This window comes from Panicum virgatum, chromosome 5N (assembly GCF_016808335.1).
Source record: "Panicum virgatum strain AP13 chromosome 5N, P.virgatum_v5, whole genome shotgun sequence".
In the NCBI taxonomy this organism is placed as follows: Eukaryota; Viridiplantae; Streptophyta; class Magnoliopsida; order Poales; family Poaceae; genus Panicum; species Panicum virgatum.
In genome coordinates, this window is record NC_053149.1 from 70712896 (window position 1) to 70852225 (window position 139330).

Consider the following 139330-nt stretch of genomic DNA (forward strand, 5'->3'; position numbering starts at 1 on the left):
TTCACTAATCATAGTTTCTGATAAAAAGACAAGCTTGGGGTTGTGATGACGCACAAGAGCGTCAAGATCACGAACTGTCCGGGAGTTCCCCGCCCCCCGGCAGTTCCAGACTATCGCATTCATTTATCCTGACAGGGCCTCCCGAGCACCCGTCAGGTCTCCAAGCTGGCCAGCACCATGCTTGTCTTGGTCCTCCATCTCCTCCTCTGCAGCCCCATTAGCATCATCCGCATCTCCACCCTCCGCCTTGTTCCCACATGCAAGCAGCAGCCCCTCCTGTAGCCCCTTGATTGATGCAGCAATTCCTGCTACGGATGCCTTCCTTGCCTTCTTCTGTTTATTTATCTCCTTAGCTGGGCTTGACCCTTTCATGCTTAACTTTTTGTCTTGAGCTCTCTGAGCTTTGGCCATTTGTATCTTCTCTTGGAGTGAGCGTGGTCCTACTCCCTTGGCGCCATCTAAAGCGGACAGCGAGCCATCGTTTGACCCCATGTAAGAATTGAGCCCAGACACCCTATCTCGCAGCCCAAAACCCTCTTGCAATTTTGACGATCCCGCTTCGCCATTCATCTTCAGCTTTTGCACACTGTTGGACAGTTCGGTGCTGACCTCCAGTGGCACTTGCTTGGGAGCTGCCTGGTTGCTGTTTGTCAGGTATAACAACTTGTTTCCCCCACCTCGTGATGAAGTAGGACCCAGTCTATGAAAGAATCGACACTAGGCCTAGAGGGGGTGCATAGGCGTGTTTAAAAATTCCCTGAAAAACTTGGCTGGAAACTGTCAGGTCCGGATGTTTCGGCCCTAGGTCGGATGATCCGGTCCTTCTCAGGTCCGGATGATCCAGCGTAGGGTCGGATGATCCAACTAAAGAAAAGAATCTTACATGAGATTTGAATTTTACTTAGCTTTTGACGATTCCCTTTGAATACAAAGTTGATAAATGATGTAACTAAGCATGTGAAACAGTTTAGCACAAGAGGAATGCAACTAACAAGTAGATCGAGTCAAGATTAGCTCAAGAACAATAAATACAACAATAAATGAAATAGACACAAGATTTATCCCGAAGTTCACTCCACAAAGGAGCTACGTCTCCGTTGAGTTGCTCACAAAGAGCAGGGTTGCCCTTTAACCCTTTCCCTCACTCAATCAATCACTTAGGAGGATTGAGGTGCTCACTAGCAAAAGGCCACAAAGGACGGGTAATACAAACTTCCGGCGGCTCAACCACAAAGGAATGGAAGCTCACCGGCACCTCTAACCGTCTAGGAGCAAAGCTCCAAGAGTAACAAACGCGAATCGACGAATCAAGGTTGCTTCAAATGCCTCTTGAGATGAACAAGTGCTAGCTCACGGAGTGCTCTCAAATCACACCACGAATCTCACTTCCTCTCAAACCCTAGGTATTTCCTTGCAAGAATCAAGCTCTAGGATGGAGAGAAGTGGAGGATTTAATGTTTTGGAGTCGAGGTTGGTCGGGGAGAGAGAGAGGAGTAAATGAAGGGGGTGAAGGGGTATATATACTCCCACCCCCGAAAATGGCCGTTATGTGTTTTCTGGTGGTACCCGGATCATCCGGGGTGATGACAGAATAGGCAAAAACACACTCAAATTTCTCAGGTCCGGATCATCCGGTGTAGGGCCGGATCATCCGCCCTGGCCTTCTTCCATGCACTCAAAAGTCACCATGTCCGGATCATCCGGCCCAAGGCCGGATCATCCGGACTTACGTAGTACTGCCGGGCACTGTGTGGCCGGATCATCCGACCTTATACAGAAACATTGTGTTGGGTGAGTTTTGTGAGTGTTTTCTCAAGAATGTCATCTCATATGAAACATTTAAATAACCTAAAATTCATTCGAATGCATCCCTCTTGATAGTACGGTGAATCCTATACTCAAATTCAAACCGAAAATTAAAATTAAATCCCGGTTGAATCCACCATACTAATTTTAAAATTGGGGACCTTCCTTTCATCTTCTTCTTGTTTTTCTCATTTTATTCCTGCACACACTTTCTTCAAAGCATCATATCTCTAAATTGTAATTGTTAAAAATCACCAAAATCAATTAGGGGCCTAGATGCACTTTCAGTCTACCTCCCATCGCGCTTGATGCTGCCTGCACTTTGTCCCGCTGCGTGCCACTAAAATTCAGAGCACGATTGGGGCGCTGTGCTGCGGGTACAGTAAGCTCCCGCTCGAGCCCCTTCTTTTGTGGCGAGCGCCGCAGCCAGTCACCAAATTTGTGAAACTTTGTAGTCTCCTCATCATCTGATTCTTCTTCATCGTCCGGACACTCCTTTTTTGAGTGTCCCATCCTTCCGCACGCAAAACAAAAGAAAGGCACGTTCTCATAACGTACGTCGAAGCTCATCTCACCGGCTCCTTTAATCTTCACTTCCACCATTGGCTTTAGTGGCTCAGCAAGAGGATATGCCACTCTAGCTCTTAAATAATTCTTAACCGATCCCTCTACCATCAAGACATTTGAACTGACCTTCTTTGCTAAGACTCCAGTGAACGCCTTGATCATCAGGTGAGCTGGAACATCATAGAAGCGAATCCACAGATTGATGGAATCAATGACAACCTCTGACGGCCTGCTGAAACCATCGTAGGGCACGACGATGAGCGTCGCCCTTATGCCTCCATGGGCCGCCGTTAATCACGTAGTTGTACTCCTCCTCCACAGCAAATTCTAGAACATATCTGTTGTTCTCCAAGGGACGAATTGGGATTGGATTCTCACATCTCCAAGCCGCACCCATCTCATCAAACAAAAATCTGGAACGCTGACTAGAGTAGTACAGCGCCATAGCATACCACTTTGGGGCCTGTTCCTTCATGTCCTCAAACGGATCGAACTCGAACTCATCATCTTCCACTGTCACCTTCTCCTTCATGTGCCAAGATTTGGCGAAACGCCAGGGGCCCAAGGCACTGTAGACATACTGTAATATGTATCTGCAAAAATAACAGATGGGTCAGCCTATGTTTTTTATGAAAGAAGGAAACGAAGACTCTAGAAATCTAGAGCATTCTAACATCCTCTCAATGCTTCTCACCGACTTTAGAACATTTTCTTTTGTAGTTTCGTTCCTCTACATTACTCTTTGTACACTCATTACTACTTTGACTCCAGTACTACTTATATTTCATATATATCAGCATGTACAAAACAACTTCAACAGTGCGCGTAGCGCGCCTGCCTGTCTAGTAACGATAACTTTGTGTCTTTGTCCTTGATACCGCCGACCGCCGTGTGGATTTTGTGACGTGCAGACGTGAGTGCCCGTGTGCCGCCCGCCCGTCGTAAAACCATCGTGCGCGGCTCATGTAATGCGACAAGGCCCACAGTTGTATAGATGTTGGCCCAGCCAAAAGCTCCCACCGATTCAATCAAAAGCCCATAAATCGCCCAAAGGAAATCAGCGATGGGTCCCATGGAAATACAGCGGGCCCATCTACCATACATAGCACACAGATCAGATCCGATCCGTTAACCTCGGACGCATCTTCCTCTTGCCCGGTAGTTACGCTTGCGCCCGCCTCCTCCTCCAATCCCATCACGCGCCGTCCTCCCCTCCGCTTCCTCTCCTCCTCATCCTCGTCGCCCCCGTTCCCCGCTCCAATTCAGAGCGCTCCCGACGAATCCCGGGGGCGGCAGCGCAGCGAGGCCTGCACCTCTCTATCCCCATGGTGGAGGGCGAGCGCTAACCCTAGCCAGCTCGCAATGGCCGACGCTGCCGCGGCCGCGCGCCGCAAGCTCGGAGGATACCTCCGCGCCGTCCTGTCCGTGGACGGGGCCGGGGTCGCGTCCATCACGCCGCTCTCCCCGTGCACCCTCTCCGCCTGCGGGGCCATTCCCCTCGCGCCGCTCCCCGACGACGGCCCCCCGCCACGGTCAAAGTGGAGGGCGTCCGCCGCCGGCGTCAGCGTCGTGCGCCTGCTCAGGACGCTGGTGGCCGGCCGGTGCGTCGAGGTAGAGGGCACGCTGCTGCGCGTCGTGTCGAGGAGGACGGGAGAAGGGGATGACGCGGCGGTGGAGGCCAGGGCGGTGGTGCTGATTGACGTGTACCTGCCCGTCGCCGCCTGGTCCGGGTGGCAGTTCCCGCGCTCCCGCACCGCTGCCGCCGCGCTCTTCAAGCATGTCAGGTGCGGATCGGTTCTTACTTATTAGCGCCTCGTCATTTGTAGCGGTGGGATTTTGTCGTCCCGATATTGCAGTCTCTGGGTACAGGGCAGCATGTGTCTGCGCTCCTGAGACGAAGTTTGGAGCTTTGAGGGCCTATTAGAGGTTTAATAATATAATAATTTATATTGTTGGGGCTTTGTGGACGTTACACTTCGATGTGCAAATTACTATTTAGTCTAAAAAGATTTGAATTGCGATCCTTTTTTTGTTAGGATAATAATTATAAATCCTGCTGCATCTTCTTCTGTGCTTCCTTTCTGAGACTTTCTGTTTCATTTGCTATTTCCAAAGTGTAACTTTTTCTGCTTCAGAAGGCCTATTGTCAAGCCTAAGAGTTGCACAATGCTACAGCTATCCATTATGTCAGTGAGTTGTTGTCACCTTCCTCCTAAGACTAATCTACTTTTTTTCCTGTCAGTTGCAACTGGGATGCTAGGAAAGCTTTGCTTGCTTTCGACTGGACTTCTCATGACGGTCCACACTGTGATGACCGTTGCATTTGGAGTTGCACTGATTGTCACGTACTTGGTTGTGAGGACCATCAGATAGCATCTATATCAAATAACGAGAAGTCATTTGACCTGCACGAAATCTTCAAAACTCTACCTGGTGTTAGGATGGATAAGGGCCTGCAGACAACAAGAATAATACCAGATGCAGAAGCACTTGGACTGGGTATTTGGTCTGTCCCTGATGATGTATTGCATAAAGTGCTGTTTCTACTTAAACCCAGGGATTTGATAAGAGTGGCAGCAACTTGTCATCATCTAAGGAGTCTTGCTGCCTCCATCATGCCTTGCATGAAGCTTAAGCTTTTTCCTCATCAAGAGGTGGCTGTCGAATGGATGTTGAAGCGAGAACAGAACACACAGGTTCTAGCACATCCTCTGTACAAGGATTTCTGCACTGAGGATGGTTTTCCTTTCTACATAAATGTTATCTCTGGTGAAGTATTTACCGGAAATGCTCCAACCATAAATGATTTTCGTGGAGGTATGTTTTGTGATGAACCTGGGTTAGGGAAGACAGTAACAACACTCTCTCTGATTCTGAAAACGCATGGAACACTGGCGTACCCTCCAGAAGGTGTAGATGTGAGTTGGTGCATGCATAAGCCAGATAAAAAATATGGATACTATGAATTAAGCCCCAGCTGCTCCTCTAATAGAAACAGCTCATCGTCTGTGTCGAAAAAGCTTTTGGCAGAGGATGTGATAACAGGTGATCCGTGTTCAAGTGGACTGTCGTGTAATGATGATCCTGTCTGCAGTACCAGATCTTCAAGAAAGAGAGGCAGGTTATTGAGCCCTGATCCAACTAAGACCAAGTTGCATGCTACGAATGAGAAGTCCCCATCATCATCGCACAGCAAAGTGTATCCAACACCAGCTGCTCATGTATTGAAGTTCACTAGGAAGTCAAGACAAGTTAGGAAAAACCTCATGGACGCATACGGTAATGGATCAGTTGGCAATAAAAGGAAGAGAGGCACCACCTCTGATTTAAGTGAGACCTGGGTTCAGTGTGATGCTTGCAGAAAGTGGCGAAGGTTATTGGATGAAGCAGATCTTGATTCTACCACAGCATGGTTTTGCACTATGAACACTGATCCTACACGACAGAAATGCACTGCCCCAGAGGAAGCCTGGGATTTTAAGGAAAAGATTACCTATTTGCCAGGATTTTACAAGAAAAACTCTTTGCCTGGAAATGAAGAAAATGTGTCATTTTTTACAAACATATTGAAAGATAATGTTGCTATGATCAATTCAGAAGCCAAGAAGGCGTTGTTATGGTTAGCAAAACTTTCTCCCTCGAAACTTCTGGAGATGGAAATGGTTGGTTTGACCCGCCCAGTTCTAGATACACGTGCAACCACAGGCAAGGGTGCTCGTCCATATTACAAGATATTTCAAGCATTTGGCCTTGTCAGGAAGATTGAGAAAGGTGTAACTCGGTGGTACTATCCCTCTATGCTTGATGATTTAGCTTTTGATTCAGCAGCACTTGAATTTGCTCTTGAAAAACCACTGGATTCAACTAGGTTTTATTTATCTAGGGCCACCTTGATAGTGGTACCTGCTAACTTAATTGATCACTGGACAACACAGATACAGCGTCATGTGTCCTCGGACACCCTTAATGTTTTTGTGTGGGGAGACCACAAGAAGCCATCTGCTCACAACCTTGCTTGGGGCTATGACATTGTCATAACCACATTCAGCAGACTAAGTGCAGAATGGAGTCCACAGAAGAGAAGTGCACTAAAGCAGATCCACTGGTTCAGGGTTGTACTGGATGAAGGGCACACATTAGGTTCGAGCCTTGCCTTGACAAACAAATTACAGATGGCAGTCGCTTTGGTTGCATCAAATAGGTGGATATTAACTGGCACACCTACACCAAATACACCAACTAGTCAGGTTGCTCATCTTCACCCAATGCTTAAGTTTCTTCATGATGAAGTTTACGGTCAAAATTACCAGTCATGGGACTCTGGAATTCATAGGCCTTTTGAGGCACAAATGCAAGAGGGGCGTGTTCGTCTTGTGCAGCTGCTTCAGAGGACGATGATTAGTGCAAGAAAAGCAGACCTGAAAAATATTCCTCCTTGCATGAAGAAGATAACCTTCCTAGACTTCGATGAGGGGCACGCAAAAAGTTACAATGAACTGGTGGTTACTATTCGCCGAAATATACTGATGGCTGATTGGAATGACCCTTCTCATGTAGAATCCCTTCTGAATCCCAAGCAGTGGAAATTCCGTGCTGCTACTATAAAGAATGTCCGTTTATCTTGCTGTGTTGCCGGGCATATCAAAGTAGCCGAAGCAGGTGAGGATATACAGGAAACGATGGATGCATTGGTGCATAAGGGCCTTGATCCTTCTTCAGATGAATATCAATTTATTAGATATGCTCTTTTAGATGGTGCCAGTTGTTTCAGGTATGGAAGCTTTTGGTAAAATAAGATCATTTGCATACATGTCATATTATTTTCCTTATTCAAATATCACAATGCTTTCAGGTGTAAAGTTTGGTGCCGATTGCCTGTTATCACACCCTGTCAACATCTTTTGTGCCTTGATTGTGTAGCTCTTGATAGTGAAAAATGCACATTACCTGGTTGTGGCAATCATTATGAGATGGAGTCTCCCAAGACTCTAGCAAGGGCAGAAAATCCGAACCCAAAATGGCCAGTGCCCAAGGATTTAATTGAGTTGCAGCCTTCATATAAGCAGGTCTATAATTGTTCTATCTTATTCATTTCCATCTACTTTCATGTGGTCTTGAAAAGAAGTTTTTATTTTTGTAATTTTGTTAATTTTCTGTAGGATGATTGGGATCCTGACTGGCAATCAACGTCTAGCAGCAAAGTTGCTTATTTGATTGAGAAGCTGAGAAGTCTGCAAGAAACAAACATGAATCGTGGGAATAACATAACCAATAGCGCTGGTCATGCTAATGCACTATCTTGTCAACCACAGGCAATGTTGGACAAAGTTATAATATTTTCTCAGTTTCTAGAGCATATTCATGTGATTGAGCAGCAGGTTAGATTGCAATGCTTATACTCCAGCTTTTAGTTAACAATTTTGTTAAATTAGTTGACCGTTGATCTCCTTTCTGTTCAGCTGACTATTGCTGGAATAACATATGCGGGAATGTATAGTCCAATGCCTTTAGGGAGTAAGGTATGGTGTCTAATTTGTGTTGTTAAATCATTAAATTGTACCTAAGTATTTTTCTGAGGCAAGCCTGGTGCCTTTGACTACACTGTTTAGTGTTTGCAGAAGTGAAGCAACTACTTGCACTTTCCTTGTTTTCAACTTTTTTCTGTTAACTAGATCAGTGGGCATGGAAGAATGGAGGAGAAGTATATTAGTACCTATCTTCAAAAACAAGGGCGATGTTCAAAGTTGTACTAACTACCGTGGGTCGTGGGATTAAGCTGATGAGCCATACGATGAAGCTTTGGGAGAGGGTTATCGAGCATCGCCTAAGAAGAGTGACAAGTGTGACCTAAAACTAATTTGGGTTCATGCCTGGAAGGTCAACCATGGAGGCGATTTTCTTAATACGACAATTGATGGAGAGATATAGGGAGCAGAAGAAGGACTTGCACATGGTCTTCATTGACCTTGAGAAGGCATATGACAAAGTACCGAGAAATGTCATGTGGTGGGCCTTAGAGAAGCACAAAGTCCCAACTAAGTACATTACCCTCATTAAGGATATGTACAAGGATGCGACGACGTTTGTCCGGACATGTGATGGCAACACCACTGACTTTCCTATTAACATAGGCCTACACCAGGGGTCAGCATTGAGTCCTTATTTATTTGCTTTAGTGATGGATGAGGTCACAAGGGATATACAAGGTGAGATCCCTTGATGTATGCTCTTTGCTGATGATGTGGTGCTAGTTGACGAGAGTAGGGCAGGGGTTAATAGGAAGTTAGAGCTGTGGAGACGCACGTTAGAGTCGAAAGGGTTCAGACTTAGTAGGACCAAGACCGAGTACATGATATGCAATTTCAGCGCGACTAGGCATGAGGGGGGAGACGTTAGTCTAGATGGGCAAGTGGTGGTCCAGAAGGATACTTTTCGGTATTTAGGATCGGTGCTACAAAATGATGGCGACATTGATGAAGATGTTAGGCATAGAATTTCAGCTGGCTGGTTGAAATGGCGGCAACCTTCTGGCATCCTTTGTGACAAGAGGGTGCCACAAAAGCTAAAAGGCAAATTCTATAGTATAGCAATTCGTCCGGCGATGTTATACGGTGCTTAATGTTGGCCTACAAAAAGGCGACATGTCCAGCAACTGAGTGTAGCAGAGATGCGGATGTTGCGGTGGTTTTGCGGGCACACAAGAAGGGATAGAGTCCGGAACGAAGTTATTCGGGATAGGGTCGGGGTGGCACCAATTGAGGAGAAACTTACCCAGCATCGGCTGAGATGGTTTGGACATGTCTAACGAAGGCCTCCTGAGACGCCGGTGCGTAATGGAGTTCTTGAGCGGGTCGATAATGTAAAGAGGGGGGTAGAGGTAGACCTAAACTGACGTGTGATGAGTCGGTTAAGAGAGATCTTAAGGATTGGAATATTTCTAAAGAGATAGCTTTGGATAGGAGCGCTTGGAGACTAGCTATCAATGTGCCTGAACCTTGAACTTATTTCTTTCGGGTTTCATCTCTAGCCAACCCCAACTTGCTTGGGAAAAAAAGCTTGTTGTTGTTGTTGTTGTTGTAGATCAGTGGGCATGGTGGGTGTTCAGTGTAGATCTTGGTAAAGAAAAGGAAGTGTAGAGAATTGGGAAACACCACACACCCAAAGGAGGGGGTGACCTCTATTATATATTGTCGTATGGCTTGGAGTACAAGTAAACTCAATACAAGGAAATACAACAATATATCTCTAATACCCGCCCGTAGTCGTAGGCGGAGCTAAACGAAGACCAAGACTAGTCCTAAAATCAGTGTACAACTGGACAAGAAGTCCTTTAGTCATGATGTCAGCATACTGATGAGAAGACGGGACATGCAAGACCCGAATCTCTCCCAAAGCCACCTTCTCGCGAACAAAATGAATATCAATCTCTATGTGCTTTGTGCGACGATGATGGACGGGATTAGAAGTCATATATACAGCACTAACGTTGTCGCAATAAACAACGGTAGCCTTGGCGAGGGGAACATGAAGCTCCTGAAGCAACTGTCGGAGCCAACAACACTCAGCAACAACATGCACCACTGCCCGGTACTCAGCCTCAGCACTGGAACGAGAAACTAGTCTGGCGTTTAGAGGACCAAGACACCAGATTATCTCCAAGATATACACAGTAGCCTGAGGTGGATCGTCGGGAATCAGGACATCCAGCCCAATCAGCATCAGAATATGCGGTGAGTGTGTCAACAGAGCCAACTCCCAAAGAAAGACCAGCGTCCAGAGTGCCCTTGACATAACGCAAAATCCGCTTGACGAGTGCAAGATGTGGTTCCCTCGGATCATGCATAAACAAGCAGACTTGCTGAACAGCATAGGCCAAATCAGGACGAGTCAAAGTGAGATACTGCAGTGCACCAACAATACTCCTGTACTCTGAAGGATTCGCAACCGGAGGACCATCTGTAGTAGACAGTTTGGACTTGCTATCAACTGGCGTCAAGGTAGAGTGACACTTGCTCATACAGGCGCGTTGTAGCAGATCCGAGGCGTACTGTCGCTGGGATAAGAATAAACCCTCTGAAATACGGGTGACAGAAATCCCCAGAAAGTGATGTAGATCACCCAGATCAGTCATAGCAAACTCTGCATGAAGGCGACCAATAATGGAGAGAAGCAAATCTGTCGACGAAGCAGTGAGAACAATGTCATCGACATAGAGAAGCAGGTAAGCAGTGCTGGCGCCATCCTTGTAAACAAACAAGGAAGTGTCGGAGACTGACGGAACAAACCCCAACTGACGAATATATGTAGCGAATAGCTGGTACCATGCCCGAGGAGCCTGCTTCAACCCATAAAGCGACTTCTGCAGAAGACAAACATAATCTGGATGTGAAGGATCAGCAAAACCAGGAGGCTGCTGGCAATACGCTGTCTCATCTAGATGTCCATGCAGAAAGGCATTCTTCACATCGAGCTGACGAATAGGCCAATGACGAGCTACAGCAAGGCTAAGAACAGTACGAATGGTGGCAGGCTTGACCACAGGACTGAAAGTCTCATCATAATCTATGCCATGCTGCTGAGAAAATCCACGGACAACCCATCTAGCTTTATGACATGCAAGAGAACCATCTGAATGAAATTTATGCTTGAAAATCCACTTGCCAGTAACCACATTAGCTTCAGGAGGCCGAGGAACAAGGCGTCAAGTACTATTATCAACCAGAGCCTGAAACTCATCTGCCATAGCTGCTCGCCAATTAGGATCCGCAAGTGCACTGCGATAATTGGCCGGAACGGGAGAAGCAACAACATGATCAGCAAACAAATTCTTGTAACTAACTGGCTGAATTGTACCAGACTGGAGTCGAGTAATGCGGCGAAGGACCGGCGGTGGAGGAGAACCACTCATCGGACGTCGGGGAGGCTCAAGTGGAGGAAGCTCTCTAGGAGGAGCTTTTGAAGACCGCGCCGGAAGAGGGCCTAGGTAGTGACCCTGCAGCTGCGGTAGAGGGAGCTCGCGAAGAGGGCGACCAGGCTGCGAAGAGGGCACTGTAGCAGCAGCTGGTCGGCGGCTGTACACTTGACCGAAGCGTCCAGGAACAGATGTAGTAGTAGGACCAGCAGCTGGTCGGCGAGTGTAGACTTGACCGAAGCGCCCGCTAGGTACAACACCACCAAGAGGCGCTCCAGGAGCAGGAACAGCAGCACCAGGCGCTCCAGGCATCCCAGAAGAAGCACCAGCAGGCGCACCAGAAGCAGCACCAGGCGCTCCAGGTGGCGCAGGTGGATCAGCTGCTGTTGCTGGCGCAAGAAGTGGGCTGGAATCCGTCCCGCCCGTAGAAGAAGACGCCGAAGGACTGGACGGGGGCACGAAACCACACCCGCCCGGAGAAGAAGACGCCGAGGGCCCTAGTGGCGGTTGAACACCGCTCCCACCAGGTGCCGAGCACGGTTGCTCAACGTCTATGGAAGACGGAGCAGCCGTAGGAGAGCCACCAGCTGCATGATTAGTAAACAAAGGTGCAATATCCAAGTCGCGACCGAGTAAGAAATCAAAGGAGCTGGTGGTGGGTGGATGAGTCTCACGAGCGAAAGGAAAGGTGGACTCATCAAACACAACGTGTCTAGATATAATGATGCGACGCGTTGTAAGATCAAAACAGCGATAACCCTTATGATCAGGCGGATATCCCAAAAAGACACATGCGGTCGAGCGTGGAGCGAGCTTGTGTGAAGAGGTGGCCTGTAGGTTAGGATAACACAAACAACCAAAGACACGCAAGTGATCATAAGAGGGATAAGCATTATATAGGCGAAAATAGGGAATCGCGTTACTAATGGAGGAGGAGGGGCGCCGGTTAAGCAGATAGGTGGCTGCTGCTAGCGCCTCAGCCCAATACTTGGGCGGCATAGAGACATGGATGAGGAGGGTTCGCACTAAATTGTTAAGAGTTCGAAGGATGCGTTCGGCCTTGCCATTCTGTGGAGAGGTGTAAGGGCATGAGAGGTGAAAGATAACACCATTTGCACGCAGGGTGGTGTGCATGGCGTGGTTAACAAACTCAGTCCCATTACGGCTTGAAAGCACTTAACGGGAAGGCCGAACTGAGTGCGAGCATAAGCAATAAAATCAACAATATGCTGATGTACATCGGATTTGTGCTTAAGCGGGAACGTCCAACAATAGTGCGAAAAATCATCCAACAAAACCAAGTAGTAGGAACAACCAGAAATACTAGCAACCAGCGAGGTCCAGACATCACAGTGAACTATCTCAAAAGGTGAAGTAGTTTGAGAAGTAGAAGTAGCAAACGGAAGACGCGCGTGCTTGCCAAGCTGACATGCATGACAAAGCGAGCGATCTACTTTATTACATGAAACTAAATTGTTCTGTTTTAAAGTAGCTAAGACTGCTGGACCAGGATGACCAAGGCGACGATGCCACAAGGATGAAGAGGCGGCAAGCATGGCTTTTGCGGCTGCGGGGGCGACTGATGGGATGGTGTAGAGGTCGCCTGTACTATCGCAGCGAAGGATCACTCGTCCCGTCCGGATGTCCTTAACAGAAAAACCAGAGGCGTCAAATTCAATGGAACAACGATTATTGCGAGTGAATTGGCGAACAGAAAGTAAGTTGCGAATAATGAATGGAACGATAAGCACGTTGTTCAGAATGAATCTAGACGTATCTGTGGCTAGAACGGAAGAATCTCGGGACGTGACAGGGATATGTGCACCATTGCCTCCGGTAATCGAAGAGGAAGCAGCTGGGAGGCGAAAGAGAAGTATACCTTCCGAGGGGTGCATGTGAGTAGAAGCTTCAGTATCCATCACCCATGCATTGCCTTAGAGCGCCATCTGCTGGAGGGCAGCGATCAGGCCAGCCTGATCCCACGAAGGGGACTGAGTTGGCGCCTGAGGGGAGGTGATCGCCGCGTGAGCCTGAGGAGGGGCGCCCAAAATGCCTTGACCGCCGTGCTGGAATTGTGCGCCATTGCTGCTACCTTGCGCACCCTGGAAAGCAGCCCATGGGTTGATGCAGACCCAAGGACCGCTAGGGTTAGGTGTGCGAGGCGACTGCTGCTGCTGGCCGCCGTTGGAGCGTCTGCCCCTCCTGCGACGCTGCTGCTGCTGACCGCCCTGCTGAGGTGGGCGCTACTGCTGCTGAGGAGGGCGTTGCTGCTGCTGCGTGACGGAGGTCGAAGATGATGCAGATTGGCAGGAGGAGCCGCATCCAGCCGAGGAGGAGGCGATCATGGCGGAGGAGGCAGCCACCTTTGACTGATTTGCTAGGCGGAGCTCCTGGAGGGCAAGCCGATCTACAGCCCTGGAGAAGGTCTTGGTCGTGTCTCCTGCGATGATCTCTCCAGTGGTGCTGTAGCGAGAATCAGCCCCAGCGAGAAGGGCGAGAACCATCTCAGAATCGGCAACAGGCTTGTCGACGTCGCGAAGAGCATCAGCGGCCTTCTTGAGGGCTTGTCGATGTCCCTTCCCGTCTATGTAACCACCTTCCTTCACTTCCTGCTAAATTTCTGATTTCTACAACCACTAGTATCTCGCTTCTCTCACTCTTTTGCATGTTAAAATTTAGCTGCATTGGCAAAAAAAAATAAGCCACACTGTCATTGGTAAATATCTGGAACATTTTGAGGATTATCTAAATATTGCTGCAAATCTATGCAGAGAAGTGCACTAATGAAGTTTCAAGAAGATCCAACATGTATGGCTTTAGTCATGGATGGAACTGCTGCACTGGGGCTTGATTTGAGTTTTGTGACCCATGTTTTTCTCATGGAACCAATATGGGATAGGAGGTAATCTAATTGTTCGGATACTTCTTCAAATAACTTGAGATGTGGTTAACACCAGTTTCACAATATTTACCAATCCTAATGTTTCAATAGGGTAAATTCTTTTGGGTCTTGATGGATCGTTAACTGCAAATTTGCCTGTTGATTCTGTGCCCTTTTGTCTTGTCGTCTTACGTCTATTTTAGAATGTATTTTTTTGCGTTTGTATTGGCAGTTGGCAGTCAACACTTATGATGAAGATATTTCTTGTCACTGCCACAGTCATCGTCATGTATAACTGATGATTACAGTTTATTTTCTGTTGTAATCAGTATGGAGGAACAAGTTATTAGTCGAGCGCATCGTATGGGGGCAACACGCCCAATACAGGTCGAAACTCTGGCTATGAGGGGTACCATTGAAGAGCAAATGCTTAAATTGCTGCAGGTTTGTGGGCATCACATGTTTATGACACTTTTTATGTTAAATTATTGTCAAATCCAACAAATGTTTGAGTATTTTCTTTGTCGGCAGGATTCTAGTGCCTGCAGAAAAATGGTGAATAAAGGAACAAGCAGCACTGAGAATGAAGGAGGCCGGCCTCATCGGAGCCTCCATGATTTTGCTGAATGCAGCTATCTGGCGCAACTCAGCTTTGTGTAGACAGGATCTAAAGCAGCCGCCCATATTGATTGGCCATAGGGCTAATGAAATTCTTGATTTTCTGTATCTTCCTTTTGATCATTCCCTTGCACTAGAAATAATAACTGCTTGCAAGTGAATTGGATTCCAAACAAGTTTTGTTGTGAATCACTTGCTTGGCTTGTAAATAACGATCTTTCCCTTTTTAAACACTATCCAATTCAGGAAGCCTCAGCACAATACTGGAGGTTATCTGTGATGAAAGCTGCATCATTTTGCGTCAGGTTGGCCAAACATTTTGAGCATGCCTTAAGATTGTCTTCAAGCAGAAGTTTAAGACCTTCAGTCACGTGAGTCTTCGAACTGTATAAAGCGTACTCCCTCCGTATTTCTTTACTTGTCGTTAGGACAAAAAAATTTAGTTCATTTTAGTGTAAATTTGTTGTCTGAAACGACAACTAAAAGGATACGGAGGGAGTATTTGTTGAGCTTTCGCTCAGTGGTGGAATGCTAATCGCATGCCTTTTGGACAAGTTGAAGGTAACGGTTATAAATGGTTGGGGTCCAACAGCCATCTTGTTTTTTGCAAGCTTGTTGCAAGGCTCCACTCCCTTTTGCAGCCGTGAAAGCAACTACAGAAGACTGGTAATGCAGTCACTGTAGACAAGTATTGTCCCCGTCGAACGAACCCTTGCTTCTGAGCCCAGATGTACGCGAGCAACCATCAAAACGTCCGATACACATTAGAGGAAGAAGGATAACTGATCTGCAGTATGTCAAACCAAACGTAGCTGGGCCACTTAGCTCAGATTTGCACTTGCTTTTTGCAATCATATCGGAAAATTTCCAAGACATTCTAAAATTGATGCTTGCTTATGCATTTACAAGGTAGATTAGCCTGCTGCTACTAAGCATTTACATTACTTCTGCTCAAGCACTCTACTTTTCACACAACAAAAAAAAGATTGAGAGAAGGGGTAAGAGTAAAGAATTATGTAAAGCTGACGAAAAAAAATCCTCCATCCTGTTTTCCTGGGTGTGGAAACCTCCTCTTCTCAAGGAGTCAAGGGGTGGGTAAAATGGTAGCCACGTTAGCAACCGAGCTTGACTGACGAGACTTCACATTGGTAGGGTACATGACCTCAGCTCCGCTTGTAATCAAGTATGTTTCTCCAGGTCAATCTAATGTCAGTTAGATGCAATGTCATTATCGACACTGGCAGTTGATTTGTCAACCACGCGGACATTGTACTGCTGGTACACCCTTGCCCGATTCTCCTGCCACCATTGTTCTGCTTGTGTCTCACTGAATCTCTTCCGACTATATTTACAAACAAAAGGAAATGACGAGTTACAAGCTGAACCAATTGAGAATTCAACAGGAACACGATGTAAAGCTGGATAAGTAGAGTACTAGCTATAGAAGTTGCAAGCTGAGCAGGATACAAATGCATCTACCTGAACCGAACCCGCTTGAGATCTCTGGCACCTCCAGGCAAGGCGGTGAGGGTAATGTACACACCTGGTTCATCTTGCTCCACCCATTCAGCATTGTGGCAAGATTCAGCATCAGGTAGCCTACTTCCATTCTTGGTAACCTCTGCATGACTCGCCTTACTCCTAACAGAACCTGGTCCATTAGAAGCAAGCAATCCATTATGACCATTTGTGATTTGTTCTCCGGAACTACTTGGGCTGCCAAAACTCTCTGCACCCATAGAAGAAATGTCATTTGGAATGGAAATTCCAGGAAGAGGTGGCAGTTTAGTGTTCTTGGCTGCTCCTCCAGGTAATCTCTCCGCCATTCCCTTCAGCTGTTACAAAAAGAATGGAACTGGCCCTTAGATATAGCCTTTAATTTATGCAAAAATATTCAAACATTCATATTTTCAATTAAACAAACAGCTTCATTCAAGTTTCATATCCTGGTTGTAACATACTAACAGCTTCATTCAAGTTAATATGGGATATATAACACAGTTCAAAAGCATTTACTGTAAATGCTAATACTGAAATCACCTGTGCAGTGAGTGACTTGATTACTTCCTTTGCCGCCTTGCATTTTGCAGTTTCCTCCCCGGCAATGGAAATAGCTTCCTTTAATTGTTTGGTAGTTCTCTCCAGCTCCACTTCAAGGAGTTGAGACTTCCTGGTAAGACTCTCCACCTGTAAGTCAAGAGAAAACTACATAAGCAATTGTGCAGCAAATCCGCTCTTTCCGACGTTAATTAGGTTTAAAGAGGAGGCTGAAATACTGAAAAGAGGAGGCTGAAATATTGAAACTCAATAAGGACAATAGCTTGTCCATCCATATAGGGCTTAGAACTGTGACCATGTTAGTATTTACTATCAGGCAGTAATGGATGTCCATACTTTGTTACTGTTACAGAACAAGAAGGTACATGTATCTACAGCATAAGGGTGCAGAGTTAAGCACAAAAAGAAAACGTACTAAGCTCTTTTAGAACAGAAAATCAAAAGTTCAGTGTGTCGACACAAAAGATTGCTGTCTTATTAGGCTGGAAATTGAGCACGATGTTAGCTACAACTCTGCTGCATTTAAATTGCTTACTACTTAAAGCAAAATATCAATATCAATAATATTTACCAAATATCATTAAAAAAGTGGAACAAAATGTGTACCTGGGACCTCAAATTCAGAACCTCTTGGCTCAGTGCATCATTTGTTGGCTTTCCATCATTGGCAACAACTCTTGGAGACGTTAGACCACCCAGAGTAGGTGTTGGTGTCGTGGATCGCGGAGGGCTTGCTCTTCTCGAAATAGGTGATGTTGCCCTAGAAACAATTCTAGATCCAGGAACTGATGCTGAGAAAAACTTCTTAGAAGATCCAAATACAGGATTGAAAGATCTTGAAATGTTAAGCCCACTCCAATGTGAACTTCCATTTGGCACGGGGGAAACACGGGTGCTATTAAATTCAAATTTCTTATTTTTCTTGGAATATCTGCTATCCACATGCTTAAAAGATTCCATTGAAGATAATCTTGATAGTTGAGCATTTGACCTTGTTTCCAGATCCTCCTCAATTGTATCACTGAATCCTGGTACACTAGCAGCCCGCTTTGCTGAAGAATGCATGTCTGTCTCCAGTCCCTTCGTCAGTTTGCTGTAGCAGCTATCGCAGACACGGTAAGGCTTGTTTGGATTAGGTGCTAATGAAGCCTTCAGAGATTTTTTACTGCTGCAGGAATGACAAAATACTAGAGCACAGTTGTAGCAATTATGACATTTTCTCCTCAAGTTGAATGGCTGACGGCAGCCTGAGCACATTGATTGATCAACTCCAGATACCCATTTGTGAATGCATATTGCTGCAGTGAAGTTAATTCCACAAACAACACTTCTGACTTGCTTATCTTTCAGTGCTTCAACCAATGTAGGAGTATTCCTATCATCAGTATCACCATGACCTAACCGGCCATTTGCACCTTTGCCCCATGTGTACACCTCAGTCCTAGACGTTAAGACCGCCACATGATAAGCACCACATGAGATCTCCTCCACAAAGTTTTTGTGCAGCTTCCCTTCAACACGTACAGGAAGCATACCATCAGCTTGTATATTCCCAAGCTGACCATAGACAGCACTGCCCATTGTATACACATGCCCAGAAGTTGTAAGGGCTACTGTCAAGCAATGCCCACAAGCAACCTGACAAAAGTTGGGCTCCACCAGAGCAGCCACACAAGTTGGGACAAGTCGTGGTTCCTTGTCACCATGACCTAAGCGACCTTTGTCACCATCACCCCATGTAAATATCTTACCAGAAGAACAATTGCTAGAACTTGAATTCCCAGCCATAACTTCAACAACTGCAGCAGTGTGCCAAACACCACAAGCCACCCGCACCGTGCGTAGCCCTTTGAGGGATTCAACTTCCCTGGGGACTGAGATGCTTTCACGATCTCCATGACCCAGAACACCAAAAGATCCATCTCCAAATGTGAAAAGCTGTCCAGCAGAAGTTACTAGTGCTGTGTGCCAAGGTCCACATGAAATTGATGAGACATGTATACCCTCTAGTGGTCCATTCACGCGCTTTGGTACCCAGTGACTTACATCATTCCCATGACCCAAAAGCCCAAATTTGAAGGTGCCATCCCCCCATGTATAAAGATCTCCGGATAGTGTAACAGCACAAGTGTGGTACTCACCACATGCTACCAGCTCAATGTTCATATGAGAAAGAGCATCAATGAGTTTTGGCTGCGATACATCGCAATCGACACCATGACCAAGCCGTCCCCCTGATTCCTCACCCCATGAGTAAATCTCTCCTTGTTTAGTGACAAGTGCAGCGTGTCTTCCTCCACAAGATATGTTCTGTACATCAAGTCGCACAGCAAATTCTAATGGTTTTGGTACAAGGCAATCCATTTTTGCACCCGAGGAGCTTCCAACTCTCGAACTACCACCACCAAGAATTCCTTCCCCAGTTCCTTCCCCCCATATGAACACATCGCCTAAAGCATCTCCATCATCATGACCAGAACCATGACTAGATGAACTAACAGCACTTGAATAACTGACTCGGAAAGCATCCATTGGAACGCTTCTAGGGTGCCCATTTGTGTTATCTGAGTGTCCAGAAGACATAGAATGGACTGATCCGGCATTAGAATCTGATGGAAAAAAGCCCCTGGGAGGAACTGCATACAACATGACATCAGAAAAGGCCTTTTCCAATCCATTCTTCGGAGGGCTCCCATATGGAGTACGGAGTCGGTAATTGTCCCTGCCATCCTGATGTGAGACAACTGGCAAAGATCATTTTCTAAAACAAATGGCGATATCATAAAAAGTAATTAAGTACACTAGTAATTTGACACATCAACAAAACAACGCTCTTTCTAGCTTTGCACCGTAGTGCTGAAAAAATTTCTGTCCTCAACTTTTCCTGTTCCAACTGACATATCAGTGAAAGCAGGGTGCTTTCACAATGATTTGACTGGAGTAAATGCTGAATTGAACATGCAACATGAAAACAGCATTGATTCTATTATACTCCCTCCATCCCAAATTATTAATCATTTTGGCTTTTCTAGATACATAGATTTTGCTATGCACCTAGACATAATATATATCTAGATGCATAGCAAAAATTATGCATCTAGAAAAGCCAAAACGATTAATAATTTGGGACGTAGGGGGTATCAATGAAGAAGTTGGCCAGCAACATTAAGGGGTGAAACTCTAATGTTATTCTAGTCTTCTAGATAGGATTTTCAGATAATAGAGACAGACAGACAGTAATACCTTGTGGATGCTGTCATTGCTGCTGAAAGGTGAACTCAAAGGAGAACTCCGCCGTGTGTAAGTCCTTGGACTAGTTGCACCAGAGGAAAGGATATCACTTCTAGATTCAGTTCTCCATTTTCTTTGGTGACTACGGGAAATCAATGTTTTCAACCCAGCAAACCAAACTTCAGCTTCATCTTTATCTTTGCATATCTGATATAATTGAATTAAAAAAAACATGTCACCATGTGAATTGTGAATATGAAACTTCACTAAAAAATAAACAAGAAAGAAAACGAGGGAAGAACGAACAGCAGCCCACCAATGTTAGCACTTAGCAATAGAAGTAGAACAATAAAGATGAAACATAAAAATATTAACCAGGGAGAACTTACTATATCCAATGACCTATCATGTGAAATTAGAGAAAAAGACTGGCATTCCTTCTCAGGCCGTGGATACCTCTGAAAAATTGCCTGAATTATCCAGGAAAAAAGATCTAGTTAGTCAGCCACCAAAGTTCATCACAATTCAAATAGGGGACACTTCTGAGAATTTTTTTTATTAAAAATTTAATCATCATGACATGAGAGTTTCACGATTACAGCAGGCAAATTCCTTTATTATAGGGGTCAAAAGTAGCAAAACATATAGGAAATTTTAGACCATGTGTGTTGGTTTATAGTTTGATGTTCTAGTTATTTTGCATTGCACAAAGCTATTTATCCATAGTTCCATACCGACGTGAGAAATTAAGAGGTTCATAAAATATATGCATTCATAAGAGTTGGCATGCAAACAACATCAGAAAATCAAGAAATTTTTTCTATGAAGCTTGTGACAAAAGCAATTTATTGTAGTAAGAAGAAATAGCTAGACAGAATCATCTGCTGGAAAGTATTACTGTATTAGCCTAGTCTCCTAGGAATGTTAACTTACAGTCCGCTGTCCAGGAATTATCCTAGATACATGGCTCAATCTCAAATGTTTCTCTTCTTTCCCAGAGAACCATATCAATACAGATTCATCCTGAAGGAGCCAAAAAACATAAACCACACCACATAAGTCAGAGGATTGTGCAGGAACAAAAACACTGTTAAGTTGGAGAGTGCAAAGAAGGCTCACATTGGATAGTCTAAATGGACAAAACTTTGGCTTTCCTCTACGCCCATACTTCAACAAGTAAGCACCTTTCTTGAGGGCGGTGATAGCCTGCAAATAGTGATGCTATCAAGCCTCAAATATCATCTCTATAATTTATGGACAATAAACAAGTAACCAGGAGCATGAAACTTTCATATTTCAAATTTTAAAAGAATAAACAATAATGATAATCATCAAGATGACAATAAACAAGTAACCAGGAGCATGGAACTTTCGTATTTCAAGTTTTAAAAGAATAAACAATAATGATACTCATCAAGATGTTCTGCGTGACCAAGTATGATTGTATAAATCTATCTTCCAAATAATTTCAATAATTTATAAGACACTAAAGGGAACAAATGCCATGTCTTGTAAGAACTGAATAACAAAAGCTTGGGGCATGATGTTCACCTAGATAAATCACTGGTTCTATACCATGAATGAAATAATAGTAGAACAAAATACTAGACACATACGAAGGTAAGTGCCAACATGCTAATTGTTCGATATAACCAAAATATTTTACTATTTATCCTTTGTCATTGGCTAATGTGATACAGTTTATTCTTCAGATCGACCTTTTTCACTAAGAATCAGACTGGTGTGTGTGCCTTTCTTTATTGATTTCCTTTATCGACAATGAAGAATAAAACCCAAATAATCCCTATCACGCTAGTTGTGTTGTAACGATGACTGTAACTGCAACCACTGAGCTTGCCGATTTAATATGTATATATCAGTGATTTTGGTATTTTCAGTCATGTGTGACCTCTTTTCCTGTATTGCTTTTGTTTCAACTTCTTTGTACTATTGGTAATCTTGGCAGATGCGCTTGGAAGAGAGCTTATGAAGCATGTCCTGTTTAAACAGGGTTTTGATCAATGCATTCAGTAGCTGTTACACAGTACTACTTGACAAGTGTGGCCCCTTAATTAGCATAAAACATAAAAAAAGAATGAAATGTCATTTTGTCCGCATCATCAGTTAAAGTGTACTGGTAATGTTCTGGGCAACCTGATCTAGCCTTATCTGCATACTATTGACTAACAAGTTTGCCCTAAGCAGAATGTTGAATATAACATATAAGAAAAAAAACAAATCAATCATTATTTGATTCCAAACCTCCTACACTGCATGACCTCCTTGGTGCCAAAAATAGGACTACAGTAGCAGAATCAGCTAAAACTGTCCATATGCGTGGCATGTGGTCAGCCATCTCTCTCATAATACACAGGAGTTGTGAAATCCAGAAAGCCACAACATCCATCCCCAAACATTCTTCACGAATCCACGGAATCCCAGCACGGCATCCATCAAATTCAACATCATGTGGTAGCGGCAGCTGAATGAGCAAGCATTGCACCAAGGCCAAAACAGCAAGAGGAAAAAGCAAGCATGTACTACAGCTGAATAACTACACTAGCTCATGGCCCTTCCAAACCGAATCCTCTGTTCATCAAAGGAACCTAATCAACCACGCTCAACACCAGAACCTGGGGAATGTTTAAGCATACTAGTCCCAACCCCGCCTCAGAAACTAGACACCAGATAAACAGCCGGTAGGCATCAACCAAGTCAACCGTCTTCCTAGGTCCCGGAATTTGAGCAGATGAAGAGGAGCAGCGAGCACTGGCAAACTGAAATCTCAAGTCTGAGCTCCATTGTCGCGCAGGAATCTGGTAAGCTACGACACGTGTTTCCGGCGGAATCAGGCACCATTTCACCTAGTCGCGCATAGAGCAGGAGGTAGCCCGGAATTTGGTGGCACGCAAGGCGGAAAGCATGTTAGCGCGGTATCTACCGCCCATCCGCATCTCATCTCAGTTGCACCCCGGTAAAAGCAAAAGGGCAGGGGAAATCGATCCTCCCGTCCATGGGGGGAGTGCACGCGGGACGGGATTAGCGGGAAGCACCTGTTCGATGTCGCGCTCCACGGGCCCCGCCCTGATGCCGCCGAGATCCGACGAGGCGTCCGACATGGCGGCCTCCGCATCAACCCCGGTGCCGGCAGCGCCCCATCACCGCGCCGCGCCCGGGCCCCCCGAAACCCAGCAGCCCCGCGCGGGCGGACCGTTGGCCTCGACCCCCCACGGGCGGCGGGGCAGGGCGCGCCGCAATGAGGGGTGGTCGCTCGCCGCGACCTGCGGCGCGGGCGGCGACGAGCTCGGGGCGCGCCGCGGCTCCTCGGAGGTCCGGATCGGAGCGCGGCGGCGGCGGGGGCGGGGGCGGGGGACGAGGGGTTTGGCAGTGCGGGGAAGGGGGAGAGAGATCGCGACGCGGAGGAGTCAGGAGAGAGAGGAGGAACGGAGGAGGGGACAGGGGAGAGGAATGAAGCTTTTTCCTGTTTTTATTTTTTTTCTTTTTTAATTGATTCTTTTTGTTTCACGAGAGGGCGGTTGTGGTTGAGCTTGAGCTGGGCATCATGATTTGGTTCGGCTCGGCTCGGGGTGCTGCTGCTTGCCCTGGTTGGCTGGCTCTCCTCACGATGAGTAGCAGTAGTAGCCCGCGGGGCTGGACCCAGCTGCAGTGAGACACCTTCCATAGTGTGGCAACCACTAGTGGAGTAGGAGTTGGACGCTGCTGCTGCTGCGCAACGAACCCAGGCAGTCGGTGGACAACACGCCACGCGGCAGGTGGTCGTGCTATTCCATCCAATAGCCAATACTCTCCGTCCCAAAATAATTACAATTCTAGAATCCAACACATAAATCAATGCTAAATGTAAATTATTAAATTGTCTTTTGTATGAGAAGTTTTTGGAGACTCTTGTCTTTTGTGGTGGCTACGTCAAAGTTGTATTTTTTGTGGGGAAAATTTCAAACCATAAAATTGTTAAAGTTGTATTTTTTGTGGGGAAAATTTCAAACCATAAAATTGCATTTATTTTGGAACGGAGGGAGTAGGCAAATACTGCTACCGCCGTACTACAGGACACCGTTTGTGTTGTACTACTACTCCGTAGTACGGTATAATTCTCCCCGGTCGGCCGGCTAACGCTAACTACTGCAACCGTAAGCGTCGTGTTCATCCATCATCAGCTACAAAAAGGGGATTGGAGTGGTATTATTAGAAACCAAACCAACATCGCTATCAGCTTTTATTTGCAACCTTCCTTTCTTTTTGGTACAACGAGCTAACTAACCCGCTAGGTTGGGGTGCAGTCCGTGCTCTTTCTGGACGTTCGTTTTCTGCTCTTCGTACGTACTAGTAGTGTGTGCGGGCTGCCTAATTCCCGGGGGCATCACGTGCTTTGTCAAATGTGACGACCCTCCCCGATTCGCATACTACAAGTTTTGACAGCACGCGTACACACGACCAGGTCGGTTTCATGCAGCTCATCGACAAGGGGTCGCAAAAATTAATCGCGACGCGTGCAGCGAGCTGAGCCATAAATCAATTATTTAGAGGTTTGCCTTCTCAAAAAAATTAATTAAGGGAAACACTAGAAGAGGCGGTACCATCGGTTGGATTTCAGGATGCAGGTGGGGCGGGTTGCGGCTGCCCGCGATGCGTTCGCATCTGCCGCAAACGCATAGGCGGGTTCAAGCTGCGGTCCGCAGGGGTCCGCCGCTTTTTTCGGGCTGTTGCGGCAACCTGCATGGCCGCATGTAAGCTTTCTGATGTTAAGTGCAGGTTGTGCGCCTGCCGTTTGCTGCTGCCTGCTTCGCCGAGGCCGCTGGAGGATGCTCGCCCGTCGCCAGGCTCTCCCCGCGAACACTGTTCTTCTTTCTCATTCTACCTTCTTCCTCCTACACCACAACCCCATCCGCCCCGCCCCGACCCGGCCCCACCGCCGACCACCACCGCCACCCGTGGCCGGCGGCGACTCGCCGCTCCGCCCGCAACCCGCCCCCCGCCCCGCCGACCTCCCTACCGCCCACGGCCGCCGGATCTAGCCGCCCCCGCCGTCGGCCATTGGCCCACCGGCTGTCCTGCCCCCGGCCCGGCCGGCGGCGCTCGGCGCCCTCCGCCAGTCGTACCGCCGCCACTGCCTGGCCACCGCCCGCCCCAACCATCTCCTCTATAGCCGGCGTCCATGGAGCCGCCCCCACCCCGACAACCCAGAAACCTAAAGGCCGCCGCCTCCCACCACCACCCCGGCCGCCGGCGACGTTCCGCCCACCTCCCACCCTCTCTGGCCGCCCCCTCCCCCCAGACCCTAGCTCGCGGCGGCAGCGCGAGGTTGAAGACGGCGATCCGTGTGCTGCTATCGTTGGCAGCGCACGAGCGCCCAATAAGAAAACTGTGCTTAGCCGCTGTACGCGGCCACCGTTCCTGCCAGGGGCGGAGGGCCTGTTATGGCGCACTATGGCGTGCGTCATACCTAAAGCCCGGCCCAAAATTTTTTTCTCCCCTCGTCGCTGCATTCAGCCCGTCCGCGCAGACTCCGCCGCCCCGCCGCCGCCCCGCTGCCCCGCCTGCTCCGCAACCCGTTCCTCCTCGGCTTCCCCGTCGACGCCACCCTCCTCGGCACGCTCCTCCCCGCCTGCGCCGCGGCCAAATCCTTCGCGGGCCCGCCGCCCTGCTGCCTCCCCCCTCCGTCCCGCCTGCTCCGCAACCCGTTCCTCCTCGGCTTCCCCGTCGACGCCGCCCTCCTCGGCACGCTCCTCCCCGCCTGCGCCGCAGCCAAATCCTTCGCGGGCCCGCCGCCCCGCCTCCGACCCCTACTTCTGTGTCCTGACCTCACCGACTTCTTTGGCAAGTGCTCCCTGTTTCTCCGCTGCACATGTTTCGGATCACCAGCTTCCCCGAGTTATACTTTTGTCTTGCGAATTCAAAGGATCTCTTGTAGTAATTTCAGCGAAAATTCGTTGATTTTTTTTTTGTTGGGGGGGTGCTACGATACACTGTGAAATGGAGGGTTCTCGGCTGAGCATTAGGGTTTCGATCTGGTTAATGTTAAATGGTGATTCAATAGGATCAGGTTCTTTCCTGTGGTAGACGATTAGTAAAGGAATATATCATTTGTTCGTTCATCTGACATCCATAAAAGAATGCTTAGGTTTCTTCTTTTAGATCTGTAGGGAATGCTTCTACATCATCATTGAGGACGAAATTCATCAAACTATTGTCGAAAATTCTTTGTTTAAAGCTGGTGAGCGTGTGGCAATAGGTGCTTCTGGTGGAAAAGGTATGTCCAGACTTGTATGCACCATCAGTAGGTAAAGAAGTTGTAACTGCATTTTATGTTTTTCATGGCAATATGTGCATCTTTATAGTTTTCTGCATAAATGCTTGAATATGTACAAACATGCTTCATAATACCTGTCTACGTATTAGTGATGTTATTGTTTTCTCTTCTGAAAATAACTGCATGACCAACATGGAAGGTGATTATGTCTTCTTGTTGGGAGCCTTATGTCTGCATTTCATTGATCTGTACAATTTAGGTTTCGTAGCTGTAGGTTAAGTGCCATTCTACTATGAGTACGAACACCTTGTAGTGATCATAGCATATAACGTGCTGCAGCCTGATTACTTTCTAATATGAGATTATTTTAGTTTGCCATGGCACTCGGTCAGACTTGAGCTATATTTCTAATTACAATTCACTTATTGTCTTCTGACATCTTTGCATTAGTATAGGAATGAATAAAAACGAAACCATCCTAGACATGCTTAAGATCTCTTAACTCTTTAATGCAGGGTAATCGGGGTACGAGGCGTCAAGCAAATCAGAAAGCTATCGCAGGCTCTTTTATTTGGCATTGCCTCCATCTGTCTACCCTTCAGTGTGCAAAATGATCAGAACATACTGCATGAATCCATGTAAGTTTATTCCGTATTCTATATGTTTTTTTAGAATTTTGATAAGCTGTTGCATTTTATTTGTTTAATGAACAAACAAGCATGACGAAGTTAGTGAGAGTTAGTGAAAGCTTCAGCTTCATCAACATCTGTTTCCTTTTGCTTTCCTTAGAGCACCATAAACTTTTACATTGCTCTTCAAAACTTTTGGAGCCCGCGCGCACCGCCATACCTAAATTTTCGGCCGTCCTCCGCCACTGGTTCCTACTGCCTATGTAGTCATAGTTTACCCATTGCTCACCGGTAGCAAGGAGAAGCAAATCTCCATGCGACTATGCATGCTTGTTCTCGATCTTTTCCTTCTCAATTTTCCATCTCTTATTCAATTTTTTGGTTCAAAACTGATCTTACTTTGTTAGAAAAATTGGAAGATCATGCTGCTGAATCAAGTATGATTGATTTTACTCTCGCTAGATTGGAGCTACTAGAGAAGCAGTGTACATCGACCTCTACCGTTTGCTAGGCTGTTGGATAGAGCACAAAGCAGCAATCGATGGAGGGGATTAGACTAACGGGGAAGCAGTCGTGCAGCCATAGCCCTGATCTGAGTGGCGGGGACATCTCGCACGAGACGATGGGGTGTTTGAGATGAGCACAGAGCGGATGAATCTAAGTGGCGGGTCTCGCGGCGCCGCTGGTGGGTAACGTGGACAGACCCGCCTAGACCGCGCCAGATATGCGGGCTTGCGACGCGGGTCACGTGGGTTTGTGGCGCGGGCTTATCCAGAGGGTTTGCGGCACAACCGCGCCCACTTGCAATCTGAGTTGGATTGGATCTGATCCTATCCTACTCCTGCTAATGGGGCGGGGCTTGACGGATTTTTTGGGTGGGTTTTAATACGGGTACTATTGGATGGGTGGAAACGGGTGACACTATGAAACGAGTTTGGGCGGGTTAGGTTGACGACACAGACGGGTTGGGACGCTATGGTAGTAGATCGGCGTGTAAGTCGCATATCATCTTCCGTCGTGACTTCGGGTTGGGGCGGGTTGGGGCATTGGGCCGACGGGATGGGTCGGGGCGGATGGTAGTTAGGGCTCTTAAAATATGGGTAGGGGCGGATTTGGGACGGGTTCAACCCCATTAGCAGGCGTATCCTGTCCAAGCTTAGTTTAGATCGATGACAACGCGCTGCTCACGGAGGAAGAGGATGGGACCCTGAACCTAAGGGCGTCCGCAATGGTAATAACTAGTGCTAATTACATAATCCGCTGCTGTGGAGGTGAGAGACAAAATCAAAGACTATTTTATACTATTAGACCCATATGTTCCTCTCACATATTCTTGAACTACGTGAAATAAATCAGCTATTTAGTGGTCACTAGTGACTACTCTCTGTCCTACTTTTTTTGCCACATCAGATCTAGCTAGCTAAATAAATAGCCACTGCAGACGCCCTAGGACCCAATGAAAGGATCTCAGAGCCTGCTAATCGATCGATCAATCAATAATAATACCATGCCATGCATCGTGCCTTGTCGTTATCGACGGTCCCCCTCCACTCCAACCAGATGTTGCGGATTGGAATAGGCCACTAAAAATCAAGGCAGGAGAATGAGGTAGCATCGCCGGCCACACATACATGCGTCGAGATCAACATCGTATGAACGACGCATGCATCAATCAATCAATGAAAAGCCTCAGCATTCCAGTTCCAGCCACCGTACGTACCACCAAGGGTAGTATGTATCATCAGATTTATCTTATCAGCACCGAAGGAGCGAGCTCTCATCCATCTCGAGATGCATCAACCGCCACCAGCGTGCTTAGAGGTTGTTCGGCTGGTCTGGTCTTGTTTGTCTCGGCTTATCTCAATTTATTTCCTCTCACATAATATTATTCATTCTACCAGCCGAATATTATTTATTTTACCAACCCAACAGCCTCTTAGTCAGCCTGCAGGGTGCGTGGGCCGTGATCATGAACGTAGATTGGTTTTTTTTAAGATTATTCTTCCCCATCCGAGGTCCCCTGTCTCGCTGTTGCAACTTCGTTAGAGGCCAGCCGGGCGATCGATCTGTCAATCTATCATGTGGGGGCGATCGACCACTGCATATGACTGCAGGATCGGTACATCTATTTATCTAACCATTATATTGCTAGCTAGCTTATTGGTCTGATGGTATTGGTGTCAGGTTGGCAAACACATGAACAAGGGTGTGTTTATTTTGCATCTTGCATTTTTACGTTTTCGGAAGGAAATCTTTAATATTTGAAGTATTAAATATAGACTAATTATAAAATTAATTACAAATCTCGTCTGTAAACTATGAGACAAATCTAATGAGCATAATTAATCCATCATTAGAACATGTTTACTATAACATTACTGTAGCAATTTAGTGCCTAATCACGTCATAATTAGGCTCATTAGATTCGTTTCGCGATTTACAGTCTATTTGTGTAATGCGATTTATTTTTTAACTATATTTATATTTAGTATATCATGCAAGTGATTTATAAAATTTTTATATTTTACGTTTTGAGTTAAAAGCCCAAATCACTTTCCACTGTCCCCCCGAGCCAGGGAAAGGTTGGACTCGCTGCAGAAAGTGGATGCCCCAATCACCCCCGGATCCTCTGCAGCGATAGATGGTGGCTCTGGGTCTCCTGCTGTGCTGGTGGTGGCATCCTTCATCACTCAGTTTTCAGCGATCCGGGCGACATGTGTACAGACTGAGGCCACAGGCCGCGGCACAGAGCTGGTGCGCAGGGGAAGGCGCGACACGCCCCGCCGCACTGGATCTGTGAGCAACAGCGCGAGGACAAAGCGGCGGATATTCGTGCGCCGGATTGCGAGGCCTGCCCACCAAACCAAACCTTTTTCCGAAACGAATAGCCAGCCTTTCGCGGACCGACGAGCGGGCCCGTCCCGGCTGGGCAGACGAGCGCCCGAGCCAGCCAACCAACCAAACCAATCGCGGCTATGCCATGCCATCCAGGAGGCATCCATGATCTACCACCACCTTTGGAAGCAAGCAAGAGAAGAGAAGCGTCCGTGTCCGAAGCGACGGTTGACATGGTGGTTGGTTGTCCGTGTGCCCCGGACCTCAGTGCCAGGTCAGCAGCCACACAGTGACACAGACCTCAGGCTGCCCGCACTGGGCTCTGTAAGCGATACGCAACGCAGCTTACAGAGCCGATTTAGAGAGAAAAACGCTGCAGCGGGGCGCGCTACCTCGCTCTCTATGGTTGCGGGCGAGACTCCGCTCTCCAAACCCAGCGCAGATAGCGGCCGCGCGCTACGCCGCCACCGTGGCGCGGGTCCCACACCGTCCCGCGGCCTCGCTGCATCCGCCCCGCTCGCCGCACCACCGCGGCCGCCCCTGCTCGCCGAGCCGCGCGAGCTCGGTCCGCACGCCGGGCCGCGCGAAGGTCGCCCCGCCGCGGGCCTCCACCGCCGCCGCCCCTGTTCGAGCTCGCGCCGTCCCGCCCCGAGCCGCCATGGCCCCGCATGGAAGGGGGAGGCGCCGCAGAGGAAGGAGAGAAGGTGACGAGGGCGGAGAGAGTGCGGGGCAGGGGAGGAGAGGGAAGGCCCGGCCGCGGCGAGCTCGGCCGCCGCCCTGCGCGGAGCTCCCCGGCGCCGAATCCGGGCCGCCGAGCTTGAGCCGGGCCGCCGAGCTCGAGCCGTGCCGTCCAAGCAGGCGAGCTCGAGGGCCACTGCAGCTCGGCCGCGAGGAGGAGTCGCAGCGAGGTGGGCGCCATGGCCCCGCGCGGGAGGGAGGGCGCGCGCCACCGTGGGGGAGCTCGCCAGGGAGGGAGAGGGAGGGAGGGAGGCCGCCGCCCTGCCTCGCCGCGCAGGCCCGCCCCGGGCCGAGCAACCCCGCCGCCGGGGGCAGGGGTAGGGACGGGCGTCCGCCCCCCGCGCGCGGAGCGCGGCCAGAGATGAGGAGGCGGCGGCCGCGAGGAGTGGGGCGCAGGCCGCGAGGAGTGGGGCGCAGGCGCGGAGGAGGACGCGTCGGCGAGGCAGCCCGCCTGCGCCGCCGAGCTCGCCTGCGGCACCGTCCCGCCCGCCCGCCCGAGCGAGCCGCGTCCAGCACGCGAGTTGAGGGAGCAGAAGGGGAGGCTGCGGCGTGGACTGCCCCCTTCGCCGGCCTGCTGGCCACGCCGCCGCGGCCGTCGGGCGCCCCGTTCCCCCCGTTGCTGCCCCGCCGCCTTCGCGGAGCTCGCCGCCGCTCCGGGAGCCCTGGAGGCCGCCATGGCCGCGGCCTCGCCCTGCAGTGGCCGCGCGCTCCTCCGCCGCGGGGGGCCGTGGCGAGGGAGGGAGGAGGGCCGCCGGCGGGTGAGCAGCAGGGGGCCCTCCGAGCTCTGCCAGCCACGGGCGCGGGGAGGGCCGCCGGGGAAGGCCGGCGCCGCCCACTCGCCGCGGAGGAGAAGCAGGGGAGGAGAGAGACATGGGGAGAGGGAGTGGATGGGTGGGAGATAAGGTTGGGTGGGTCCCACTCGTCAGGGATAGTAGAAGAGGTGGGTGGAATAGATTTGAGTAGAAAATGTAGATGACTAGGATATAGAGAGTGAGATATAGAGAGTGAACGAGCGCGGAGAAACTGAACGTAGAGTAGAGAATCTCGATTACCAGGATGGAATATTCTTTTTAGAGAGTGAATTTAGAGAGTGACGAGTGCGGAGAGTCTCATAGCTCTCTCTTCCCTGCGGAGCGCCAAACACAAGAGTCATGGGCGATTGGAGGAACAAGACAACGAGAGGAGTACGTACGTGCACAGAAAACAGATGCAACCGGCCGGTCAGGAACCATCCGGTCCGGCACAACTGCCGCCACGCTCGCACTGCGGAAAGAGCAAGCAAGCCACTTGGACTTGGCACTGTTGCGCTGCTTTCGCAGGACACGGAGGCAGCGACTGTGCCGCCTTTTCTCTCATGGCTTTCAATCGCTGCCAGAATAGTCGCATTGGACGGCTGGCAGGCAGTCCGTCAGTTTGGTTGGTTAGTTGTACTAACGTACTGTAATTGCATCATCATCGTATATTCATATCATATCACATTGCCTGCCCAGCCGGCCGGCCAGCCATGCTAATCCTGTAACGCACTTTGGCTAGGGTCGTTAATGTCACTGAGTGGTGACCTCTCTCGGCTCGGAGTTGGTTTGTCGGTACGCGCGACAGGCCAGCCTATCGTGAGAACCGCCCAATTTAATATTATTTTAGACAAATCGACGGTCATTATTATCCAGATAAAAGCTAACACATGTCTGCCAGAGAACGTGCCACGTGTTAATCCACATCTAGAGACCTGAATATCCGACACGTCATTCAACCAAAATAACATCAAATATGGTAGTCTCGGTATGTAATCCAACATACGCCCAGGATTCGACATATGCACATACCATTCACAATCAGATACATCACCACAGAACCACAAAGAGCTGTTTTATATTACAAAAGTTCAATACAAGTTCGATATAGGAGGGTTCAAGCTACTTCCATTAAGTCTTGGGCTCACGAAAGTCATATTAAACAGAAACGTAAAATTTATTGCATTTACATGCTTTTACGGAGCTCGATTACGATAAAGACATACTAAGGTGATGATTCCTTGCTCAAGGACATCATCTCAGCCACAACGACCTACTCCTCCCCGCATTTGGATCAGCGGGGTAGAAGTGGCCGAACACCACTTCCGGCTCACCTGCAACTAAGTTTAGAAAGCAACCTGAGTACAAAAGGTACTCGCAAGACTTACGCGATTAAATAAACAAGGATCATGTAAAAATTCAAGTAAAAGCTTTAAAATTAAGTAATTATTGCATAGCAAGAGCTCTCTAAACTATCACCTAGCAAGTTTAATTAATTTTGCCCAAACCCCAAAAGTTTTAGTTGATTACGAGCATAATATATGAATAATCATAAAGGTGGCAAGAACCACTCCAACATATCCGAAACTCTCTACGAGGAATTCGACGAACCAAGAGTTTGCTCATAACCGAGAGTGCGGCAATTCAAATTGATTCAAACTTTACAAGGGTGTATTACTTTACCCACACGACGCAGGGACCATGCGGCTCACCCAACCCGCTAAAGTTGGATAAGGGGGTACTCGCGTCAACCGTTCCCAACAATGCTCGATCTTTGAACTTCACACCTAGCTTACGCGTAGAGACTTAGTTCCACCGAGGACATCTCTAAACTTTCGTATGCATAGTTCCACCTGGGGATACCCCTAAGCCTCTCTGCATAGCCCTTGGCCACATATCTAGGACTGCACATCAATGATCAAGTCAAAGAAGGTAGTTGGCTCATCTGTACTATTATTTGGATATGTGGTAGCACGAAAAGGTGCTCAAAGTCGATGGCATCCACGGACGGTCCTTAAACGATCCAAGCGGACTATGCCCATGTGACAACATTCTCTAGGCCCTACCATTCCGCTCGAATCTCGGTACTACCACTCCAACATTACCCCAACGAACCAGTGCAATCGAGGATTATCGGTCAGTGGGACACTCCAAGACATTCCTTCCTAGCAAGCGATATCAATATTCTAAGCAGGGCTAAGCATCTAGTCAAGTTAAGTAATTAACTGACTAACTGTAAGGATCGATAGACCAAGAGGAGGGGTGAATTGGTCCTTTTTCAAATTTCTAAGACAAAATAAAGCAACCTTAACCTATGCAATACTAGTAAGGCTCAATTCACCAACCGGCTAACTAAGCAAACTACACAAGCTATAAAGGATACAACAAGATATAAAACTAAGCAATGTACAGCTAAGTTATGATCTCTAAGGTCAAGCACATGAATAATTGCATGAAAATAAGTGCTTGAAAGTAAAGAGTGGGCAAAAGACGACCGGATTTTTTCCCATGGTGTCGATGTGTTGGCACACACCCCTAATCCACGTTGTGACACTCACTAAGAGTCTTGTCACCTACCAAGTCACCGAGACTAGGGCGCTCACTAAGAGTCTCCGTTCACCATCCCGGCGTGGTGGAGCTCAAGCCACGTACATAACTTCTTCGGGCTCCCACAATCAACTTGACAAGCTCTGGAAGAAACACCTCAATCATCAAGATCGCCTAGGTGCTGCCAATCACCAAGAGTAACAAGCTAGGGCATTCACTTGAGCAAGAACCGATCACCAAGAACGGATGCACACAAATTTCTCTCTACTCAAGTCCTTAGTCTTGCTTCTTGAATGATTGAATGAACAAATGTGTGGAAGATGAAGCTCAAGGTGGCTCTCAACAATAGTATGAGTGTATGAATGTTGTCTGGTGTCAAGAGAGCTCAAAATGACCCATTGGACGGGTATATATAGGCAGCTCATGCGGATAGAGCCGTTGGAGAAAAGCTGCCGGAAAAATACGCAACGCCGGTTAATCCGACGGTCCTCCAAAAGTCATCGTCGGTTTAACCGATGAATGTAAACTACCCATTTGGAAAAACTAGCCGTTACAACTTGGGCAGATTAACCGACGTATCATCGGTTTAACCGGTGAGTGTAGTTGTCCACTAATCAACTGAAAAACCAACTCTCTGGACAACTGCACCGACGCTAACTCAAATCCATCGTCGGTTTAACCGGTGAGTACAACTTTTGAAATCCCTGGAAAAACCAACTCTCTGGTCAATTGCAACGACGTTAATTTCAAATATCGTCGGTTTAACCGGTGAGTATAACTTTGAAACACCCTGAAAAACCAACGTTCTGGACAACTGCACCGATGTTAATTTCAAATATCGTCGGTTTAACCGGTGTATGTACTTGTCCAGACTCTGCTAACTGCGTTTAACCGACGTATAGAAAATTGGAGTCGTCGGTTAAACCGGTGTATAGACTTTTTCTGACTTTGCCTTTTCTGATTTGAGTCTTAAATGAAATCCAAATATTCTTGAGATATAAGTTGAAAACCACTTATTTGAACTTCTTAGAACCTGAGTGACCATAGTGTGCATCCATTTTTGATTGACCATGTCCATGCTCAAGTTACTTAGCCTTAACACCTCTTAATAGTGCGACCTCTACAAAACTATAAAACATATACTAACCTAAGTGTCCTTCTCAACCTTACGACACTTAGGACTAGAAAGATCCTTAGTCTTGTTATATATTTAAGTTGAATACCGAGATCGCCTTTTTGAATAATGAAATTGAGGGGGGCCTTTAACATATGACCAAATGAGCGATAATGTTTCATTAAGCCGCACAAACTCATTAGTCACAATAATGATTGTCATTAATCACCGAAACATACCTAGAGGGCCTAGATGCTTACACTAATAAGTGACAAGAACATGAGTAACAAATCAAGGTAGGACACTGCATGAAAAATTGGGTATAAGAATGCAATACATACATACTATACATATATAGCCCATCAATACCCAAGTGGAATAGCTAAACTAAATCAGATTAGATAGGTGCAAGGAATATGCTTAGCTGCTTGCCTTGGTTAACTTCGGGCTCGACCAGAAACGGGACTCCCGGTTCAGGCTCAACGGACTTGGCGGGCTCCACGGGTTCGACCTCCGACGGTTCGGTCACTAAAATGCATGAATGCGATGCAAGAATTAAGAAATGAACTTACATCACAAACATAAATGATGGAATAATTTGATAATGCAAAGGACATTACAAAAATTGGTTTTGCAGCAAAGGCATTTTCCTATAATAAACCATAAATATGTCAAATTCCAACTACTCTAAAGAAAATAAATCAGAAAAGGTAAGCAAACTTATCTAAACAAATCCAAGAAAATTATCATAGATACTAGGCATTAGTACAAGGGTAACAAAGCTGGTTTCACCCCTTTATCACACTTCAGCAAAAAGTTCTATATTAAACCATTTTTAGGCATAGCATATGAAATCACACTAAAACTTTAACAAACAGCAAGGAAATATATGAAAAAGTTGCACCATTGGAAACTACACTTCACAAGGAGTCTATCAAAATTTGGTTTGGAATTTTTAGAGCAATATACAAATAAATAAGCATTTTAACCACTTTTGAAAGATAAAACTATAGATAAATTTACAGAAAAGTAACATACAAAACAATATTTTTCTTACGTATATCTGAGCGATACGAACTCAACAAAACAAGTTTCGTATTTTTCAGAGCTATACATAAATTTCTACAGATTTTGCAAGATTGCTGCACAAAGAAAAACGCTTGAAAACGCTGGGGGCACCCACAGCCGGCCAGCCCAGTGGCTGACAGGCGGGGCCCATGTCCAGCGGCCCACCAGGCCGGGTGAAGGCAAGGCCGGCCTTGACCGCGGTGTGGGTGCGGCCACGATGTCGCGGGCGTCGCGCGGTGCGCGCGCGACGACGGCGAGCGGCGCGAGGTGACGCGGAGCCGAAGCGGGGCAGGGGAGGTGCGCACGGGGTGGAGGGGATGGCGGCGAGCATCACCGGCTACTTGGATGGCGGGGAACGGCGGCGAAGGGGCGGCGCGGCATGACCCAGCGGCGGCGGGCGAAGGAGAGCGGCGGCGGCCCTGTGCGGGGAGGGAGGAGGCCGGGTTAGGGGTGGAATCGAAGGAGCAGAGGGAGGAGAAGCTTCCCCCACGAGGAATCGGCGAGGGGCTCACCGAGGGCGGCGTACCGCGGCGGTGATGAAGCTCGGGGGCGGCGGTAATGGAGGATGGGGAAGGGCTTGGGTTTGAGAGGGGGCCGTGGAGGATAAGGCCGCGGCGTCGTCGTGGAGGAGAAGGGCGAGCGGAGGACGCGCGTGGCATGGCAGCCGAGGATGGCCGGCGCGTGTCCCGGGGATAGACGACGGCGTGGGGACGCGTGCGTGCCGCGGCGAGGTAGAACAGAGAGGAGGAGAGGAAAGGAGGCTGACGGGTGGGCCCGGGCGAGAAAAATAACGGTTCAAGATTTGAAATTCGAAACGAAGGTGTTTCCGGGCTCAAAAATTCACCAAATTTTTACTGTAGATAGACAAAATCACCAAGAACACAATGGAACAAGAATCACTCGAAAAGCTTTTGTAATTTGGTGCAACAAAAAGAACAAAAAGTCTGTTTTTGAAATTTCCTTGAATTTTGTGGCTTGGTTCAAAAGTCATAAAATCCCGCAAAAAATATTTTTAAATCAACATTTGAAATCTAGTATTTAAATAAAAATTTTGGGGGCTAAGTTACATAACAAAATTTGAACTTTCTTAACAAGCACAAATTCAAATAACACGAAATTGAATTCAAAACAAAGCACACATGCACATGATGCTCCTTGATGCCTTAATGATGCTCATGATGATGTGGTTAACAAGTTAAACATGTTTAAAATTTTCGAGTCATGACACCTATGCAATGTAGTAGTGCAAAGGTCCTGCTGTGGGTGGATTCGGTGGCGGTTCAAGTAGTTTAGTGCCGATCTTGCTGCCTAAGCGGAGCTCGTGGATGGCGACGGCAATGATCTACCAGCTCGCGCCCAATCTGATCCCTTCATGCACGTGCTGGTAGAACTCATCGGCCGGAAGCGCTGCTGCCCAGGCCCAGCCCCCCGTCCAACACCGGGCCGGCCACCGGCCGCGCGGACCGCGATGTCCCAACTCCGAAGTCCGGACCCAATCCAACCCCGCGCCGGGTTATCCACACCTCGCCGTCCTCGTGTGCCCCGGGCCGCGGCTGCTCCACGACCCCACCCTACCCTACCCATGTGGGCGGCGTCATGGAGGAAGCAATGCAAAGATTTGGTCACCGCTTTCCCCAAGGATAGTACCATACCAGTAGCAACTAGACCTGATCACGGGCCACCCGATCCGATAAAACCGACCTGACCCGCCCGAAAAACCCCGACCCGACCCGACCCGTACGGACCGAATTTTTTGACTCGAAACTCAAAAAAATCCGATCCAACCTGAAAATTACACACAAAATTGCGGGCCAACCCGATCCGACCCGACTCGATCATGTCACGGGCCGGGCATGGGCCAATATTTTATGATCCAAAACCCGAAGTGACCCGACCCGAACCTGTCGGTGTCCCGACCCGGGGGCCCGGATCCCAACTAGTAAATGCTTCGTGTTTCCTCGTCCCAGATGATGATGCAAGAGGCAACACAGTAACACACGGTTTATCCTGGTTCCGGTCGCGGGGCCGTACGTCCAGCAAAGGGGGTGTGCGAGGGCACTGTATTATCTTGCACCCGGAGTGCTTGTAGTAGGGGGTACAAGCGAGGCGAGAGAGGGAGAGAAGCTCCCAAGTCTCAGCTAGGAGTGGAGTCGATTGAGATGAGTGCTCAGTAGTCCCTGTACGTCCTCTTGAGGAGAGAAGCCAGAGAGACCAGGCAAAAATAGAGTCCAGAGAGCGCTAAGGGGAGCCCGCCTCCTCCTTTTATAGTCACAAGGAGGGGCGGCGTACATGAGTGGGGCATAGAAGTCGCCGTCCTCCCCTGAATCGTAGGGTACAGTGGTCGGACACTGTAGGAAGTACACTGTGGGAAGGCGGCGTGCGTCGCTGTCGTCCTAGATTTCGTCTTTGGTTCCGCGAGGATTGCGCCGATCGTCCTGCAGTGTTCCGGCGGTAGTAATGGCGCGGGATGGCCCCGGACCCCCTGGTCGGAGTGCGGGCGTACACACTAGAAGGTCCGGGGGACACGTGGAGGTCCCGGACCTCTGAGAGGAGGGGGGAGGTCCGGGACTCCGACCGTGTGCGATGAGCGCTCCTTCCGGAAGGACACGTGACATCGCCGGACCCCTTCCCCAGTGGGAGGTGAGTCCGGGTGGTCGGTGTCGGCAGAACAGGAACGGGAGCAGTGTCGGGCCCGTCTTGTCTCGCGCCGTATGTCCCACAGTGTCGCTACAGCCTTCGGGATGGCGGAGCGGTGACCGAAGTCAGCGGATGGGACCCCGGTCACTTCCACTGTGGAAGTGGCAGCCTGACACCGTCCGTCCTGGGCGTCGTGGCGGAATGGCTGGCCTTTAATGCCTCCGTACGGCAAGTGGTTGGGCAGCGGGGCTGTTTGTCCCTTGTGCCGAGGGGTGGCCTCGAGCGAGGCGGAGATGTCTTACCTGCTCGAGGGTAGATCCGCTACCCTCGAGCGAGGCGGAGATGGCTCACCTGCTCGAGGATAGATCCGCTACCCTCGAGCGAGGCGGAGATGGCTCACCTGCTCGAGGATAGATCCGCTACCCTCGAGCGAGGCGGAGATGGCTCACCTGCTCGAGGATAGATCCGCTACCCTCGAGCGAGGCGGAGATGGCTCACCTGCTCGAGGATAGATCCGCTACCCTCGAGCGAGGCGGAGATTGTCCGGCGGGCCCGAGGTGGGCCCGAGAGGGATGTGAATGGGCCGCATGCTGGGCTTTATTGAGTCCTTTCCTTTCTTCCAGATTGGAAGGAGGTCGTGGGCTTTCGTGGGCCCAGTTGCCTTAACACGTGTTTGCGTTTTTTTTAGAATGATCTTAGTACACCGATTAGGGGGTCCCTAATCGTGGTACCCGACAGAACCCGACCCGACCCGACCTGACCCGACCGATGATCAGGCCTAGTAGCAACTACTATACTATTCTGAATAATATTATTTCAAAAAGTTATATTCTGTGAGTACTCGTATCCTGGAAGGCAGACGCAAGTTGCAAATCCGACGCACCTCCCACATGAGGCCAGGGTGATCCATCACCCCTCGTCATTAGATGCGCGCGGCGCAGTTGGGGCAGCGATTGCGCATTCAGGCATGGCAGCGGCACCTGATCGATCCAGGCCCTGACTACTGTGCCACTCGCCGGCATCATGGCATGGCATGGCATGTTCACCGCTGGCCTCGCCGCACTGCGCACAGGACTGGAGGAAGCATCGATACAGCGCCGATCGGGACACGCCAATGAATGGTGCCGCCGCGATCCCAGCCAAAGATGACAAAGCTCAGCGACGACGACGAGGCCCTCCGTATACGGCAGGCAGGACAGGACAGGACAGCATACGCCTGCGGCAAAGCGAAGCCAAACAAAACAGGCCGCCTTGTTCGTCAGCTGGTTCAGTTCAGGTCGCCCAACCAAATCCACCTAACCCCATTGAATCGCAATCGCCTAAACGCGATCGCACTTGATTTTCCGGTCGCTTGCAGAGCATGCACGCACTTGATATTCCGGCTGTTGATTCGATCAGCCGGAGAGGCTCTCCACCGGGCGCCGACGAAACTCAAGGATCAGATCTCGCCGGCTGTTGTTTCTCGATAGGAGGCTGCTGGGCCGGCGGTGGAGTAAAATCGATGGACGCCGGAGACAGCCGAGATGATGAGGCCGGCGGCCATTATAGCCTAGCAGTACCACTCGCACAGGCTGCTGCTGGCCTCGCCAGAAAGGTCATTGGATTGGATTGGATGGCAGGCAGGCTCCATCATGGTGTTAATCATCATAGTGATGAGCCTGAGGCCTGCAAAGGGAAACCAACGTCTTGTGCTTGTGGCCAATGATTTTACGGCCCTCGAATCCGCCTAGGACCTACGTGAATCCACGTTGGAAGGGGCATCAGGCCATGTTTGGTAAACTGTCACATCAAGTTTACACAAAAATACGAACGTCCGCATGGAGTACTAAATGGAGTCTATTTGCAAAACCTTTTCAGGGAGGGGTGTAACATTTTGAGATGAATCTAATGACGGTAATTAATTGATGATTTGCTACAGTAACCATCCTCTAATCGCGCGGTCAAAGACCTCATTAGATTCGTCTCGCGATTTACAGGGGGTTGTGGAGGTGGTTTTGTAATTAGACTTCATTTAATACTCTAAATTAGTGGTCAAAAGACTAAAAAATTTTCGCGAAATTTTTTCCAGCCTTAACCAAACACGGCCATAGAAAAGTTGTACAGTTAGGACCTCGATATGGTTTTACTCTCTTCATAGTCTCGGAGATTATGTTCATTTTTGCTTTTTTTTTGGGCTTCTTCTCATTCTTCTTTGGCATCTACTCTCTGCGTCCCAAAATAAATGTAATTCTAAGACCAAACACGCAAACCAATGGTAGGTGTAAAATTACCAAAATACCCTTTGCCTTTTGTGGTAAGTGAATAAGGTGTTAGTTGTTTTTTGTGAGAATCTTCCGGAAACTGGTTTGTCTTTTGTGGTATGTGGGTCAAAGTTAATATTTTTTGCGGAATAAATTTTGAACTCTAGAATTGCATTTATTTTGGGACGGAGGGAGTACGTGCCACATGAATCAAATGTCGCTGTGTTACGGTCCGAGATCACCCTGAAAAAAAACTTGACCTGCGGGGGGTAAGACCGCCCCCACGGCATTGTTTTGAGAGGTAGAATGATCTTCTCACAGCAGGCCAAGAAAACCCCCGAACCCCTGCTCCACCCGTACACGGGGGCCCGTCGTCTTGTGAGTTACGCCGGACTCCACAGTGATTTGGACATGAGGCAGGCGAGGGGTTTTTTTTAACCTCAATCTAAAATTCGCCCCCACAAGGAGTCGAACCCAGGACCTGAGGAGTGCCGCTGGGTTCCTCTAACCAACTCAGCTAGAGGCCCTTTGGCCGAGATCACCCTGAGAAGAACGAGAGCAAGGGGTATGGGAGAATGGACCGGAAAATAGAGCAAGAAGAACAGAACAAGAGGAGCGGGCAAGAAGAACAGAACAAGAGGAGCGGGCAAGAAGATGACTGATTTCTGTAACTGAATCAACGATATCGTTTATAGAGCCGACGGTTATATCTACCCGGTACAAAGCCTCTGGCTGAACTACTCCCGTATGAGCTTGAAAATCCTACAGGCCGTGTTTGGTTTTGTCTGAAAAAAAAAATTCGCGAAAACTTTTTTCATCTTTGACCACTAATTTCGAGTATTAAATAAAGTCTAATTATAAAACCACTTCCACTGCTCCGTGTAAATTGCGAGACGAATCTAATGAGACCTTTGACTGTGTGATTAGAGGATGATTACTGTAACATCACTATAGCAAATCATCAATTAATCAACGTCATTAGATTCGTCGCGAAAAGTTACACCTATCCTTAAAAAAATTTTACAAATAGATTTCATTTAGTACTCCATGCACACATTTATTTTTTTGTGTAAATTTGATTTGACGTGTAACCAAACACGCCCACAACTGAATACTAGGCTTAGAGCCCGTTTAGTTCCCAAAAATTTTCACCCAAAAATTTTCACCTCCACTTTGAACGCATGTATGAAGCACTAAATGTAATTAAATATCAAAACTAATTACACAGTTTGGATGTACACGACGAGACGAATCTTTTGAGCCTAATTAGTGCATGATTAGCCATAAAGTGCTACAGTAACCCGCATGTGCTAATGATGCGGTCAAAGGCCTTAAAAGATTCGTCTCGCGGTTTCCAAGTGAGTTCTGAAATTAGTTTTTTAATTAGTGTTCGAAAAACTCTCCCGACATCTGATCAACCATTGACGTGACACCCAAAAATTTTCACCAAAGGAACTAAACGCCCCTTACAAGCTTACTCGGCAGCCCAACACATGCTAGCCACCGTTTGAGGTCGTGACACGCTGCTTGCTTCTGTCTCCTCAGGGGGGAAGGAAACAAATACTCCCTCGAAGAAAATGAAAACGAAAATACGTTTGCCAAAGGACGGATACAGCGTCCGTCCATAGATTGTTTTTTATTTTTTTCTCAAGAGCAGCGGCGTCCGTAGATGATGATGGTGGTGGTGGACCACTGAGAATACTCGCCGTCTAAACCTTTTTCCGGCCCACCTTTATGGCCGCAGCCCGTCTTCTGCGACGAACTTGCACGATGTGGGCCATTTTGCTATGGCAAAAAACTATTAGCGGCCCGCTTGGTGTTGGATTGAATGAAGCGAAAGGCTGGAAGCGGCCCAGCCCAAACCTAGCATTCCAGCAAAGAGTTCTTGCTCTCCACCACAAAACAAGTGGCAGCCTTTTTAGCGGTCGCGACGATTCATGCTCTCCCAACGCTTCATCCATCCATTGCAAGCCTGGAACAATGCATGACAACTTTTTTTTTTCCCACACCCAGCAGCTGGGATGTCGGGTCCTTCGTCTATATATTATTATTGCCCCTTTTTCTGGCCCCGGTGATTACATTTGCATGTCTTTTTTACGTGGCAACGTAGGAGCAGGAGAGGCCACGCACCCCCCCCCCCCCCAACCAAAAAAAAAAGAGTAAATCTAAAAAAAATGGAAAGAGTAAACTGCTACGAGAGCATGTGGACAAAGCGCGAGTTAATCCATGCTTATGGATCGTCATCCTCTGTAATTGTAATGCACGTACGTTTGGCAGTACACATGAGTTGGCGACATGTGAAGAAAGGCAAATCTGTGTGTCGAAACTCGAAACACAACACGGAGGCGGCAAAAAGGAGCCCCCATACCATACATGCCGAGAATATAAAAAACCCGGACGCCAGCAGAGCAGTTTGCGAGGAGGAGCGCGCGGACACGAGGCGTAAAAACAAACCCGCTCGATCGGACGCGCGACACGGTCCTCATGAATGAACCGACCACACTGCATGCACAGGCAGCATGCCATGGATGCTGCCCTTTTTTTTATTTTCTTTTCTTCTCTCCCCCCATCTTCCGCGGAGGTCGGCCGTGAGTAGGGTGGTAATGGGTCATGGTCTTTGTGGTCTCTTTACAGTCCAACAAGGTCCTTAAATTATTTAGTTTAAAATTATATAAGATTACAATCCAACTCTTTTAGAATTTGGCTCTTAGATTTTCTAGTTCAAAATTTTAGGCATTTTATCACCCCTAGCCGAGAGAGAGAGGCGAGGTCACGAGCAATGATGCGCGGGACGGGAGGAGGCATGTACATGTACTCCTCCTCCAGCACCGCGGCGCCGAGGAGGCTCACGCCATCATGCATTCATGCGCCGGGATGGCACGCCTGGCTCTGGCTGCCCATGTGTGCCCCTGACGACGGACGATCCCGTGGTCTCCCGCGCGCCCTACACCTCTGGCCTCCTCTCCCATCCACGCACGCCGGCATACAGTTAGATGGGGGCGATGCGCCTCTCGCCAGTCGCAACGCAATGCAGCGGAGGGGCGAGGGGCGAGGGGCGCGGTGCGCTGCATTTGCGCGCGCCGCTCACCGGACGCCATGCCGCGTGGCGCACCCACACCCTATACGCGCGCGCGGCGAGGGCGATCCGCGGGGCGCGTGGCACTGGCACTGGCACACCCTATGTAATGTACTAAGCATTTGGATTTTCAGTGGAAGTAAGTATCCTACTTGGCAACCACGAATCTTCCATTCGTTTGATGCAAGAGGGGAAAACACTTATTGTGTTTATCTGATTATTATCTCAACTACTACTCCATTATCGATCGAAAACATAGCCTTCACCGCAGAAATCTACAAGTTTATATAGATCGATGTCACAAGATTGTCATTGCTAGATATTACCGTCAAAATGGAGATAATACCGTTGCCGTAGGTCAAGACCTCCGTATTAGCGTGCCTGATGAAAAAGGTCCGACTAGGACCTAGGCGGAGGAATATCTGCTGAGGTCAGTAGCACAGGCAGCCCAGGCATGCTTGTCCGCGGCGAGGTACAGTGCATCCTCACTACAGTCTCCAACAAATCTTTATCAAATCCGCCGTACGAGATTCAGTTGGTGACCCTGATGATTTGGTCTACACTTAACGTATAGCCTATCCATAATTCTGCTGCCCAATTTTTCACCCTTCCTGTGCTACCCCTCTTGCTGCTGCAGTGGATGGCCCGGGGCTTTTCCGATTGGATTGGATGGATCATCAAGAGTACTATCTCCAACTTGTTCATTAATAAACTGCAGATCACGTGCTCATGGAGTGTTCATATCCGTAGAAATCCCTGGTCGAGCAAGTTGACATCTGCTCGCCATTTTTAACAAAAAGGAAACAGAGAACTTGAATACTGTGGGAAAATCGATCACGTCGTCCTGAGAGAGCTACAGCGACAGTAGCTGTTTCGCTTTCCGCGGGGAAAAAAGAGAAGAAAAAACAAACCCGACTGGTGATCCCTGACGATCGAGGTCCCGTCGCTGCAGTGAAGCAGCAGGCCCGTTCGTCGTCAGAAACATCTCTTTGCTTTTCTCTCTGGGACGACGCATCGTTGTCAGGCGAGATAAGATCGATGCGTCGACCGGATCATATCCTCGCAACTCTTTTCTCATCTCCCCCGTTCTCCCATGTTTTCCGTCAAATTGACCTTTTTTTTAAACTATTTTCAAAAGTAGACAGCTGGAAAAATTATTTTCAAATCTGATCCACTCATGACACGTCAATTGAGTTGGCGCGGAGCATAATTTTAAACATGCCATGATCGTTGGCATTATATTCCCGTCGTTGAATATCCACGTGACATGTTGACCCGATCAAAATCTAACGTTGTCCATGTCCGCGCCAAATGCATTGGCGTGGTGTCCGCCCCCCCATAACAGGTCGTTTTTTCTATTTATTGTGGGCCTGTAGTCCGGAATGACCGCGCCAGGGTCATTCGCGCGGACATTGTGAGATCCTAACCCGACGGTGTTTGGCATGGGTCTTGCTTACCCCTTTACCCAACCCATGCTTACCCCTTTACTCAACCCATCGTTGGCTGTGGCGGAGGCGACCGGAGTTGCTGCGGCGGCGGAGGCGACCCAGGTGCGATGGAGGCGCAGACGGCCCCTGTGCGGCGGCAACGGCGGCGACGGCGGCGGCGGCGGCCATGGGCGAACCTAAAGGGTGGTCAAGGTATGCCATGACATACTCTAAGATCCGGCCACCTAGTAGCACCCTGCGTGGCTGGCCCTCGGCCTCGGCTTACCCGGACACGAAGCACGTCGTCGCCTCCTCGGCTCCTCATGTGGACGCCGCCACCGCCCCCAACTCCCTCTCCTCAGCTCTTGCATCTCGCCTAGGCTATCTCGCTCGGGCAACCGGAAGGACGCCGGCCAGCTACGCATCTACACGGGAGACCAACAGGGCGTCGGCGTCCCCGCCCAGGCGCTCGGCCGCGCGGCGCTGTCCTCGCCCCGCTCTCAACCGGGCGGCGCCCGTCCTCGGCCCCACCGGCAGTGGGTGTCGCTGCCCCTCCACACGCTAGGCCAGGTGCGGCCTCTCCCGGTCAGACGGTGACCGGATGGGCATCCCTGGCGCCCCTTCCTGTCACGGGCGGCATTCCCAGCCGATGCCTCTTCTTTCTTTTTTTTTGGGTGCACCATCTAGACGCAACGATGTGATCCTGGATGTACAGAGCGACAGACGAATTAACTGTATTAAGAAGTTTGATCTTGTTGTTAGCAGAGAGGAAGAAGGGGAATCGGGGATCGGCTAGCAACAAGATCGGGACGGGAAGAGGGACAGAGTTGGTGGGAAGCTGGCCGACGAGGACAGCTTCAGAATCGCTTTCTCCAGGTTGTTCATACAGAGATGTCTCTCCTTTCCTCTCCTCTCGCTATTTATCGCCATGCAGGGCTACAGTACTCCGCTCAACTCGCACTTACAAGCCATTCAGGCCCACTCGCTTCCCGTCACACGAATGCTGAGATCTTTTTCATTTTTATATTTAAAAAAAATTAAAATTTCAAAAATATATGACCGTTTCGAAAATTTTCAAAACTATACCCCTGTCGCCCCCTGCCTGGGCGACAGGGGGCCTGTCGCCCACTGGCTGGGCGACAGGACCTAAACGTAAAAAAAAAATTACATTTAGGTCCTGGCGCCCAAGATGCATTAAACAGCAAACTTGTAAAATCGATATAAAATCGTAGAAAAATCGGAAAAATACAAACTCAACTGTTCCGGATTCTATGAAACAAGATCTACAACTTTTGTTATATAAAGTTTTTAATTTGATCAATGTATCTTGCTCTATTTTAAATATCAATTTAATGCACTTTTATTTAAATCTCAAGATCCATCCTTTGGATACATGTCATCTTTGGCCATAGTGTTGCATATGGTGAGCATAGCCTTGTAAAAAATTGGTAGGCCCAGAAAACATTTCTAGAATAAGCTTTTAAATTAAATCTTGCAATATGTCTAGTTTAAATAGGTTATTTATCCATGCTGTTATACTGAGTTTTAGAAGCCATAACTTTTACAGTACTATTATTTTATTTCCTAAGAGCTATAAAAAAAGTTTGGTAAATTTTAAATAAGCACAACTAGACCAAATGAATTATTTCAAATTTTTCTAGGTACAAGAACTATTTTTCTTGATTTAATGCATTTACCTTAGTCATAATTCATTTGGTCTAGCTGTGCTTATCTAAAATTTACCAAACTTTTTTTATAGCTCTTAGGAAATAAAATAATAGTACTGTAAAAGTTATGGCTTCTAAAACTCAGTATAACAGCATGGATAAATAACCTATTTAAACTAGACATATTGCAAGATTTAATTTAAAAGCTTATTCTAGAAATGTTTTTTGGGCCTACCAATTTTTTACAAGCCTATGCTCACCATATGCAACACTATGGCCAAAGATGACATTCATCCAAAGGATGGATCTTGAGATTTAAATAAAAGTGCATTAAATTGATATTTAAAATAGAGCAAGATACATTGATCAAATAAAAAACTTTATATAACAAAAGTTGTAGATCTTGTTTCATAGAATCCAGAACAGTTGAGTTTGTATTTTTCCGATTTTTCTACGATTTTATATCGATTTTACAAGTTTGCTGTTTAATGCATCCTGGGCGCCAGGACCTAAATGTAATTTTTTTTTACGTTTAGGTCCTGTCGCCCAGCCAGTGGGCGACAGGCCCCTGTCGCCCAGCCAGGGGGCGACAGGGGTATAGTTTTGAAAATTTTCGAAACGGGCATATATTTTTGAAATTTTAATTTTTTTTAAATATAAAAATGAAAAAATGCTGGGCCGACGCGCGCGATCTCCCCTGCGAGGCCCAACTTCATCAGCCTCCCGGGCGACAACATCCTGATCCGGCACAGTGTCGTCGCTAACACTTGTGCACTGCATATTCAGAACATGAATAAACGCTGACATGCGATGGGATTAATTCTGTATTGTGACTTGATATTTGCTTCTTATTTACACACGCTGACAGGATCCCCGGAGTACCGAGGGCAGAGCTCGTCGGTGTTCAAGTCGGCGATGAGGAAGCAGCTCGTGGACGAAGGCTACAGGATCCGCGGGAACGTCGGGGACCAGTGGACCGACCTGCAGGGCGACTGCGCCGGCGACCGCGTGTTCAAGATACCCAATCCCATGTACTTCGTCCCCTGAGGCGATTTTTTTTTTCAGCCTTGACCTGCCTGACTGTATTCATCAGGAATTCAGGATATAAAAAAACTATGTAGTGAAAAAAAAACGTTGTGTAAACGGATGGCTAACGTGGAAGAAGCTTAGGCCGTAAAGCAGATATAATCGTCGACGACGAAGAAGAACACTTCTCCTTCTACTCCAACAACGTTAACGCCAAAACATTTGGCGTGGAACTTCGGCCACGCCAAACACCATGGGGCTTAGGGTTTCACAATGTCCGCGCCAATGACCCTGGCGCGGTCATTATGGACTCCAGGCCCACAACAAATGGGAAAACAAGCCGTTACATGAGGCAGATATCCGCGCCAATGCATTTGGTGCGGGTAGAGACCACGTCAAATTTTGACCGGGTCAACATGCCATGTGGATATTCAACGACGGGAATAAAACGTCAACGACCTTGGCGTGTTATAAGTTAAGTTCCGCGCCAACTCAAATAGCGGGGGATGGGTGGGTCAGATTTGAAAATAGTTTTCCGAGTGGTTTATTTTTGAAAATAGAACTAAAAAAATGTCAATTTGTCAAAAAAAAAGACCCGTTCTCCTCCCGTCTCGATCGGCCTCGGGCGCATCGGCCGAATCCGGCCTCGGTTCTTGCATTGGATGGTCGTGTCGCCGGATCTTTGCCAGTTTTTAAATGCGGCCGGTCGAGGTTCCTGCTACGATTCGGTGCATGCATGTATCCGCACGTATCTTCCATCAGCGTAACTGCGTAAGCTAAAAGCATGTTTACTCCTCCACACTCAGGCTCAGAGCCGGTGGTGAGGAGATACTCCTAAGCACAGAAGAGCAGAAAGAAAGGGCAGTGCCACCGCTAAGATTATCCGTAGTTTCTAATTACGCACCCCTTTTGAAAACTAAGGGTCTGTGTCCGTGTCAACAAGATCTCTCATAAACCAATAATATATGTATTAAAATTGAGTAGCAGTAGTAGTACTGTCATTGTCGGTGGAAGTTTGACAACGTCAGCATCAGGGTTACGTTTAGGGTTTTAGACTAGTCCAACCCTCAAAATTCAAACCAACATGACTGGTAAAACATCTCCTTCCTCAAAATTTTGTTTCCTGCTGTAGCTTGAGGCTCTGAAGCTTTTAACAGAAAACCCCATCCATTTATCGAACAGTACAGTACTAGTATATGATGACCAAAGAAACACCAAAGTCATTAGGCGATCCAGATGATTGACGTTTACGGTTTATAGTTTATACTCTATCTAATCTCTGACTGCACTTCAGATCTCCCCCATAGACCCTGACAGTGATGTGCGAAATTAAATAACGGGGGGAAATGAGTGAAGTGCAGGCCGGGGAATCTTAGCCCACGAAAATGAGACGAGGATTAGTGGTGACCCCCGATTTTTAAGGTTCTTGATAACAAACGCACGCACATTCCCCCGCCATGGTCTTAGAAGAAATAAAATCATTTTTTAGGGTCAACGGGGGAGCATCCCCACCTGATTCATTTTATTCTAATTATGGCCCCTAACGGCCCGCACAATGAAGAAAAGTTTTTTACATCATTCTGATCTCTTTACATTGCCAAACTAAGTACTGCACCTACGCCTGCTAATGGGGTTGAACCCACCCCAAATCCGCCCCTACCCATATTTCAAGAGCCCTAACTACCACCCGCCCCGACCCACCCCGTCGGCCCAATGCCCCAACCCGCCCCAACCCGAAATCACGATGGAAGATGATATGCGACTTACGTGCTGATCTACTACCATAGCGCCCCAACCCGTCCCAACCCGTCTATGTCGTCAACCCAACCCGCCCCAACCCATTTCATAGTGTCACCCGTTTCCACTCATCCAATAGTACATGTATTAAACCCACCCAAAAAACCCATCAAGCCCCACCCCATTAGCAGGAGTAACTGCACCCCAGGAGTCAGCGACCCTCACGTCCTTGCGAGGTAGCCGTTCCCGCCATAGTCTTGCGTCTTCCTTGGCCAAGCGTAGTGTGTCCCGTCGTGTGGCGTTCACCTGCCTCAAAATCATTTTTCATTTGCCGGGTGGAAAAGTCCCCTTTGAGGCTTTGACGAATAATTTTGTTTGTGTTGTGGGGAAGCCTTTGTTTGAAGAATATAGTAAGTATGTATAGGTAGAGTCAACGAAGATATATATATATATATGTTAATTTATCTTGGTTCTCGACTGACAATCCTAGGGCCCCGATGAAACACAAACAGTCGAGGAAGAGAAGCTCACCTGATCTCCTCCAGCTGTTGCCATTAGGATCAACATGAAGGGCTGGAGCGATCTCGTCCGTCCCTTTTTTTTTTTAGAAGCAAGGTTACGACTAGTCATGACGACGACGTGGTTGCTTCGCGTCGTCGGGTCGGAGTCGACGGAGCGTAGGCTCAGGCTGGACGGTAGGGGCGCCGGGGCGGGGCACATTTTTATTAAATGTAAAATACCATTTAGCTATGTTCAGTTACAAACATATCCTATTAATAGAAATTAAAGCTAACAACCATCAATCAAAATAAAACAAAAATAAAAATAATTTTATGCATAATATTATTGAAGCTCAATAAATTTTATTATAAGTAAATCATATTTGAATTGTTTTAATTAATAATAAAATATAATTTATGATAATGAACATGGTGATATATAGTAAAAAAATAATATCATTTTTAAAAAAGATGTAATAACATGTAAATTTTTGAATTTTACATGCGCGGACTATAAGTTTAGTTGTATAGAGAAGGAGGGAGAGAGACGAGGGGCCAGCACATGACAAGAGAAAGTACGCTGCTGACTAGTACTCCGTATACGATACGACGTGTGCTTGCTTCCTCTCTCTCCTCTTTCCTCGCATCGGTAGGCACGGAACGGATTTTTGGACAGAGAAGAAAGGGTGACGTCAGCGGATCTCGCCCGGGATCCTTGCGGGCCCCGCCCATGAGGGTGACGGCGACCGGGCGAGAGGAGCCCCCCGTTCCGTCCCCTTTGCTTGGAAGACCAAGGCCTCGCTTTGCGTCCCCTGCGGTGGTGATCGTGTGTTTTCACTGGGAGAGCGGCGGGGTTTCCACTGGAGGGACTACTCGTACTCCTAGCCGTGGCAGACAAGGCAGGCCCTGTGTCCTCGTGTGGGCCTCGCGCCCTTGGCATGAAACATTTTCCGTCGGACGTAGGGAGTACCAAACAATGAGGGTGTGTTTAGTTGATAAAAAAATTTAGATTTTGATACTGTAGTATATTTTGTTATTATTTGACAAATAATATCTAATTATAGACTAATTAAGCTTAAAAAAATTCAACTCGTGGCAATCAGTTAGACTGTATAATTAGTTATTTTTTAACTACATTTAGTACTCCATACATATGTTCGAAGATTCGATGTGATGAGTATTGTAGAAAATTTTTGAGAACTAAACACCCCTGAAATGCATTTGCTATTATGGCGCTCGGTCCTTTGGGTGAATGACCTGACAAACCAACCCGTCGGCCATTCGCACCACACGAATCAGCAAGATACCGTCCATAAATTGCAGCAAGAGAACTGAAAGCAACTGTGGGAGGGAGAGGAGAGGGAGAGCGGGCAAGGCGGGACAGGCAGCGAGTGGAGACACAGCCCATCCATCCCTTCCCTCTCTCCTCCCTCTTGCTTGCCATCCACACCACACCAAAGCCAAGAACCCAACTCATCGAAGGCAGAGACCACAGGCAGCAGGGAAAAGGCGACGAGGGGGGGAGGAGAAATCATGGAGCCGATTTGCTGTGGAGATTCGGCCGCGTGATCCGGTCGGTCGGATCTTGCTTTCCTGGGGGGCGACGGTGCCATGGTGGTCGCCTCCTATATCCTCCTCCTCCCCCTCCGCGCTGCTTCCCCCGAGATGCCGCATTAGCCACCAACGCCTCCCAGCGAAGAGACTTCATTCTTTCATCGGTGTCTAGTTCCTGCCGTGCGTTCCGCGGCCATGACGGTGGCCGATGCCGAGTTGCGGTTCCACGTCCTCGCGGTGGACGACAGCCTCATCGACAGGAAGCTCATCGAGATGCTGCTCAAGAACTCGTCCTACCAAGGTGCGCGTTTTGTGTGTTCCTTTCCTTCCCCTGGAGCGACTGAATGCGAGGGAGGAAATGTTCCTCTTTCTTATCGCCGATTTTCTCCTCAAAGCTTTTGAATTGCGTCCTTGTTCAGTGACCACCGTCGATTCCGGGAGCAAGGCCTTGGAGCTGCTGGGATTGAGGGACGAGGCTGCCGAGTCATCATCGCCTTCCTCCTCCCCTGACCACCAGGTAGGTGCTCCTGCTTGGTGGATTGGGTCTCTCTCTGTTCTGGTCCTGTGACCAAGCAAGCAATCACGTGTCTGCCTCACTCTTGCTGCAGGAGATTGCTGTGAACCTGATCATCACTGACTACTGCATGCCGGGCATGACAGGGTATGATCTGCTGAGGAGGGTGAAGGTGAGATTCGCCCACGGCCTTAAATTCCTTTCCCGTGTTGGGGCCTTCACAAATAACCATGGTCCACAGCCGAGAGTAAAATTCTCTTCTCTTATTTGCTTGCCGACTTTGGAATCCAGGGGTCCTCCTCGTTGAAGGACATTCCTGTGGTGATCATGTCGTCTGAGAACGTGCCTGCCCGGATCAACAGGTGAGCTCCTCCAACTGCACTGAATTTAAACATTCTCTCCCTTATCCCGCCCTGTTTTCATCTAGCATTTGCCATGTTGGTCCACTAGACAGGAGAACTTAACTACTACTTACTGTAGGTCACAGTTAAGCTTGATTTATCTAGTTAGTTCATAGAATCAGTATGTACAAATACCAGATGAAAATGATTGTCTTTTGTTTTTGGCTGTTCTGGTCTCCTGCCTGGTTCTGAACTGATTAGCAGTGTAGTACATGGTACATATCATGGTGAACCAAAGGGTGGGGGTAATCTAGGGAGCAGAAGGAATGTAATGCCATCATGCCAGATTACCAGTTTTGCCTAAAGAAATACTACTAGTAGAATGCCTGAGGCTGAGGGTTATTTAATCTAGTGCTAGCAAAAAGGCTTCTTCAGGCGTTGGGATTGATTTCTTAACTAGTAGTTGGAGCACTCAAAAGATTTGCAACTTTCGCCTTTGAATTTTGTGCCTTGTGTTTGTTAAAGCTAGGCTGGCTAGTCTGTTAGTAGTAGGTCCAAAGCTTGGGCCATGTTTGGTTGGAGGGTGGAAAAATTTTGATGAGAGAGAAATGATGCTTTGACTACTAATTAGGGGTATTAAATAAAGTCTAATTACAAAATTACCTCCACAACTGTGGTACTGTAGCAGTTGCTCTACTTAATGAGGTCTTTGACCGCATGATTAGAGGATGATTGAGCGCGGTTACTGTAGCATCACTGTAGCCAATCATGATGAAACTTGGCTCATTAGATTCGTCTCGAAAAATTACACCCATTCTTAAAAAGGTTTTGCAAATAAACTTCGTTTAGTACTTCATGCATGCATTCGTCTTTTAGTGCAAAAGTTTTCGTAACATTATCCAAACATGGCCTTGCAAGCAAATAAATATTCCTGCAAAAGTCTGCTTTTCTTTTGCTTACTACAGCTCATTCCTCATGTTGGCTGTAACATTACTGCCTACCTAAAAAATGCGAATTTCCGCGAAATTCCAATGAGAACGATTTAAACAAAGCTGATAGGTAGCAGCCAAATGTAGAAGATTTGATCTTTTTCAGATAAGAACAAAAGAGGGGTATAGTAGTGTGATTTGATGGGACAAAGGAAGGGAAAAGTCCAGGAATTCCCCAGAACAGGTCCCTTGACGTTGCTTTGCAGTGGATGGGTGGGATTGGAGGGGCAATGAATGCGCTGTGTTTTCATGCATAGATCGCATATCTTGGTGACAGCGATGTAAAGCATAGGAAAGGTTCCTCACAGTGCCTTGCTGTGGTGGGCCAAGATCTCTCGAAATCTTTCGGACACACACATCCTGGACGGGCTTATTGCAAAAAGCTATTATTCATGTAAAAAGCTATTATATATTTCATTTTTATCGAGTTCTAGTATTCATCAATTTGTGGTCACTGTCTAGTGGTCAAAATTTCTACGCAAATAGGGAGGGGTATGGCCGTATGGGAAGCACGATCATGCGCCGGGGCTGCGCTGAGTCAAAAGGGCTCTGAAATTCAAGAGACCGGATCTTTTCCTTGTGGTAGCAAAGATCTCTGACAAGTCTGCTGTGTCCTTGGAGTGATGTGATCACTCGTCTCTGAGCGGAGAAACCAAAGGGGGGCAAGAAGAGGATTTTTGTTTCCGCCCTTCCACGCAATCTGTTTTGCTTCCCTCCCATTTTGCGCTAACGATTGGACTGCCTTGCCAAAAATTCCAGGTGCTTGGAAGATGGCGCAGAGGAGTTCTTCCTGAAACCCGTCAAGCTCGCCGACATGAAGAAGCTCAAGTCTCATCTCCTGAAGAAGAAGCAGCCCAAGAAGTGTCAGCCGCAGATACAGCCAGAGCCCGAGGACGAGGAGCGGCTGGAGGCACCGCCACAGCCGGCGCACAAGCCGGAGGCGCCCGTGGCACAAGTGACCGCTGACGCAACAACGGCAGCCATCAGCGACTGCAGCGGCAGCAACAAGAGGAAGGCGGCGGCCATGGAGCAGCAGGAGGGGCTGACGTCGCCGGAGAGCACCAAGCCAAGGATGTCCAATAGCAGCCTGGCAGTGGAGACCTGAAAAGGCAACCAGAAACCCCTACCCTACTAAGAAATTTCTTCTTTTGCTGTTTTTTTTTTGTGGTGGCTAATCATGGGATGGATGAGTCATTAGCTCCTTGGGGGGAGGGTGGTTTTTGCTCGAAGTGAAAAACAATTACGGCATACTTATATAGTAGCTGCTTCGGCCTGCAAATTTTGTTGTGCTCAGGAACACCCTTTGTGTGTTCGTTAGAAAGACGAAGGGGATGGGGAAAAAAGGAAGTTGTAGATAAAGGCAGCGCCTTTGGGGTGCTCTTGTTTAGGCTAATTTTAATTTGATGATGGCTTATTATGCCACTGACTGGCTCAAAGGCTGTGTGGCCTGTGATGTGTTTTGCACAGGTCGATGGATCGAGCAATCGGTTAATGTGGCTCATGTCTTCCTTTTACTGATAAAAACTGTTGTGTTCATCTTTGCTGCTGCTACTACTGAGTACTGACTGCTGAGCTGATAAAAGGAAGAGAAGCACTGGCCTAGGGCCCAGAGTGTGTACGAGATGACGCATCCAGCTTGAATGCTTGACGGTGGAGGCATACAATCTACGAGTAGTGGTCCACCCGGATCTGAAATGTGTCCACTGAAAACAACGTTTCTGTGACGGACAGATCTCCGTTCAGACGCGCCAGGACGGAGCTCTTTCTCCCGCTCGGTTGAATGAACTACTCGTAGACCTGAAAAAATTGACCGTATAGGACTGAAACCTAACAGTAAGAAATGCTGCTGACTTAGAGTAGATGAATGATTGGATTTTGATAAGATGAGAATAGGTAACAATAATAGAGAAAGGTGATGAGACACTGTTTCGTACGTGTGCCATACTGGCACTGGCATGGCATTAGACTAAGATTATAGGGTGGTATCGAAGCAACTACCGGTGGCTGGGCGGGAATAGGGCAGGATCACCCCGGATCGAATAAGCTACTATCACTGCGTTCGCCTGGTGGTTTGGCTTCCAACGCTACAGTATTTCCCTCTCATGTCCCTCCAGCTCTAGTTTCCAGCCACCAACCAGGTAACAGTATTTTTTTCTCACAGCACTCTAGCTCCAGTCTCCAGCTCCAGCCTGCCGAACGCAGTGTATATCCGGAGATCTCTCAGGATCGCACCGCACGCATGGCCAGTCAGGATGCGATGCATTTGGGGGCGGGCATCCGCGTGCGCCGGTGCTCAAGTTGCGCTGCAAATTGCTGGGCATGTGCTTGTGGTCTAGTCCGTTCCCTCGCTTTGCTATGGCTCTCGACATGACAGCCTTGCCTTGCCACGGGAGAGGAGAATGCTATTTGCAGGCAGGCAGCCAGGCAACTGCTTCCGAGATTTGGCGTACCACCATTGTCGTTTTCGCGCTTTTCTGCTGCGACGACTACCTCCTTTGGGGGTTGGGTTGGGTAGCAGGGTAGGGCACGCCCGCGGCGACGGGACAACGGGATTACGGGCCAATAAATTATTTGTTCTTTTGAAAAACCCAATAAATAATTTGCACTTTTTTCTGGCTGTATAAGTGCAAATTTCGTTGTTCCACACTGTATTCTTATAAAAATGAGCATACTTACGTGTATGTGAGCGTGTGCATATGCTTCGTTAAAAAAAACAGAGTGGTGGTCTGATGATGCACAAAATGTCAAAATATCATTCTGGCCCGCCTGTCACATGTGCTATTTTTTTTTGTGTCAACCGCGCCCTTGGGCTGTACCTTGTCCACACAACGGAAAGCCCACACTCATATGTGACCGATGGCGGCCCACACATCCCGTCCCACCGGGCCTACTACTGAAAAGCAGGCATCGGAATTTTTTATTTTACGAATTTTAAAAATATACATCCACCCAAAAATTTTGCATATCAATACCACTACTGTCAAATGAACTGGCTATAGCTCGATGAAATGGCAACCTCACCGCCGGTTCATTCAGCAGAATTTTCCTGATCTAGACAGTCCAATTTCAAAAAATCATAACTAATTCATATGAACTCGGATGAAGATAAATTTTATACGAAAAATTGTAGATCTCGACAAGATCTACAACTTTTTAGTTCAAATATTTTTTCATCTGCAGCCATCTTCAGGCTCAAACGTTTTTGCTCCTGCGGTGGCCAGGATGTTGGGCTGTTGTCCTTCTGGGAATAAGCAAGGGAGCTAGCTTTCTGTCTAGGACATCGATCTGTTACTGGACAATTGGTGCGGTACGTTATGGCTGTCCTCATACTGGTACAACCGACGGGATGTCCGAACTTCCGGAGCACCTGCTGTTTGTAACTCTGAAACGAAGAAGGCATTATCAGAACGAGGTACTAAAACACCTCCCCACACACATATTAGCAAAGTGAGTGGCAAACAAAAACTATTAACAAAGCGGTAACATGACAGCTACCGCAACACAAAAAGATCCTAAAACACAAAATACAAATTTTTTGTAAATCGCTTGCATGATATACTAAATATAGTCAAAAAATAAATCGCATTACACAAATGGACTGTAAATCGCGAGACTAATCTAACGAGCCTAATTATGGCGTGATTAGACACTAAATTACTACAATAATGCTACAATAAATATGCTCTAATGATGAATTAATTAGACCCATTAGATTCATCTCGTAGTTTACAGACGAGATCTGTAATTAGTTTTGTGATTAGTCTACATTTAATACTTCAAATATTAAAAATTCCTTTCCAAAAGCGCAAAAATGCAAAATGCAAAGTGATCTAACCACACTCAAAATGCTTCTATCTAAATAAAAGTTTTGCCTTGTGCCTCTCTGCAAGTAGGCAAGGGCAGTTGATACCAAACATATCACCAGGTTAATAGATTTTTTTTAGGAGCGTTCTCCTCAAACGACTATGGTCCGTTTGGATCCATCCAGCTATTAACTCATTAGCTAGAATTAGCTCGATTGAACTAAGTAATTTGATAATTAGAAGAGCTTTATCTGTGTATTAGCTGTTTCGTTTGGATTCATTATGATTACAATTAGTTACCTATGTAGCTATTAGCCCATCGATCCAAACATATGCATATAGGATTCATTGGGCGTCGTATTCAGATCTGGAAAAGTTTTTTTTTTAATATAGCATTTGTTGTGGACCGTGGACGCCCCACGCCGAGGGAAAGAAGATGGTATTGCCCGCGCAGAGCGCCGCTCTCCTCGCTGCGGCCGTTGCCATAGCCGCCGCCGCCTTCCTCCTCCCCCCGTCTTCCCGCCTCTCATGTACGCCAGCGCTACGAGCGCCGCTCGGCCTTCCAGCCAGCTTCCTTTCGCCGGTTATTGCAGGGAGCTCTGGAGCTCAAGATTAACTATCGTCTCTCTCCCCGCCTCGCATTGCAGGGACGCCGCGGGGCCGCTTCGCCGACATGATCCTGGCCAACGCCACCATCTACACCGCCGACCCCGCCCGCCCCTTCGCCGGCGCCATGGCCGTCCGCGCCGGCCGCGTGCTCCGCGTCGGGGCCTACGAATCCGTCAAGGAGCTCAAGGGTCGCCACACGCATGAGTTGAATCTCAGCGGGAACGTCGTGCTGCCGGGGTTCATCGACTCCCATGTGCACTTCATCGATGGCGGCCTGCAGGTCGTACCACTACCCAATTAGCGCCTCCAGTTACACTTGGGCGTTTGCCAATTCCCAATTGCCATGGCCTACCACCGAGATTACAGCAAATTGTTTCTCAGCATGTATTGTACTAGCTTGCTGATACTGCTTTCTGAATCTGCTTCAGATAGCGAGGGTGCCACTTCGAGGGGTCAGAAGCAAAGATGACTTCATCAGCAGAGTCAAGGAAGCTACCAGAGGTGCTTGTCATTTTCATTTTGCTGCTTATAAGCCTTTTATCACAAAGTGAGAGGCAACTAGCCGTGTCCAACTGCTTCTGTTTAATGAAATTAATTGGTCAATTTAGCTCTGTCAGAGTTTTGTACAGACTACAAAAATACCAATATTTCTAATACTTGTATATTTCTGAACAGATAAACATCCTGGACAGTGGATTTTAGGAGGGGGTTGGAACAATGATGTTTGGGGAGGTGATTTCCCGGCTGCTGCTTGGCTGGACGATATATCACCTGATAATCCAGTGTGTTTTTCATACTCGTGAGTTGAACCTCTTCTGAGAAGCCATGCAACAGGGCTGCCAGCTGACTTGTTTCAATTGCAGGTCTGGCTCTCACGCATGGATGGTCATATGGGCATAGCCAACTCATTAGCTATGAAGATTGCTGGGATTGACAAGACCACAAATGATCCAATTGGTGGAACTATCATGAGAACAGCTGAAGGAGGTAACACAACTAATTAACATGGGCCTTCAGCCCTATACTACCCCAGTGTTACTTTGTAAAGTAAATATGGCTGCTTAGCACACACAAACTATTTAATTGTAATCATATGTATGTTGTTACTAGAAAAAACAAAGAAGAAAACTCAAAGCAAGTTATTGTTACCTCATTGCTAGTTTTTTCATTAAATTTAATGGCTAGGAATAACCAGATTATCTGACATTTATTGTTACTTGTCGAGCCTACTGGTCTTCTGGTGGATACTGCTATGGTGCTTATGTTTGATGTTATTGAAAAAGTTTCTATCCATGAAAGAAGGGAGGCACTTCTTAGAGCAAGTAGGCATGCCCTAATGAGGGGGGTGACTACTGTTGTTGATGTTGGAAGTTACTTCCCTGGAGCCTCAGCTGAGAAAACATGGCAAGATTTTTCAGGTATTCTGTAACACTTTTGCTAGTAAGTAGTAACCCTAGGGCAACATTTAGAAGGATCCACTTTTGTACTTATTTCATCTATGATCTTCTTTGTACTCTCGAGTCCTGACTTAAGTATTGCTATGACTACAGATGTCTATGAATGGGCTCACTCTATGCAAAAAATGCTGATCAGAGTATGCTTATTCTTCCCAATGCCCACATGGGCTCGTGTTTCTGTAAGCTTACTTCTTGAATTATGCCAAGCTCTTCTGTGATAATCCGTTACTTTACGTGAATATACCTTGAACATACATTTCTTGTCTTTTAGGATCTTATCAGTGAAAATGGTCGATCTTTTAGTCAATGGATCCATCTAGGTGGTGTTAAAGCTTTTCTTGATGGTTCTCTGGGTTCTTCAAGTGCATTGTTCCATGAGGTAAATAGTTTGTCCCTCCTCTACATACCAAGCCACTTAGGTTTTCCACTTTCTTTTTTAAGTTCTTTTGGTAAACTTTTGCAGCCTTATGAGGGTGATCCTGGCAATTATGGTCTTCAAGTGACAGATATGGATAGTCTTCTAAATAGAACTTTAGAATCTGACAAATCTGGACTTCAGGTAGACGCATTTTCTGTTTGACTTATCCTTCAGTTTAGCAACCATCATTCTAGAAAGTTATAATGTTTTCGTTTTCTTCAGGTCGCAATACATGCGATTGGGGATAAAGCTAACGACATGCTGCTGGATATGGTCGACAAGGTTGTTGATTTGAATGGAGTGAAGGACCGTAGATTCCGGGTATGTTCTGATAGCATACCGCAGGGTTGTTTTCTTTTCTCTCACTCTGCTTGATAGAACTTGACCTGAATCTTTGCATATGAAATCAGATTGAGCATGCTCAACATCTTGCTCCAGGTGCAGCAAACCGCTTTGGCAAACAAGGTATCATCGCATCGGTGCAGGTAAACTATTCCATTCCATTGCTATTTTACTTAGAATTCTCAAACTCTGCGTATATTTGGTGTCATGCTTTGCAAAGCTGACTGCAACTGCAATCAACGTCTGAAATATATGCCTTACTGTTGACAGCCAGATCATCTATTAGATGATGCCGACTTTGCCGCAAAGAAGATTGGGTTTGACCGCGCACAGCGAAGTTCCTATAAGTTTCGGTCACTGTTAGCTGGTGGCGCGCAGCTAGCTTTTGGTTCTGACTGGCCTGTACGCAATTCTGCAGACGTCTCAGTAACTGAAATCTGTTTTTTCAGTTACCAGATACACTGTTTCTGTTTTGCAGGTTTCAGATATCAACCCCTTACAAGCGATTCAAACCGCAATCTCTCGTAAGCCTCCTGGATGGGAGGTCCCCTGGATCCCTGCAGAACGTTTGTCGCTCGATGAATCGCTGAAAGCGTAAGTCCTTGTGCAGTTTAACGTTCTTTGACGTACACATCTTGCCGCAAATAATCGCCATTGGATGTCTCTAACTCTGACGAACGAGAACAGGCATACGATATCTGCTGCCTACGCCTGCTTCCTGGACCACGCCGTGGGCAGCCTCTCTCAAGGGAAATACGCCGATTTCGTGGTCCTGCCTTCCACTTCATGGGACGCCTTCGCCAGCGATCTACCAGCGCACGTCCTGGCCACTTATGTGAGCGGCAAGCTGGCCTACCCGTGAAGCATACCCAGATCGGGTGGTGCTCGAAAGAATCTTGTGAGAAGTTCTTCAGATGCACCTATGCCATTGCCGTTGCGTAATCGCCATTGCTTGAGAAGGCAGTATATGTACGGTGTGTAGAATTAGCATATACCAGCATGGGTTGTTTTCTGTTCGTCTTGCCCAATCTTATCCTTGTTTTCTTTTTTGAAATGTTCTAGGTAGGCAAAACTTGAACCAGCAACTTTTTGTTGCGACCTGGCCTAAATAGAAGAGCTAGTGGCAAGAGCAACTTTGAAATTTCCCCAGTAGTAAACACAGGTTGATTGCAGATCGTCGTTGACTGGTTGTTGGAGCGGCACGTGCAATAATATACGAGGACCAAGGAGTTGAACCAAATGACGCTGGTTGAGCTACCAGCCGACCCCACAATCGGACTGCTTCTCTCCTGGGCATACTGAAAACGCCGGCGGCTGATTGCAACACCACTCCTTTCGTTTCAAAAAATAATAAAGATAAAACGGAGCTGTCGAATGCGTGTACCTAGACGTTTATGGTTTTGAAACTTCCACTGACATATATATGGAGCAGTGGGAATCAAAATACAAGACTGCAAGCCCACAGTTTGGTGGCATTGAGACGTATTAGGAAATATGGATATGTTCAGTGCAAGGAGGAGAACAGTCAGCTGGTTCTAGAGGAAGTGAGGAACAGTCAACAGCAGGAGCAGCAGCCAAATCTTACTATTAGATAAACATCACCGACATATGTGTCAGGCTAGTCTCCGGTCGTGTTTATATTTCGGCTGGGAACATATTGTTGATTGTTAAGATGAAGATTAGTCGTCAAATGACATGTGCAACATGACTGAACTTCGGGTCGGTATCGGCCTTACCTGCGCATTCCAGTTTTCCAAGATGAAAATACGACAAAGACACGCACAAGGTAGATATACACTAGTCACGAATTTTACGCTGATTCAGTAACCATACTAAGTACTTCTCTGTGGCTGAACTTGCTTAAAGAAAAACTACTACTTCTCTGTGAGTAGTGCCCACAGTGCCAACGAGGGCACATGGCATCACTTGCATTGGATTTTGATTCTTAAGGCCAGTCTGAACGCACAATTTCATGATACAGTTACTAATAATGAGAACTACTAGGTAACTATGTTTACTAAGTTATCTCCTCGCTATGTTAACAAAATTGATGATGTGACTATAATTTAATACTATAAAACTCTCCATATATGGTATCATTGACCGATACTAAAATGCGATATTTAATACCGGTGGGTGTTTTAGTCTGCTACTAAAATGGTTCTCGGGACTTTCAAATTTAGATTTGGTATTAAAATGGTTTCATACCAACTTTAGTACTGAACTAAAAGTTAACCGATATTAATGTGTGCGATGAAAGCTTATTTTTCTGTAGTAGTGATAAAACCTCCGTTGACAATATATTCTTGTCGTCCCTGCCTAAATTGAAGTCACACGGCATCTCATCATCAACCAACTATTTCTCCGGTGCTGACGCACGCATTTCTTCTGCAGGAGCAGGATTAATAGAATAGAACGAACCAACCCTATTATTTGTAGATGTCGGCGTGGGGAACGTTTTATTTAACTATTCAGCTGCTGGATGCTAGCGAAGACACCGGATGGGCTCGAGGAGGCGAGCGGATCCAACGTGGCCGCACGCGCATCACCCACCCCTTGCTCCGCTGGCCACGAGAACAATTCATTCGCTTCTTCCACCTGTCGCCCAATCGTTAGTCCACACGTCGTCCAACCACAAGGCTAGGTAGCTCGTCAATAAATAAAAAAAATGCCAGGTCTTGGAAATGGCCGTCAGCTTTGACCGCTGACCCGGCCAGCCCAGCCCCAGCATGCGACGGACGACGCGCACATGAAACACCTCTCTTTCTCTTCTCGTTGAAGCTTTCGTGTTCCAATTCCAAGGTGAGGTCAACCTCCTTCCACGCCCGCCGCCCCCTCACATATATACTCACCCCTCTCTCTCAAACTGCACAACCCTGCAGGCTCCTCCGGCCGGTTTTCCAAGCTCGATCTCCTCTGATCCTTCTCTCTCTCAGGCAGCAGACCATTTGCAAGCTCACTTGGACTCCACGAGCGCCGATCCTTATTGTTTACGTTTACTTATTACAAGCTTACATGGGCAATGGACTCTCCCTGCCCCCGTGCCTGCACCTGCCGGCGGCGGTGAGGCTGGTGTACTGGGGCGGTCGGGCGAGGCTGGTCGCCGCCGACGCCCGCCTCACGGCCGGGGACGTCGCGGCGGAGCTCCCGGCGCCGACCACGGACCACTTCGTCTGCCCCGCGGACGCCTTCTTCGTGGGCCTCCCGATCCCTGTCATGTCCCCCGGCGAGGAGCTCCTGCCGGGGCGGACCTACTTCGTGCTCCCCGCCGCGCGGTTCCCGTCCCTCAAGGTGCTCACCGCCGCCACGCTCGCCGCGCTGTCGGCCGCGCCCGCGCCCGCGGCGGGGATGAAGAACAGGGGGAGGTCCAAGGCGGCGCTGCCCTTGGCGGGGCAGTGCCCGTTCGAGTACGTCAAGCAGGGCGACGGCGGCGCGCCGCTCATCAGGGTCCTGCCGGAGTTCATCGAGAAGGTGATCACCTACGACGGCGGCGCCCCGCCGGCGCCGAAGACGGCGGCGGAGCTGTGCAGCACGCCGGAGCTGAAGCGGCATTACGCGCAGCTGGTGGGGCCGAGGAGCCGGCCGTGGGCGCCGAGGCTGGAGACCATAGCGGAGGGCGATAGGAGCAGGTGGCTGAGGGTGACGGCTAGAATGCTGTCGTCTTAAACCCGGCCGATGTACAACTGACCAAAATTTCATTTAGGATGGAGGACGAGCTAGCAGTTAAATGTACATACGGATTAATTCAATATGTATGTTGATTGGCCGCACATTTGGCTTGAACGTTACGTACCATCGAGAGCATGCAGATCGAGCACATTTGGCCTCTCGAGATTATATTGTTACTTATTAGTACACCAGCTCTTATTAGTATAAGCAGTGGCGGATCCAGAAATAGATAGGGGGACTGAGTTTCTTCTTCCTTTCCTCCTTCCTCATTCTTTCTCCTCAAAATGATTGTTGGGGGGGGGGGGGGGGTTATGTGGGTCTAGGGGGGCTGGAACCCCCCTATACACACTGCTAGATCCGCCCCTGAATATAAGAACATCTAGCGGCGGTGTGCCACATAATATAAATGCTAAAACACAGGGGATATTGTGAGAAGATGAGGTGGACCATATATCAATAATATACCCTACACCAACACCTACCTATTATATGAATGTGTTGTTATATGGATTGCAAGTGACATGATAACATGATAATAGCATACAACCAGCTGCCACCTAAATTATTAAAGTATCACCAAGAGATTCTCTAAAACAGTCTAGCTAGGTAAAAAAAAAAAACACCGATCCAATAGACTCGGCATTGTCCCCGCTTGTCAATCAGCTTGCAATTCCTCCACTCTGGATCGACATCTTTCTTGAGCCACCGCCGCTCGGCATTTCGCTCACTCGCCTCTCCCGCCCTCCAGATGGGCGGCGGGCTTGCCCATGAGGACGGGCGTGGGCGAGGAGCAGGTGGGCGCGGAGGCTGCCTGTGGGGGTGCTTCGGTGCAGGGAGGCGGCAGCACAGGTTGGGCAGCGGAGTACGCCTGCGGGGTCGCAGCGGCGCGGGGCAGGTGGCCGCATGGGTCAGCATGGGCACGAGCGAGGAGTAGGCGGGAGGCAAGGAGCCCCTATCCAACTCTCAAAATGGGGCCAACCAATATACCTAAAATGGGTTCGTTTGGACGAGTAGATCATGATGCTTCCGCTAACTCTCCACGTTCGCAGCTCATTTGGGTTGGTGAGGAACACACTTCGCCGCCGGTGCGCCGCCACGTCCTACCTCTTCTCCGACGAGCTCCGACCATCCTCTATCCGCTCCAAGTGCGTCACCACGTGTGCCTGGACTTGGTGAACACCGTGGTATGCCCCTTGATCACTAGCAATCCTCGTAGTTCGGGAACACCACCCAAGAAAGAAAGGGGACGGAAGGAGATGATGCGTGGGACCCACACATCAGCGTGTGTAGGGGGAGAGTTGAAGGAGCCTTTGGGATTTGGAGAATGGAAAATGAAGAGTCTACTGGACTAAGAAAATTAATATGGAGAGGAACTTTTTTAGAGTGTTAAAAGAAGTTAAATAGAGTGTGAAAATAGATACTTTTAGCCTCGCTCTAATAAGACTGGCATTGATCTGATCTCCATCTCCATGACATGAATGGATCATGGTTGGAGACGCGTGGGGCTCGGTGCCTCAATGACATCATCTATCTGCTCCGCCCGCTTGACCGGACCTTGTCCGCGTCACCCATCTCACCATCGGTTGAGCTGACACCACCAAGTGTCCACTTGGGCTGACACCACCAAGTTAGGCGGGCCGTGAATGCCGCGTGCAAAGGCCAGAGGTAATTTCTTTTCCTTATCAGAGAATTCCACACCACCTAGTAACTGATCCTGAACACCATGTCATATATATACACTATCCCTTGGTATTTGCATTGTACTTATCTGATTAGGGGTGTAAATAAATAATCTTTAGGTGCACTTTTAATCTTTATTAATTTAAATATTTGTACTACTTCTCTAAAATGACCATTTTAAAGGAATATCATAAATATTTAAACTAAAAGGGTTGAAGGTGCATCTAGAGTCACCCATTTGCACCCCTAATCATACGTTACTTCAACGTGGACAATGTTCCCTGTGTATGCGTCGACGACAGAAAAGCCACATGGACACACTCACACACACTATATCACGGATGAGTGCATTAGTGCTAGTGCTATATCTCTCCGTTAATTAGTATCCAGTACTATATAGGAGTATGCTTAATTTGGTCCGTCCATCCACACACGACAACATATTAATTAACCCACTATTTACATGCACTCTTAATTAATTAGCGTATACTCATATAGGATCCAACTAATAATACACGCGACGGTGCTATACTGCTATATATGTATGTACTACGGCGCACTGCAGCTAAGCCCCTGCTTTCTTCTTGATAATCCTCTCCAGTTCATCGCAGAATGCTGGGCACTCCTCCTTCATCGTTCTTTGACTTCTCTGTCAAAGCAATGCATTCATGGAATGAATATTGTTACTCATGCATCTCCAAGCACTGTCCATGTTAATTAACTTATTATAACCAGATTCATTACACATATTCTGCCAAAGAAAAGTACATTGACTGTAGTCATTCAAGTGATTATTTGTGAAATGAACGGTAGACTTTTCCTGCCATTGGTCTAATATATCACAGATATTCATAGTTAAGACAATGGCAAGGAAGCCTTAAATCTATCATATTTTGTACTCCTGATTTCATATTTTGTTTGAGGAACTATATCACTATCTTGATTCTCATAATCACATGCTTAGTTGTAAATTTCTTAAATCTATCATGCATGACCTTTTAATTACTTCTAATTGTTTCTAATTAGTTACATTATGACCTTTTATGGCTCTGATATATTGCATTTTCTTGCAAGAGTGTAGAAGTCCTACTCCCTCTGTCACATAATATAGCTACTTCTAGAGTTTTTTTCTAGACAAATTAAGGATGGAGAGTAAAAGTTTATAATAACCTTCTGTAGGACCATGCACTAATTAAGAGAATAATTATGGATTTCCTATTTACCATTATTAATTTTAGACCTCGCATACTAAAAAATCCACTTGGGAACTTAAAAGTAGCTATATTATGAGATAAAATTTGAATGCTAGAAGTAGTTATATTTTAGGATGGAGGGAGTACATTGAATATCTTATCAATTTCATTCCAAAGCGTAGAGCATATCCTAATTTATATAAATCAATATTATCTCCAAACTTACATAGGTTGTACAGTAACATCAGTTAATTACATCATGCTTGAGTACTTATATGAAACCCATAGTTATTTCACTTTCTTTGGCGGTGCGTAATGGACTCTAATATTCAAGTTTTTAGGATTTCTTCAAGATCTTTCAAGCTCTTCCATCAGTCCTAGAGAGATATTTTGGATTGGCTGGGAGGATTAGCTCATAAATCAACTGGTTTAAGTATTGGATTAGTACTGGTTTAGTGTATGTATATATATAAATATCCAAATCTAAATTCTCTTTTATCCTATTTGAATATTTCTGGTAGAGGTGAATTGTTTGTGGCTTGTGAGCTTTTCACTCTTTATCAGATGTGTGCTATTTTGAGTCATATACACCTCTAGCCACATACACTAGATTGGATATGATGAATGTGTTCGTAAAATTTATTTATTTACAGTAACTATGTCATCATACCAAATGCAATGGATCATGTTTTCTCGGTCTGTATCTGTGAACTTTTTATCCCCCCCCCCAACTTTTGGTTCTTCTTCGTGTAAAACATTTGCCTTTCATTATGATTTTTTTTGTTTGGTGTGCATTTTATACAGTCTTGTTATTAGTATTTGATATTTGAATTTTCTTTGTGGATACAGTTTCGTTAGACTATAATTTGATTCAACAACTAGTAAGTACCATGTTTTCCCCTAACATGTTATATATAAACATCTAAAGGAAAAATATTGTTTTCCAGCTAACGACAGATGCATTAATATTAATGCGACACACTTGGTTTATAGCTTATCATTTTATTTCAAATTGCTCCAATACAACTGACACTACATGCTAGTTTTGTGTAATTAAGAGTTTTAGACAGTTAAGTTTTCTTGTAACTTCTTAATCGCTATATATAGACTAGAGTTATATACATTATTGACTTATTATTGAGTATATGTTCACTTCTATTATGCGACTAATCAATTTACTCTGAAATCTGGAACCGCAATAATCTTGTTAGTATTATATTCAAACTTCCTTTTTGTGGATCCAAATTGTGCTCTACAGAGGGATATTATATTCAAAGCTTAAGTTGGCATATCTTTGTGCCAGTTTTGAAATAGATAAGGCAACATGTTACAACCATTTCAGTAAGCCAACACACGATCATCATAAAATTTTTATACAACTACAGAGGGATCATGCAAAAGAGAGAATCATGTTTTGCAATTATATTAGACTATTATTTGTCCAACAAAACTAGTATGTAGTATGTTTTCCCTAACATGTTAAATAACAACATTTAAGAAAAAAATGATGGTCTCTAAATTGGCACATGCATTAATATTAATGTGTCACATATATAGCTTGTCATTCATTTCAAATAGCTCGAATCGAACAGAAGCAATTTGCTAGTCCCATATAATTGGTGTATAGTTAAATAATTATGCTATAATTGGTGTATAGTTAAACAATTTGCTACTCCCATATAACTTAATTGGTGATTAGAGTTATATCCATTATTGTGTGTGTGTTCACTTTTATTCTGTGCCTGCTAGCTAGTAAGTTTACTCTGGAATCTTGATCCAAAATCACCTACTACTAATAGTATTCAGTTGTCTCCATTCTTTGTGTTAATTAGAAGTTATGGAACACCTGAGCGACCCTAGATGTTGCTTTTGAAACAATTTCTAGTAGTTCTTATATTTTTTCTATTTATAAGAGTGGCTCATGTGCAGTGGCGGATCTAAGGTGGGGGCTGAGGGGGATCCATAGACTTCTATGCAGAGCCCTGATTGCCTGGAAGTCCATGGATCCCCTTCATTCCCTCTCTAATTTATAGACACTATGGATGAAGAATGGGGGAGGGCTGGAGAAGGTAGAAGACAACCTCATCTTTGGTCAGCCCCCTATCTTAATTTTCTAGATCCGCCCCTGCTCATGTAATCCTGGTTTTAACTATAAATTAAAGGGCTACACCTTTCTAAGACTTTATGAATAATCAACATCTTATTATTAGTTTAGGGAATACATGAAAATGAACAATTGTAGTAAAAATTAGATTTATATGAGGCCTAGATGAAAGTAATGGAACTAAAAAGTTAGTATACGTATGCGAGTGATGAAATAAATTAAGTGCATTAATTATGAGTAGAAGTGTTAGATTGTAGCATCTAGCAAGCCAAGGATATATATATATATTAATCAACAAATTAGAGAATGAAGATCTAATCAACATCAATGAAAGAGGTAGCTCCGTAGCTGCACCATCTTGAGAAATACGTAGTCATGTACCTGAACATGGAGGCTATAGAATGTCCTGTTGTCGAAGGTGGAGTAAGTTGATGAACTAATTAGGTGAAGGCCTTCATTCTCCATCACTTTTATGCACTTGGACAGAGGAAGACTTGTGGCAGCCACGTTGCTGTGCAGGCTGACCTGAACCATGATCTCCGTATCGTTGAGGCAAGTAGCAGAAACAATGGGAGTTACAATCTGGCTCGTGTTCAGAACTCCTGGTTTGCAGTTGGCGTTCGTCAGCTCTTTCTTCCTCCTCTCCAGGTTGTCCACCTGCTTCTGCAGCTCGGGGATGTACTTGAGAACTCGGGAGACCGTGGTGGGGATGCTCAGCTTCTTCTGCAGCACATCATGACATCACCATCAAAATCTCAGGTCCCTTTGGTTACCTTCCATGCGGGAGAGAGCGAGCACGTGTGCAGGAGTTGTTACAGTGTGGTCAGCGTCGGGGAGGAGGGAGCGGAGCGAGGAGTAGAGCTCGTTGAGCTGCTTCCGGCGGTCGCGCTCGTACGCGTTGTGGCTGTGCTTCCTGTGGGAGCCTCCGGAGCCTCCGCCCGAGCCATAGCCTCCTGAGGAGGTGGGGTTGCCGGTCGGCGCGGAGAGGTCGTGGATGTCGTCGTCGTCGAGGTCGAGGTCGAGGTCCGGCCACGGCGGCGACGGCAGCTGGCCGCCGGCGGAGAAGATGTCCGCCTCCAGCGACGAGATGCTGCTAGAGAAGGGGTCATCGAACAGCTGGTGCTCCATGCCGCGTGTTGCCAGCCTGCTAGCTGCTGTGATGCTGCTGCTGTTCGTCGAGATCTCAGGAGTCAGGAGGGATGAAACATGAAAGCCTATGAGATTATTCTTTGGGCACCAACCAGCACCATGAAAAGCAGAGAGAGGGGGAGGGGACCTAGTTAGCCTAGTCGAATAATTTTAATTGATAGCTGATTAGCGAGCGAGCAATATTAACTCTTGTTGATTGAGTAGCTTGATTAGCTTAGGCAGTTTCAGAGAGATGACTTCCCTATTTATATAGCCGCAGGCGACAGATAGTGGGTGTCAGACTGTCAGTGTCACACACGTATTGTATTTATGACTTAGCTTCACAAAGATAAACGAATTTTGTGAAACGGTCCATACCGAACCCGGTGAGCCATATTATCGCATGCATGCAGTAGAAAAAAGAAGCTATTTTTCTAAGAAAAAGATTCATAAATATTATGCTTGCTTGAACGTAGAATAATGGTAAAGAAAAACGCGTTTCCCAATTGGGCCCTATTCTATCTAATAGTGTAAGGATCGGAGGCGGTTATGTTGTGTCCAAACTGTTTAAGAACTCTTTTTACAGATTAGATTTGTTTTATTTGTACATTTGTTATGAAAAAAACAGGGTCAAATTTCCATACAATTGAAAAAAAAAGTCCCAAATTAAGGAGCAGAAAGGGAGGTATTTGAATAATACCCGGTGAAAAAGGTACAAAGAGTTAGAAAAATCCACCACTTTAATAGACTTAGCCACCCCCCCCCCCAATTCCAAAAATAATAAATGCTTTAATTTTGTGATATACAATAGAAGTAAGGAATATAATGACGTTAACAAAAAGAATCCTTTATGTTTCCACTCAGAATTAAGCGCATATAAGTTATACTGCCAATTTCATTCTAGTTCTCTATTTTTTTAGAGCGTAAATACTAGCTAGGGCTATATTTGTTTGTAATGTCATTCTGTTTCACTCTGGGGCATTCCCCTTCGATTGTACTGCTGTGTGCGTTTGCTCATTGTACTAGCTAGCTATGTGGTTGTACACTTGTACTATACATGCACTTGCAGCCTGTGCATTGCAGTACACTTACTGCACATGCAAATTTAATTTAGTATGTATATTCCGTGTGTTTGCCTAAATGGTGATCGTGTACATACATTACATGTGATAATTAAATGGATAGCTGAAATTAAATAAGTGCCACAAGAATAAGCCCTCTCTGGCGGACAAATGGTGTAATATAATCTGTTTCGAATGGCTCAATTAGTTCTCCCTCTCTCCTTATTAATTGTCTTGCCGGCATCAGTGGTAGAATTTCAAGTGGGGATAAATCACCGTTGACCCCCTCAAAAAAATAATAATGAAGCAAAATGCAACAAGAGATTAAAATTAAAGTAGATACAACAACAAAGAGAGATTACTGCGATCCCTTAATATGCATTATTATATATTACCAGTGTAATTTAGCGGAGAGCTTTTTTGCCCAAATGGTGGTCGTCGTATTAATTAATTAGATATATATAGCTCGGTGTATATAGCAAGTACAGTATATGTCTGTCAAGTGATCATCTATTTTAAACCAGAAACAGCTTATTAATCGCATGCATCCTCATCAGTGTATGCGTATAGGGTGACAAACAAGATGGATGCATGCGTGCTTCTGCCTGGATGTACTATTATGTTATTACTGACAGTTATATATTCTGCTGATAAATAAATAATGAAATGAAATGGACCCAATCAATGCAATATAATGCCGCAATTATATATGGTCAATATCAGACCACGCACTGCACTGATCAAGCAAAAGTTAAGTTTGAATTTGTAGGCTGAAACTAGTACGACCTCAGCTCAGTCCTCGTCGCCGCCGTCATCATCATCTATTAACCGATCGGATCCCAGCCTCCTATTAAGGCCGTGTTTAGTTAAAAAATCAAAATTCCAAATTATTTTTTCGGCACCTGCATAGAGACTTAAATCTAGACTTTACAACGCGCAACTAAACGCGGCCTAAATAGCTGCTTGTCGTACACATGCATACGGTATGTACGAGGGAGATACCGGTCAGGGGTCAGGGGGATAGCTAGCTAGGCTCAGCCATAAGCCTATGAGAATACAGTATGGTTTTATATATTAATGGCTGGGCGTGATTAGTCTAATCGTCGATGCCGCATCGGTGACGGGGAATGTGAACCACGCAGCGTGAGGGTGGCGACACGCGCGGTGAGCGTGAAGGAACGGGGATGGCGCGTGCCGGCGCGTGCCCGGGAGCCCCGTTTCTCGTGCGAGGCGCGCGCGTCTCCGGAACCACCTGCCACCAAAGCTACATATACGCACTTTTTTTTGCGAAAGAGAGAGCTTTATTAATGATGAATAATCAGGTTTACATCCTGAGCAACAACTTGCTCAATACACACACTGGAACTCGCTCTCTCCAAACGGCGCTAGGACAAAGGCGCTTGGCTATCTGTGCTAACTCGTGAGCAACATGGTTCTGCTCTCTACCCGCATGGCAAAACTGAACTCGTGGCAGCTTACCGGCTTCCTCTAATGCGTCGCGAATGATGTACGTGGATGTGGATCGTTGGATGCTTGGGCAGTTCAGGTACTTGATCACCGTGGAACAGTCAGACTCAACAATAGCTGAGAAAGGTGCCCAATAATCTGCTGCAAGTGCCAGCCCTTCCCGGAAAGCTAATGCCTCCTCCTGCTCTGCAGAGTTCACGTCGTCGATGTAATTCCAGCCGGATAAGATCACCTCACCTCTGTGATTCCTGATGACGACTCCAATGCCACAGCCTCTCCTGACGTCTCCGGGTATGCACCGTCTGTGTTGATTTTAATCCAGCCACTCCTCGGAGCTTGCCAAGGGTGTTTTGCCGCCGTGCGCCTTCGTGTTGGAACTGCAGTTCTTGCCACTGGCGCCTTGCCTTTCTCATTTACTACGTCCCCATGTTGAATATATGGAATCCAGTACGTGTAGTCCAATAGTTGGACAGGAAGCTCACCGAATTCTGGAGAGGCGTCCATCTGCCATTGTGCGTGAGTTCATTCCGCACGAACCATGATCTCCAAAGAACCAGCACCACCTGCGCTGCTTCCTCCGCATCTACTCGGTCAATGAGCAGCAGTAGCCATTCCGGCCCGTTGAAAGCTAGCACGTTTTCTGTCGGTAGGTCCCAATTCTCCCTCATCGCCTCCCTCAATGATACTGCATGGTTACACCTAATGACGGCATGGTGTTCCGTTTCAACTTCCTTCCCACACAGGTCACATATGGCCTCCTGGATGATTGTTCTTTTCTTTTTATTGCACTTGGTGGCAAGCCCACCCTGGATCAGCATCCAGGCGAAAATACGCACCTTATGGGGAACCGGGAGCTTCCACGGCTTCTTCCATGCTGGTCTAGTCCCATCTAGGTTAGAACTGCTCGAGATCGAGCCCGCTTCCACTTCTGTCAGGTTCACCCCAAGGCAATATGCACTCCAGACCGAGAACAGTCCCGTTCTCTCATAATGCCATGCGATCACGTCCTCCACTTCCCGCCTATGCAAACGTATTTTCAGAATTTCCTCCACATCAAAGTGATGGAAGAAATGCCTAAGTACCTCCTCCTTCCAATTGTGTGAGTCCTCATCAATCAATTGGTGCACCCACTTTAATCTGCATGGCCTTGTGCTCTCTGCCGGCTTGAGAGATATTGGTTTAGGGATCCATGTATGCCTCCAAATTTTGATTTTCCTGCCATTGCCCACACGCCAGATAGTTCCTTTCTTCAGTAGCTCCAAACCAAACATTATAGCCTTCCAGGTCAGAGACACAACAGAAGGGAAAGCTGTATCTAGCAGGTTACCATTCGGGTAGTATTTGGGAAAGCCACAAGCCTCCATGCTTGTCTCGTTAACAAGGCCTGGTTAAAGATTTTTTAGTCCTTGAAACCCAGACTGCCCCTATCTTTGGATCGGGTGAACTTCTCCCATCCAGTGAGTTTTACGGCGCCCTTTTCTTGCACCCACCAAAAGTTTATGATCCCCCGTTCCAACTCCTCACAGACCGTGGCCGATAGCTGGAAGACGCTCATGATGTAAGTTGGAATAGCTTGTGCCACCGATTTGATCTGAACCTCCTTTCCTGCGGATGACAGATGTTTCTCTGTCCAAGCATTCATCCTTTTCGCGAACCACTCCTTTAGCGGCTGGAATCTCTCTTTTTTCTACCGCCCATCCGGCGTGGGGAGACCCAAATTCTTGGCCTCGAACTGGACTTTCGCCATACCAAGAATATTGCAGATTTCCTGCTTCACCTCCGGAGACACACTTTCATGAGCCAACAGAGAGCACTTTGTTGGGCTCAGCAGTTGTCCCGTGCCGAGTTCAAAGCTTCTGATCACCTCCTTCACTCGCCTAGCTTGGTCGGCGTTCGCCTTGAAAAATAGTAGGGCATCATCCGCGAAGATGAGATGGGAAATACCGGGCGCTGCCCGTGTTATCTTCAGCTCCTCCAGATTGCTTGACTCGATTTCCTGCTGCAACGTCATTGAAAGAGCATCAACAACAAACAAAAATAAGTACGGGGAAAGAGGATCACCTTGGCGTAGACCGCGTGTTGGTGCAAAGGAGTCAGTCAGGACTCCGTTGAAGCAGATAGAGAAACATACAGAGGAAACACAAGACATGATCCACCGTACCCGGATGCTATGAAATCCAAGCTTCAGGAAAGCTTTTTCCAGAAAAGCACAATCAACACGACCGTATGCTTTTGAGAGATCCAATTTATAAGCACAAAAGTTTGTTTGAGCTGAGGAGGAGTTTTGGATGGCATGCAAACATTCGAAAGCGATAATGGCATTGTTTGTTATCATTCTTCCAGGGATAAAAGCACTTTGGCTTGGTGATATGATGTCCTGCAGTAGTGGCCGGAGCCGATTTACCAAGCATTTTGACACAATCTTGTATAACACATTGCAAAGACTAATCGGGCGAAAATCAGTTAGCATTTTTGGATGGGGAACCTTTGGAATAAGAACAACAACCCTGTCATTTACCTGATCTCGCATGACTCCATCCTTGAAAAAAGTGTGCACCGCCCCAATTGACTTCTTCCCTGACGACACCCCAGTTTCGCTAGAAGAAGCGCGCTGGAAATCCATCCGGCCCGGGTGCCTTTAACGGTCCAATTTGGAAGAGAGCATCACTAATCTCCTCATTAGAAAATTCCTTGAATAGATAGTTATTCATATCAGCAATCACTTTTTCATTCAGGTTATTGACCATGCAATCAGGGATAATACCATCATCTTTCCTATACAAACTTTGAAAGAAATCCTTTGCCATATTTGCCATTTCAGATGAATCATCGCACCACTACCCATTATCGGCCTTCAGTCACTTTATTTTATTTTTCCTTCATCTCCACATAGCTTTCCTGTGAAAGAACTTGGTATTTCGTTCACCTTCCTTTCGCCAAGAAATTCTTGAACGTTGGAGCCACATCATCTCCTCCCGGTACAACAACCCATTCATCTCGAAGGCTATCTTTCTAGCTTCTGCACGACTTTCATCATCTGTCCCTCCTTGCGCGGTGCCAAGCTTCTCGTGTAATTCCTTCAGTTTTTTACGTACCGAACCAAACTTAGCCTTACTCCACTCCTGGAGGGATCCCATGACCTCCTTCAGCGGTTGTGCCACCGAGCCTAACTTGGCTCCAGGATGCGCCCTCCCCCATGCCTCCTCTACCACTTCTGGTAGGGATTCTTCTCCCTCCCACATGATTTCATACCTTAGAATCTTGGCACCCTCTCCTGCTCGGACTGACGGGGATGTACGCATAAGGATTGGGCAGTGATCGGAACATGGCGACACAAGATGATACACTGTGGCATGCTCAAATAAGTTTGACCAGGATGAGTTAGCCACCGCCCTGTCCAACTGAACCCGCACTTTCCTCCTACCAACCTGCTTGTTATCATATGTCCACGATGTCCCCGAAAAGCCAAGGTCATGCATGTCGCACACATCCAACACGTCCCTGAATGCTTCCATTCATCGCTCATTTCTTCGCGTTTCCGAGAAATGCTCAAACTGCCACATAAGCTCATTAAAGTCCCCCATAATTACCCATGGTTTCTCTGATCTGAGCCGAATATGTTTCAATAGCTCCCAAGTAAGATGCCTGTCCTCCGCCCTTGGTTCGCCATATATGAAAGATATGCGCCAAGGATTTGCCGATGGATACCCCAAAATCTCAACATCTATTAGCTTGTTTGAGATTGTGATCGGATCAACCTTCAACGATTCATCCCAGAATAGAGCGATACCTCCACTCCTACCCACGCAACTCCTAGCTAGGCATCCTTTCAGGCCCAAACGCCAGCGTAATGCCTTCATTTGATCTTCCGTTTGTCTAGTCTCCGACAAGAACACAAGCTTGGGGCTATAGGACTGCACAAAGGCAGCCAAATCACGAACTGTCCGAGAGTTCCCCACCCCCCGGCAGTTCCAGGCTAGAGCATTCATTTGTCCTGACAGGGCTCAGCACGAGCTCCCATCAGGTTTGCCTCATGAAGGTTAGTTTGTCTGCTGCGTTTTGCAGGAGATTCATTGGTCAATTTAGCTCTGTCAGAGTTTTGTACAGACTACAAAAATACCAATATTTCTAATACTTGTATATTTCTGAACAGATAAACATCCTGGACAGTGGATTTTAGGAGGGGGTTGGAACAATGATGTTTGGGGAGGTGATTTCCCGGCTGCTGCTTGGCTGGACGATATATCACCTGATAATCCAGTGTGTTTTTCATACTCGTGAGTTGAACCTCTTCTGAGAAGCCATGCAACAGGGCTGCCAGCTGACTTGTTTCAATTGCAGGTCTGGCTCTCACGCATGGATGGTCATATGGGCATAGCCAACTCATTAGCTATGAAGATTGCTGGGATTGACAAGACCACAAATGATCCAATTGGTGGAACTATCATGAGAACAGCTGAAGGAGGTAACACAACTAATTAACATGGGCCTTCAGCCCTATACTACCCCAGTGTTACTTTGTAAAGTAAATATGGCTGCTTAGCACACACAAACTATTTAATTGTAAGCATATGTATGTTGTTACTAGAAAAAACAAAGAAGAAAACTCAAAGCAAGTTATTGTTACCTCATTGCTAGTTTTTTCATTAAATTTAATGGCTAGGAATAACCAGATTATCTGACATTTATTGTTACTTGTAGAGCCTACTGGTCTTCTGGTGGATACTGCTATGGTGCTTATGTTTGATGTTATTGAAAAAGTTTCTATCCATGAAAGAAGGGAGGCACTTCTTAGAGCAAGTAGGCATGCCCTAATGAGGGGGGTGACTACTGTTGTTGATGTTGGAAGTTACTTCCCTGGAGCCTCAGCTGAGAAAACATGGCAAGATTTTTCAGGTATTCTGTAACACTTTTGCTAGTAAGTAGTAACCCTAGGGCAACATTTAGAAGGATCCACTTTTGTACTTATTTCATCTATGATCTTCTTTGTACTCTCGAGTCCTGACTTAAGTATTGCTATGACTACAGATGTCTATGAATGGGCTCACTCTATGCAAAAAATGCTGATCAGAGTATGCTTATTCTTCCCAATGCCCACATGGGCTCGTGTTTCTGTAAGCTTACTTCTTGAATTATGCCAAGCTCTTCTGTTATAATCCGTTACTTTACGTGAATATACCTTGAACATACATTTCTTGTCTTTTAGGATCTTATCAGTGAAAATGGTCGATCGCTTAGTCAATGGATCCATCTAGGTGGTGTTAAAGCTTTTCTTGATGGTTCTCTGGGTTCTTCAAGTGCATTGTTCCATGAGGTAAATAGTTTGTCCCTCCTCTACATACCAAGCCACTTAGGTTTTCCACTTTCTTTTTTAAGTTCTTTTGGTAAACTTTTGCAGCCTTATGAGGGTGATCCTGGCAATTATGGTCTTCAAGTGACAGATATGGATAGTCTTCTAAATAGAACTTTAGAATCTGACAAATCTGGACTTCAGGTAGACGCATTTTCTGTTTGACTTATCCTTCAGTTTAGCAACCATCATTCTAGAAAGTTATAATGTTTTCATTTTCTTCAGGTCGCAATACATGCGATTGGGGATAAAGCTAACGACATGCTGCTGGATATGGTCGACAAGGTTGTTGATTTGAATGGAGTGAAGGACCGTAGATTCCGGGTATGTTCTGATAGCATACCGCAGGGTTGTTTTCTTTTCTCTCACTCTGCTTGATAGAACTTGACCTGAATCTTTGCATATGAAATCAGATTGAGCATGCTCAACATCTTGCTCCAGCTGCAGCAAACCGCTTTGGCAAACAAGGTATCATCGCATCGGTGCAGGTAAACTATTCCATTCCATTGCTATTTTACTTAGAATTCTCAAACTCTGCGTATATTTGGTGTCATGCTTTGCAAAGCTGACTGCAACTGCAATCTCCATCTGAAATATATGCCTTACTGTTGACAGCCAGATCATCTATTAGATGATGCCGACTTTGCCGCAAAGAAGATTGGGTTTGACCGCGCACAGCGAAGTTCCTATACGTTTCGGTCACTGTTAGCTGGTGGCGCGCAGCTAGCTTTTGGTTCTGACTGGCCTGTACGTAATTCTACAGACGTCTCAGTAACTGAAATCTGTTTTTTCAGTTACCAGATACACTGTTTCTGTTTTGCAGGTTTCAGATATCAACCCCTTACAAGCGATTCAAACCGCAATCTCTCGTAAGCCTCCTGGATGGGAGGTCCCCTGGATCCCTGCAGAACGTTTGTCGCTCGATGAATCGCTGAAAGCGTAAGTCCTTGTGCAGTTTAACGTTCTTTGACGTACACATCTTGCCGCAAATAATCGCCATTGGATGTCTCTAACTCTGACGAACGAGAACAGGCATACGATATCTGCTGCCTACGCCTGCTTCCTGGACCACGCCGTGGGCAGCCTCTCTCAAGGGAAATACGCCGATTTCGTGGTCCTGCCTTCCACTTCATGGGACGCCTTCGCCAGCGATCTACCAGCGCACGTCCTGGCCACTTATGTGAGCGGCAAGCTGGCCTACCCGTGAAGCATACCCAGATCGGGTGGTGCTCGAAAGAATCTTGTGAGAAGTTCTTCAGATGCACCTATGCCATTGCCGTTGCGTAATCGCCATTGCTTGAGAAGGCAGTATATGTACGGTGTGTAGAATTAGCATATACCAGCATGGGTTGTTTTCTGTTCGTCTTGCCCAATCTTATCCTTGTTTTCTTTTTTGAAATGTTCTAGGTAGGCAAAACTTGAACCAGCAACTTTTTGTTGCGACCTGGCCTAAATAGAAGAGCTAGTGGCAAGAGCAACTTTGAAATTTCCCCAGTAGTAAACACAGGTTGATTGCAGATCGTCGTTGACTGGTTGTTGGAGCGGCACGTGCAATAATATACGAGGACCAAGGAGTTGAACCAAATGACGCTGGTTGAGCTACCAGCCGACCCCACAATCGGACTGCTTCTCTCCTGGGCATACTGAAAACGCCGGCGGCTGATTGCAACACCACTCCTTTCGTTTCAAAAAATAATAAAGATAAAACGGAGCTGTCGAATGCGTGTACCTAGACGTTTATGGTTTTGAAACTTCCACTGACATATATATGGAGCAGTGGGAATCAAAATACAAGACTGCAAGCCCACAGTTTGGTGGCATTGAGACGTATTAGGAAATATGGATATGTTCAGTGCAAGGAGGAGAACAGTCAGCTGGTTCTAGAGGAAGTGAGGAACAGTCAACAGCAGGAGCAGCAGCCAAGTCTTACTATTAGATAAGAGCTTCTCCAGTGGCCGAACCATATGCTGATGTGGCATTTGCTGAATCGATTCATCCGCCGGAGAAAGCTGATTTTTACGATTTGACACAAGGTTCGACTCTCAATTGGGAGTCGACTCCTACGGAGTAAAAAAACAAAATCAAAACTATCTACGGTGAGAATCAACCAGGAAAAAGGTGAACTGTGGGCTCTTTGATCAGAATTGCATTAATGAATTCAGAGGAGAGAGAAAATCTATATTAATTTGGAGCATACGTGGCGTCTATGATTCGATTCATGCGAACCAACCACTGCTGATGCCCTAAACAACATCACCGACATGAGTGTCAGGCTAGTCTCCGGTCGTGTTTATATTTCGGCTGGGAACATATTGTTGATTGTTAAGATGAAGATTAGTCGTCAAATGACATGTGCAACATGACTGAACTTCGGGTCGGTATCGGCCTTACCTGCGCATTCCAGTTTTCAAAGATGAAAATACGACAAAGACACGCACAAGGTAGATATACACTAGTCACGAATTTTACGCTGATTCAGTAACCATACTAGTATAATGTGCCCACCATCGAAATGCAAAGGATCTCTGTGACTGAATTTGCTTAAAGAAAAACTACTACTTCTCTGTGAGTAGTGCCCATGGTGCCTACGAGGGCACATGGCATCACTTGCATTGGATTTTGATTCCTAAGGCCAGTTTGAATGCACAGTCACAATTGATGACGTGGTGTATAATTTAATGCCATAAAACTCTCCATATATGATGTCATTGACCGGTACTAAAATGTGACTTTTAATACCGGTCGGTGTTTTAGCCCGGTATTAAATAGCTCTGAAGATATTTAAATTTGAGCCTGGTACTAAAATGACTCCATACCATCGGTACCTGACCAAAAGTTAACCGGTACTCTAACGTGCGCAACGAAAACTTATTTTTCTAGAAGTGATAAAACCTCCGCTGAGAACATATTTTTGTCCCTGCCTAAATTAAAGTCACACGTGATCTCATCCTCGACCAACTATTTTTCCAGTGCTGACGCACGCATTTCTTCTGCAGGAGCAGGATAATAAAACCAACCCTATTGTTTGTAGATGTCGGCGTGGGGAGCGTACGTTTTATTTAACCATTCAGCTTCTGGATGCTAGCAAAGGCCAACGTGGCCGCACGCGCATCACCCACCATTTGCTCAGCTGGCCACGAGAACAATTCATTCCCTTCTTCCACCTGTCGCCCAGTCGTCACTCGACACGTCGTCCAACCACAAATAAAGCTAGCTAGCTAGCTGGTGCGTTTAGTTTGTGAAAAAGTTTGCACAGTAGCCGTCACATTGAATTTTCGGATACATGCATGAAATATTAAATGAAGTTGAAAAAAATAACTAATTACATAGTTTAACTGATTACCACGAGACGAATCTTTTAAGCTTAATTAATCTATGACTAGACATTAATTGTCAAATAACAATAAAATATACTACAGTACTCAAACCCAAATATTTTCACCAACTAAACACCCTCTAAATAAAAAAATATGCCAGGTCTCGGAAACGGCCGTCAGCTTTGACCGCTGACCCGGCCAGCCCAGCCCCAGCATGCGACAGACGACGCGCACATGAAACACCTCTCTTTCTCTTCTCGTTGAAGCTTTCGTGTTCCAATTCCAAGGTGAGGTCAACCTCCTTCCACGCCCGCCGCCCCCTCACATATATACTCACCCCTCTCTCTCAAACGGCACAACCCTGCAGGCTCCTCCGGCCGGTTTTCCAAGCTCGAACTCCTCTGATCCTTCTCTCTCTCTCAGGCAGCAGACCATTTGCAAGCTCACTTGGACTCACGAGCGCCGATCCTTATTGTTTACGTTTACTTATTACAAGCTTACATGGGCAATGGACTCTCCCTGCCCCCGTGCCTGCACCTGCCGGCGGCGGTGAGGCTGGTGTACTGGGGCGGTCGGGCGAGGCTGGTCGCCGCCGACGCCCGCCTCACGGCCGCGGACGTCGCGGCGGAGCTCCCGGCGCCGACCACGGACCACTTCGTCTGCCCCGCGGACGCCTTCTTCGTGGGCCTCCCGATCCCTGTCATGTCCCCCGGCGAGGAGCTCCTGCCGGGGCGGACCTACTTCGTGCTCCCCGCCGCGCGGTTCCCGTCCCTCAAGGTGCTCACCGCCGCCACGCTCGCCGCGCTGTCGGCCGCGCCCGCGCCCGCGGCGGGGATGAAGAACAGGGGGAGGTCCAAGGCGGCGCTGCCCTTGGCGGGGCAGTGCCCGTTCGAGTACGTCAAGCAGGGCGACGGCGGCGCGCCGCTCATCAGGGTCCTGCCGGAGTTCATCGAGAAGGTGATCACCTACGACGGCGGCGCCCCGCCGGCGCCGAAGACGGCGGCGGAGCTGTGCAGCACGCCGGAGCTGAAGCGGCATTACGCGCAGCTGGTGGGGCCGAGGAGCCGGCCGTGGGCGCCGAGGCTGGAGACCATAGCGGAGGGCGATAGGAGCAGGTGGCTGAGGGTGACGGCTAGAATGCTGTCGTCTTAAACCCGGCCGATGTACAACTGACCAAAATTTCATTTAGGATGGAGGACGAGCTAGCAGTTAAATGTACATACGGATTAATTCAATATGTATGTTGATTGGCCGCACATTTGGCTTGAACGTTACGTACCATCGAGAGCATGCAGATCGAGCACATTTGGCCTCTCGAGATTATATTGTTACTTATTAGTACACCAGCTCTTATTAGTATAAGCAGTGGCGGATCCAGAAATAGATAGGGGGACTGAGTTTCTTCTTCCTTTCCTCCTTCCTCATTCTTTCTCCTCAAAATGATTGTTGGGGGGGGGGGGGGGTTATGTGGGTCTAGGGGGGCTGGAACCCCCCTATACACACTGCTAGATCCGCCCCTGAATATAAGAACATCTAGCGGCGGTGTGCCACATAATATAAATGCTAAAACACAGGGGATATTGTGAGAAGATGAGGTGGACCATATATCAATAATATACCCTACACCAACACCTACCTATTATATGAATGTGTTGTTATATGGATTGCAAGTGACATGATAACATGATAATAGCATACAACCAGCTGCCACCTAAATTATTAAAGTATCACCAAGAGATTCTCTAAAACAGTCTAGCTAGGTAAAAAAAAAAAACACCGATCCAATAGACTCGGCATTGTCCCCGCTTGTCAATCAGCTTGCAATTCCTCCACTCTGGATCGACATCTTTCTTGAGCCACCGCCGCTCGGCATTTCGCTCACTCGCCTCTCCCGCCCTCCAGATGGGCGGCGGGCTTGCCCATGAGGACGGGCGTGGGCGAGGAGCAGGTGGGCGCGGAGGCTGCCTGTGGGGGTGCTTCGGTGCAGGGAGGCGGCAGCACAGGTTGGGCAGCGGAGTACGCCTGCGGGGTCGCAGCGGCGCGGGGCAGGTGGCCGCATGGGTCAGCATGGGCACGAGCGAGGAGTAGGCGGGAGGCAAGGAGCCCCTATCCAACTCTCAAAATGGGGCCAACCAATATACCTAAAATGGGTTCGTTTGGACGAGTAGATCATGATGCTTCCGCTAACTCTCCACGTTCGCAGCTCATTTGGGTTGGTGAGGAACACACTTCGCCGCCGGTGCGCCGCCACGTCCTACCTCTTCTCCGACGAGCTCCGACCATCCTCTATCCGCTCCAAGTGCGTCACCACGTGTGCCTGGACTTGGTGAACACCGTGGTATGCCCCTTGATCACTAGCAATCCTCGTAGTTCGGGAACACCACCCAAGAAAGAAAGGGGACGGAAGGAGATGATGCGTGGGACCCACACATCAGCGTGTGTGTAGGGGGAGAGTTGAAGGAGCCTTTGGGATTTGGAGAATGGAAAATGAAGAGTCTACTGGACTAAGAAAATTAATATGGAGAGGAACTTTTTTAGAGTGTTAAAAGAAGTTAAATAGAGTGTGAAAATAGATACTTTTAGCCTCGCTCTAATAAGACTGGCATTGATCTGATCTCCATCTCCATGACATGAATGGATCATGGTTGGAGACGCGTGGGGCTCGGTGCCTCAATGACATCATCTATCTGCTCCGCCCGCTTGACCGGACCTTGTCCGCGTCACCCATCTCACCATCGGTTGAGCTGACACCACCAAGTGTCCACTTGGGCTGACACCACCAAGTTAGGCGGGCCGTGAATGCCGCGTGCAAAGGCCAGAGGTAATTTCTTTTCCTTATCAGAGAATTCCACACCACCTAGTAACTGATCCTGAACACCATGTCATATATATACACTATCCCTTGGTATTTGCATTGTACTTATCTGATTAGGGGTGTAAATAAATAATCTTTAGGTGCACTTTTAATCTTTATTAATTTAAATATTTGTACTACTTCTCTAAAATGACCATTTTAAAGGAATATCATAAATATTTAAACTAAAAGGGTTGAAGGTGCATCTAGAGTCACCCATTTGCACCCCTAATCATACGTTACTTCAACGTGGACAATGTTCCCTGTGTATGCGTCGACGACAGAAAAGCCACATGGACACACTCACACACACTATATCACGGATGAGTGCATTAGTGCTAGTGCTATATCTCTCCGTTAATTAGTATCCAGTACTATATAGGAGTATGCTTAATTTGGTCCGTCCATCCACACACGACAACATATTAATTAACCCACTATTTACATGCACTCTTAATTAATTAGCGTATACTCATATAGGATCCAACTAATAATACACGCGACGGTGCTATACTGCTATATATGTATGTACTACGGCGCACTGCAGCTAAGCCCCTGCTTTCTTCTTGATAATCCTCTCCAGTTCATCGCAGAATGCTGGGCACTCCTCCTTCATCGTTCTTTGACTTCTCTGTCAAAGCAATGCATTCATGGAATGAATATTGTTACTCATGCATCTCCAAGCACTGTCCATGTTAATTAACTTATTATAACCAGATTCATTACACATATTCTGCCAAAGAAAAGTACATTGACTGTAGTCATTCAAGTGATTATTTGTGAAATGAACGGTAGACTTTTCCTGCCATTGGTCTAATATATCACAGATATTCATAGTTAAGACAATGGCAAGGAAGCCTTAAATCTATCATATTTTGTACTCCTGATTTCATATTTTGTTTGAGGAACTATATCACTATCTTGATTCTCATAATCACATGCTTAGTTGTAAATTTCTTAAATCTATCATGCATGACCTTTTAATTACTTCTAATTGTTTCTAATTAGTTACATTATGACCTTTTATGGCTCTGATATATTGCATTTTCTTGCAAGAGTGTAGAAGTCCTACTCCCTCTGTCACATAATATAGCTACTTCTAGAGTTTTTTTCTAGACAAATTAAGGATGGAGAGTAAAAGTTTATAATAACCTTCTGTAGGACCATGCACTAATTAAGAGAATAATTATGGATTTCCTATTTACCATTATTAATTTTAGACCTCGCATACTAAAAAATCCACTTGGGAACTTAAAAGTAGCTATATTATGAGATAAAATTTGAATGCTAGAAGTAGTTATATTTTAGGATGGAGGGAGTACATTGAATATCTTATCAATTTCATTCCAAAGCGTAGAGCATATCCTAATTTATATAAATCAATATTATCTCCAAACTTACATAGGTTGTACAGTAACATCAGTTAATTACATCATGCTTGAGTACTTATATGAAACCCATAGTTATTTCACTTTCTTTGGCGGTGCGTAATGGACTCTAATATTCAAGTTTTTAGGATTTCTTCAAGATCTTTCAAGCTCTTCCATCAGTCCTAGAGAGATATTTTGGATTGGCTGGGAGGATTAGCTCATAAATCAACTGGTTTAAGTATTGGATTAGTACTGGTTTAGTGTATGTATATATATAAATATCCAAATCTAAATTCTCTTTTATCCTATTTGAATATTTCTGGTAGAGGTGAATTGTTTGTGGCTTGTGAGCTTTTCACTCTTTATCAGATGTGTGCTATTTTGAGTCATATACACCTCTAGCCACATACACTAGATTGGATATGATGAATGTGTTCGTAAAATTTATTTATTTACAGTAACTATGTCATCATACCAAATGCAATGGATCATGTTTTCTCGGTCTGTATCTGTGAACTTTTTATCCCCCCCCCCAACTTTTGGTTCTTCTTCGTGTAAAACATTTGCCTTTCATTATGATTTTTTTTGTTTGGTGTGCATTTTATACAGTCTTGTTATTAGTATTTGATATTTGAATTTTCTTTGTGGATACAGTTTCGTTAGACTATAATTTGATTCAACAACTAGTAAGTACCATGTTTTCCCCTAACATGTTATATATAAACATCTAAAGGAAAAATATTGTTTTCCAGCTAACGACAGATGCATTAATATTAATGCGACACACTTGGTTTATAGCTTATCATTTTATTTCAAATTGCTCCAATACAACTGACACTACATGCTAGTTTTGTGTAATTAAGAGTTTTAGACAGTTAAGTTTTCTTGTAACTTCTTAATCGCTATATATAGACTAGAGTTATATACATTATTGACTTATTATTGAGTATATGTTCACTTCTATTATGCGACTAATCAATTTACTCTGAAATCTGGAACCGCAATAATCTTGTTAGTATTATATTCAAACTTCCTTTTTGTGGATCCAAATTGTGCTCTACAGAGGGATATTATATTCAAAGCTTAAGTTGGCATATCTTTGTGCCAGTTTTGAAATAGATAAGGCAACATGTTACAACCATTTCAGTAAGCCAACACACGATCATCATAAAATTTTTATACAACTACAGAGGGATCATGCAAAAGAGAGAATCATGTTTTGCAATTATATTAGACTATTATTTGTCCAACAAAACTAGTATGTAGTATGTTTTCCCTAACATGTTAAATAACAACATTTAAGAAAAAAATGATGGTCTCTAAATTGGCACATGCATTAATATTAATGTGTCACATATATAGCTTGTCATTCATTTCAAATAGCTCGAATCGAACAGAAGCAATTTGCTAGTCCCATATAATTGGTGTATAGTTAAATAATTATGCTATAATTGGTGTATAGTTAAACAATTTGCTACTCCCATATAACTTAATTGGTGATTAGAGTTATATCCATTATTGTGTGTGTGTTCACTTTTATTCTGTGCCTGCTAGCTAGTAAGTTTACTCTGGAATCTTGATCCAAAATCACCTACTACTAATAGTATTCAGTTGTCTCCATTCTTTGTGTTAATTAGAAGTTATGGAACACCTGAGCGACCCTAGATGTTGCTTTTGAAACAATTTCTAGTAGTTCTTATATTTTTTCTATTTATAAGAGTGGCTCATGTGCAGTGGCGGATCTAAGGTGGGGGCTGAGGGGGATCCATAGACTTCTATGCAGAGCCCTGATTGCCTGGAAGTCCATGGATCCCCTTCATTCCCTCTCTAATTTATAGACACTATGGATGAAGAATGGGGGAGGGCTGGAGAAGGTAGAAGACAACCTCATCTTTGGTCAGCCCCCTATCTTAATTTTCTAGATCCGCCCCTGCTCATGTAATCCTGGTTTTAACTATAAATTAAAGGGCTACACCTTTCTAAGACTTTATGAATAATCAACATCTTATTATTAGTTTAGGGAATACATGAAAATGAACAATTGTAGTAAAAATTAGATTTATATGAGGCCTAGATGAAAGTAATGGAACTAAAAAGTTAGTATACGTATGCGAGTGATGAAATAAATTAAGTGCATTAATTATGAGTAGAAGTGTTAGATTGTAGCATCTAGCAAGCCAAGGATATATATATATATTAATCAACAAATTAGAGAATGAAGATCTAATCAACATCAATGAAAGAGGTAGCTCCGTAGCTGCACCATCTTGAGAAATACGTAGTCATGTACCTGAACATGGAGGCTATAGAATGTCCTGTTGTCGAAGGTGGAGTAAGTTGATGAACTAATTAGGTGAAGGCCTTCATTCTCCATCACTTTTATGCACTTGGACAGAGGAAGACTTGTGGCAGCCACGTTGCTGTGCAGGCTGACCTGAACCATGATCTCCGTATCGTTGAGGCAAGTAGCAGAAACAATGGGAGTTACAATCTGGCTCGTGTTCAGAACTCCTGGTTTGCAGTTGGCGTTCGTCAGCTCTTTCTTCCTCCTCTCCAGGTTGTCCACCTGCTTCTGCAGCTCGGGGATGTACTTGAGAACTCGGGAGACCGTGGTGGGGATGCTCAGCTTCTTCTGCAGCACATCATGACATCACCATCAAAATCTCAGGTCCCTTTGGTTACCTTCCATGCGGGAGAGAGCGAGCACGTGTGCAGGAGTTGTTACAGTGTGGTCAGCGTCGGGGAGGAGGGAGCGGAGCGAGGAGTAGAGCTCGTTGAGCTGCTTCCGGCGGTCGCGCTCGTACGCGTTGTGGCTGTGCTTCCTGTGGGAGCCTCCGGAGCCTCCGCCCGAGCCATAGCCTCCTGAGGAGGTGGGGTTGCCGGTCGGCGCGGAGAGGTCGTGGATGTCGTCGTCGTCGAGGTCGAGGTCGAGGTCCGGCCACGGCGGCGACGGCAGCTGGCCGCCGGCGGAGAAGATGTCCGCCTCCAGCGACGAGATGCTGCTAGAGAAGGGGTCATCGAACAGCTGGTGCTCCATGCCGCGTGTTGCCAGCCTGCTAGCTGCTGTGATGCTGCTGCTGTTCGTCGAGATCTCAGGAGTCAGGAGGGATGAAACATGAAAGCCTATGAGATTATTCTTTGGGCACCAACCAGCACCATGAAAAGCAGAGAGAGGGGGAGGGGACCTAGTTAGCCTAGTCGAATAATTTTAATTGATAGCTGATTAGCGAGCGAGCAATATTAACTCTTGTTGATTGAGTAGCTTGATTAGCTTAGGCAGTTTCAGAGAGATGACTTCCCTATTTATATAGCCGCAGGCGACAGATAGTGGGTGTCAGACTGTCAGTGTCACACACGTATTGTATTTATGACTTAGCTTCACAAAGATAAACGAATTTTGTGAAACGGTCCATACCGAACCCGGTGAGCCATATTATCGCATGCATGCAGTAGAAAAAAGAAGCTATTTTTCTAAGAAAAAGATTCATAAATATTATGCTTGCTTGAACGTAGAATAATGGTAAAGAAAAACGCGTTTCCCAATTGGGCCCTATTCTATCTAATAGTGTAAGGATCGGAGGCGGTTATGTTGTGTCCAAACTGTTTAAGAACTCTTTTTACAGATTAGATTTGTTTTATTTGTACATTTGTTATGAAAAAAACAGGGTCAAATTTCCATACAATTGAAAAAAAAAGTCCCAAATTAAGGAGCAGAAAGGGAGGTATTTGAATAATACCCGGTGAAAAAGGTACAAAGAGTTAGAAAAATCCACCACTTTAATAGACTTAGCCACCCCCCCCCCCCAATTCCAAAAATAATAAATGCTTTAATTTTGTGATATACAATAGAAGTAAGGAATATAATGACGTTAACAAAAAGAATCCTTTATGTTTCCACTCAGAATTAAGCGCATATAAGTTATACTGCCAATTTCATTCTAGTTCTCTATTTTTTTAGAGCGTAAATACTAGCTAGGGCTATATTTGTTTGTAATGTCATTCTGTTTCACTCTGGGGCATTCCCCTTCGATTGTACTGCTGTGTGCGTTTGCTCATTGTACTAGCTAGCTATGTGGTTGTACACTTGTACTATACATGCACTTGCAGCCTGTGCATTGCAGTACACTTACTGCACATGCAAATTTAATTTAGTATGTATATTCCGTGTGTTTGCCTAAATGGTGATCGTGTACATACATTACATGTGATAATTAAATGGATAGCTGAAATTAAATAAGTGCCACAAGAATAAGCCCTCTCTGGCGGACAAATGGTGTAATATAATCTGTTTCGAATGGCTCAATTAGTTCTCCCTCTCTCCTTATTAATTGTCTTGCCGGCATCAGTGGTAGAATTTCAAGTGGGGATAAATCACCGTTGACCCCCTCAAAAAAATAATAATGAAGCAAAATGCAACAAGAGATTAAAATTAAAGTAGATACAACAACAAAGAGAGATTACTGCGATCCCTTAATATGCATTATTATATATTACCAGTGTAATTTAGCGGAGAGCTTTTTTGCCCAAATGGTGGTCGTCGTATTAATTAATTAGATATATATAGCTCGGTGTATATAGCAAGTACAGTATATGTCTGTCAAGTGATCATCTATTTTAAACCAGAAACAGCTTATTAATCGCATGCATCCTCATCAGTGTATGCGTATAGGGTGACAAACAAGATGGATGCATGCGTGCTTCTGCCTGGATGTACTATTATGTTATTACTGACAGTTATATATTCTGCTGATAAATAAATAATGAAATGAAATGGACCCAATCAATGCAATATAATGCCGCAATTATATATGGTCAATATCAGACCACGCACTGCACTGATCAAGCAAAAGTTAAGTTTGAATTTGTAGGCTGAAACTAGTACGACCTCAGCTCAGTCCTCGTCGCCGCCGTCATCATCATCTATTAACCGATCGGATCCCAGCCTCCTATTAAGGCCGTGTTTAGTTAAAAAATCAAAATTCCAAATTATTTTTTCGGCACCTGCATAGAGACTTAAATCTAGACTTTACAACGCGCAACTAAACGCGGCCTAAATAGCTGCTTGTCGTACACATGCATACGGTATGTACGAGGGAGATACCGGTCAGGGGTCAGGGGGATAGCTAGCTAGGCTCAGCCATAAGCCTATGAGAATACAGTATGGTTTTATATATTAATGGCTGGGCGTGATTAGTCTAATCGTCGATGCCGCATCGGTGACGGGGAATGTGAACCACGCAGCGTGAGGGTGGCGACACGCGCGGTGAGCGTGAAGGAACGGGGATGGCGCGTGCCGGCGCGTGCCCGGGAGCCCCGTTTCTCGTGCGAGGCGCGCGCGTCTCCGGAACCACCTGCCACCAAAGCTACATATACGCACTTTTTTTTGCGAAAGAGAGAGCTTTATTAATGATGAATAATCAGGTTTACATCCTGAGCAACAACTTGCTCAATACACACACTGGAACTCGCTCTCTCCAAACGGCGCTAGGACAAAGGCGCTTGGCTATCTGTGCTAACTCGTGAGCAACATGGTTCTGCTCTCTACCCGCATGGCAAAACTGAACTCGTGGCAGCTTACCGGCTTCCTCTAATGCGTCGCGAATGATGTACGTGGATGTGGATCGTTGGATGCTTGGGCAGTTCAGGTACTTGATCACCGTGGAACAGTCAGACTCAACAATAGCTGAGAAAGGTGCCCAATAATCTGCTGCAAGTGCCAGCCCTTCCCGGCAAGCTAATGCCTCCTCCTGCTCTGCAGAGTTCACGTCGTCGATGTAATTCCAGCCGGATAAGATCACCTCACCTCTGTGATTCCTGATGACGACTCCAATGCCACAGCCTCTCCTGACGTCTCCGGGTATGCACCGTCTGTGTTGATTTTAATCCAGCCACTCCTCGGAGCTTGCCAAGGGTGTTTTGCCGCCGTGCGCCTTCGTGTTGGAACTGCAGTTCTTGCCACTGGCGCCTTGCCTTTCTCATTTACTACGTCCCCATGTTGAATATATGGAATCCAGTACGTGTAGTCCAATAGTTGGACAGGAAGCTCACCGAATTCTGGAGAGGCGTCCATCTGCCATTGTGCGTGAGTTCATTCCGCACGAACCATGATCTCCAAAGAACCAGCACCACCTGCGCTGCTTCCTCCGCATCTACTCGGTCAATGAGCAGCAGTAGCCATTCCGGCCCGTTGAAAGCTAGCACGTTTTCTGTCGGTAGGTCCCAATTCTCCCTCATCGCCTCCCTCAATGATACTGCATGGTTACACCTAATGACGGCATGGTGTTCCGTTTCAACTTCCTTCCCACACAGGTCACATATGGCCTCCTGGATGATTGTTCTTTTCTTTTTATTGCACTTGGTGGCAAGCCCACCCTGGATCAGCATCCAGGCGAAAATACGCACCTTATGGGGAACCGGGAGCTTCCACGGCTTCTTCCATGCTGGTCTAGTCCCATCTAGGTTAGAACTGCTCGAGATCGAGCCCGCTTCCACTTCTGTCAGGTTCACCCCAAGGCAATATGCACTCCAGACCGAGAACAGTCCCGTTCTCTCATAATGCCATGCGATCACGTCCTCCACTTCCCGCCTATGCAAACGTATTTTCAGAATTTCCTCCACATCAAAGTGATGGAAGAAATGCCTAAGTACCTCCTCCTTCCAATTGTGTGAGTCCTCATCGATCAATTGGTGCACCCACTTTAATCTGCATGGCCTTGTGCTCTCTGCCGGCTTGAGAGATATTGGTTTAGGGATCCATGTATGCCTCCAAATTTTGATTTTCCTGCCATTGCCCACACGCCAGATAGTTCCTTTCTTCAGTAGCTCCAAACCAAACATTATAGCCTTCCAGGTCAGAGACACAACAGAAGGGAAAGCTGTATCTAGCAGGTTACCATTCGGGTAGTATTTGGGAAAGCCACAAGCCTCCATGCTTGTCTCGTTAACAAGGCCTGGTTAAAGATTTTTTAGTCCTTGAAACCCAGACTGCCCCTATCTTTGGATCGGGTGAACTTCTCCCATCCAGTGAGTTTTACGGCGCCCTTTTCTTGCACCCACCAAAAGTTTATGATCCCCCGTTCCAACTCCTCACAGACCGTGGCCGATAGCTGGAAGACGCTCATGATGTAAGTTGGAATAGCTTGTGCCACCGATTTGATCTGAACCTCCTTTCCTGCGGATGACAGATGTTTCTCTGTCCAAGCATTCATCCTTTTCGCGAACCACTCCTTTAGCGGCTGGAATCTCTCTTTTTTCTACCGCCCATCCGGCGTGGGGAGACCCAAATTCTTGGCCTCGAACTGGACTTTCGCCATACCAAGAATATTGCAGATTTCCTGCTTCACCTCCGGAGACACACTTTCATGAGCCAACAGAGAGCACTTTGTTGGGCTCAGCAGTTGTCCCGTGCCGAGTTCAAAGCTTCTGATCACCTCCTTCACTCGCCTAGCTTGGTCGGCGTTCGCCTTGAAAAATAGTAGGGCATCATCCGCGAAGATGAGATGGGAAATACCGGGCGCTGCCCGTGTTATCTTCAGCTCCTCCAGATTGCTTGACTCGATTTCCTGCTGCAACGTCATTGAAAGAGCATCAACAACAAACAAAAATAAGTACGGGGAAAGAGGATCACCTTGGCGTAGACCGCGTGTTGGTGCAAAGGAGTCAGTCAGGACTCCGTTGAAGCAGATAGAGAAACATACAGAGGAAACACAAGACATGATCCACCGTACCCGGATGCTATGAAATCCAAGCTTCAGGAAAGCTTTTTCCAGAAAAGCACAATCAACACGACCGTATGCTTTTGAGAGATCCAATTTATAAGCACAAAAGTTTGTTTGAGCTGAGGAGGAGTTTTGGATGGCATGCAAACATTCGAAAGCGATAATGGCATTGTTTGTTATCATTCTTCCAGGGATAAAAGCACTTTGGCTTGGTGATATGATGTCCTGCAGTAGTGGCCGGAGCCGATTTACCAAGCATTTTGACACAATCTTGTATAACACATTGCAAAGACTAATCGGGCGAAAATCAGTTAGCATTTTTGGATGGGGAACCTTTGGAATAAGAACAACAACCCTGTCATTTACCTGATCTCGCATGACTCCATCCTTGAAAAAAGTGTGCACCGCCCCAATTGACTTCTTCCCTGACGACACCCCAGTTTCGCTAGAAGAAGCGCGCTGGAAATCCATCCGGCCCGGGTGCCTTTAACGGTCCAATTTGGAAGAGAGCATCACTAATCTCCTCATTAGAAAATTCCTTGAATAGATAGTTATTCATATCAGCAATCACTTTTTCATTCAGGTTATTGACCATGCAATCAGGGATAATACCATCATCTTTCCTATACAAACTTTGAAAGAAATCCTTTGCCATATTTGCCATTTCAGATGAATCATCGCACCACTACCCATTATCGGCCTTCAGTCACTTTATTTTATTTTTCCTTCATCTCCACATAGCTTTCCTGTGAAAGAACTTGGTATTTCGTTCACCTTCCTTTCGCCAAGAAATTCTTGAACGTTGGAGCCACATCATCTCCTCCCGGTACAACAACCCATTCATCTCGAAGGCTATCTTTCTAGCTTCTGCACGACTTTCATCATCTGTCCCTCCTTGCGCGGTGCCAAGCTTCTCGTGTAATTCCTTCAGTTTTTTACGTACCGAACCAAACTTAGCCTTACTCCACTCCTGGAGGGATCCCATGACCTCCTTCAGCGGTTGTGCCACCGAGCCTAACTTGGCTCCAGGATGCGCCCTCCCCCATGCCTCCTCTACCACTTCTGGTAGGGATTCTTCTCCCTCCCACATGATTTCATACCTTAGAATCTTGGCACCCTCTCCTGCTCGGACTGACGGGGATGTACGCATAAGGATTGGGCAGTGATCGGAACATGGCGACACAAGATGATACACTGTGGCATGCTCAAATAAGTTTGACCAGGATGAGTTAGCCACCGCCCTGTCCAACTGAACCCGCACTTTCCTCCTACCAACCTGCTTGTTATCATATGTCCACGATGTCCCCGAAAAGCCAAGGTCATGCATGTCGCACACATCCAACACGTCCCTGAATGCTTCCATTCATCGCTCATTTCTTCGCGTTTCCGAGAAATGCTCAAACTGCCACATAAGCTCATTAAAGTCCCCCATAATTACCCATGGTTTCTCTGATCTGAGCCGAATATGTTTCAATAGCTCCCAAGTAAGATGCCTGTCCTCCGCCCTTGGTTCGCCATATATGAAAGATATGCGCCAAGGATTTGCCGATGGATACCCCAAAATCTCAACATCTATTAGCTTGTTTGAGATTGTGATCGGATCAACCTTCAACGATTCATCCCAGAATAGAGCGATACCTCCACTCCTACCCACGCAACTCCTAGCTAGGCATCCTTTCAGGCCCAAACGCCAGCGTAATGCCTTCATTTGATCTTCCGTTTGTCTAGTCTCCGACAAGAACACAAGCTTGGGGCTATAGGACTGCACAAAGGCAGCCAAATCACGAACTGTCCGAGAGTTCCCCACCCCCCGGCAGTTCCAGGCTAGAGCATTCATTTGTCCTGACAGGGCTCAGCACGAGCTCCCATCAGGTTTGCCTCATGAAGGTTAGTTTGTCTGCTGCGTTTTGCAGGAGATTCACTTTCCCTTCCCAAGGACGCCAGTAAATCCGCAGCTTCCATTCCGCTTTTCTCTAACTCCTTGATAGAATTTGCAATTCCTGCCTTCACATTCATCTAGTTTTCTTTTGTTTGTCAATCTCCTTTGCAGCAGCATTGAGGCCACGGGGTGAGGGTTTCTTTTCTTTGCTTTTGCTGGCCTTCTGATCCTTCACTATCTGCAGCCGCTCGCCAATGCTCAGTCTCTCCTGTACGTGTTTGGAATCGCCACTGGAGGGGACTTCCAGCGACCCGTCATAGGAATTTAGGCCGGACACTCTGGTCTTACTATCCTCCTCATCTTCGCTTGCCTTTGTATTCAGATCCGAAACATCGCCATTCATGGCTAGATTCTTAACGCCCATGGACAATTCATTTTCCATGTCTTCTGACTTAAAGCTCCTTCCCGGACCTCCAACCGAACCTGCACCCAACATCCATCCATGAGCTTCCCTACCCCTCTTCAAGTTGTGCTAGCTAGAGAAACTCGCAGCTGCCTGAATCTTCTCCTTCTGAACACCACAAAAATTCAATCCACTACGTGCGTTTGACTCCAGTGGCTTGATGGTCTGCTTCCTCCCCGCCTCTCTCTTCTGTGGGGAACAACGCAGTGCCTCACCGAAACGCACTCCTCCCACCTCTAGCATCTCCTCCGGGCATTCTTATTTGTCATGATTGATTCTGCCGCACCACAAGCAAAAGTACGGGATATTTTCATAGCGAACAGCAAATTCCAGAGTGCCATATCCTCTCACCTTTTGTTGCACTGTATGCATGATCGTCTTTGCCAAGGGAAAGTCGATTTTCACTCTCTTGTAATCCTGTACAGCGTCCCCTACCAGTAGAACCTTGCCCACCTTGCCACCAAGTGCTTTAACGAAGCCATCTGTCATCATATCCACCGGAATATCATAAATTCTTATCCATAATCCTATGAAATCAATCACCACCTCCGATAATCGCTTCACCCCCATCGTATGGGACAAAGATAAGTGCATCTCCTTTGTGGCGCCAAGGGCCACCCTGTGTCACCTTCACCATCAGAGCTTCAAACCCAAACTCAAGCAGGAAACGATTGTCTCATAGTTCCTTGTACGACACTGCTTCCTTCAAGCCCCATGCCTTACGCATTTCATCAAACATATAACTCTAGTATAGAAGTCCTTCCCAGAAAAGAACAGAGCGACCGAAAGCCAGCGCTTAGGCATCTAAGTAGCTTCTGCATCTTCCTAAAACACATACTCATCGTCATCCTCTTGTCCATCATGTTGAATGGCACCATGCAGCACCATACGATGTTCCCCAGGCGGGGAAAGGTCACCGGTTCTTTCCCCAGCCTACGTCATCCCTACAGGTTCGCCTCCGGCGACGCGTTTGCCACCTTGACCATCTGTGCGTCTGTGTCAGGCCTTGGATCACCACCACTTCTTGAACTCCCACCGCCTTCCATGGTGTACCAAGCTCGCCCTACCAAACTAGGTCAAGGTTGCACTGCCTACGGTGGGTTCGGATGGGAAATTTCCTCACAGGAAACCCCTCATCACCCCCACCACGGCAAGCAAGCATAAACCCTAGCCCAGAAGTTGGCGGTGAGCAGGGAACTATCAGGGTAAAACCCTAGTTCGATGTCTATAGGCGATAAAAACCCAGTATGATGCTTCACCGAGTCTGTAAGCCTTACATTGGATGTAGTACCCCAGGAGGAGAGATCGGAGATCGAATCCCGTATGAGATCCAAACAAACTCGCCCTACCTATGGCAGGCGATGTTGCGTTCCCAAGCCGCTGTCGGGGCGGAATGGAATGATAGGCCAAGGGAGCAGTCCGTGGCTAGCTGCCCGACAAGGTCATCGGCAGTACCCGGCCACTCGCCGGACTTGGTCACTAGAACTCGGAGTCAAGGCGAGTCGCCGCAGAATCGCCCCTACAAGATTTAGTATTTAATGCTGCTTGCACGTTCATACCATGTAGTATGGATCTGTAGTAGTAGTAAGTTACTCCATCTCTTCCGCCATTATATTTTATGAAGGGGGCATACAGATTTGCTCTACTGTGCGCTAGAAGAAATGTTCTTTGGTTGCTACTAACGGACAGTACTGACTGTAATTCATGTATGGTGTACTACTTTGCATTATTTATACCATACTTTTATCAAACATACACAGATTTGATGACATAAATCATGTTACAGCCTCCTGAGTAGCTAGGACTTTATTATATGGGGTTGCCCTTATCACATGCATGCATGCAACAATCCATTCGATTTGTTTCTGTTCGCAAACACTCCCACGATGACGGTACGGGACTTTGCCGCTTTCGAGGTGAAGGTGCTGACTGCCGTCGTAGCAGCTTTTCTTTACCCTGACCTTGGAAATGCTGCTTAAGATTGAAGCCAACAAGGCCGTGTTTAGTTCGAACGCAAAGTTTTTTTTGCGATGGAATCTTACTAATTTGAAGTACTAAATGAAGTCTATTTATAAAACTTTTTTGAATAGATGGGTTGTAAATCTCGAGACGAATCTAATAATGCTAATTAATTCATGATTAATCAACAATCAGTAGGTGGTTACTGTAGCATCACTGTTGCAAATCATGAATTAAGTAGGCTCATTAGATTCGTCTTGCGATTTACAGCCCATCCATGCAAAAAGTTTTGTAAATAGACTTCATTTAGTACTCCATGCATGTGTCGAAACATTCGATGTGACGTTTTTTTTTTGTGTTTACGGGGTTTATGGGGTGGGAACTAAACAGGGCCCAACTCCTCCCAAGTGGGGCTCCCTCCACTCTGCCAAGCTTTGTCAGATACAGTCGAGCGATTCAAGTTGAGGGCCTTCCAATCCATGCTGCTCTGTGCTCCCGAGTACACATTCTGCTCCGTCGCCAGCTCCATTATGGACCGCCGCACTGCCACGAGGACGGAGAGGCTGACACATCCCCGCTTGGTGCAGCTCCTCCTCCTCATCTCCATCTGCTGCCACTGTATGACCACACTGTTCGCGCTGCAGGCAGCGGGGCATGCCCTGGAGATCTGTCTCGACAGATTCACCTGCTTGGCGCTGGCAGATAGGGTAACCCTGTTGGGGATATCACTGCCCGTTTACATTTCAGATATGATCTGTGTAATGATCGGCGTTAAGTCCACAATCATCAGTAGTATTGCATGCTAATATAACCTACTCAGTGGTGGATCTAGCAAGGGTGCAGGGGGGCTCGAGCCCCCTACCCCTGGTAGAGCAGTGGATCCCCCCGGAGCCCCCCTCCCCTTAATTTTTGTAGCCACTTATGGAAGCTAGGGTAATGAGATGCAGTTCTGGTGGTTGAAGATGACCTCTGTTCGCGATTTGGGCCAGCTAGCGACGTTGGGCTAAAAGTGGAGCATTATAGACATCTAATTGGGTCAATTCCAACCACTCGGCCCAGTAAAAAGATAACCCAGCGCCCTATCCCAAAAAAAACCCCAACCCTAGCGCCCCATCCTGTGCCCCATGCCCCATCCTGTGCCCCCATCCCAGCGCCTCACTGGCGGTGGCGGCGCAGCCTGCCAGGGGCCAGCCCTCACAGACGACGCCCCTCGGCCGCGGCCCCTCACTTGCAGGATATGAGGGACAATGGATGGGAGCCATTATTTAAAAGGGTGAAGTCATTTTGTGGTAAAAATGAGATTAAAGTGCCAAATATGGATAAGGAAGTAAATGCTAGAGGAACATTTGTACGTAGAAAGCAAAAGGTAACAAATATGAATTATTACAATGTTGAGATTTTTCTAGCTGCCATTGATGCCATTTTGTCAGAGATGAATCATCGGTTCACTGAAGTTAGTTCAGAGTTGTTACTATGCATGGCTTCTTTTAATCCAAGGAACTCGTTAGCTAATTTTGATGTGGATAAGCTTGTGAGACTTGCTGAAATTTATGCTGAAGATTTCAATGTTGCTGATCTTTTGTTGTTGCCGGGTCAATTTAAAGACTTCATAACCCATGTGAAGAGAAATAGTAACTTTCTAGGATGTACAGAGCTTCCAAAAGTTGCTGAAATAATGGTGAAGATTGGAATGAATAAATCTTATCCTTTGGTTTATAAACTCATAGAACTGACATTGATACTTCCGATGGCAACAGCTTCAGTTGAGAGAGTATTTTCAGCTATGGCTGTTATAAAGACAGATTTGTGTAGCAAAATGGGGGATGATTGGATGAACTAATTGATGATATGCTACATCGTGAAGGAGATATTTAGAAGCATTAGCAATGATAAAATTATACAACATTTTGAAGAGATGAAAAAACATCGAATGTTAGTGCCTCGGGTATGTTCTATTCGTTTCAGCATTTCAATTTATTTTGAACTTTTCATTTGCCAATTGTCACCAATTTATTATGTTTGGTATACAGAATGCTCCTCGTGAAGATGCTCAATCCTCATGATTCATGAAGAATAATGAACGTCGTGCTTTATCTATTGCTTGGTATGGAAAAATTACAATTTGACTTTTTTTAACTTCTTAGCAATGTATTTTGCTTTATTTATCAATGTTGTCATATGAAACCGCTTTAAACAACTATGTTGGTTTAGTATGTGACCCAACGAATTTATGGCATTGTTAGTTCAGCCCCCCTAGTTTGGAAACCTAGCTTCGCCCCTCAACCTACTGTTTAGTATAGCAGTGGTAATAATGGATCGGTGCATATATAGTAGTAGTAGCTACTCCTCTGTGGTTAGTGATTGCTTGCTTGTGCCTCATATATCCGGTGATGATGAAGTCCATTCACTGTATGAAACTTACTTCCCCTTGAACGTTTGATTTCCAACGATCCATTGTATGATGTCACAATGCAAGTTGCCTATTAGTACTGTGTATGTTATTCGGCCTGAAATGCATCAAGTAAGCCCGTCGGCTCAATAGGAGATGACAATTTCATTGTCAATTTACCACGAGCTACATATACGCACTTGTGTACGTACTATTTATATATCACTGTAGAAGTGCACAGTGCCACTCCCATTTGCTTCGCTTCTCCTCGAGTGAGCCCCGGCCGTACGTGTGGAAACGAATAGACTGTGTAACGTACTGAGCATAATAACATATAGGTGCACGTTGAATAATTATATTTTAAGCATTGTTTCATTGTTATTATTGTGGCAATTCAGGACGTCTAACAATAAATAAAAAAAGCAATACATAATTGTACCAAAATAGTATAAAAGAATATTTTTTTGTGTTATGATGTCGGCTCTTGCCCTACAAAATTATTAAAAGAGCATATTATTATAGAATTTGATATGGTTAGGGGGTGAATCCAATAAAAATTAGCTTAAAGGTTATTTAGTGTTTGGTAATACTTGAGGGAGTAATTTGAAAATTTTATTTTTAGATACGTTTAACTTGGTATTTAATAAAGAAATTTCATGTGGGAACCTATCAACAAAACACGGTACAAACTCAATAATATCCTCATGCTTCGTTTAACTAAACTAATAGTACTATTTCAAATAAGTATTTCAAAACAATGTTAGTAATAAATATCTAACCAAAAAAATTTTCTACCTACCCTGATGGGGGGCGCTGCTCAGGGTCACGCGTGTGACCCCGAGCAAAGATGTCGCAGCAGCAACCTCCCCTAGGATTTCGTATTTTGGGTCTAAAACCGGCCTAATAAACCAACCCACATATGTTATCTAGCTGAATTTGTAGCTGGAACAATTTTATTTTGTACGGAATAATTTTTCAATTGTTCCAACAACAATAAAAATTGTTCCACCACAAAAAAATGTTCCACAATAAAAAATTTGTTTCACCTTGTGCGATAGTTTCACTGCCAGTCACAAGTGTAACTCCTAACATTTGCCCTGATGGGGACGCCTACTTGATTTTAGTTTCCATACAAGTGATGATAGTCTACCTGAAATCATCCTAATTGTTAGAAATATATTTTTTTATGGAAAAATAGCCTCCAAGAGCTTCTCTAAGTGGTTACCCAAATATAGCCATTATCTATTCTAAATTTCTCGCTAGCCAAAGATAGATAGCGAAAATAGCTCTCTAGAGTGTAAACAAGATATAAAAACTGTTGGAGAGTGAAGATGTATAGAGAGCGATTTTTATATACATGACTCTTCAAATGATGATTTAGAGAGCGAAATTTAAAAAGACTCTTAAATGCTCTAAATCATCATTATGCTGCGCCGAAGCGATGCCGTGTTGAATGTGGGCTAGAAAATGGGCCGCTAATTAGCTCCGGGCCTGAAAGGTAGGTTTAAACCTGGGCCTTCGTATGTGTTGTTGGGTCAGAACCCGCTTGCCGCTTGATGCTAAATGGGTTTGGCCTATACGTAGTCGTGCTCATGATTGTGTCGACATGCGTTTGCAGCCTTGCAGGCCCGTCGGCCTTGGATCTTTTTCATTTTGCGAATCTGGCATTTCTGGTGCAAAACAAAATGCCGATGTTGTCAATCGCGTTCAAGTTGAACATAAGAAAGAGAAAAAAAAAACAACAGCTACGGTTTTACCATTTTCAGTTTGATTCATGTTACAAAGCACAGTAAGCTGAAGAGAAATGCCTGGTGTCTTCAGGATCACAGATTTTCAGATATCTCAAATCGTTCCGTTCATTTTGTAATTTGTACAAACGAACAGTTAGGATTAGCACTCTAGGAAGTAGCTTTCACTTAAACTCCTGCCATCTTAAACTCTACTGCCAATGCACAAACTTCACACTCTTATCTGGCTTTTTCACAGAGTTGTGTTCTGAAGATTGAACAGAGCATACTACACTGACAGCTGGCCACGCAAAATTATGTTCCACCTTTACTCTCAAACCTCTCAAGTCTCAACTCACTACAGTATGTGAATTCGTACTTTAGATGATCGAATGAACTAAGTTAACAACATCAATTGAAAGGAAAAAACCTAATAATTGTCAAACGGCAGATTATTGCTGTCCCGAATTTACTTTGCTTGCATTTTAGCACTCTGCAAATTTTGTTCAGAAGAAAGCTCTGCTTCCGTAGAACACCCTCGCCCCATCCTTCTTCACCTGCTGCTGCGGCTGATGCTGCTGGATGTGGATCAGCTTGCTGCCAGGCTTCTCCTCCTCCTGGACGACGACACCGTCAAGCTCCAACGGCATTACGGCAGCTGCACCTTGGCCAGCGACTCGCTGAACTGCTGCATGCTCTTCACGTACATCTCCATGATCTGCCGATGCATAGCGCTCTGCTCGGCTTGCATGTCGATGTCCCCCAGCGGCGACTTGAACACGTCGCTTGCCTTCTGCCCGCTGCACCTGCAGGACGTCGGCGTGTCCGGCGAGCGGCAGGACATGGGGACCGTGGTGGCCTTGTCTGCGTCAGCGACCGGCTTCTCTACCGCCCCCGCGGAAGCAGAGACCACCCTGTCGTCGCTGACCGTGCTGGTCGTCGAGGCGTTCTTGCTGCCGTCTTCGGAGTAGTCAACGGCGTCGTCCATGGTCTCCGGCGGCCGCGGCGTCTCCCCAATGTGCAAGAACGGCAGGTACTGCACGGCCATGGCTTGGTTTTCTTGGTCCACCTTAAGGTCATCGAACTCGATCCTCGAGTAGTCAACGGGCGGCGCGGGCTCGAGGATAACCACCTCCGACGCGATCGACGACTCGGCGCCGCGCTCCGGCGGCGGGCACGCGTCGCCGGGGATCCCGGAGTGGAGGGCGAGGGACAGCCGTATGGTCCCCGCGGGCGAGTGGAAGAGGTCGGTGGACGAGAGCTCGAAGTCCCGGTCGAGGCGCGCGCCGTCGGCGGCCGCGACGGCGGCGAGCGGGACGAGCGCGAAGCCGAGGAGCTGGTCCTCGAGCATCCGCTTGGCGCAGCTGCGTATCCAGACCTCGCACTTGAGCACGTCGACAGCGACCCTCCCGGCCCGGACGCGCAGCGGCGGGAGGCGCTCGTCGAAGCGCGGGCTGGCGCCGCCCCCCGGCGCGACGCGCGTGTAGAGCGCCGGGGCGTGGTCGGGCGCCGATGTGAGCGCGAACTTGGCGTACACGTCCTGGTCGGCGTAGATGCAGATGTTGTGGATGCCGCGCGCGTGGTGCACGTAGATGTCCAGCAGGCAGGGGACCTCCAGCTCCAGCTCCGCCTCCTCCTGGCTGCTGCTTTTCGCCTCTGCTCCTCCGCCTTCGTCCGGCCGGCGGTACCGCAACCTCGCTGCCGACTCCATCACAGGAATCGAACTGATTCCCTTACCGTTTCGGATGATCCTGGCCTGGTAATTGAATTGGACACAGACAGAATGGATCACACATCAAAGCTCACTTCAAAGGATTACAACAGTAGCAGACATGAACCGTATGAACAGGGCAGCAAGAATGTTGTACTCACAGTACTCACAGTTAGCCTTGCTTTCACGGCCGTTAGAGAGATATAGAGAGATTCTGAGGTTGGAAGACGAAGACGAAGAGCCAAATGTTGGGTTGGTGCCTCGAGGAGAGAGATGCAAGCAAGCTAGACACAAAGGTTTTTAGCTTGCAAGAGTAGTGGTCGAAGCAGAGACGGGGTGTGGTTTGCACGCGAGGGCATGGTGGTGGAGTGGCCGGTAGTAGTTGCGCGCAAGAGGAAACGCTTGCGCGTCTGGTTTTTCCGAAGGGCGATGCCTTGCTTCCACACCAGGTCCAGTCCGATCCAGGTGTATGGACGTGTCTGTACAAGCATGTCTTTGTTGTCTGCATAGACAGAGGCAGGCAACCGTAACTTGTAGCAGCAAGCAGCACAGGACACGCCTTAATTGTTCCCTTGTTGCTAGCTTTGCTTGTTGTTTTGTTCTTGCAATTGCAACAGCTGCTGCTGCGCCCTTCCAAAAGTTGGGGGATCGGATTAGGTGACGAAGAAAACCGGGGATGCTCTCTCTGTATGTGTGTGTGTGACTTGTGAGAGACCATCTTGAGAATAGGTTCGCCTTGGCCACATGAGAAGAGAGGGCGAGAGGTCCAACTTAACCACCCACCCCCTAGGTTAGGTACTAGGTAGTAGTGCACGCTGCATCACGTAGGTCGCACACCACCATCGACTTGGAGGAGCTCTTTTTTCCCCCTCGCTCCTTGTCCACATGCAGCTCGCATCTATCGGCTTCACTGTCATCGCCAAGCTAGCTAGCTGGATCTGCATATGTGTTTATCTACAAGAGATACTCCATGGCTGCATGATAATTAAACAATAATTAAATTCGTATAGCGTCTCCGTTGATGCGAGCGTCGACAGCAGCGTTTATTAAAACGACTCGATCAAGATCTTGGAGAATTCAGCAGTCATTCATCAGCAGCAGCTGAAAATAAGATTGCTGCTGCTGCAAGTAACATCCTGCTAGCTATAGTATATGATATCAACTTGAGCTTCCCAAAAGTTTGCTTCATAGGAAAGTATATGGCTCATATATGTCGGTACCTCTGGACTAGGGTACCCCTCTTACTGCGTCAAGACTCGCGTAGTTATCCGGAACTACGCTCTAATGAGCTGAGCAGCCAGACCCCTGGGGTCCGACTCCACCTCACCGGACCAACGGTCCCGGACCCGCTTCCCGCTCAGGGACGGGTCCGGTGTCACCACGTGTCCCAGAGGTGTTGCTGTGTCTAGGCAAGAGCCTCGTAGTTATCCGTGACTACGCGCTGACGGCTTGAGCAGCCGGACCCCCGCGGTCCGAAGCCCTTCTCACCCGGTCAGCAGCCCCAGACCCATTCCTTGCTAGGGAAGGGTCCGGTGACGCCACGTGTCCCGGAGAAGGGAGCGCTCAGCCAAAACAGCCGGGGCCCCGGACCCCCATATACTATCCGGACCCCTCAGCGGGGAGGGAACAGACACCCCGCCTGGGGGGTGGGTCCGGAGCCGCCACGTATACGCAGGCGCAGGCACGTGCGCGGCTGCGAGGCTTCCTCGGAAAGACTCGCCCACCTACCGCATTCAATGCGGGAGGCGTTAAGTGCGCTCTGCCACAGCAGAGCCCGAGGTGACTTTTGCCAGGCTATACTGTTGATCGCGCGTTACCAACGCGCACAGTGCAGCCGCTGGCGCCACCCACGCCACGCGCGTCAGTCTGCAACGCCAGTTAGACACGAGAGCTCGGCGACGGAGTATCATAACGCCTACGCGGTAGACCCAACAGTCTACGCCGCAACCTACACCGCCTCAACGGGCACCTCGCCGATGGGACAGGAGAATACCCCCCTCGGTCAGAGAGTCTACAGGGCGATGAAGCGTATCCGGCAAGAGATTCACAAAGCACTGTTAATATCTTTTTCGTGGTATACTATACATCCTCGTTGGGCCCCCCTGTCGGGGTCCAACACCTGTGTATGCGCCTCCCTTGCGCTATAAAAGGGAGACGCCCGTTAGAGAAGAACTCAAGTCGAAACTGGGGACTTGGAGGCAGAGGGGAGAATGATCCACAAACACAAGAGATATACAACTCTCAATGGACGTAGGGTATTATGCTCCGGCGGCTCGAACCACTCTAAATCCTCGAGTGTTCTTGTGTGCTTGCTTCATGAGTAGATCGGAGGTATCGCTTGCACTTCCCCGAGTAACCACCCTCAGGGATTAGCCGGGTGCGCTACGCCACCCGGTAGTGGCCCTCCTTCTAGAGCCACGACATCTGGCGCCGTCCGTGGGGATCGCGCAAGCATCGACCAGATCTTCGCTCACCTCCTGGCTTCTGAGGTTGAGCTCATCCTCTGCAACGACGATGAGAAGACGAAGGGACCATGCCGCATGCCCCGGCACTGAGGCGGCAGTGCCCTTGTTGCGGTGGCGCACGGCAGCGGCGCCTGCTGTGCGTCGCCACTACTACACCTCAGAGCCGGCGCGGTGGCGCGCAGCGGTGACGCCTGCTGTGCGTCACTCTACAACACCTTAGCGTCGGCTCAAGGTTTTCTCTCAAGCAACCACCGGGGGTCCCTTACGGCGGTACGGCGTCGGCTCAAGGTTTCCTCTCAAGATGGAGCCTGGAGCCGACGGCTGTGACTCGGGAAGGATGTCTGTCGCCTTCTCCCTCGCCTGGCTCAAGCCTCCCTTGGAGCTGCTGCAAACAGGCGTCGACCTCCGCCACAAGCCGCGGGGGCCCTGTGCCAGCACCAAGGTGGATCCGGCGAACGACTGCCCTTCTCCACGCTCCGTGCTCATCCAAACGAGCACCCGTCCTTCCACTGCGCAAGGGGGTCAAGCTGGCTTCAGCTCACTATGAGCGGCCATCGGGCTGGCTTCCGACGGCAGCCGGCGACGGCTGGGCCACTCCCATTCAAAGCCAAAGAAGTTGTTCTCATGCTATCTGAGCATGAAACAGTTCTTGTGCTGGGAAGGGCCCTGCAAGCTCCCAAGGTGATACTGGATGATGCTGTACAGGCACGTCCAGGGCGCCTTCGCCTCCAACGACATAGGAGCCCCCAAGGTGGCAGTTCCACTTCTGTCAGGAACATGCATGCCTTACGGGGCGACAGCTGTAGGTTACCCCTAGATAGGATTGAGCGTGTTTCTCCTTTGTAATGTTATGGTGTCTACGTGTGATCCAGAGCGGTAAAGGTCCGCCCTTATAAACCCGACCTCTTGCTTCATCGCACAAACAGGTGACACCAGCGAGTGGTCCAGAGCGGTAGTGGTCCGCCCTCATAATCCTGATCTCTGATGTACACCACGAATCAAGTAATAAAGGAGATTTGCATTCTCAGTCTTATCTTTACATTAACTTAATTGCACTCGTCCGTTCAGCTTGCATTTTTCCTTCTCCCGTGTAGAGTCTTTTTTCCCGCTAACGATCCAAATTGAGTTGCTGGCTTGTGTTCAGGTTGGGACACCCCTTCTAGCTGGAAGACGGTCCAAACTCCTAGTGACCTGCTCCGGAGAAGTGGTGCTTGTATCCTGGGAAGGAGAAGTTCTGCGTAGTCGCTTAGCCTGGTAATGTACCCTAAGCCTACGCACTTCACTACCCTGTAACAAGTACCCTAGTATCCGAAGCTGCCGTACCTAGAGGTTCGGACTCCTTTCTAGTATAAGGCATGGTTTCCTATGCCCCACCGCGGGGCCTGGTGACATATCTCATTGGATCGATGGCGACAGTGCAAGTCCACTCCGGTGGCCCGCTCCGACGGAGACCGCTTGCCACGGTCGCTCAAGTCCACTCCGGTGGCCCGCTCCGGCGGAGACCGCTCACCACGGTCGCGCAAGTCCACTCCGATGGCCCGCTCCGGCAGAGACCGCTCGCCACGGTCGCTCAAGTCCACTCCGGTGGCCCGCTTCGGCGGAGACCGCTCGCCACGGTCGCTCAAGTCCGCTCCGGCGGAGACCGCTCGCCACTGTCGCGCAAGTCCACTCCGGTGGCCCGCTCCGGTGGAGACCGCTCGCCACGGTCACTCAAGTCCAATCCGGTGGCCCGCTCCGGCCGAGACCGCTCGCCACGGTCGCTCAAGTCCACTCCGGTGGCCCGCTCCGGCAGAGACCGCTCGCCACGGTCGCGCAAGTCCTCTCCGGTGGCCCGCTCCGGCGGAGACTGCTCGCCACGGTCGCTCAAGTCCACTCCGGTGGCCCGCTCCGGCGGAGACCGCTCGCCATGGTCGCTCAAGTCCACTCCAGTGGCCCGCTCCGGCAGAGACCGCTCGCCACGGTCGCCAGGAGCCGGGTCCGGGGAAGTGGTACTCGCTCCCTGGGTGATCTGAGGTCAGTGTAAACGCTTAGCTCGGTTCCGAACCCTAAGCCTACACCTTCACCGCCCTGTGGAGAGTACTTTAGTACCTGAATCTGGTAACAAGTGCTACGACCTTTAGGGGGTCTGTAGCACTCGCTCTCGACATGAGCACGCCAACGCAACCAGGATTGCGCCGGAACACATCGCGATAATGGCCCCACCTGCAGGTTCGTAACTCCCTCGAGGTGGGCCCGGGGGCCACTGTCGGTACCTCTGGACTAGGGTACCCCCTCTTGCTGCGTCAAGACTCGCGTAGTTATCCGGAACTACACCCTAAGGAGCTGAGCAGCCAGACCCCTGGGGTCCGACTCCACCTCATCGGACCAACGGTCCCGGACCCGCTTCCCGCTCAGGGACGGGTCCGGTGTCATCACGTGTCCCAGAGGTGTTGCTGTGTCTAGGCAAGAGCCTCGTAGTTATCCGTGACTATGCGCTGACGGCTTGAGCAGCCGGACCCCCGCGGTCCGAAGCCCTTCTCACCCGGTCAGCAGCCCCAGACCCATTCCTTACTAGGGAAGGGTCCGGTGACGCCACGTGTCCCGGAGAAGGGAGAGCTCAGCCAAAACAGCCGGGGGTCCCGGACCCCCCATGGGGTCCCGGACCCCCATATACTATCCGGACCCCTCAACGGGGAGGGAACAGACACCCCGCCTGGGGGGGGGTCCGGAGCCGCCATGTATCCGCAGGCGCAGGCACGCGCGCGGCTGCGCGGCTTCCTCGGGAAGACTCGCCCACCTACCGCATTCAATGCGGGAGGCGTTAAGTGCGCTCTGCCACAGCAGAGCCAGAGGTGACTTTTGCCAGGCTATACTGTTGATCGCGCGTTACCAAGGCGCACAGTGCAGCTGCTGGCGCCACCCACGCCACATGCATCAGTCTGTAATGCCAGTTAGACATGACAGCTCGGCGACGAAGCATCATAACGCCTACGCGGTAGACCCAACAGTCTACGCCGCAACCTACACCGCCTCAACGGGCACCTCAGCGATGGGACAGGAGAAGACCCCCTCGGTCAGAGAGTCTACAGGGCGATGAAGCATATCCGGCAAGAGATTCACAAAGCACTGTTAATGTCTTTTTCGTGGTATACTATACATCCTCGTTGGGCCCACCTATCGGGGTCCAACACCTGTGTACGCGCCTCCCTTGCGCTATAAAAGGGAGATGCCCATTAGAGAAGAACTCAAGTCGAAACAGGGGAATTGGAGGCAGAGGGGAGAATGATCCACAAACACAAGAGATATACAACTCTCAGTGGACGTAGGGTATTACGCTCCGGCGGCCCGAACCACTCTAAATCCTCGAGTGTTCTTGTGTGCTTGCTTCATGAGTAGATCGGAGATATCGCTTGCACTTCCCTGAGTAACCACCCTCAGGGATTAGGCGGGTGCGCTACGCCACCCGGCAGTGGCCCTCCTCCTAGAGCCATGACAATATAGATATTCTTTCATTTGCAATAGCTAGCATGCATGAGACTACTTTTATAAAGGGAAAAGTTCGTTTTTCAACCTTGAACTATCAGGATCGTCCGATTTTAGACCCCGAACTACGAAACCAGACAACCCACACCTACGAACTAACCAAACCGTGCAGAATACCCCCCCTCCCCGAGCTGAAACCAGCCTGATTTCGTGCCACGTCTGCATGGTGATGTGGCTGCGCTTGCCCAGTCAGCAAGCCAGCCCAATTGAAATGGCATCTCTCTCTCTCTCCACCCCGTTGACGAACCCTAGCCCCCGAGGCGACGAGAGCGGCGGCAGCGGCTGACGGCGCCCCCCCCCATGGCGACATCCGGGAGCTCGAGGACCTCGCGCAGCTCGTCCCGGGCATGGAGCGGCTACAACATCGAGGATTACTCCTCTCCCATCCCTTACCGTGAGCGGCCGCTGGACTATGAGCCACCGGTGTTCTGCAAGTGCGGCGCGAAGGCGGCAAGGTGGATTTCATGGAGTGATGAGAACCCTGGATGAAGGTACCTCAAGTGCTTCTTTGCACGGGTGAATTGATTCCATGCACATTGCACGACATTGCTTGTTTTGCGTGCTCAGTCCATAATTTTTTGTGATTTTCAGGCTGGTGGTTGTGATTTCTGGAAGTGGTACGAGGGTAACATACGCCATTCATAGTTGAGCTGCTGAGAGACTTGCGTGATGCTGTCAGGGCACTGAAGAAGGAAAATAAGGAGATGGAAACAGGGATTGCAGCTGCTGAAAATGCTGCTCAGGATGCTGTACAGAAGGCAGAACAGAAATGCTATGAAGAAGTTAACCTTCTTCTTGAACACCTTGAAATTTTTCAAAATTTCTTTGGCCTCTTCATCATCTTCTGATGAGCAGCTATCTCTAGGCAAAAAGTCACTGTTAGAGCTAGAATTATCACTCTTATCTGTGCGTGTAAACCCACTGCCACCAACTTTGGTCTTACCCTTACTAGGACTGTAGAATTCCTTCACAAACTGAATCTGCTTATCAATTTGCTCTCTGCTTTCACTCCCTGCTCGTAGCACTGCTACTTTACCTTGCCATGCACCCATATCAACATCTTCATTCAGTGCATCTTCCTCCATGTCTGCATCATCTTCTGACTCTTCCTCCAAACCCATCTCATTCTCATAGTCACTATCTTCAGACTCACTCTGACTACCATCATCTTCAGCCATATCTTGAGTAGTTGGTGCCTCAACATAAACCTCTGCAACACATCCTTCATCAGTGCTTTCAGCCATCTCCAAACAAGCCTTGTCGTCCACCATTGCGCGCAGACCAGACTTGAGATCCTTTCCAGGCACATTCCAGTGCAAAAGGCTTCCATCCAATACCACACAATGGTCCTTCAGATGACCTACAAGCTCTGGAAGCGACACTTTGTCTCGGTCAATGTAGGACATGCCCTCACTTCCACCAAAATAGTGCAGCTTATCCCCATCATTGATGAACTCCCCGTCGAAATGGAACCGAACAGGGAGAATCCCCAACATATCCATGTCGCAGCTATGCAATAAAAGAAGCCCAAACCATAAAACTCTGAGCTAACCCTAAAATCCCTAACTTAGACAAATCGAATCCCAAATCAATGACCCCGTCAAATCGGATCTGGTTGAGGGACTCACTAGATCGATGAAGCCGTCAAAGCTGTGCCACCATGACCCAACACCAACGGCCAACACGATGCAATGCAGCTCCCTCACCGCCGATTGGTGCGCCGCCAGGGGCCGCTGCCGCTCTCGTCGCCTCGGTGGGGCTAGGGTTCATCAAGGGGTGGGGACGAGAGAGAGAGAGATAGAGAGAGATGTCATTTCAATTGGGCTGGCTTGCTGACTGGGCAAGTGCAGCCACGTCACCACGCAGACATGGCCCGAAATCGGGCTGGTTTCGGCTCGGGGGGGGGGGTATTCTGCACGGTTTGGTTAGTTCGCAGGTGTGGGTTGTCTGGTTTCGTAGTTCGGGGTCTAAAATCGGACGATCGTGATAATTTATGGTTGAAAAAACCCGACTTTTCCCTTTTATAAAATGAAGAGCCGAATGAACTAGCTGGGTCCAGTCATCCAGACCAGAACCAAAAACCATGCGTGGCAATGGCATGTGGATTTCCACACCACCGTGCATCTAGTAGCACACGTACAATTGGCCTTCTAGAAGAAAGCTAGCAGCTAGTAGCACACTAGCAGCTAGCGCCAGGTCTCGTCTTGGTGTGGCAACTTGGCCGGCCGCCTGGGCTGGGATCAGCAAAGCAACCCCATGTCCGGCGGCGGCGGCAGAGCGGCGACGTCTCCGGCACAAGGGCCGCACGTAGCTAGGCTAGGCTAGCTGCTGGTCGGTATTGCGATCGAAATTATATATATACCAGTATACCACAAACTTTTCTTCGTCTGCGTTGAAAGGAAGGAAGGAAGACAGCTAGACAGGAACACAAGGACGTGCAGGTAGTGGCTGGCCACTTGGCCAGGATTTTTCTGGAGGCAAGGGCGACTGGGCGAGGCGAGTGCCGAAGAGACCGGCCGGGTCGCGTCCTTTGTCAACCCGATCGGCTGGAGCACACTAGCTAGCTTGCTGATTAAACATGGAAAGTGAAGGGCACCCAACCCACCACCAACCGCCGACGAGCCTCAGCCTCTCAGGTGGAGCATCATCATCTATCCTCCACACCAGTACACCACACACGATATGATATTTGGAGGTGATAGATTTCTGTTTTATTTCTTATTTATTTACTGAGGTGATAGATATGTGGCACACACAGGCATGCACGCTGCCGTCACCGACTCGTGATGCTAGCTAAAACCTGATGACGTTACAATGCTTTTACTCTACTCCTTGTTTTCTTGATTGAACTACCACCAATCGCTAGCTCTTGCCCTCCACCAACCTTTGCGATCAGGTAAAAGGTGGCAAGATCGCCTATGACCCGAACTCGTCATGAAACACGAGTAAATGACTGTTGCAGTGGTTGGGGTGTTCGTTCGTTAGTTCTTTAGAGGCTTGGCACCAACTGAAACGACCGTCATGCCAGTAGCTTAATTAAACTAGCACACACTACTGCAGAAATGATTTGTAGGGGCGGGCAAAAATACATTTCTAGGGGCGGACGGTGTAACCGCCCCTGTTTTTCGCAGCTAAAAATAGTGGTTTGCAGGAGCGGGTACAAGAGCCGCCCCTGTAAATGCATTTTCAAGAGCGGGGTGGGGGGGTCACCCTGTTAAAAAAGCGACGGCGAACAAAACGATGAAAATAACAAAGATCAAACTTCAAGAGATACAAGGATTTAACGTGGAAAACCCCTCCAATGCGAAGGGTAAAAACCACGGGCGCCAGCCAGCAAGAACTTCACTATATCGGGTGTGTGTTTACAACACCTAACGGCAGCTTACAAGAGGAATAATCGGATTGATGTTCTCCGGTGAAGCCTATGGGTTAGATATATAGGAGAGTCATATGGTCTCCTCAACTTCTACTAGCAATGTGGGATTAAAAGTTTGCACCACATGGGCCTTTGAGATTTATTTGGAATAACTGAAATACTTAATGGGCCAAGCCCAAATTCCAACAATCTCCCACCAGAATTTGGATCACAATATAACATACTCCACCTTGAGACAAATTCCTTCTTGTAGCATATCAAAATCATCACCTGAACACAACAAAGGATAGGAGTTCTGGCGCCAAGTAGCCTCTTGGGCTAAGCTCTCAAACCAACTAAGTTTGAGTAAAGCTCAAACTTAGCTACATGAATTAGTTTAGTCATCATATCAGCTGGATTATCATGAGTATTGAATTTGCATACCTTCAATTTACCTTGTGAAATAACATCACGAACATAATGGTACTTGACATCAATATGTTTTATCCTTTCATGAAACATCTGATCTTTGGTGAGGCAAATAACACTTTGACTGTCACAGAATAGATCAATGCAAGAATCAACTCCACACAGCTCAGCAAACAAACCTTTCAGCCAAATTGACTCCTTGCACGCTTCAGCAATAGCCATATATTCTGCTTCTGTGGTAGACATAGCAACAACAGGCTGCAAAGTAGCCTTCCAACTCACAGCACAACTGCCAACAGTGAACACATAACCTGTGAGTGACCTGCGCCTATTCAAATCAGCAGCATAATCTGAATCCACATAACCAATGAGTCCCTGCTCAGTTCTCCCAAACTTCAAACAAGAATCTGTTGTTCCTCTGAGGTACCTGAAAATCCACTGAACTGTCTTCCAGTGTTCTTTACCAGGATTAGACATGTATCTGATAACCAAACTCATAGCATATAATAAATCTGGGCAAGAGCAGACCATGGCATACATCAAAGAACCAACAGCACTAGAATATGGGACTTTTGACATGTATTCAACATACTCATCAGAACTAGGACACTGAGCGGCTGACAATTTAAAGTGAGGTGCAATAGGAGAACTAACTGGCTTTGAATCATGCATATTGAAACACTGAAGAACTTTGTTAATGTAATTATGCTGACTAAGAAATAATAAACCAGATTTTCTGTCTCTAGTAATCTCCATACCTAGAATTTTTTTAGCAACACCAAGATCCTTCATATCAAATTCACTACTCAACAATTTCTTTATTGTAGTGATTTCTTTTCTGCTCTTGGCAGCAATAAGCATGTCATCAAGATATAATAGCAAGTATATAGGTGATCCATCAACAATCTTAATGTAAACACAGCTATCATATTCAGATCTTTTAAAACCATGTAACAACATAAATGAATCAAACCTCTTATATCACTGACGAGGAGACTGTTTCAAACCATATAAGGACTTCTTAAATTTGCAAACATAATTCTCCTCGCCTGGCACTATGAATCCTTCTGGCTGATCCATGTAAATTTCCTCCTCAATCTCTCCATGCAAAAATGCAGTCTTTACATCTAACTGCTCAAGCTCAAGATCATGCATAGCAACAATACTAAAGAAAATCCGAATTGAACTATGCTTCACAACTGGAGAGAACACATCATTATAGTCAACACCAGGAATCTGACTGAAGCCCTTTGCAACTAACCTTGCCTTAAATTTTAGAGGCTCACTAGGAGACAAACCCTCCTTTCTCTTGAAGACCCATTTGCAGCGAACAGACTTCTTTTTCTCAGGTAAGCTCACAATCTCCCATGTGCCATTTTTCTCAAGAGACTACATCTCCTCCTGCATAGCTGAGATCCTCTTCTTATCAACAGAATCAACGGCTTCAGAATATGTTGCTGGCTCACAAGCATCCTCCACCTGTTCAGCACAACTCAAAGCATAATAAGTCAGATTACGCTCCTCAATTAAACGGTTTGGAGGTCCACAACTCCTCTTTGATCTGCGAAGAGCAATAGGTAAATCTAGATCCTCCTCATGCTGCAAATCAGACTGTGAAACTGGAGCTGAGTGCTGAACAGTATCAGGAACACTATCTGAAATATCATTACCAACAACTTCATTTTCCTGGTCATTCATAAGCTCCACCTGCACACTAACTTGTGGCTGCAATTTTTCAACTAAAGTATCATCTGTGGACAGACTGTCAATAAACATCACAGACTCATTGAAAACAATACTTCTGCTCATGAAAGTCTTTTTAGTTTCAGGATTCCACAATTTATTTCCTTTGACTCCCGAACCATAACCAAGAAACAGACATTTAATAGCTCTAGGCTCTAATTTTCCATTATCAACATGAGCATAAGCAGTGCAGCCAAAAACTCTCAAGTGTGAATAATCTGCAGGTGTACCAGACCATACCTCAATAGGAGTCTTCTTGTTGAGTGGAATAGAAGGCGACCTATTGATCAAATAGCATGCAGTATTAGCAGCCTCAGCCCAAAAATGCTTGTTCATGCGGGCGTTGGACAGCATGCAACGAGCCTTCGAGATAATAGTCATGTTCATGCGCTCGGCCATACCATTTTGCTGCGGAGTGTATGGGATGGTGTGATGCCTAACAATGCCTTCTTTTCTGCAATAATCATCAAAAACATCCAAACAAAATTCTCCACCATTATCAGTGCGAAGCACCTTGACCTTCTTCTCAGTTTGCCTTTCTATCATAACTTTCCACTCTGTAAAAGCAGCAAAAGTATCATCTTTGTTTTTCAGAAAATAAGGCCAGACTCATCTAGAGTAATCATCAATAATGGTAATCATATAACGACCACCACCATATGAAGGCTTACGGGAAGGACCCCATAAATCAGCATGAACATAATCAAGTGTACCTTTTGTGGTATGAACAGAGGTATTGAATTTGACCCTCTTGTGCTTACCAAATACACAATGCTCACAGAACTTCTTGCCACTCAGAATGCAGCCATCCAGCAGGTTTCTCTTCATCAATTCTGCTATACGGAGTTCACTCATGTGTCCAAGACGCATATGCCAAAGGTCAGTCTTACTAGGTTCAGTATTAGCAACATTAGCAGCAGAAACAGAACCATGCAAAGTACAACCTAAGAGAACATATAAATTTGAAGGATTTAGATCACCCAGCAAACAAACAAGAGAACCTTTAGATACCTTCACAACTCCACCTGAACCGGTGTATTTGAGTCCTTCTTTATCAAGTGTGCTCAACGAGATCAGATTTCTTTTCATTCCTGGTATGTGCCTCACATTCTTCAGTGTGCGAATCATGCCATCATGGGTCTTGATCAGAACAGAGCCAATGCCAACAATCTCACACGGGTTATCATCTCCCATGCGCACAAAATCACCGTTCTGCAAAGACTCATAGGAACTAAACCAATCTCTATTAGTGCAGATATGAAAGGAACATGCAGAATCAAGAATCCACTCATCATGACCAGCAACACAACCAGCAAAGACAACCAAACAATCTGACTCAGAGTTTTCACCAGCGGAAGCAACACTAGCCTTACCATCAGATTTATTTTTCCTCTTCTCCTTATTCTGTAATTTCTAGCAATCCTCAATCATATGAGATTTCTTCTTGCAGTGCTTACAAAATAATTTCTTCTTGGGACCTTTGGACTGGGAGCGGCCTCTACAGTCATTGCTCTTGCTACGATCGTTGTTGTCGCTGGATGATCTTTGCTCTGATCTGCCTCTAACATGCAAGGCGTCGCCCCTTGAGGACGATCCATCTGTCTGCACCATGCCTTTCATCTTCTCCTTAGACTAGAGTGCCTCACAAACTTCCGCAAGGGTTAGTTCATCACGGCTTAATAGTATGGTGTCACGAAAACTTGCATAAGAAATTGGCAAAGAGCATAATAAGAGAAGACCTAAGTCCTCATCTTCATACTTAACCTCCATCAACCCTAGGTCAGCAATGATCTCCTTGAAGACAGATAGGTGACCCATCACCGAATCACCCTCCTGCATCTTAAGCATATACAGCTTCAACTTCATATGCAATTTACTGGTAAGATCCTTCGATATGCAGATCGATTCCAGTTTTAGCCACAATTCTGCAGCAGTCTTTTCCTGCAGCACTTCTTGCAGAATATCATTAGATATATGAAGCTGAATAAGAGAAAGAGCCTTACGGTCCTTGCGCTTCTCCCCATCGGTCCACTCATCCTTCTTCTTCTTCCCGAATTTTTCCAGCGTCTCATCAAGATCATTGGTTTGCGCCAGAATAGCTCTCATCTTGACTTGCCACAGCGAGAACCTCATCTTGTAGTCCAACATCGGTAGATCATACTTCATCGACGCCATCACGAAACCCTAACTTGAAACCACAGCTCTGGTACCACTTGTTAGAAGCGACGGCGAACAAAATGATGAAAACAGCAAAGATCAAACTTCAAGAGACACAAGAATTTAATGTGGAAAACCCCTCCAATGCGAAGGGTAAAAACCATGGGCGCCAGCCAGCAAGAACTTCACTATATCGGGTGTGTGTTTACAACGCCTAACGGCGGCTTACAAGAGGAATAATCGGACTGATGTTCTCCGGTGAAGCCTATGGGTTAGATATATAGGAGAGTCATATGGTCTCCTCAACTTCTACTAGCAATGTGGGATTAAAAGTTTGCGCCACATGGGCCTTTGGGATTTATTTGGAATAACTGAAATACTTAATGAGCCAAGCACAAATTCCAACAATCTCCCACCAGAATTTGGATCACAATATAACACACCCGCCCCTACAAATCGTTTTCTAGGGGCGGGTGACCCCCCACCCGCCCCTACAAATGCATATCCAGGGGCGGGTGACCCCCACCCGCCCCTAGAAATAGATTTGAAGGGGCGGGTTACCCCCCCACCACCCGCCTCTAAAAATTATTTTCCATACTAATCAAAAAAATCGTTTAAATCAGAAAATATAGTAAACAATATCAAAAAAGCTGAAATTTATACCATACGCGTATTATTAAGATAGAAGTCCATACTAGGGGCGAAAATTACATGTCCATACATTACAGCCACATGGTAAATGATAGAAGTCCATATATTACAACAAACATAACATTCAATCCATACAACTAGCTACTAGTTCTTACTACCACATATCCATACATAACAAAGCGAATGATACAAGCACACATAGTGCAACGAGAGTCTCACGGCGTCAACTGCGGTGTTGCTCCGTGGGTACGACTGAGGATGGGCACGTATTCGTGGCATCAAGCACAACTTTCTTGAGTGCTTGCCGCTTACAGTGTCTCCTCATGTTTGTAATTATTATTCTTCAGAGTTGTAAAAGAGTTGTGTTAGCAAAATGACAGCTGGACAAGTTCTTTTGTTTTAGTTGGATAGTTGTATACATAAGGATTGGAGTAATAACTGTACTATAGTAATTCTTCGTCGTGGTTGGATTCTTCCTGGTCGTCCTCCGTAACGTACATTGGCTGTGTGTTATCCGATGGTGTGCTCGGTGGTGTCTCCATTACTTCGGTGGAACCAGATCCCCATTTGTCTTGAGGAGGCGAATCTTTTTCTTCAATCAGATCTGCATGAGAATGCGCATGAGGTAGTGCAGTTTACGGATTATTTTGGTGCTTAAGTATGTAGTTAGGGACAATGTATAGACAAGTTGAACCATACTTAATTGCAGATGACCTGCTTCATGTCCACCTCCTTGTCTAGAAGTCCCCACACCCTGGTCACCTAGGGGTTGTGGGTACAGTGTGTATCGGAGTGGAAAGTTGCTTGGTGCTGCAGGAAGAGTGACAATTGTTAGACGGAACAGTTTCACATTAATGGAGCAATGGTCTTTTGTAACTGCAGTTAGCGATCGCGCTCGTGGCTAACTGCATTGCCAGTAGGTCGATGTCACAGAACCGCCTAAATTAAATCGGCTTAAGAGCACTAACTATCATCTTAAACGTTAATCAAGTTACAACATACTTAAAACGGTGTAATCCGGCAGCCTGTTGAGTTAAGGATCGAAAACACCAGAAGTCTCACCGAAGGCGAGCACAGATGATTACAAGCAAACAGAAGTTTTTCAAATTTAAATTACAAAACAGAGCTTAACAAAATGAGTTTATGTAAAATATCAGAGTTCAATATGCAGCGGAATTTAAATAGAAGTTTGATTTAAAAATCACGATACTACGAAGATGTGAGGATGTCACATCGAGCCCACCAGTGTGAATCCTGGTTAGCTCCAACCAGCAACAAATACCTGAAAACAGGGTAACAACAAACCCTGAGTATACTAATACTCAGCAAGACTTACCCGACTACTGGTATATACTTAGCCGACTCCTAAAAATGCAAGGCTCATTGGCTCTGTAGTTCTTTTGCTAAAAATCCGCAAATACTGGATCCTTATTTTCAATATTTTAGCTCAATTTGTGTTAATAACTATAAACTAGTTTTGCCTAATTCTCTAGAGCAAACATGGTTCATCACATTATTTTATCAGAGATTCACAACCATAATCCAACATCAACCTTCCAGCGTCATTTCAATCTTTACTACAGTGCGACGCAGTGACCAAGGCTCTCATATCCGCGAGTCACAGCGAATCGATCCGATTTAATCTTGCAAGGTGGACCTAACTCACACGCCAAGTGCAACCCCATCGGGTCACACCGAGCAACTGTTCCCATGATTACCTCGAAGCCTGAATCGCGTCCGCCAACACTCGGAAGATGAGTCCCACACGTGCGAACACCCTGTGAACCCGTGGACGACAACATCATCTGCCCTCTCTACACACCAGAGTACCGAGTCAGGAATCAGATTTCGGTGCAATTAGGTAATTAGCTTACCGGTTTCGACTATCTCCTACTTCCGGCATGTGGTTAGTACTGTTCAATCCTCGATCAAAGGGCCAACAACGGTACGGTCCTCAATCGACACAGGCGGAGGCTCGGTTTCCCTTAATTCCATGATCATGTCCAAATTCTCTCCGTCTGGTCTCCATTTTCATTCTCACAGATTCTTTCTCACTTAACCTTCTGAAGTAACAAAACCCTATATCTCGCGGGTGATAGGAAATCACCCGTCTTCTACCGGATCTTAATTAAGCGTAGCAGTGCTATCGATTTAACCAACTAGTAAAAACACTAGGTATTTAGAGATTATGCACCTATGGTTCTAATCAATTTTTTGAACGTAAATGCACAATACTTTAAATATCACATGACATAAATTAGAAATAAGGAATATGCTCCGGGGCTTGCCAATGATAACAACAAACCAGTGTTAGTATTAGTAAGGTCTTGGGCCCTTCCGACCTTGGGTCGGTTCTTCAGTTGCTCCAGCTGGCCTTCTCTTCAGGATATGTCCACTAACTCCATCTTGTGGACTCAGCTCCCAATTGACCCCAGTTCCACGCGTTGCGCATCTATCGTACCTAGATGATATGCAATGATGCAAGTGCATGAACTTAGAGAATTACACCTGATGCATTAAAAGGGCACACAAAACAAGCATAAGGTCATAATCATATGAATGCTGAGGTGTGAGTTCAAACTTCAACTCCTTTTAGCCTGAAGTGTCTTCTTCAAGAAAAGCTACTAAACTCACTTAGTATGGCTAAACCCAATTAAAATACTATCTTACAAAATGCTAAACAAACAGTACAGAAATTATCTTAACTAGGTACTGTAGGAATATGGGGTAGCAAAAACAAAAAATTTCTACCGCATAAACCAGGATTACTGCAGTTATAGATCACGGGATTACCACTAGACGCGCGGATGCGGAACTTTTGTCGCGCGTCGATGTAGTCGAACAGATGGAAGCCGGCAGTGCAGTTGCGAGAACCTCCTCACGTGCGGCTCGTCCTTGTGTAGCAGATGCGGCACCTCCAAGGTATCCACACGTACGGGAAGAAACGTCGCGATCCGGATTGCTAGATCTGCGAAGGAGACCGAGGGCTTAGGCACGAAAGGGGGTTGCACTATTCACCGCGGACACTGTTCACTTTGGCCGTCCCTTCCCCTGCTTATATAGCCCCTAGGATGGGCTGCCTTGGGCCCCACCTTGGGTGCCCCCTTTTGGGCCTAAAAGGCCCATTAGTGCACCTAAGCCCAGTCTAATTCGGATCTCATCCTTATCAGGCTTCTTTCCCTTAAGTGTGTGACTCTATGGGCTCACATGCGAATAGACATGGCCCGAGTACTCTTACTCGGCCCAATAGTAGACAGTGGCCTCTAGCAAGACATGTCAACTCCTATACGCACACAAAGATCATATCAGACGAGCCGCCACAATATCATATACATGTTGTTCCTTTTGCCTCACGATATTTGGTCTAGCTACAAGCCAACCGCTCTTTCTCGATCATGTGATTCGGAATCCTTGGTTAACTCTTAGCCCCAGCATGGCCATGCATTTTCTGATCCGAATCACTCGAGGGGCCCAGAGATATCTCTCTCTTGTAGAGAGGGGCAAATCCCATCTTGACCGACTATGTCTCACAGCATGCTTCTTGACAGACCCGAAAGCCACATTTATGACTACCCTATTACGGTGTAGCGTTTGATGGCTCCTAAGTAAGTCGATTCACATCTTGAGTACATACGACGATCTCAGGTCTTAGGACACAGCCTACATATTGTGTAATGAGAAGTCATCATCTCGTGTTGGGTCAGTTCAGACTCATGTCCCATATGAGCCCACATTATTAGTTTGACATCTACATGTCTATGACTTGTGAAACATAGTCATCAACTAATACATATGCTAGTCTAATATCCATGTGTGTCCTCACATGAACTCCGACTAGGAATAGCTTTAGAATAACCATACAAGTAAAGAGTCTCACAGACAATTCACATAATTGTCAATCAATACAAGTTGCCATTCATGGATATTCAAGGAACACGTCATTAATCATGAATACAAGGAAATATGATCATCTCTATGATTGCCTCTAGGGCATATTTCCAACAGGTACTACAGATGAAAATAATAAAGATAAATCAATTGGTTTTACATTTTTAACAGGACCCTAACTTCATCTATGCATTTACAAGCGATAAAGGATTTATTTTAACATAAACAAAACTATACAATAAAAGTGGTCAAATCATACCCTTCATGGTTCTATCATACAAAGCACGAAAATACGAAGCTAACAAAACTAGTTTTGTATTTTTAGCATTTTTCTACTAATTTCTACGGATTTTACAAAATCAGTTGAACATCACAAAAATTGACAGGGGGGGGTGTTAATTGCAACCGGTCTGACCGGTCGCCAATACCAGTCAGACCGGTCCCTGGGCGCAAAACAGAGGAGGCGCGGGTTGGCCAGATTCCAGCGATGGTGGTCTCCGGCGGCGAGGGAGAAGAGGGGGAGGAGCAAGAGGGCGGCGAGAGCAACCTTCTGGTGGTCTTAGTTGGGCTCGGGGATGACCGGAGTGGCTCACCGGCGATGCAGTAGAAGCGGCAACGGTGTGTAGCGACGGCGGCGGTGCTCCGGTGAGGGAGGGCGGCGGTGGCTGGGCTGGAAAGCTTCAGCGCGACGAGGTGAACCCATTCAGAGGGCTAACTCGGGCGGAGAAGGGCCGGAAGGATGAAGTCGACGTGAAGGGGGCGGAACTCCGGTGAGGGCTGCGGTGGCCGGTGATGGCGGGGGTTCGATTCGGCCGGGGTAGGGCATAGCCGAGCTCGGGGAGAGGATGCAGAGATGCGGGACGAGGTGGGGCGGTTCTGGACGAGCGGAATCGCAGCAGGAGTGGTAGAGATGGCCGGCGCGACTCCGGCGGCGGGCTCTTCTCGGCTCAGCAGGGCAGCCCGAGAGCAGGCAAGAGGAACAGGGAGGCGAAATAGAACTTGGCCAGGGAATCCGCAGTGAAAGGCTTAAGCGGCGGTGGGGCTCGCCAGCGCGGCGACGCGTGGCGGCTCCGGCGCTGTACGCCACCGTTCAAGCAAAACAGGGGCGCAGACCGGTCTGACCGGTGCCCACGACCGGTCTGACCGGTCCTGGCCCAATAAAACTCCAAAATTTTGAATTCAACTCTAGGCTGCCCAAAACTCCAAATTTCCAACTGGAACTTGAGATTTGGCAAAAATAAAAGTTGTAGAGGAAGAATAAATCTACAACATTGATATTGGACAAAACTTGATTTGAGGCTTGGATTAGGGAGAAGAACGTGATCAAAACTAGCTAAGGTGGAATGCACTATTCAAACTTAATTAACACTAATGACAAGCTTAAGCCCATGATTAGCGAGTTTCGCATAAAATTAACACCGGTGGAGGGAGCGGCGGCGGACGGTGCGTCCGGGCGGGCGAGTGGCGGCGGGGGGAGCCCCGAAAATTTTTGGAAGCCTTTCGGCGTCTTCTCGCGCGCGCCAGGGGAGTCTGAAAATTTTTCTAAGTCCTTAGATATTTATAGGTGCTCGATTTGTAGGGGCGGGTGGGCGCTTCACCCGCCCCTAAAAATCTATTTCTAGGGGCATGCCATGGCGCCGACCGCCCCTAGAAATGATTTGTAGAGGCGGGTGGGGTCCTCACCCGGCCCTACAAATAGATTTATAGGGTCCTCGGACACGCCTACCCATACAAACAGATTTATAGGTGCGGATTATGCCCCAGCCCGCCCCTAAAAATTGTTTTCCACATTTATTCTGGAAATTCTTTTAAATCAGAAAATATAGTAAACATCATAAAAAATGCTAAAAATTTTAGCATACGCGTATTTTGATGTGTAAAACACAGCAAAAATAATAAAACTACATTGCAATGTATGTAATAAGAAAATATGTTCAAACTTTAACCTCTACTAAGTCACTACTCTCTCATACAAATTAAGAGCAACTTTGTCCTTTGCACACATTCAAACAATAAAATTTGAATTGTACTTTCGGTATTTTTCACCAGATCCACAAGTTGTTATACGCTAATTATGAAAAATTCACGTTTTTTATATGTCGTTTGCTATTTTTTTAGGACTAAATAATTTTTTGGACAATTTTGGGAAAATATTTGTAGGGGCGGGTGGGGTCCTCGCCCATCCCTAGAAATAGATTTGTAGGGGCAGGTGATGCCCCCGCCCATCCCTAAAAATAGTTTTCCACATTTATTCTGAAAATTCTTTTAAATCAGAAAATATAGTAAATGTTATGAAAAAATGCTGAAATTTTTACCATACATGTATTTTGATGTGTAAAACATAGCAAAAATAATAAAACTACATTGCAGTGTATGTAATAAGAAAATATGTTCAAACTTTAACCTCTACTAAGTCACTACTCTCTCTTACAACTTAAGATCAACTTTGTCCTTTGCACACATTCAAACAATAAAAAATCTGAATTATACTTTTGGTATTTTTCACCAGATCCACGGGTTGTTATACGCTAATGGTGAAAATGTCACATTTTTTATATGTCGTTTGCTATTTTTTAGGATTAAATGATTTTTCAGACAAAATTGAGAAACTATTTGTAGGGGCGGGCCGCCCCTAGAAATCAATTTTTAGGGGCGGGTGATGCCCCCGCCCGCCCCTATAAATTTGGCCATGCACTATCTGAATTATTTGGCCAGCCAAACACTACAATCCCGAGCTCTTCATCGCAACCCCTCGTTCCTGTTGGCTCCAATCTAGAAGAAATACGCCTGAAGCAGGTAAACAACCCTTCTCTCTGTTGGCTGATCCCATCACTCTTTTGTTTCCATCGGCCATCTTGACTTTATCTTTCTTTCAGGCACAGGAGTCCCCGGACAACAATCTGTTCTCCTTTCAAATCGGAGCTACTTCTCAGGAAGAAGGAGAAGAAGCAACATCGACCGATTCAGCTGTACCATCAGATGAAATCAAGGCCAAACTCCAAGAATCCCTCCAATTTATGAATCAAGACATCGGCCAACTGATCAAGAATGCACAGCCGATCCGTGCCATCTTGGAAGAACTGGAGGGTAGACTCCCAGAAGCAATTGAAGATGCACTAACTCCTGCAGCCTTCATCGAGAGCCACCGTGTACAATTCAACAAGGCTCAGAAATAACTCGCCGATCGTCGTTAGCAGGAAGAAATCATCAAACAGAGGGACGACTTCAAAGCTTTGGCAGAATCGGCCATCGGCAAGATCAAATCTCTAAATGACACCCGAGCCAGCATTCTGAGAAACAAGGCTGCATTGGAGGCTAAACGTGATCGTCTTCTGCAGGAACTCAGTCAAGTAAATCAAGCAATAGATACTGCAGATCACGATCTATCTCAGATTCCACCGGCCATCACCAGACTCGAGGAAGATAAGCAAAAGTATGCTCGTCAGGCATATCAACTCCACAAGAGCTTGCGGCCGATTTCTGGTTCATCAGTAGACAATAATCAAGTAATCGTAAACATTGATCAAATCCGCCTGCACGCGATAAAAGTAATCCGGGAAGCTCTAGGATTACTGTAAAATCATTTCATGTACTACAACCTCCTGAATTAGCAGACAACTTGATCTTAATCTAGAAATTTGTCTTTATGATTTATTGCTCTAAGGGCGACTCATATCGTGTCGGCCATGTTACAACCGATGCATCTGACTTGCAAATCGGCTTTTACATATTTTTTGCACCAAAGGCAATACTTCCTAGTATTGGCTATAACTTACAAAATCCGGCCGATACTACAATCGCCCATATCCCTCGTTGATCAAGATTCTTCCGAAGAATCTCCTGACTTTTCTGACGTAACTTCATAATTAGCCATCCGAAAAAAATCCTTCTCCCATGCTTGACTAGAAAGACAATTCATCCGATCATAACTCACTATATGGGCTTCAGCCGATGCCACACTGAATGACGAATCGGCCGATACTATTTCAACAGTATCGTCAACCCACTGAATCAAACATTGATGCATAGTAGATGGAATGCAACAATTGGCATGTATCCAATCCCGACCCAACAACAAACAGTATGAACCTTTGCCATTAATAACGAAGAAAGTAGTGGGAATGGTCTTACTGCCAATTGTGATATCGACGCATAATGCCCCCAAAGCAGGAGATACGACTCCCTTGAAATCCTTGAGCATCATATCAGTCTTCGTCAGATCATCTTGATTCTTCCCAAACTTGCGTAGCATAACATAGGGCATTATATTCAAGGCTGCACATCCATCAACCAACATCTTCGTAACAGGCTTACCATCAATGAATCCTTTCAGGAACAGTGCCTTAAGATGCTCGCTCCCACCAACACCACTGACCGTCATGTTCGTCTTGATCAAGTCTTCGTCTTGACCACCAAGCTTCGTGTACAAAGAGTAGGGCATAAGATTTACAATGGCCCCACCATCCACTAGCATGCGAGTCACCGGCTTCCCGTTGATGTTTCCCCTCATGTAAAGAGCCTTTAAATGGTTGTCTTTCTCGCTTGGCTTCTGGAACACAGCTTCACGGGGCCCAAACTGAAGATGAACCACATCCTCCTCCAGAACTATGAAGTAATCTGAAGATAAATGTCCCATATTGATCTCCAAGTTGGTACGCTCTGGAGATGCTTCATAATCCAGCAATTCCTCCTCTTCAGGCACTGAAGGAACTGTCGGGGCTTCATCAACAGAAGAAACCAAAACAGGCGCTGCTGATTCGGCTGCTGGCTCTGCACTGGACTTGACAGGTCTGACCGGTTGGTCAGACCGGTCCGGTTCACTGACCGGTCGGAGGCAGCGGTCCAACCGTTCCTATTGGCTGATCAGCCATCTTGATCTGCCAAACTTTGCCTTAAGGGATCATGGGTCTATACTTGTTGAAGTGCCCATCCCTCATCTTTTCTGCCTCCTGTTCCTTCTTTTCCTTGTTGCGAAGGCGCTGCAGCTTCCTCTTTTGTGTATGAGTCAAGCCCGAAGGACACCATCTAGGCTGGCGGTACTTGTCTGCTGCGCTCTTGCTGCTACCGGCCTCATGATCATTGGCCATGGCCGGTTTTTGCATAGGAACATCAACCGATTTCTCAATATCCATCGGTTCTTTACCCGCATCCTTGATTGTCACCTCGATATCGCCAACTTGAATAACAGTATCGGCTTTAAGCTTTTCTGCATCAACCATAGGCTTTTGCTCATCCTTCTTCTCTTTGATGCGGTACTCAAACCTCGGAACAGGAGCTTTATCCGGCCTTTGGTGAGACCGGTCTGACCGGTCGGCAGGGACCGGTCTGACCGGTGTTGTTTGTTGCACCAGACCTGATTGTTATGGTCCCAATCGGTCATGTACTGGCCTCCTGGAGCTTTCCCCTTGATAATGTGGAGGATAAGGCTTTGGGAAACACTGCATCCAGATCCCCTCATGCTCACACGCTGGATTTGTTGCGTTTGACACCGGTGGCACCCATGGCATGGTAGCAAACACCTTTTGGGGAGGAAACAATATAACAACATCACCCCTGCGCCTACTAGATTCCCTTCTCGGGGACACTGGACGATCTTGGCGCGGTGGTGATCGTGGTCTCTTTTTTAGCGGCCGATCCTTCTGAACGACCTTTGTGTACTTGTTCAACAACTGATTGAAGGTGGGCTTCTGATTAGCAGCTCTTCCCTGCACCTTCACCTCGTTAGTCTTCCAAGTACCCACTTCTGGACGTTTCGGCTTGAAAGTCTGGGGTCGGTCACCAAACCAGTCTGACCGGTCTTGCCTGAGCAGCAGACCGATTTTCTGGTGGAGAGCTTCCTTGCCCCCCCCCCCAAGCCTTGGATTTCTGATGGTGATCTTTAGAGTGTCTTTTCCATCATCAGTTTTCTCCTTGATAACCTCTCTGGCCAGAATCTTGTCATTAGCATTCATCGGCCTTGGATCACCAATGACAACGTTCTTTCCCTTAGCTCCTTCGGCTTGATCTGGCCGAATGAGTGCCTTTGGATTATTCAATTCCAGCGTATGAACAGGGAAAGGAGTCTTGTCAATTTGCATCTTAGAAAATACCAATCGTCCTTCATTAATGGCCGATAGTACCTGTCGACAAAAAACATTACAATCATTAGTAGCATGAGATGTAGAGTTATGCCACTTACAATATGCATGTCGTTTAAGCTCCTCGGGCGACGGTATAGCATGTGATAATTGGATGTTACCGTTTTTAAGCAATTCATCAAAAATCCGATCACACTTAGAAATATCGAAGGTAAATTTCAGCTCCTCCTGTCGATTCTTCTCAATCGGCTTAAGGGACGGAACTAACCGGGTTTGACTTTTGATGGCCAAACAAATTCAGCGGCGTACACTTCCTTGCTCTCATCATCCGAACTATCAGAATCATGTTCAAGAATATGAGTATTGGACCGAAGAGGCTTGTAAGTGTCTTTGGTATTTTTAAGCTTAAACTCCAAACCTATGACCTTGATTTGCAAATAATTAACCGTATGATATTCAAAGCCCTCAAGTTTTTCTTTCAAATAAGAACGCAAGCCATTAAACGCCAAATTCATCAAATCTTTTTCAGAAATTGTCAAGCTAAAACATCGGTTTTTAATTTCTTGAAACCTCTTGAAATAATCAGAGGCAGGCTCATCTCGTCCTTGCCTAATCGATGTCACATCCGACAATTTTGCTTCGGTTTCCCTGCTAAAGAAGTGATCATGAAACTTATGTTCCAACTGACTCCAATTGCGAATAGAATTTGGAGCAAGCGAGGAAAACCAAGAGAAAGTCGTTCTAGTTAAAGATAGAGAAAACAAACGCACACGCAAAGCATCATTGAAACCGGCTTCTCCCAACTGCAAGATGTATTGGCTGACATGTTCCCAAGTTGTACGAGAATCATCACCATTAAATTTAGTGAACTCAGGAACATGCCAACCAGTGGGATAAAAAATAAAACCAAACTCAGCAGGATAAGATTTTTTATACAAACGCAAAGTACCCATATCCACCCCAAGTTTACTCTTGATTGCATTAGTCAGATCTTCTTTAAACTTAAGGAGATCGGCCTGATAGTGCTGGCTGGTATAAAACTCAGAAAATTGGCGATGTGCATTAGAATTTTCATGTGTCATCATCTGCGTAGAAGTTGGGAATAGTCCTTGGTTAGGTCCAGATCCTCGTGACCCACCTGCTACAGTAGTAGTGCGAGGTGGTGTGTGTATATAGATAACTCATTGGTTCGGCCAGGGGCAGCCGAACCTGGAATTGTCTCAATAGGCGTTGGTGACGACACTGTCCCCGAGTAACCGGTCGGACCGGTTGTGTAACCGGTCGGACCGGTCGGTGAGACCGGTCGGACCGGTCGGTGAGACCGGTCCGGTTGGTGCAGTGTACACGGATGAAGGTGGTGGGGTTTGCCCTGGAAACGAGTTCGGCGGCATACCATAGAATTGTTCAGATGTGAACTCAGGAGTAGCCGAACTCGGATCTGATGAGTTAGGATCTGCCATAGGTTTTTTACCTTTAAGCGCGTCAATATCATTGCTCATCTTAGTTAAAATATTGCCCGCAGTAGTTTGTGCAGCAATAAGTTTCTGATCTACCATGAGCGACATCTACTCAAACATATCAGAGGGAGAGTGGTTTACATTGGAGATCTCTTCAATCTTATCTTTGTTAAGCTTGAGAGACGGCAGTACGAACTCCTCCACCCTCTTGACGAGGCCACCACGATCCTTCTTGAAGCCCTTCAAGAATTGAGTCTTGACATGCTCCTCAACAAGAAGGTAGGCCTTGCGCTCCTCCTCAGTGAGCTCCTCCAGCGAGGCGGTGATGATGTTGTCCTTGTTGATCTCTGAAGAGCTCATCTTCTTTGAGGACTAGATCAGATCGATTTTAAAACCAGATTAATCTTTCCCCAGCGGAGTCGCCAAAAAGTATGTTGACACAGAATCGCGCAAACACACCCGAATGCGCTAGAACGCGCGAGAGATCGTCAAAACGATCTGAACCAGCGAAACCCTGGCGGACCGGTCTGACCAGTTCCACTGACCGGTCTGACTGGTGTGGAGCAGGGAATTGCGTAGACCTAGGAACACGAGCTCGAGAGGGACCCGTCGGAGCTCGCGCAGCTAGGGTTGCTCTGAGGTCGGCAGGCCACTCAGAACGCCTTCAAACACCGTCGAGACGTAGGAAGAACAGTAATTAGGGTTTGGAAAAGCTAAGGTTTGAGAGGAACAAAAGTAGATGTAAATTATGTTGATTCGATTGGGAATAACATCAATCGGCCTTAGACTTTATATTTATAGACCGGGAAAATCGTACCCCTTTCCAAGTCGGTTTACACAAGGATTTACAAAATAAAACGAAGCCTACTCGGACTAGAACTGGACAGACCGGTCAGACCCGTCGGTCAGACCGATCGGCCCCTGAGACTGCCACATTTGGCTGTCAACAGTTCTTAATCTAAAAAAAAAGAAGAAGAAGCTCCAATGGAGGTGGATGCAGGTGGCTCTTCTCGCTTTTGCTTGCAGCTGTGGAGTGCAGGGACTCTTGCATCGAACCCTGCATAAGAATCAACCTGCCATTCAGAAAGCGATGCAATTCAGCTTCCGAAATGCTGGCCTTAGCTTTCTCAACAAGCCAGATCAAAAGGTACAGCATCCATGCCTAACTATTCTCACCAAACTCTTGCCACATGACGACAGCCTTTCTGCAGACAAGCTAAGACAATTTTCTACAGACAGCCTTTCACAAAAGGCATACTAATCAGCAAGACCCCAATGGTGAATCCAAATCACAATCATGTACAGCTTGTAGACAATATGCCCTTCCTGGAATACTGTAGCATCTTGCCATCACACTGTCAAAATCTTGGCAGTTTCTCCATTCAGTTCGTCCATGAATTGTACTTCTGCCAAACCCATATAAATTCTTCATTTTCTTCTTGTTCTGGCGCAAGAAATTTCCATATTTCCATATATCAACACCACCACGGGAGTTGCCTTGTTTGACATATTCATGCTGCAGTATGCACCTGCAGTCCTGCACAAGCAATATAAACAGTTTAATCGGAACCAAAAGGGACATGTCTGGCATTTCTGAGAAATACTACTTACCACTCATAAGGAATATAACCAGCTCATGCATAGTGCAAATTTAATAAGATGGAATTTAATACCTGATGGAGAAAACTAAAGAATTATGTGATTTGCCCTGCCCATTAACATGAAATTTCACAGTACTGTAGTGAAATTTCACCTAACTTTAGTTATTTAAGCAGAAAAAATGCCAAATTTACCAAGTGGCTATTGAAAAGCACATGTTTCTAAAAAAGACTACTGAAAATGAACAAATTTGCATGATGCTGAGCCAGCCCAAAAGGCCCAGTCACCCCAGCCGATGGCCCATAACACAAAGTAATATATAAGGGTGCATCTGATGAACAATGTGGTAAGAAAAGTCTCATTACTGAGAAAGGTAAAACACAATACTTAGAATGCATAGATGTGATCCAATCTTAAATAATCTGCAAACAGTAGAATATTTCTACAGGGATTTATTACAACTTTCAGGCTGTCCACAATGAATTACAGGTGCCAATCCCAAGCATGGTATGTGATACACAGGAATTATAAACACTTCTTCAGGCAAGCACGGACTGCAATGGTCCTCAGTTGATTCAGTCCTTCTGGAGCCTTAGTGTGAAGGCCTGAAGAGATAAGAGCACTTGCTTCAGCCTCTCTCTGATTTGATCGTCAATCAGATTTCCATCACTGTCAAACTTCGGTGGCTGCTGAAATGCTTGGACGAATAATTCTGGCTTGTTGATGAAATGAAGATCCAAGAATACCCCAACCTGGCGCAGATGGTACTGTGATCTCCCTCCTCCAAAGCCACCTCCTGCACTGACAATCGCAGCAGGTTTGTCTGCCCAACAGTTCTTTCCTCTAGATGCCCAGTCAAGTGCATTCTTCAGGGGGGCTGCAATTGTAACAAAAACCATGTAAAGCAAGCATAAAATGTATAAAAGGTAAATCAGTTTGAGAAGTTTTGCATTGTGCAATAAAATTGTCTTACACACTGTATTACCTAGGCATGATTTCTGCAATGGACTACTCAGCATTTTTAGACCGGTGCACCCATGCAATTTATGAAAAATGTCAAAACATTTGTACTCATCATCAGACAATGACGAGGCTCATACCCAAAGGCATGAAGTTGCATATTACCTAGCGAATGAAGTTATAACAACATTTGTAAAAACTAACTTTTTTATGTCACAGGCACAAATACAATAATACAGACACTACTACAGAATTTTGCAAACATGCAAAAGCTTTGTGTCTGATTTATAGAGAAGGACATTGGTGCGCAAAATCCTGCGTACATGGTCTGCCGCGGTCCAAATGAAGACTGTCAAATCCATATATATCCAAGAGGACAATTACATAAGATGAACAACCAAACAAGGATAAAATACTAGTGTCCTAGATTCACTCTTGACTGCATGGTAGAAGAAATCAAGAAATATTATTCGGCGTCACAGAATGGGAAAGATGGGGTGCAAATGATGTTGGACAATGCAAAGGGATTATTATTCGGCGTCACATAATTGGGGAGACGGAGTGGAATTATTCATTCCAGAACAGTAAAGATAATGTGCAAAAATTATGCTGCATTAGTTTAGATGCTGTAATAAGCATCTTGAATGGCTAAACAACTGGAAATGGCTGTATTCACAAGAAGTGAAATAGAATGGCCATGGTTTGGGGAATGAGTTTTTCTTCTGCTCAGGGGCACAGAGGGTGCTAGTATAGATACTGGGAGGATTAGAGAGGAGAGTTTCTTGGTAGTATTACAGTAATCTGTGAACTAAACTAAACTGGCATTAAATTGAGCAGAAAGTCTGAAGGAAAGAATACTGAAGTGCTCCTTTTGTAGGCAAGATTTTGTAAGAAAGGAATAAAGTAAAAGGCAACACATAATGGAGACGTGCTTTTGCTAAAGGGTACCCGATAAGTGTGTCTGTTATTTTTCCTCAATTAGTGTAGGAAATTCCATTCCAACCCATTGTGCACCAACAACGTCCTCTAATGTCGTGAACCAACCAACCCATTCCAATAATTGCGCACCGTGAGAACTGGGAATCAAATCAGTCCCACTCCCACCCATTGTGCATCATGACAGCGAGATGGGAACCTAATTTTGCACAGACAGAAGCAATGCACATGACGACCTGAACCTCTGAGGTATAGTTCAGCTAAGTTTAGTAGTACGTAACCTGCATTTAAAGTGGGATTGTGGGAATCGAAAACCTACTTATCACGCTGCTTAATTGACCTTAGCGATGGCATCGTTGGTCAATGCAACCAAAACAAAATTCCCCAATTGAAATGAAGTGGAATGTCGGAGCGAAATTCGATCGTAGCGGCGGAAGCGCCCGCGAGATCTGAAACTGAGACGAGGACAGGGCTAGAAACGTACTTGCGATGGAGTAGTTGTACTCGGGCGCGCCGAAGAGGAAGCAGTCGGCCTGGGAGACCTTGGCGCGGAAGGCCTCGACGGCGGGCGGGAAGGCGCCGTCGGTCTCGAGGTCGGTGTTGATGATGGGCAGGTCGGAGATGTCGAGGTGGTGGACGCGCAGCCCCGGGATGGAGTCGTCGCACACCTCCGCGGCTGCCGGCCGGGTTGATCCGAAGATGTGGGTGAATGAATGATTGGGAGGAGGAGCGAAGCGAAGGGAGGCGTACCGGCGCGGAGGAGGCCGCGGTTGAAGGAGGCCTTGCGGAGGGAGCCGCAGATGGCGGCGACGCGGAGGACGGGCTTGACCGCCGCGGCTTCCATGCTGGGTGTGAAATGGGAGTCGTCGACTCGTCGTCGAGTGTGCTCGGGCTCGGCGGGTGGTTCGTGGCTGTGCGCCTGTGCCTGTCTGTGCCTGCTTGTGCCAATAAATACGGCTGGAAAGCTCATCAGCCTAGCCGCCCCGACGGCTGCCAGCTCGGTCATGGAATTGGAGGAGGAGTGCCGACGATGATTTGAGTGCGCCACCGATGAAGATGATTCCATATGTTTTTGTGCGAATTATTGCGCTATTTTCCTTTTTGTATTCATCAGAGGGGAATTTAAGTACCCTGCCGTTCTTTTTGTATACAAAAGGAGGCGGCTACCGACTCTCAAGTCTGTCAGGCAGCCGGCGGCGGCTGCTCGTCAACAAAAGCCGTCCCGCCCCGTTCCGACGGGGAATGAAAAGCCGTCTCCCGCTCGACAAGAGCGTGACCTGATGATATATGGGCCGGCCGCTGGGCCCAGCCTGCAGCCCATGGACGTCCTTTTCCACGCCTTCTCTTCTTATATGGGCCAACAGCTCTTCTTATTAGCGGCCTCCATCCGTCTTCACCACGCCTCAGGAAATACCATACCGGCGGCATGCGTCACAACAATGAGGTCCTATTTAGTTCCCACCCCGTGAACGCAAAAATATCGTCAACGCAAAATTTTATGAAGAAATCTTGTTAATTTGAAGTACTAAATGAAGTCTATTTACAAAAAATTTTACATGGTTAGGATGTAAATCGCGAGACGAATCTAATGAGCCTACTTAATTCATGATTTGTAACGGTGATGCTACAGTAACCATCCGCTAATTATTGATTAATCATGGATTAATTAGCATTATTAGATTCGTCTCGCGATTTACAACCCATCCGTGCAAAAAAATTTATAAATATACTTCATTTAGTATTTCAAATTGGCAAGATTCTCACGCAAAAAAATTTTGCGTTTACATGTAAAACGAAAACAGGGCCTGAGTCTCTTGCTACAGTAAAATGTACTCCCCTCTTGTGCAGTGCAGAAAACGGAGCACGCGAGACTCCCATGCTGCAAGGCCTCAGCCTTTTGCCAGTTCCAGCACTCTGCTCTGCGCGTATACATGGGGCTGCGCCATGTTTCAGCCTTTTGACCCTGCAGTTGCCACTAACGGGGTGGGGGTGACCACCCAACCAACGCCGCGCGGCATCCACATCCGACAACGGTATTCCAGCTGCAGACCATCGCCGCGCGCGTCGAACAAATGCCACAGCCCACAGGTCTGCTGTTGCGTCCTTAGGCATAAGAACCATTTTTATTTCATGCTACTTTGTAACTGAAGTGAGCACTCTTTAACATTACCTGAAAGTTGAGAGAAATGCAGTTGATCCCCGGATTCCAGGCCGCAAAGCCTGGAAACGGTTGCCGGTTGTGTGCTCGCGGCTCCGTCTCCGGGGAGAAACCGCAACAATGCTTTCCGCGGCGACCGTTTTTGGCCGCAGCAAGCACAACTGCGGAACCGCACCAATTCGGACGGAGGCCCCCGTTGCCGGCAAATGTCGCCTGATCTGACCCGAGAGGCAGAGCTGGCGGCGGTTGCCTAGCCCAACGCGTCCTCCCGATTGGACGCCTCGGCACGCATCGATCGCGGCGACCGATGGTGCACCGAGAGTCGTGAGCACGGGCGGGAACCGACGGTGCCGATCACCGCTCCCCCCGCGCGCGTCGTCGTCTACAAATCTCACTCTCACGGTCTCACCTTGCTCGCCCTCGCATATTTTAAGCAAGCTCGCACGGGTTGCTGCTGCTACCGGAGCAGCCAGCCAGGAGTTTAGAGCTATTTTACTATTCACACTACTGTACCAGCTAAAAGTTTGCTTCGTATATAGGCTCGTGCGCGCGGTTCTTGATCCATCCGATGGCTGACGACGACGGTGCGCCCCGCGCGGAGCTGATCGAGCCGGCCCCGGCCCCGGCGCTGCCGGCGGACCCCGTGACCGCGAGGAAGCCGCGGGGGCGTCCCCCGGGGTCCAAGAACAAGCCCAAGCCGCCGGTGGTGGTGACGCGGGAGAGCGTGGGCGCGATGCGCCCCGTGGTGCTGGAGCTCGCGCCGGGCTGCGACGTGGCCGCCGCGGTGGCCGCGTTCGCGCGCCGCCGCCGCGTGGGCGTGTCCGTGCTCTGCGGGCGCGGGGCCGTCGCCGCCGTCCGGCTGCGCCTCGCGACCTCCCCGACGACGGCGTCCACGGTGACGCTGCACGGGCGGTTGGAGGTGCTGTCCCTGTCCGGGACCGTGCTGCCGTCCGAGGGGCCGGCCCCGGCGCCGCCGCCGTTCTCCGTGTCGCTGGCGGGGGCGGGCGGGCAGGTGATCGGCGGGACGCTGGCCGGGGAGATGACGGCCGCGGACGGGGTGGTGGTGGTGGCCGCTACGTTCGGGAGCGCCGAGGTGCACCGGCTGCCCGCGGGCGCTGGCGCGGAGGACGAGGACGGCGGCGGGGGCGGTGAGGAGGGGAGGCATCCGCATTCCCAGCTGCAGCAGCAGGCGGCGGCGGCGAGCGCAGTCGCCGACGTGGTGGGGCTGGGTGGCTACGGCGGTGGTGCTGGGACTGGGAGCGGCGGCGGCGGCGGCCATGTGGAGCAGCTCGCCCAGGCGCCTGATATGGCGTCGTGGGCCCAGCCGGCATCCAGTCACGGGCCGGCCCACCACCCTTTGCCCCAGTTCTAGGGGGCCATGCATGGGCATGGTCACCGTTACCGTTGGCATGCATATGCATGGTCTTGCAATGCAACGGCGGAATCGTAATGCTACGGAGGAGACGTTTCCGTTCTGCTGTGTAGAGTAGGCTATATAGGCCTATAGTGAGCGGTGTAGTTGTTGGGGTGATTGGTTGCGGTGGTTGTTAATGCAGTCGGAAAGCTCATCAGCATTCAGCACTATGATCCTGTTAATTCGTGGCTTAGGCTATTCTGAGTGGGTGGTTTCATCTCACTGTTTCTAATACTGCCACATTATCTAAAATACCATGAAATCATAGATGAAACAACTTCTACAATATAAGATTTCAATTTTGGTGTTTTCTATGTGTTTATTGCATTTAATTGTAAGACACATAATAGCTTGGAAACCGTGTATATGGGATATGAACCTCCTTTCATCTCTCTTCTTTAAATCATTGTCATGTCATCCAAATTGTTTATGTGGCACTCTATTTAATGTGCATGAAACCTTCCATTGGGACTGGCCTTACCATTTGTCATGTTTAGTTTAGTTGGTGAAAATTTTTCTACTGCACTCATCACATCGAATCTTCGAACACATGCATGGAGCATGAAATGCATGTGAAAAAAACATAGTCAAATCGATTAGCATGAGATAAATATTTTAAACTTAATTAGTTTATAATTAAATATTATTTATCAAATAACAACGAAATATGCTACAATACCAAAATTTATGGGGTGTTTAGTTGGTGAAAAAGTTTGGGTTTGGCTACTGTAGTATATTTTGTTGTTATTTGATAATTAATATTCAATCATGGATTAATTAGTATCATTAGATTCATTTCGTAAGAATCAGTTAGACTATGTAATTAATTATTTTTTCAATTGTATTTAATGTTATATGTATGTGTCCGAAAATTCGATGTGACGAGATACTGCGCAAACTTTGTTGGGAACTAAAACGCAGCCTATATAGTGCGGTGGTGTGCGCGGCACTGTATTCTATCGGGAAGTCGCAAAATTTGTGCGTGCGGGTTCCGATGCGTCCCATGCAGGGCGTAAAGCCGTAAAGTTAAAGCTAGGTAGCTGGTGCTCGAGGAGTCGAGGTGCTCCAGCTCCAGGCCAGTGGCCAGAGCAAGGCACCGAGGCACCACCACCTTTTGCAATTGCAAGCAAACTCCACCGCCGCCCGCCCCGTGCCTCACAACGAAAGCACAAGCTGATCCATCAAATGAAAATCGACCTTTCAATCGAAACGTGCAGGGCAGCATGCCGCAACGCATGTATATGCAAGCTTGTGTGGAAACGCCAAGAGCTAGCGAGCTACCTATAGCGTAGTACATGTCGTTGATGGTCACGTTAACTAGCAAGGAGAGCACTGCACATGCCCTGACCTGATGGCCGGCCGTGTCTGGGCGGATCAGCGCACCATGCACGCACGTTGCTCAGCTTTATTATGGTGCGGCGTGCGGGCAGGCGGCAGGCACAGAGGGACGGAGCACGCACGCTTGCTTGCACGATCGCACAGGGCGTCCGCCTCCAAAGATCACTCCACTTCACCTGGCAGCTCGCTCACACGCGCCAACCATTCAACATCGAGGATGACTACTGTTACCCGAGTTCTTGTGTGGACCCACTGCTGGTGCTGGGCCTGCTGTATGGGCTGGTATTTTGTGACGACACGGCCGCACAGCCCGGCCAGAGATGTTTCCAGCCCACCACGTGGCTGCCGTTTGGGCTAACTGGGCCTTCCGACAAAGTTAAAGTCATCCTACAAGATGTTTCTTTTATTTTTTTTAAAAGGTCGACCCTTCAAAGTCAAAGGTCATTCGACCATAATTCACTCGTATTTCTCCGATTTCAGTTCCACCCAACCCATCTCTAGTTAGAGCATCTCCAAGAGGCTAGATATAATATTAACTAAAAATAGAGAGTTAGAGGTTAGATAAAAAAAATATAAAGCTTCCAAAATTAAGAGCTAAACCAACAAACTAAGAGTTGGCGGCGTGGTGTCGCTGCTGAGGCTGGGTGATACCAATGGCATAGTGATGGCATCCTCAGTTCCTCACCGCGGTTCGACGTGTATGACTACGGGTGTGATTGGATGGTTGGGCTAGCCCAAACCTAGTCTGGGTGTATGCATGGCCAGGTCTAACCAGGTTATTGCAAGTCTTTGTAGCTACGTTTGGTTGCAAGTATAAACGAAGCCTGGTTTTGTTTGGTTTGGTGGCATACGTGAGTGGCGTCACCACACCTTTCTAACCGGTGAGCCATTGGTCTTCTAGGTTGTTTGTTTGTTACATAAATTATGCCTCAGCGCTGGTTCTTTTTAGTTGTTTCAGGCGTGTAATATAAGCGCTTGTGTGAGTGGTTGCGTTGCAAGTCAGGCGATTCAGCTCGCGTTGTTTGTAAAACTTTATTCTTCTTCTTAATACAAAGATACGCAGCTCTCCTGCGTATTCGATAAAAAAAAAGCCATTGGTCTTCTCACCTCTTCTCTTCTAACTGGTAGCCAGCGTAGCGTGCTCCTCGTTCACCGCCGCGATGCTCCCCGCGGGCTCAAATTAGACGGCACCACTGGAAGCACCGCCGCGTGAGAACCGCAGACGCGCGAGCGGGATATCAGCCGGGCGCGCGGGGCCAGCAAGCTCCGCGGGATCTCCGCCGTCTGCGTGCAGCTCCGTCACCGCGCGGGCGGCGGGCTGGAGCTGCCGGGCTCCTTCCCCGACGGCGAATCGAGGCCCGCTGCTGCGGAATCAAGATTCCGCACAGCAAATTAAGCTCTGTACTACTGACCCGGCGCGCACTCCGCGTCCCCCTGCTTTCTCCGTGATGCTAGGATCGTCATTTGCTGCAAGAAGAGGTTGTCGGGCTGTGTATTTTTGTCACCTCACTCTCCGCCACTCGGCAAGCTCTCAATCTCATGAGTTTATTTTCCCAATCTCCAGGATGAGTGTTTCCCCAATCGATTTGACACAATCTCTGAATCAATCAGGAACGGTGCACACTCTGCTCCCCCCTTTTGCTGCTGGATACCAGCCTAGCATCTCTTCCAAATCGTCAAGCATGAGGGCGCAACAATCCGTTCAAGCATGTGGCTCTGCTCTTCATCTCTGCCTTGGCA

The 139330-nt window shown here is 47.1% G+C and overlaps 12 protein-coding genes, 1 long non-coding RNA gene and 1 pseudogene across 23 annotated transcripts; 9 read left to right on the top strand and 5 right to left on the bottom strand.

The window, feature by feature from the left end:
* Positions 1-3515: 3515 nt before the first annotated feature.
* On the top strand, positions 3516-15098 carry LOC120671865 (F-box protein At3g54460-like). The gene is made up of 8 exons (XM_039952127.1): positions 3516-4157; positions 4616-7144; positions 7226-7439; positions 7533-7751; positions 7833-7892; positions 14056-14186; positions 14495-14609; positions 14697-15098. The coding sequence occupies exons 1-8, from the start codon at positions 3736-3738 to the stop codon at positions 14823-14825; spliced, it is 3819 nt and encodes a 1272-aa protein (XP_039808061.1). The 5' UTR covers positions 3516-3735; the 3' UTR covers positions 14826-15098.
* A 480-nt stretch (positions 15099-15578) lies between these two features.
* Positions 15579-23528, bottom strand: LOC120671866 (PH, RCC1 and FYVE domains-containing protein 1-like). Of its 2 annotated transcripts, XM_039952129.1 has the most exons (9): positions 23126-23528; positions 21192-21278; positions 21006-21095; positions 20462-20542; positions 20085-20279; positions 17448-19571; positions 16824-16970; positions 16263-16618; positions 15579-16125 (listed from the first exon to the last, which is right to left on the bottom strand). In XM_039952129.1, the coding sequence occupies exons 1-9, from the start codon at positions 23189-23191 to the stop codon at positions 15993-15995; spliced, it is 3279 nt and encodes a 1092-aa protein (XP_039808063.1). In that variant the 5' UTR covers positions 23192-23528; the 3' UTR covers positions 15579-15992. The 2 variants fall into 2 exon arrangements, with proteins under 2 accessions (XP_039808063.1, XP_039808062.1); XM_039952128.1 differs by having other exon boundaries at positions 15605-16125; positions 21006-21278; positions 23126-23443.
* A 21885-nt stretch (positions 23529-45413) lies between these two features.
* LOC120672749 (vegetative storage protein 2-like) lies at positions 45414-48317 on the top strand. Of its 4 annotated transcripts, none has more exons than XR_005674280.1 (3): positions 45414-45658; positions 45826-46321; positions 47981-48317. XR_005674280.1 is itself a non-coding variant. In XM_039953307.1 (3 exons), the coding sequence occupies exons 1-3, from the start codon at positions 45574-45576 to the stop codon at positions 48157-48159; spliced, it is 375 nt and encodes a 124-aa protein (XP_039809241.1). In that variant the 5' UTR covers positions 45414-45573; the 3' UTR covers positions 48160-48317. The 4 variants fall into 4 exon arrangements, 2 of the variants coding, with proteins under 2 accessions (XP_039809241.1, XP_039809242.1); XM_039953307.1 differs by having other exon boundaries at positions 46211-46321; XR_005674278.1 differs by lacking the exon at positions 45414-45658 and having other exon boundaries at positions 45669-46015; positions 46211-46321; positions 47981-48307.
* Positions 48318-51701: 3384 nt separating this feature from the next.
* LOC120672748 (two-component response regulator ORR4-like) lies at positions 51702-55297 on the top strand. The gene is made up of 5 exons (XM_039953306.1): positions 51702-52230; positions 52349-52446; positions 52538-52615; positions 52735-52805; positions 54533-55297. Exons 1-5 carry the CDS (start codon positions 52125-52127, stop codon positions 54876-54878), a joined length of 699 nt encoding a protein of 232 aa, XP_039809240.1. The 5' UTR covers positions 51702-52124; the 3' UTR covers positions 54879-55297.
* Positions 55298-57947: 2650 nt separating this feature from the next.
* Positions 57948-61551, top strand: LOC120672543 (protein LONG AFTER FAR-RED 3-like). Its single transcript, XM_039953015.1, has 14 exons — positions 57948-58106; positions 58224-58465; positions 58614-58686; positions 58861-58967; positions 59049-59170; positions 59407-59603; positions 59736-59821; positions 59914-60021; positions 60106-60201; positions 60283-60381; positions 60471-60545; positions 60673-60804; positions 60881-60996; positions 61090-61551. The coding sequence occupies exons 1-14, from the start codon at positions 58013-58015 to the stop codon at positions 61262-61264; spliced, it is 1722 nt and encodes a 573-aa protein (XP_039808949.1). The 5' UTR covers positions 57948-58012; the 3' UTR covers positions 61265-61551.
* Positions 61552-63233: 1682 nt separating this feature from the next.
* Positions 63234-64255, top strand: LOC120672544. The gene has a single exon (XM_039953016.1). The coding sequence runs from the start codon at positions 63418-63420 to the stop codon at positions 64066-64068; it is 651 nt and encodes a 216-aa protein (XP_039808950.1). The 5' UTR covers positions 63234-63417; the 3' UTR covers positions 64069-64255.
* A 243-nt stretch (positions 64256-64498) lies between these two features.
* Positions 64499-70833, bottom strand: LOC120672545 (protein IRON-RELATED TRANSCRIPTION FACTOR 2-like). 3 transcript variants are annotated; one of them, XM_039953018.1, is made up of 3 exons: positions 69865-70833; positions 69430-69771; positions 64499-65750 (listed from the first exon to the last, which is right to left on the bottom strand). In XM_039953018.1, the coding sequence occupies exons 1-3, from the start codon at positions 70174-70176 to the stop codon at positions 65700-65702; spliced, it is 705 nt and encodes a 234-aa protein (XP_039808952.1). In that variant the 5' UTR covers positions 70177-70833; the 3' UTR covers positions 64499-65699. The 3 variants fall into 3 exon arrangements, with proteins under 3 accessions (XP_039808952.1, XP_039808953.1, XP_039808951.1); XM_039953019.1 differs by lacking the exon at positions 64499-65750 and adding an exon at positions 66094-66455 and having other exon boundaries at positions 69865-70828; XM_039953017.1 differs by lacking the exon at positions 64499-65750 and adding an exon at positions 66094-66400 and having other exon boundaries at positions 69865-70547.
* A 2107-nt stretch (positions 70834-72940) lies between these two features.
* Positions 72941-79556, top strand: LOC120672546 (protein LONG AFTER FAR-RED 3-like). 2 transcript variants are annotated; one of them, XM_039953021.1, is made up of 12 exons: positions 72941-72995; positions 76858-76964; positions 77046-77169; positions 77406-77600; positions 77733-77818; positions 77911-78018; positions 78103-78198; positions 78280-78378; positions 78468-78542; positions 78670-78801; positions 78878-78993; positions 79087-79556. In XM_039953021.1, exons 1-12 carry the CDS (start codon positions 72956-72958, stop codon positions 79259-79261), a joined length of 1353 nt encoding a protein of 450 aa, XP_039808955.1. In that variant the 5' UTR covers positions 72941-72955; the 3' UTR covers positions 79262-79556. The 2 variants fall into 2 exon arrangements, with proteins under 2 accessions (XP_039808955.1, XP_039808956.1); XM_039953022.1 differs by lacking the exon at positions 72941-72995 and having other exon boundaries at positions 76858-76981.
* A 2187-nt stretch (positions 79557-81743) lies between these two features.
* LOC120672235 lies at positions 81744-82710 on the top strand. Its single transcript, XM_039952553.1, has one exon. It carries the CDS (start codon positions 81873-81875, stop codon positions 82521-82523), a length of 651 nt encoding a protein of 216 aa, XP_039808487.1. The 5' UTR covers positions 81744-81872; the 3' UTR covers positions 82524-82710.
* A 242-nt stretch (positions 82711-82952) lies between these two features.
* LOC120675974 (protein IRON-RELATED TRANSCRIPTION FACTOR 2-like) lies at positions 82953-89289 on the bottom strand. Of its 3 annotated transcripts, none has more exons than XM_039957172.1 (3): positions 88321-89289; positions 87886-88227; positions 82953-84206 (listed from the first exon to the last, which is right to left on the bottom strand). In XM_039957172.1, the coding sequence occupies exons 1-3, from the start codon at positions 88630-88632 to the stop codon at positions 84156-84158; spliced, it is 705 nt and encodes a 234-aa protein (XP_039813106.1). In that variant the 5' UTR covers positions 88633-89289; the 3' UTR covers positions 82953-84155. The 3 variants fall into 3 exon arrangements, with proteins under 3 accessions (XP_039813106.1, XP_039813107.1, XP_039813105.1); XM_039957173.1 differs by lacking the exon at positions 82953-84206 and adding an exon at positions 84550-84911 and having other exon boundaries at positions 88321-89284; XM_039957171.1 differs by lacking the exon at positions 82953-84206 and adding an exon at positions 84550-84856 and having other exon boundaries at positions 88321-89004.
* A 1688-nt stretch (positions 89290-90977) lies between these two features.
* LOC120671904 lies at positions 90978-100081 on the top strand. 2 transcript variants are annotated; one of them, XR_005673902.1, is made up of 4 exons: positions 90978-91287; positions 91354-91452; positions 99372-99559; positions 99645-100081. It is a non-coding gene; the product is annotated as an uncharacterized LOC120671904 (long non-coding RNA). The 2 variants fall into 2 exon arrangements; XR_005673901.1 differs by having other exon boundaries at positions 90981-91452.
* A 1760-nt stretch (positions 100082-101841) lies between these two features.
* LOC120676142 lies at positions 101842-104281 on the bottom strand (annotated as a pseudogene).
* A 26868-nt stretch (positions 104282-131149) lies between these two features.
* Positions 131150-133799, bottom strand: LOC120674383 (probable NADPH:quinone oxidoreductase 1). Its single transcript, XM_039955561.1, has 3 exons — positions 133431-133799; positions 133165-133356; positions 131150-131661 (listed from the first exon to the last, which is right to left on the bottom strand). Exons 1-3 carry the CDS (start codon positions 133744-133746, stop codon positions 131360-131362), a joined length of 810 nt encoding a protein of 269 aa, XP_039811495.1. The 5' UTR covers positions 133747-133799; the 3' UTR covers positions 131150-131359.
* Positions 133800-135223: 1424 nt separating this feature from the next.
* On the top strand, positions 135224-136434 carry LOC120676789 (AT-hook motif nuclear-localized protein 27-like). Its single transcript, XM_039958119.1, has one exon. The coding sequence runs from the start codon at positions 135407-135409 to the stop codon at positions 136208-136210; it is 804 nt and encodes a 267-aa protein (XP_039814053.1). The 5' UTR covers positions 135224-135406; the 3' UTR covers positions 136211-136434.
* Positions 136435-139330: the final 2896 nt, after the last annotated feature.

Bases quoted from the DNA above. Each gene is read 5' to 3' on its own strand.
- LOC120671865 (XM_039952127.1), top strand. From the start codon at position 3,736: ATGGCCGACGCTGCCGCGGCCGCGCGCCGCAAGCTCGGAGGATACCTC. The intron at 4,158-4,615 runs GTGCGGATCGGT...TTTTCCTGTCAG, and splicing joins GCGCTCTTCAAGCATGTCAG to TTGCAACTGGGATGCTAGGA. The intron at 14,610-14,696 runs GTTTGTGGGCAT...CTTTGTCGGCAG, and splicing joins AAATGCTTAAATTGCTGCAG to GATTCTAGTGCCTGCAGAAA.
- LOC120671866 (XM_039952128.1), bottom strand. From the start codon at position 23,191: ATGTCGGACGCCTCGTCGGATCTCGGCGGCATCAGGGCGGGGCCCGTG. The intron at 19,572-20,084 runs GTATTACTGTCT...GTCTCACATCAG, and splicing joins GCAATGACAGCATCCACAAG to GATGGCAGGGACAATTACCG. The intron at 16,971-17,447 runs GTACACATTTTG...CTTGACTTACAG, and splicing joins TTCTGAATTTGAGGTCCCAG to GTGGAGAGTCTTACCAGGAA.
- LOC120672749 (XM_039953307.1), top strand. From the start codon at position 45,574: ATGGAGGCGCAGACGGCCCCTGTGCGGCGGCAACGGCGGCGACGGCGG. The intron at 45,659-46,210 runs GTATGCCATGAC...TGTTGTTAGCAG, and splicing joins GAACCTAAAGGGTGGTCAAG to AGAGGAAGAAGGGGAATCGG. The intron at 46,322-47,980 runs GTTGTTCATACA...ACACGCTGACAG, and splicing joins TTCAGAATCGCTTTCTCCAG to GATCCCCGGAGTACCGAGGG.
- LOC120672748 (XM_039953306.1), top strand. From the start codon at position 52,125: ATGACGGTGGCCGATGCCGAGTTGCGGTTCCACGTCCTCGCGGTGGAC. The intron at 52,231-52,348 runs GTGCGCGTTTTG...GTCCTTGTTCAG, and splicing joins CAAGAACTCGTCCTACCAAG to TGACCACCGTCGATTCCGGG. The intron at 52,447-52,537 runs GTAGGTGCTCCT...CTCTTGCTGCAG, and splicing joins CCTCCTCCCCTGACCACCAG to GAGATTGCTGTGAACCTGAT.
- LOC120672543 (XM_039953015.1), top strand. From the start codon at position 58,013: ATGGTATTGCCCGCGCAGAGCGCCGCTCTCCTCGCTGCGGCCGTTGCC. The intron at 60,022-60,105 runs GTAAATAGTTTG...AAACTTTTGCAG, and splicing joins CAAGTGCATTGTTCCATGAG to CCTTATGAGGGTGATCCTGG. The intron at 60,202-60,282 runs GTAGACGCATTT...CGTTTTCTTCAG, and splicing joins CTGACAAATCTGGACTTCAG to GTCGCAATACATGCGATTGG.
- LOC120672544 (XM_039953016.1), top strand. From the start codon at position 63,418: ATGGGCAATGGACTCTCCCTGCCCCCGTGCCTGCACCTGCCGGCGGCG.
- LOC120672545 (XM_039953017.1), bottom strand. From the start codon at position 70,176: ATGGAGCACCAGCTGTTCGATGACCCCTTCTCTAGCAGCATCTCGTCG. The intron at 69,772-69,864 runs GTAACAACTCCT...GATGTGCTGCAG, and splicing joins TCCCCGACGCTGACCACACT to AAGAAGCTGAGCATCCCCAC. The intron at 66,401-69,429 runs GTACATGACTAC...TTGCTTTGACAG, and splicing joins TCTATAGCCTCCATGTTCAG to AGAAGTCAAAGAACGATGAA.
- LOC120672546 (XM_039953021.1), top strand. From the start codon at position 72,956: ATGACGACTCCAATGCCACAGCCTCTCCTGACGTCTCCGG. The intron at 76,965-77,045 runs GTGTGTTTTTCA...TTTCAATTGCAG, and splicing joins ATATATCACCTGATAATCCA to GTCTGGCTCTCACGCATGGA. The intron at 77,170-77,405 runs GTAACACAACTA...TGTTACTTGTAG, and splicing joins CATGAGAACAGCTGAAGGAG to AGCCTACTGGTCTTCTGGTG.
- LOC120672235 (XM_039952553.1), top strand. From the start codon at position 81,873: ATGGGCAATGGACTCTCCCTGCCCCCGTGCCTGCACCTGCCGGCGGCG.
- LOC120675974 (XM_039957171.1), bottom strand. From the start codon at position 88,632: ATGGAGCACCAGCTGTTCGATGACCCCTTCTCTAGCAGCATCTCGTCG. The intron at 88,228-88,320 runs GTAACAACTCCT...GATGTGCTGCAG, and splicing joins TCCCCGACGCTGACCACACT to AAGAAGCTGAGCATCCCCAC. The intron at 84,857-87,885 runs GTACATGACTAC...TTGCTTTGACAG, and splicing joins TCTATAGCCTCCATGTTCAG to AGAAGTCAAAGAACGATGAA.
- LOC120674383 (XM_039955561.1), bottom strand. From the start codon at position 133,746: ATGGAATCATCTTCATCGGTGGCGCACTCAAATCATCGTCGGCACTCC. The intron at 133,357-133,430 runs GTACGCCTCCCT...CCCGGCCGGCAG, and splicing joins CCGCGGCCTCCTCCGCGCCG to CCGCGGAGGTGTGCGACGAC. The intron at 131,662-133,164 runs GTACGTTTCTAG...TTACAATTGCAG, and splicing joins GTACAACTACTCCATCGCAA to CCCCCCTGAAGAATGCACTT.
- LOC120676789 (XM_039958119.1), top strand. From the start codon at position 135,407: ATGGCTGACGACGACGGTGCGCCCCGCGCGGAGCTGATCGAGCCGGCC.